The sequence below is a fragment of the Xiphophorus couchianus genome, chromosome 4 (assembly GCF_001444195.1).
Source record: "Xiphophorus couchianus chromosome 4, X_couchianus-1.0, whole genome shotgun sequence".
Classification (NCBI taxonomy): domain Eukaryota; kingdom Metazoa; phylum Chordata; class Actinopteri; order Cyprinodontiformes; family Poeciliidae; genus Xiphophorus; species Xiphophorus couchianus.
The window spans coordinates 13,525,359-13,652,987 of NC_040231.1; the positions used below are offsets into that span (position 1 = coordinate 13,525,359).

The 127,629-nt window shown below is 37.1% G+C and overlaps 6 protein-coding genes across 7 annotated transcripts; 2 read left to right on the forward strand and 4 right to left on the reverse strand.

Moving 5' to 3' along the window:
• Positions 1–6,590: 6,590 nt before the first annotated feature.
• kifbp (kinesin family binding protein) lies at positions 6,591–13,988 on the reverse strand. Its single transcript, XM_028014490.1, has 13 exons — positions 13,449–13,988; positions 13,189–13,287; positions 11,417–11,496; positions 10,601–10,659; positions 10,348–10,472; positions 10,155–10,248; positions 9,462–9,574; positions 9,204–9,353; positions 8,542–8,616; positions 7,565–7,727; positions 7,309–7,483; positions 7,049–7,234; positions 6,591–6,978 (listed from the first exon to the last, which is right to left on the reverse strand). Exons 1-13 carry the CDS (start codon positions 13,971–13,973, stop codon positions 6,840–6,842), a joined length of 1,983 nt encoding a protein of 660 aa, XP_027870291.1. The 5' UTR covers positions 13,974–13,988; the 3' UTR covers positions 6,591–6,839.
• Positions 13,989–14,513: 525 nt separating this feature from the next.
• On the reverse strand, positions 14,514–18,149 carry mpc1 (mitochondrial pyruvate carrier 1). 2 transcript variants are annotated; one of them, XM_028014494.1, is made up of 5 exons: positions 17,931–18,149; positions 17,086–17,089; positions 16,871–16,967; positions 16,419–16,551; positions 14,514–15,350 (listed from the first exon to the last, which is right to left on the reverse strand). In XM_028014494.1, the coding sequence occupies exons 1-5, from the start codon at positions 17,999–18,001 to the stop codon at positions 15,329–15,331; spliced, it is 327 nt and encodes a 108-aa protein (XP_027870295.1). In that variant the 5' UTR covers positions 18,002–18,149; the 3' UTR covers positions 14,514–15,328. The 2 variants fall into 2 exon arrangements, with proteins under 2 accessions (XP_027870295.1, XP_027870296.1); XM_028014495.1 differs by lacking the exon at positions 14,514–15,350 and having other exon boundaries at positions 16,415–16,551.
• Positions 18,150–18,423: 274 nt separating this feature from the next.
• Positions 18,424–19,782, forward strand: LOC114142920 (RRP15-like protein). Its single transcript, XM_028014493.1, has one exon. The coding sequence runs from the start codon at positions 18,707–18,709 to the stop codon at positions 19,430–19,432; it is 726 nt and encodes a 241-aa protein (XP_027870294.1). The 5' UTR covers positions 18,424–18,706; the 3' UTR covers positions 19,433–19,782.
• Positions 19,783–22,404: 2,622 nt separating this feature from the next.
• LOC114142919 (globoside alpha-1,3-N-acetylgalactosaminyltransferase 1-like) lies at positions 22,405–63,296 on the reverse strand. Its single transcript, XM_028014491.1, has 12 exons — positions 62,842–63,296; positions 48,742–48,887; positions 41,770–41,811; positions 41,447–41,587; positions 37,420–37,452; positions 34,870–35,004; positions 34,658–34,766; positions 28,199–28,312; positions 26,435–26,551; positions 26,149–26,282; positions 24,578–24,655; positions 22,405–24,477 (listed from the first exon to the last, which is right to left on the reverse strand). Exons 2-12 carry the CDS (start codon positions 48,801–48,803, stop codon positions 24,330–24,332), a joined length of 1,113 nt encoding a protein of 370 aa, XP_027870292.1. The 5' UTR covers positions 48,804–48,887; positions 62,842–63,296; the 3' UTR covers positions 22,405–24,329.
• Positions 63,297–64,066: 770 nt separating this feature from the next.
• ddx21 (DEAD (Asp-Glu-Ala-Asp) box helicase 21) lies at positions 64,067–72,519 on the forward strand. The gene is made up of 16 exons (XM_028014489.1): positions 64,067–64,237; positions 65,760–65,993; positions 66,176–66,307; positions 66,493–66,568; positions 66,899–67,077; positions 67,158–67,275; positions 67,651–67,836; positions 68,361–68,506; positions 68,618–68,767; positions 68,887–69,048; positions 69,733–69,852; positions 69,941–70,014; positions 70,167–70,326; positions 71,156–71,290; positions 71,425–71,469; positions 71,633–72,519. The coding sequence occupies exons 1-16, from the start codon at positions 64,154–64,156 to the stop codon at positions 71,861–71,863; spliced, it is 2,232 nt and encodes a 743-aa protein (XP_027870290.1). The 5' UTR covers positions 64,067–64,153; the 3' UTR covers positions 71,864–72,519.
• Positions 72,520–74,047: 1,528 nt separating this feature from the next.
• chs1 (chitin synthase 1) lies at positions 74,048–96,242 on the reverse strand. The gene is made up of 36 exons (XM_028014488.1): positions 96,036–96,242; positions 95,832–95,908; positions 90,353–90,488; positions 89,574–89,759; positions 89,106–89,307; positions 88,497–88,657; positions 88,340–88,415; positions 87,572–87,690; positions 86,829–87,006; positions 86,298–86,394; positions 86,043–86,139; positions 85,694–85,815; positions 85,016–85,111; positions 84,718–84,882; positions 84,487–84,634; positions 83,185–83,250; positions 82,932–83,104; positions 82,520–82,578; positions 82,069–82,269; positions 81,834–82,002; positions 81,227–81,342; positions 79,918–80,097; positions 79,723–79,827; positions 79,418–79,532; positions 78,995–79,076; positions 78,686–78,918; positions 78,402–78,529; positions 78,199–78,280; positions 77,775–77,928; positions 77,503–77,607; positions 76,289–76,399; positions 76,039–76,173; positions 75,874–75,953; positions 75,542–75,608; positions 74,939–75,073; positions 74,048–74,908 (listed from the first exon to the last, which is right to left on the reverse strand). Exons 2-35 carry the CDS (start codon positions 95,879–95,881, stop codon positions 74,996–74,998), a joined length of 4,272 nt encoding a protein of 1,423 aa, XP_027870289.1. The 5' UTR covers positions 95,882–95,908; positions 96,036–96,242; the 3' UTR covers positions 74,048–74,908; positions 74,939–74,995.
• Positions 96,243–127,629: the final 31,387 nt, after the last annotated feature.

Below are 127,629 nucleotides of genomic sequence, written 5' to 3' on the forward strand. Positions count from 1 at the left end.
ACTTCTATTTGGAAAATGTAATTTCATTTTTTAATATCACCTTCTTCCAACTCAGAATTCACATGCACTGTAATGCTGATGACGTGTCAGCTTCTGGTTGCTAGTTCACAACATTTGAGTTAATTGGAGGCACATTTGTATCTACAAATATTTCAAAGAGACTCACTGTTTTGTTGTGTGACATGACGGAAAGATCAAAAAAATCATCCAAGAATGGAATAATCTGTGAGGCGGTTCTTTGTCTCACAGATTGATGAGTTTTTGTGTGAAATGTGCAACCTAAACAAAAGCAAAAAAGAGGCTACCTGAAGCTGGAAAGTTTCTGTGTCCAGTCTTGTACCTTCATGGACTGAAAGGCCCATCAGGGAGGAAGAAGCAATCTAAAACACACCCAACTGAGTTCAGGATTTCTGCAGATATGTCCGGTTGTTCTTGATTAAACTAAAAATAAAGCCAGAAGTGTTTGGCCTCAATGACCATCATTACATGTGGAGGAAAAAAAAAACAATAAAGTCACAAGACTGAGAATACTGTCGCAGCTTTGAAGTAAAAGAGTGGCAGCATCATGCTGAGGAGAGACTGGTGTGGTTTACAAAACGGATGATGTCATGAGAAAAGAACATGATGTTCTTGATGTGATCACAAGACATTAGGCTGGAGGTTAAAGCTTGGGCACAGCTGACTCATCTACAGTCGATGGTATAAACACATCGTCAGATTAGTAAAGATAACAAAGTGAATATTTTGAATGGCCATCACTTTAACCTATTGATAAATTGAGGGAGGGGCAGAAAGCAAGTAAGAATGTGATCAACTCAGTCAGTTCTGTCAGGAGGAATGGGCCAAAATTACAGAAACGTTTGTGCAAGAAAACCCAAATCATGACGTTAGAGAAACTTCTGAACATTTTTGTTGCTCATTATTAGCTAAATTATATACTTTAGTAAACATTACCGATCAAGAACAGGAAACATTCAGTGTGGCTTGGCAGCAGACATATGTAAATATGTGGTTTTGTGCATGCGACCCCAGTAACCAGGGTGCACAGCACCGCCCATCAGCCTGTGTTTGGTTCACAGTGTGTTGATGTTGCTGCTGGATTTAATGTGGCCTCCATGCATGTTTTCCATATTTGTGCCTCTAATGTGTCTCCATATATCCAGCAGATGTTTGGCACTGGTCAAACATAAACAAGAATATTAACTTCTTTTTCAGATATATGGACTTAAAGTTTATGTTGTAAATTGCCAGGCTTTTTACGTTACTCTACATTGCAAAAATACAAAACCTAACCAAGTGTTTTTGGTCTAGTTTCTAGTGCAAATATCTTAGTACATTTAAAATAAGAAAAATGAACTTAGAAGCAACTAAGATCATTTCTTAATATTGATGAAAGTTTACTAGTTCCATTGGCAGATTATTTCACCCATAAAAACATATTTTCCCACGTTGTAAATACATTAATTTGCCAGTGGAACTGGTACTTTTTCATTAATATTAAGGAATTATTTACTTCAAACAAAAACCTATATCTTTCTTGTAAGTTAGTTTTGTCTTATTTCAAGATATTTGCACTGGAAACTGGACCGGAAATACTTGGCAAGTTTTGGGTTTTTGCAGTGTACATTTTTAATGACATTAACAATGGTCATAAAACACAATCTTCAAACACAGCGATAAAAAAACAACAACTTTTAAAGCCAGACTTAATTGAGAAAAGTAACTAAATCATGACACTTTTAAAATGTGTTATTTTGTATGTTGTAAAGGTATAAATATTGTTCTATGCAAAATACCAGGTAAACAACACTCCAAATTAAACAGCTGATGATCTTAATACTAAATGACCCTGACTCTCACTGGTTTAATTAGTTAATTTTGCTTACTTATAGTTTTTTTTAATGTATTTTAGTGTGCAGGTTTATTTAGCCTGTCTTAGTAAATACTTTGTAGAATCACCGGTAGCTAAAGTTGTGATTATTTTAGGTTGTTCTCTACCAGCGGTGCACACTGAGAGAAATGAAAGTCTCTGTTTGTTTAGTGTTTTTGTTCTGCTTTGAGATGAACCTCTGCCCCAATATCAAGTTTACCACAGCCTCCCACCTGAGCTCTAGACCTCTGCAGCTCCTCCATAGTTTCCATGAGCCTCTTGGCTTCTTTTTCTGATTAATTACCTTCCTTGTCCTATGAGAAATGTAATAATGTAGGTATATTTTTAGGTTAATTTGCTGAATTCCTGTTGAAAACACCAAAAGTGGTTTTTCCCTCCACTCTCTTTGTTTTGGTGTTTTCCTAACTCCTGCTCATCGGGTTTTTCCCTGTGTCCGTTTGTTAAACCCGCTTCTTAAAGCAAAGACAACCTTGTACGAGAGAGAAAGCCGTCTTTCAGCTGACACATCATTATGATGCTGAAGGAAGTGGTAGCATCAGTCGCTATCATTTTCCTCCAGGAAATGACACACTAGCCTGCCTGGCGTCACGTCTTTGCACAACCGCACTCGCACACAAACACAGGCTTCAGTGGAAAGACTCTTACGGAAGTAAATGCTCAAATCAAAAGCTAAATATTGCATGTATCCTTTCAATACTGCTCTTTTTCCAAGTTGATCAATACCTGATCCAATTTAAAAGCTGATTTCCAACAGTTTGATCATATTTTTCTAGCTCTTCCTAGGGTTAGTTTGATAGCTGCTACGTTTCCCTGTAGCAGTCAGTATCGCAAAGAATAGCAATCTTCTCACCGTGTGGTTTTTCCTCCCATCCCATCACAGTATGTGGGTTCTAGTCTATTGTCTGAGGAACCAGAGTTTATAGCACACTGGGCTATTTTCACTCTCTCAGACAGAGCAGCACAAGATCCACCCATTAGCACACATAATAACACAGAGAAGATGTTTTATCCAGCATATTTACCAGCAGTAACTAAGTGATCCTGCTCTACATCAGTCTTCATCACACATCATTGTAGAGGAATTTTGGCCCTCCCTTCTTCACAACAGTTCTAGTTCACTTCAGTTCATCTGTTGGACAGATGGCCTCACATTTGTCTCTGAAATACTTTGGTTCACAAAGATGTTTGTGGCAGATCTAATTGTTGTCTCTGCCCAAGTCCTAAACCAGCAAATTAAGCTCACATCGTCGGCTGTGCTCAGTTTTCGGTTTGGGGTGTTTGTGATGAAATGCCATGTTTGGTTCTCACCAAACATCTGAACGTTGGTTTCATCTGCATAAAGACAAACTGTTCCTACAGGCAGTCAGATGCAACTTTGCAGTCTTGAGAAGTGCTGGCTCCTAAAGTTTTCATTCCCGGCAGCGCTTGCACACAAACCGAACTAGTTGAGCATGGCTTGTAAAACGGTAAGTTAAGGCCTGAGGGTTTTAAGATGTGGTTTTTGCGGTGGATTGCATGATGTTCCCTTGTTGTTAACTGGCTTAGCAGCTGTCTTAATGGCTTTCCACTTGTGAGTATTTTATATTTAATTTTAAATGTATATTTCCAATGCAAACAGCTACCATAAACATATGATAGTTGCTTCATGCTTTAAATTATATATCATATTAATATATTAGACCCCACCAGCATAATAAGCATGTAAGGTAATGAATGGATGGTTTAATAAAAATATTTTATGATTTAATTGAAATTATAGAGCTCAGATTGTTTGGATATGTTAAAATAATCCCCCTGAGATTACCAACAAAACTAGTTTCCTCTAATGTCTTTGCTGTTGTGCTAAAGCTTAAAAAACCTAAGAATATCCCCTAGAAGTATCAAGAGTATGTAATTATAGAGATTTTATTTACAGTTTCAGAAATGTGCAGTGCTGCACTAGTCCAGGTTCTCTTGACGCTGGGAAATGTGCATTTAGTAAGATTTCTTAATATTGCTGACATGTCCAGATGTTAAAGTTTTAAAACTCTACAATATTTTTCCGTTTTGTAGAATTACTAAAAAGAACCCTGTTTTGAAACAAACTATTTGCATCATGAGCAGCACTCCCACAAACCTTGGCTGTTGCTGTGATTGAGTGTAGACTTTGTGATTTGGGGATGCTCTTAACTTTAAGAAACTAATTACTTCTGGTCTCCGAAACAATTCACCAGGGAATCATTACTCTAGTTTGTCTTCTTCCACCACAGCAGCTACTGGGCGGATCTGTGGCCTCACCAAGATGGATGGTTTAACTTGGGAATGTAAACATCAGTCGAGTACACCATAGAATCACCAGATTGCCATGGTGTTAAAGCCACACTGTCTTCCACTACTAGTGCTTCACCACAAACCTCCAATGTCTGCACAGAGGAAGTAGCAGCAAATGGTTGAGTATGCATTGGTTCATTGCTTGCTGGAAATTGGTCAGGATGTCAGCCCACACATCTGACCTCTTTCGCAAATGCTCCTCTTCAGCGTGGAACAGAAACTTATGATTAAGTAACGTTTGAATGTGATGGCGATGCAGTTTTGGCTACGCAGTTTTGATGCACTGTGCACTTTGTAAAGTAGGTTGCGATTGTTCTAATTTATAGAAAAGAGACGAAGGTGACAGCCAACACTGCCTTACTGGAAATGATCCCATCACATAAATGTCAACATGAATTTATAGACCATAAATAAGTAGCTACATTATGTTTAAGATAAATAATTGAGGTTTAAATTATGGTTTTTTTTTACCCTCTGAGCATTAAACAGATTGCTGACCTAGAAGAATAAACCTAAAACTCATCTGCACTGACAATTTTAAACTGACACATTTATTTTTTTATTCAAAATCAGTAAACTTCACTTTAGATTAGGGCTGTGGAATAAATCGCTAACAATAGCGATTTATTTTTTTAGCTACTGTTAGCTAGCAACACCAACAGCTATTGGTATTAATCTATTGACCAATATTCATCGGCGTTCAGTAAATATCACTGACCGCCGATCCACGACCGCACAGCATTCTGGGAGATGTAGGCAGAGGAAACGTTTTAGCCGCCATGGCTTAACCTCTCCCAGCCAGCTAAGCTAGGTGAGCGGCATCAGCTAACTCACTCGCGTTTTGGTTACCTAGCAACAACGTGTTGAGCAGCTTGAACAGCAGTAGTTTCAAGTTTCATCCCTTATAACTGCTTCAAAATAAACAACAGCGTCAGAGAAAATGAGTACAACAGCTCAAAAGGAAAACTGTGGACCGAAACACAAAATGTCACGTCACCAGTTTGGCACTATTTATGTCTAAAACAACAACAAAAAAACCCTAATCAATAAAATCCGATACATTTTTCAGCCACATCGTTCAGCCCTACTTTACATGATGTTTAGATACATCTAAAGTGTTTTAATCCCTATTAGCTATTTTTATTTTAAAACTTCTAAGTCATTTGGGTCTTTGCAATACAATATTTGCAGTCTTGTAGTTATTAAATCCCCTGAACACAATTTTTCACAAGAGCAAATATGATCCAAATGAGCTTTGATAGAAACATCTCACGATGAAACCAGTAAGGATACAACACCTTAAAAACCAGGGCAGAAGACAGTAATATTTCATTTCAAACAAGGTGCTGCTAAGTTTTAGGTTTTACACATTATATTGAACAGTCAAGGGCTTCTTGCTTGAACTCTAATACACTATTACTGATCCAAAAAGCATAAGAAGTCAGATCCAATTTGCTCACAAGCATGCAAATAAGTCAAAGGAGGTTTTGGATTTTGTTCTATGAAGAATCAAACTGCAAACCTGCTGAAAAGAACACCGTGGCTGCTGTGAAACACAGTGGCGGCTCAGTGATGCTTTGGGGCTTCATTGTTTCCTCTTGCATAGGAAACCGTCATCATATGGAGTGTAAGATAAAGTTTACAAAAGTCAGGAAATCCTGTGAAAAAATGCTAGAGATGATTCAAACAAACAGGACAAATATATCTCAGAGTTCACCGAGGCTTTGTTTCTAAACTAGCTCTGGAAGATGAGGGAGCGGCCATTGCACACAGCTGCAAAAATGAAGAATATTATTGAAATGAAGGGAGTAACCGTTGTGGTGTGAACTCTGAAGAATGCTAGAAAAGCTTTGAGTCACATTTACAGAAGCTAAGTTTCTCTACCAAGTCTTCAAGATGCTTTTAATTTTGAAATACTATTTGTATTGGGATCTTTAAAAAGCTCTTTATTGAAAACACGTAACAAATTTATATTAGTTTTTCTGTTCATTTGTTTTGTTGTAAAATTATGTTAAATCAAGATGAAATAAATCTACTCTGGGGAAGTTTTATCTAATGTTAGACAATGGAAAAGTAAAATCTTTTGAAATTATTTACTTTTCAACTAGACAATACAGACATTATAGAGAACAAACTCTACTCTATACTACAGCATATACTGTATAATTCAAACTAAATAAATGCATGTTAAAAATATAGAACAAAATCTTGAGAAGTAAGTTTAAGGAGATATTAACATTTTACTAATAAACCCAAAAAATGTTGCGTTTAACATAGTTGCTATGTTAATTTGAAGAGGCTAACAAAATAAAACTATTGTCTAGAAATATACCCAACCTTTGTTTCTATCTCGTCAGCCATGTTCTGTATATCTGACCTGGAATCAAAGACGAATTAATCACAACATTTATTGCACAATATTGAGAGCACTTTTCAGCAGTTACAGGCTGTGATGCATTCAAAAGCAGCATGCTAACCACAGGAAAATAAACACAGAATTTAGTACATGAAGAACAAGACTCTACATTTTGGCTTATTTAACTGCAGAGTGTTCATCAACAGTGTTAGGATACATTTTGATTGGGTCATTTAAGGTAACAAGACCACTAACGCAATAGTTAAGAGCAAAACGTGGCCCTTAGTTGTTTGCAGCCATCCTTGATTTGAGGCGGTTGATCTTCAGAGGGAGGAGGCCGACCATCTCCGTACTCAGCTCCAGCTCCGTCTCCACGGCAGCGGGCGCTTCAGGGTGCGCCTCGCAGTACTGCACCACGTACCTACACAGCAGTTTTAGCATTTAAAGCAGACCAACAGGCAGATCAGCTTTAAAAATGTGTGTGATCCTACTTGTAGTTTTCCAGAGCTCTGTTGAGGTTTTCCAGCTGGACTGGAGGTGAGGAGCTGATCAGTTTGCTGTGAAGTCGGGCCACTCTGAATCGGGCCACCAGCGCCGGTCTGAGCACCTCCTCCTCCAGATGTTCAGGAGGTTTCCCTTCTGGTGAGCACAGAGAGTCCAGGAACATCTGGAAGTACCTGCAGAGGAAAGGAGGTTAAGTCGTTTAAGAACAAGTTGAAATCCCAGAGAAACTCCGTAAATGGAAACTCACTTGGCAGAGGCAGAGCAGAGATGGTTGAATTTCTTAATAGTGTGGCCATCTAGGGAATGGTTATCAGCTTGTCTGTTGGCCAGAGTCAGCTTCAAGTCCATCATTTCATTGTAGGTCTCAGCCAACTCAAACATCAGCTGTCTGCGGATCAGCAGGTAGTATCTGGAGTTTAAGTCTGCAGAAGAACAGACCAATGGGACGTCAACAAACAGCCCGAACACTTTAGAAGCAGAATAAAAGGTCAGAGGACCAGTACCGTTGCAGATCGGCTCCAGCATGTCAACTCTTCGCTTGTGCATCTTGCAGCGACGTTCCAAATCCTCCTCAAAGAAGGCCAGGGCCCGGAACAGGGAGCTGTGGTCCTGCAGGATCTCTATGTGGTCCGTCACATAGCCGTCCATCTGGAAGTACTCCTTAGCCTTTTAATCACAGTGAGGATGGACACAGAAAATCTATTAGACACACATTTCACATGGTTCTGCATCAGCTTACATGCATGGCTTCACTGCGGTAACATCATGCAAAATACATGGCTTTAATAAAAACTGAAACTCTTTTCTTTAGGTTGACCACAATGTACAACTGAAACACATCCAACAGTTTATCAAGAGACGCTTCAGGCAACGGTTGCCCAATTTGGTGAAGTCCAATCATCACTGGAAAATAGGATGCAGATTTTGGGAGGATATTATCTCTTGTACCATGCAGTCAAGACTCTCCATGCCAACAATATAAAAAATCTCTAGAAATAATGAAGAGCCCACTGCACTGAACTGCATTGAAAACCTCCTGCTTATTCCACCAAATATTAATTTCTGAACTCTTCCTGAGTTAAAACTTTAGTTTTGTTGTTTCTAAATGAACATGAACTTGTTTTCTCCGCATTATTTGAGGTCTGAAAGCTCTGCATCTTTTTTTCTCACTTTCTGGAAATAAATACTAAATTTTTGGTTTGAATTTCAGAGACACGTTGTCAGTAGTTCATAGAATAAAAGAACAATGTTCATTTTACTCAAATATAAACCTATAAAGAGTAAAAGAGTTAATTCTAGCTGATATCAGTTCAATCCCTTGATTTTCTGTGTAAGGATTTAGTATATTGATTAGATGTACCAATATACTAACATGTTAGAACAGGTTAGGATGTTCTAACATAGATATTTGTAAGGTTTGTCTCTCACAGACATGAGTGCAGCAGTGTTGAGCACTAAAGTTTCTGTTTATGCATCATACCTGTGTTACGTAGTTCTGTCCCACCAAAAACACAGTTCTGGCCTCCGTGAAGTCCAAAGGGAACAAACACATCACCTGTAAGCAAGAATATAATAAAGTGACTTTTATGTTATCTACTATAAAGAAAGCAGTTGCTAAGTGCATAATGGTGCCCACTAAAGAAAAGGTAATCATATGTTAATTCACACATAATTATCCCTCCTAACTGAGCACTCATGTTATTGATTCTGTAGCTTACAAAAGCATTAAAATTTTAACTCTCGTACATTTTAAAGGGAACCTATTATGTAAAAAGCACTTTTTGCATGTTTTTGTATTTCCATTTGGGTCTTAACTTCTTCTGGTAACAGTTCAAGTCCTAACAAATAAAAACATCCAGCCATTCATCTTTTGTGTTGTCTGAAAAACGAGCCGTTTCAAAAATAGTTTCTGAGTTTCAGAAAAGGTTTTTTAAGCCACATTTGAAACCGCTTTCAAGTTTGAGTGACGTTTAGCTGGGGTGTCATAACCACAAACTTTGAATGTGAAATGAAACGTTGCAACATGTGAGCAGCTAACAGTCAGTACTTCACCAGAATCAGGGGTTGTTGTCAACAGAAAATGATCACGACTATAGAAATCTGACACCGTCAGTAGTTCAAACACATCCGACACATTCAGACCTTTTCCTCCACACTCGCGATGGAATCAAAGGTGTCTTCAGATCCGAACAGCAGAGCGCTCTTCCTCCCCTTTTCTTCCTCCTCCTCCTCCTGTCTTCTTGCTCTTTTCAGCTCGTCTTGGCGATCGGTATCCAGCTCACCGATGTTATCCTGAACGTACAATGAAAAGAGCTTCTCTTGTTCCTTTGGAGATTCACACGTGTTGGATGCATTTACAGTTTGCGTCTGCAGACGTGAAGTCGTACGACCGTGCCGTACCTCCAGCAGCTTCTTGGCATCCTGCAGGAGATTGAGGCAGTATTTGATCCAACATCTGGCGATCTCTGCTCTCTTCTGCTGGAGCTGCTCCCGGCGCTCGCTCTCTGTCTCACCTGTGAAGACGTCCCACGGCAGAGGAAGGTTTAGAAAAAACTGGTTCAGTTCTTTTAAGCAGTTCAATTTACTTTGAGGAAATATTTTTAAAAAAAAGAGTTGTTTTTTTTTTATTTGCTTGAAACAATAAACAGGAAACACGCTACATATTTTCTTAATTAAATGTGGGTTATAACACAAAGCACTATTATTCGCATATCAGTGAACTGTATATCTGTCACAAGAACAGATTTTGCGGCACCATAAATTATCCCAGAGTTGTTTTGAGATCATTTACATGTAATGTAATGATAGATGCATAATAATGCAAGAACACATTCTTTAAAAAATCAATGAACTTTCAATTTTAATGAACATTTAAAAATGGACCTGTAAGACATTTTAAATATCCAAAATAAACAAACAAAACAAATGAACTATGAAGTCTCTGTAAACCGAAGCTCTCTGAAGACTTTTGTCATCAAGTTTTTGGTAGAAAGAGAGAGACAATAAATCATGCAAATGGAAATGATTGAGCTTGTTTTAATTTACTACGCGATTAATATATTTATTGCTTATTGTGACAGTGGAGATATTTACTTTCTTGTGCGGCAGCTTCAGAGGGAACCTCTCCAGCCAAACCTGATATAACAGTAGCTGCTGCAAGGCAGTGTCTGCCCTCCATGTATCGGCCCTGAAAGAACAAAAACATTCAGCTTTAACCTTTAAAATTAAGTTAAAACAGATTCATGCAGATCGCTTATGTTTCTGATCAAAGTAATCGATGTCTCACCTTTGTAATATAATACTGGGACAGTGTGGCAGCATTCAGAGCCCACTCCATTGGACTGAACTGGTTTAACTGGAGCTGTCTCTGCAGCGTGCTGTGGCAGTAGGTGGCAGCGCGCTCGTTTTCACCTGACACACAAAACAAGTAAATATTATTACCACCAAACACGACCTGACCTCAATACACTTATCAATATATTTGATTAATACTCATAAAATCAGACACTAATCAATATTCGTATAATCCTCAAATTTACCAAGGTTCTTGTAAACTTGAGCAAGGTAGTACATGGTGTGGGTGTAAGCCAACTCAAACCTGATAACAGGGGAGATGAGATAAGAGACACAGACAATATAAAACTTATGAAAAAATTTTAAAAAATGTAATCTAGATCCATTTTCAGAAATATGCATCCTCAGCGTTCAGTTTCTTTCTTCTGTTTATTTTATGGTTGCAATAAATAATTATTTTAGTAACTGATTATTCAATCGATTAATCTGCAGGTTTTTCATTTAACTACTACAATGTTCGACGATTTATGCATTATATAAACTAATAATTAAATTCCTCTTAAATGAGAAACACAGCATTGCTTTTGTGAATGCTTGATCATTTGTAGAAAAGGAAGCACAAAAACATACTTCTAACATCAACATGTTAAAAGACCATCAGACCTTTCTGCTAAACTAATCTAAAGCTGGCACTTAAGTAATTTTGGGTGGAAAATATTTACAAACATTTGATTTGTTTTAATCTTCAATGTAAAATGTTTATAGTTTTTGAACATTTTTGGCTTAATTACAGCTCTCAGTGTCTTCTTCTTTTATCAAATAGCCTTTTTTTGAGTTTGAATACTCAAATTAATGATTAATCGATGACTAAATTAGTTGGCAATTACTTCAATAACCCGATAAATAGTTTCTGCCCTTGTTTGTTTATCACTTAAACTCCCAACAAAACATACAGATGTTTGTGGTTATAATGTGGAAACACTTCAGAAACAACTAAAGTTGTAAAAATACTTTTTTAGAGTACTGTAAAGCAGGCGATGCACACGGATAAAAGAAACAACCTCTTAGTTCTTTCCTGGTGTGTCAGCAGGTTCTCCTCCGTAGTGAAGTACTCCGTCATGTCGGTCGGAGGCCTCCCATCCTGCATGAGATGAAGAAAACACAAAAACCAAACAGGGAAGAAAATGAAACGTCACAGACTGGAAAGTCTGTCAGACCAAACATGATGTGTTGAAGCTGCTGAGCAAAAGCAGCAGAGGGAGACAGAGTTACAGAGGAGTGTGTGCAGAGAGCGCTGGGAGGAAGACTGAACAAAGGGAGAGAGGATGCAGAAGAAAAAACTTGACGAGATAAACGTGAAGAAGGAAGCCGAGTAGACAGATCTGAAACAAAGTGATAAAGTCAAGATAGCGTCTGCCTGCAAATCTAAGAAAGACATGTATTCATATTCCATTACTGTGTCTCAGTGCGTATAAAACAAATACTTTAGCCTCAGCAGGTCTAAAGTAAGGCACATCTGAAAAGATCATTAGCAGCACATGGACACTGGATTTTTTTTAACTTGTCATCGGTGGAAAAACTGCTGTGACTCAGTATTGTGGACATATCACTGCTGGAATGATGCTTAACGTGGCGGTGGAACAATTGCAAGGTTTCATCCAGAAATGGTTGGGTGCTAGGGCAGTCATTCATCCAGCGGCCCACCGTGTTTTTGAGTTAAAAAATGTTTAAAATTGACAGAAATTTTGAAAATATCACTTAATAAATACGTGTTATTAGAAGATTAATATCTGAACACCAACTATAAAGTCTTAAAAAAATTATTATTTTTTAAAAAACTTAAAGTAATGCTTAGCCCGGTGGGGGCACAAGTAAAGCCTGGTGGCCCGCCAGGCTTATAATACACTGGGGGAAAATCTGAATTGCCTCATAAATATGACAAACTGAACATTGTTTCCATCCTGAGATGATATAAATTCAGACAACAGAAAAACATCAGAGAAAACAAAATGGAAAAAGATTAAATATTTAAGATGGCGGCTTGTAGCAAGCAGTAATGTTGGGTGATAGATTTCATTATGATTATTAGAGATGTTTTTGTAGATTAAAGCTGAGAAAGCAGTTAAATTAATAAACCTGTATAAAATTTTTAAGGTTTTCAGACATGAATTGGAACTATCTAGATAATAAATGTTTCAATATAACAATAAATGACCATTCCTGGTGTGTTGCCACAAGGTTAATTTCGCTGATTTTACTGTGTTTGAAGAGGAAAATAAGAATTTCCACAGCACTCCGTTGTAAAGATCCTTTACAATAGCAACCAAATTCCTAAAAACCTCCACAAAACACAACTACGGTTGAAAAACCGTGTGGCTCTGTCAATTTTACTTGCAGCACCTTTCCTTCTCTCTGCTCTCCTCTAACCTTCGTTAAGGTTCCAGCGCTGCACACCTCATTTACATAAACTGCAAAATGGCCAATTAAGTTATAAAGCATAAAATTAAACACTTATTCACAATAAAACATCATGAAATTAGCTACATGCAATATAATAATGATACCTAAACCTCAACAAATGCACTTATTGAATTACTAATTAAACAAATAAGTTTTAACAGTAACTGAATATTTTGTTCATTAACTTGGCCTCCACACCTGGTAAGAGACTGGTGTTGCAAATGAGCGGTGGCTAAATATTTTTGGTGAAACGGATCACTGACAGGCTGTTTTGGTCAATGTTTGTGTACATTGTACATTAAACTAAATAACCAAGACCTGAAACTTATTATTTAAATGTCCGATGTTTCCACCGTGAAGGCAGCAGCCTCACCTCCTTCATGTAGCGTTGGTAGATGGACTCTGCTGATTCCAGGAAGCCCTGCGCTGTCTCGGTCTCATCACGGCCAGCCCACAGGATTCCCAGCTGGTTCTGAAAGCACACAGGACCAACTCATGATCACCATCAGCTGATGAACTCCACACTGGGGTGATTGTAAAGACTGAAACCACAGCATGCGACCCAAGACTACATATATTACGAGCTGTACGGAGCCACGCTTATGGCAAAATAAAAGGAAACATCGTTTTTACCCTGACATGGATGAACAGAGACACATTCTCCGAGGACGCCCTACATTTCTCCAGCATTTTCATGCAGTTCATCAGATGCTCCTGCCCGGCTGACAGCTCCTCCGTGTCCACATGGTTGACGCCCAGGTAGTACTCCACAGCCCCGAGCTTAGCTGCCCGCATCCCGGCTGGTGAGTCGCCGCTGAAGCCCTGGCTGAACGCATCCTCTGTCTGGCCGTCCACCGGTTGGTCAGGGGGCCGTTGCTCGCAGTTCTCCCCGCCCGCGTCCTCCTCTCCGTCCCCGGCCTCGAAGCTCTTCAGCGAGCAGTAGACTTCTCTCAGGAGTTCCCTGGCTTTGTATTTGGAGCGAAACGGGTCGTTTTCTGGGTCATTCCGGGACTCTGTTTCGGTGAGACGTTGGGCGTTGGTGAATTTGTCGCAGATGGATCTCCACTCAACGCTGTTAATGGAAGCCATGTTTGTTTTCTTCTCCGTCATGCGGCTACAGGATGGCAGTAAAATGCATCGTTGGCATTTTACTGCCATCTAGTGGAATAATGTAGTCATGACTACCAAACAAGTCGTTTTTTTTTAAAGTTCAGCTTTTGACAAAAGTCAGAAATATTTGAGCTCATTTATATTCCAATGAAACTTAAAGACAAATTAACGATTTTTTTTATACACTTAGAAGATTTAAGTTGTACTTGTATTCATAGATTTATGTAGAGAAATGTTTTTCAAGCTAATTCAAATTACATAAAAAAACAAACTAAAGTAATTTTCCAAAAATTAGAATATACAAAAAAATCTATTTTTTTCTCTCAAAACATAGAAGTAGTAAATTATGCCAATGTTTTCACTGACACACTTTTGGGAGAAGTTTGCCAATGTTCTAATTGTCCAGCAGAAAATCATCAACATCTCCACTAAGAGGTTAATAAGCCACAAAGGTCAAGAAGTGTCACCACAACATCTGGATTCAACACAAAGGCTACAACTCACCACTTCTAAAACAGAGACATCAGAGTATTAAAAGCTGCATTTGTCTTCACAGTGTGCAGTAAAAGAAGGCAACATCTGAAAACATTGTTTTTCCAGTCCAGTTTATTCAAAACATGTCTAAAGAATCCAAACAATTACTCTGGAAAATCAGGAGAATCATACAAGAACCTTAAATTAATGTCAATTAGACGTGACTACATGTGTGGTCAACACTTAACAGAATTTTATTTTGAACAATTTTACAGGATAATCTGAACAGCCTTAGCTTTTAAACAAAGCCTCATGTTTTTCATATTTACATCTGTTCATTTCAATATTTTCTAATTTGCACTTTTTGCCATAGGAGGTAAAATGATACCAAACTTGAACCATAATGACAGATTCATTTTTTTTGTCATTTTGCCTCAGTAAGTCCTATGTATCTAAAAAAGGGTGACAATATGGAGGACAATATCTAAGTTTCTCCAGAATTACTGTCTGTGCATTTTTGCTCAATCTGACCTCCCGTCTGTTTAAATATCCATGTTTTAAAAGGATACAGTGTAACAATATTTTTTTCTCCAACAAAAATTGACTGTGAGGGTCTATTTTATAAGTTGCTGCAGCCATAGATCTGTGTGCAAGGCATCCGTCACCGTTAGTTCATTTAGGTTTTATTCCATGTAAAATCTAAAAATAACTGATCGAAACTACTGGAGAAAAGCTTATTATTATTATTATTATTTTTTTTTATTTCCTTGTGGATTAAAGTGAAAGCTAAATTGTGATCAATTATGGTACCATCCAGTCAAAAAGACAAAACTGGCAACAGCTTCGCTGATCTGCTGAAGGAGTTCTGGTGTCCAAATGTAGTTTGTTGAAGCAGCATTCTGCATTATTGCACCGATTTCACTTCACCACTAGGATGACTTCTTCTCCATGCTGAGATTAGAAAGAAAACACAGAATTAAGTTACATCAGAGTGGAGCTTTTCGCTTTACAAATATCATAATATTTACAGAATATATTCCTGTCAGTTTTATGTTGTTATTATTGCTTTTTGTCACATATTCCACATAAAACTGGACAGTTGTAAACTCAATTTCAATATGTGGAACTGAGAGACAGCTCTAGAAAAAATTAGCAGACCACTGCAAAATGATCAGTTTCTCTGATTTTGCTCTATATAGGTATATGATGAATTAAATGAACATTGTTCTTTTATTCTATGAACTACTGACAACGTGTCTCTGAAATTCCAAGCAAAAATTTTGTTTTTATTTGCAGAAAATTAGAAATGGTGAAAATAAGGAAAAAGATGCAGAGCTTTCAGACCTATAATGCAAAGAAAACAAGTTAATGTTCATTTAGAAACAACAATATTAATGTTTTAACTCAGGAAGAGTTCAGAATCAATAGTTGGTGGAAAAAGCAGGAGGTTTCCAGAATTATTTGGAAACTAAATAAAACGAAATTATTCTTAATTATTTGGTAGGCTACAATATTTCTTGTCATAATCAAAATTATCACCAAAATAGTGAAGTGACTGATTTGGTCAAAAGACTTGATGCCTAAAGAACATTCTGAAATAACATAAATACATGATTTTTAATCATTGCCATAAAGAATAAGCAGAAAACAAAAATATCATGACATTCAGGCCGTCAGCTAAAACATAAGAATCACTATAAACAAGAAGAAGAAGAAGAAGAAGAATTACTTTATTCATCCCAGCAGGGAAATTATTTCGCAGTTACAGCAAGAATTTTTATACACAGATTAACACACACACGACGGGAGCTGCGTCTGCAGGCAGCCAGCTGAGCCGGCGCCATTTTTGAAGGAGGACATGCGGCAAAGGTCGTCGGGACCGGGAGTCGAACCCGCGACGTCCGCGGGTCTAAGGCCTCCAAATGTTTTCTACAACACTGGATTTAAATTAAACTGCTTCCTCATCTTGCATTTCAAATTAGTGACAATAAATAAAATGCTGACAGAACATCATCTCACTTGTATTTGATGAGGCGACTTCCCTGGACCAGTTGTGCCGACTCGTTGGTCAGATGGCAGGCGAAGAGGAGCCAGTTACGAGGCTGAACCTTGTAGGCGAATCTCATGAAGAGCAGAGAGTAACAGCACAGAGCTGAGAGAAAAAAAAACGCAAATGGATTTATTAATGTACCTTCATCTTATAAACTTCTCACTTTCCCAAATTCTCACATGTAAATAACTGTGAAATAACACTGGAGCATCTTAATAAAGCAACAGCAAAAGTCAGGCCATAGTAACAACAGATTAAGTAAATCTGGATTCAAATGAAGAAAAAAACCTTTTCAAAAACTACACCTCAACTTGACACAAAAAATAGATTTTTTTCTAAGTAAATCAATGATAGCCCCAACCCAAAACAGAATCAGATGCAAGAAAACAACAGTGTCTGTCCATGCGTTTGTATGTCTTACCAAAGGTCATCCTGCCGCTGATAATTTCAGGGCTCTTTTTCATGTCTGTGATGGCAGCGATGGGAAGACCCCAGTTTGCTACTGGTCCCCAGAAATGCTGGAAAAGTGACATTTAAATTATATTTAACACCAGAGTTAAACTGTAAGCACTGGCATATTCTGCAGTCTACACAAATATATAAAACAACAACTAGACAGAGAAACTCTGGACTTACCGTGCTGTCATACGTTTATATTTTCATTTTTAAGTCCGACATGGAAAAGAAAAAAAGAAAGTTAAAACTTTACTGTCAGATCAATTAGCATTTCAGTCTCCAAGCTGTCAGGTGTAAACCTGTTTTCTTATTTAAAGGTTTATTGTAATGCCCATTCAAGGCATCTTGAAAAAGTGACACAAAGACGAACATTTTGTGTTTAAAAAGCAAACAAATGCATCTTCTTGCATCACAATACTCTCACCTGACCTTTACTCTACATGTCAGGAATGAAGCAGGTTTGTGGAGGGTAAAACTCTGGTTAAACGAAGTTTGAATTTCCTGACAATGAGTTATTTCATGTAATAACAAAGGTAGTTCTTATGTAAAATCAGGTCAGAGAGGTTGGTGTGAACTTCAACCAGGACCCACATAAGTATTGTTTTCAGGACGCAAAGCTGTATTTTCCAATAACTGATTCACACATACCCTCAGCTATTTGGGAAGATATTTCTGAAGCAACTCAGTAAAGATCAATATAATATTTATTTATCAGTATCTAGTTTTACAAAAATGGATATCCTACTACTAAAATAGTGACATATATTTGAATTATAAACTATCATAAACAGTAAGGAGCCGCAGATATCAAGCGCCCTTGAGAGTTTAGCATATGACAACATAGAAAACAGCAGCAAACGCTAACAGAGGAGAGGTAAAAAATATTATTTACTGTTGTTAATGAGCAGATTTGGTTAATTTAAGTACATTTCAACCAGCCGGTACTTCTCAAAGGGTTGCAACAGTCAGTCAAATTGGTTAGCATTCATGCTAGCAGTAAATATTGGAGTGTGTTACATACGAACCTCGTCAAATAATCCCTGAACTCCTTACTCTTCAGGTGGTCGATGGCTTTGCGTGCAATTGTCCCCGCCATGGTTTAAAGTTAACAGTATTGTTTGTCTTCACAGAGAACTGGACTCTCCCTGACAGGACTGAAGGGCGACTGGAAACTGGAGAGCTGTGCAACCAGAGGACGACCGATAATATCCGGGGGTGTTGCGCCGAATTACGTCCTTCCGCAAAAAAAGAGACCAATCATGTAGAGCCATTTTTCCAAAATTACAAAAAAGTCTTTTATCTTTCTTTTTTATTATTATTTTTATTTTTGAAGAATTGGATTCCCATGTTGTTATTGTTATGCTGAAGTTTGAAGTTGGCCAGCTTAAATTGTCAAAAATGTTAAAAATAAAGTTTTTTTTTTTGTTTTTAGCTAATTTGTAATGAATTTATTTAATTGAATCAAATCTCTTATTTCTTTTTTTGCTGCTGTGTTTGTAGTTTTTGCTTGTTTTATCAAAACAGGTCCATCTTGTAAATGAGATCTTGGATGAGACAACCTATATAAATAAAGGTACTATAAAAAATTAAAATGAATAATTTTTAGATGAAAGATTAAATCAATTTGGGTTACAAGAGACAAAAAAAACCTCGAAACTTGAATGCACCATACAGTTAAAACGCAGCTGAGTATAAGTGGGAAGTACATATCAACGGGAGGACCAAGCTAGATGAAACACCGGAAAGCGCATGCGCAAAAGAGGAAAACCTAAATTCCCTTCCGGTTCACGGCTCAGACTGCATGATGGCGGTGCGTGGTGAAAACGTGTCTCAAAATACCCAAGAAGATGCAGTTTGTCAGCTTGAGGACGACCATCAACAGAGCGATTCAGAGGGAGAAAGTATTAACGAAGACTCTGACGACGGAGAAAACACAGACGGCCATGATGGCGACGAAGCGGAGAGTGAAAAGGACCAAGACAGCGACTCGGACGCCGTTGGCGGTTGGGCAGACGCTATGGCAAAAATCCTGGGGAAGAAAACTGCGCCGAACAAGAGCAGCATCCTGGCTAACAAGAAAGCGGTGACGGAGAGAAAAGAGCTGCTGGAGAAAAAGAAAGAAGCAGACAAGAAACGAAAGTGGGAAATGATGTTTCGAGAAAAGCCTGACATCTTGCGGGACCGTGAGCTTGAGAAAGCCCTGCAGAGGACCGCCACCAGGGGGGTGGTGCAGCTCTTCAACGCCGTGAGGAAACACCAGAAAAACACGGGTGAAGCGCTGAAGGAGGTCGGTGGGTCTGAGAGAAAGAAGGCTAAGATTATATCCTCCATCTCAAAGAAAGACTTCATCGATGTGCTGAGGCGGACTGAGGAAGGGAACAAGGTTTCTGTGAAGATGGAGAATCCTCCTCCTGTGTCTGAGCAGAAGCCAGCGTGGAGTGTCCTGAGAGAGGACTTCATGATGGAAGCCAGCATGAAAGACTGGGACAAAAACAGTGACACGGAGGAGGCTGGTCCCCATAAATGAGGAAGGAAGAGATTTGGACTGTATCTTCCCATGTAGGTCTGAATACCGAAGCTCCTGATCCCCTGAGAGACAAGCTAATGAAGGGAGAGGCTCCCTTAGTCTGGACGATAATTTGCTAAGTTTGGTTGTTCTGTGTTTATAACCTAAAAGAATATAAATGGTCTGAAATCAGCATTTTCAAGATGCTCCGCTGCAAAGTACGTGTGTATCATATTTTTGTTTTGATGGATGCAGCTGAAAACATGTCAAATCAAAGAATTGCAAATTTTGTATATTCAGAATCTATTCATTGTTTTCCCCTTTAAAAAAATAAAATAAAATAAAAGACATGAACCTGATTTTAAAAAGTGTATGGACCAGACGTTTCATTCATGTTTAGCCTGATTTAGGTCAGGGCTTTGGGAAGGTCATCCATCTGGATTATCCACAACTCCGAATGTTGAAGTTTAACCAGTTTTGAGGTAGCCAACCTCCATTTATTTATTCAAATTTATGGGTTACATGTTTGGCAGTGACTGCAAAAAATAATATGCTTGATCATATTTAAAGGCCTCGGCTTTACTCCTCCAAACGTTCTTCTGTATTTTCTCCAAAAAGCTCCATCTCATGTCAAAACTTTACCATCATTTTCAATGTTGGGGCCTGCAAATAGCAATCAAGACTAAAGGTATTAATGTTCCAGAAGATGCAACGTTTTTCCAATTTTTAAGATTTCTGATAAGTTGTGCAATAAAAATAAATTTTTTATTGTTGCTGGTGGTTTTTTTTGTTTTTTTTTAAATTTACAATATTATGTGGTTTTTCCAGAAACTAATGTGAGATTGGAGAGTAAAAGGTAATGATATCAAACATGACAAATAATCTACAAGAAAATAAAAGTCTAATACTTGACTGAAGAGAAAAGTGCATTAAAAACAGCAGCATGGCATTTACTGAGAGTTTTTGAATATTTAAAGTTAAAATTGATTTGTATTCTTGGTTTTGTAATAGATTTGTGTTCATCTCTCCTTCGCCTGCAGCTGGGAACAACTTTGTAGCTAGAAAACTCAAACTCAAATTTCCAACAAATATGTTGAAACACAGTTATTTCATGATTTAACAAGTTGAGAAATTTACTTTTTACAAAGGACTAGACTGGTTTGAATTGCTCCATCTGAAAACTACTCTTCCAACTCATCTTTGTCTGACTGTAACATTTGTTTGGTAATCTGAAACAATTTTCACAAAACAACAAAAGTCCCTAGAAAAGTTCTGTATGGATGCTTTTTAACTGTGCATGATGATATTAAAATAAATTGGTCATGTAAATAAGAAACAGGACATCACATGAAAATAAGACATGCAACAGAGTGTAAACTTTGTGTTTCCTGGATAGTGAGTGCCAGTCTTTAAAAACATTTCATGTGGAAAATTAGGTCATAAGTAAACAAGTTTAAAAAGAAATAAAATCAGAATCAATCATTTAAAATTGTAGCTGTATCTGTAAATCAATGATGGAGAGAAGGACAGAGGACGGGGTTTGCTGTGAATGCTTAAGGTTTTAACAGAAAATACTTGATGTGAACCAGTTTCTAATATTATAATTTATTACAAAAATGTAAAATAAAATGGTTCAAATATGGAAAGCATTTAAGATAGCTGCTGAGTTAATTCACCACATATTGTTCAATCAACAGACGTCTCAGACATCCCTGCATGTCTCACTTTACATGTTAAATATTCACATTTATGGCAAAATAAAGAAAAAAGAACACAAGTATGGCAAGTATGGCTTGTTTTTTGTTTGGTTTGTTTTAACTGATTGGTTTGACGTTTAGTTTGTCTGATGTGAATTATGTGCGATTTGGACGCTTCAAAATGTGACGTAAAACAGGTTCCTTAATGAGATTAGTACGTTTTAAGAGACTGCAGTTTCTTTTTACTATCACTTTATATAATTAGCTAATGCACTAACAGTGTGGGATTGGTTTGTTGATTAAATATACCCACAGGCAAACAATAAACGGACAATTTAAGGATTATTTTATCAGTATAAACTTACAAGTTACAGGATAATTGAAAGAATTTTGGAAAAATAATTCAGCCCAAAACATTCATTTATAGGATTCATTCTTCAGACACAAGAAATCCTTCACAAATGTAAATTTTATTTTTCCTTTATTTTCCCTATTACAAAACTGATTGTAAAAACAAAGTAACCATAACAAAGACACCAAAAGTGCAGCTTCCAGAAAGAAACAAATCTCCACACACACAAAGAACAACCTGCACTCACATCCCATGAATCCTAAAGCCACAAATAAACAGAAATCTTAAGCACAGTGTTTTACTTCACCAAAATAATTTGATCTACAAAATATAACATTTTAAATTTAAAATAGCATCTCTAAAAAGGGCTCTTCTCTTCACTGTAACACACCGAATGTCTCTAATATGTTTCACACGTTTTATTTTCTACTCTTAGTTTGATCTGTGATTTTTCTGTTTTTTAAACTGATTATTACCTTCATAAAAATATTCCTGAGATCCACAAAGGAAAAAAAAAAGAGTTTTGCCACAATAAAAATAATGTTTCAAAAACAAAACACAATCTTTAAAATCTTTTTATCACTGTAATAATTAAATTAGACATTAAAAAGAGCATGTCATCTAAACATACAAACAGAAAACGTTAAAGAGGCAGTATTATGTATATTCCAGGCCCATTCTGCCATTTTACAGTGCAATAAAGTAACTATGTTACCTGAAGTTGTTATAAAAATGACTAAAAAGACTAAAGAGAAATTTGACTTCACATTTTAATGCCTTAAAATTGGGCCTCTGTCTCTTTAAGAAGCCCTTGCTCTTTTTGACATTCTGCCTTCAGAATGCCATCAAAACAAAACGATAATATCGTGCAATGAGCTCAGCAAATGCTCAGTTCCACCAGGTGGTTGCTAATTGCTGCTGGCTAGTCTGCAGGAGCTGAGTGGAGGAGTTGTTGCATCTAAAATGGCCACCAGGAGAAACTAAAGTATTTCTCAAATGTGTGAAAGAACCAAAGCAACACTCCAGCTATGGGTTTGGTGAGGGAATAACATTATAACATGGTGATTTTATATAATACTGCCTCTTTAAAATTTTTCTACACTTTTTGGCTGCTCTGGTAGAGATGATTACAAGCCGTCATTTATTTATGTTTCATTTCTGTGGGAGAATCTGTAACACCAACGATTAAAATAAAAATAAAAATCTAATTGTTAATTCCAGGAGGTTTCTTCAAAGGAATAATTTCCTTTTCAAAATGGTTTAAAATGTAATTAATTCAAAAGAAACCCCTTTTGCATATAGGAATATCTTCTTATATTACATCAATATTCTGTAAACAATGTTGGTAAATTGTCTGGAGTCCTAAAACAGATGTGATCACCTGAAAAATTTATAGTAAATGACAATTCATTTTAAAGATACTATAGCATTTTCCTTAAACCCAGTAAATCTACAGAAACAGAAAACAAATGTAACAGGTAGTGCAGGATGTATTTTCACTGAAAGAAGATTTTAGAATTACATTTTCACAAGGGGAGCCAAAAAGGTGTTTGTGAACTTTAAGTGATGCTTACAAATCTTAATATTTGATTTAAAAAAAGACGTTTTCAACTTAAACCTATCAGGTGTTGAACAATTACATTGTAAAACTCATTTCATGTTCAGATGATTTTTAATTTAACTAAATGTTCCTTCACATCTTTCAAGCAATTTCAGATTTAAGGAGAAAAAAAGTATTTATTATTTTATTTTTTGTGTAAAAACAAAATAATATTAAAAAATGCAAACATTAAATCAAACAAAGCAAAACAAAGTCAACAAAATATAAGAAACAGTTTCCCTTCAAAGTTATTATAATAATAATAATTCACAAATTTTGAATCATGTTACAGTCAGTGGCTTTTAAAGTTATTTTAAATGTCTATGACTTTCTAAGTCATAGACTTTAAGTGGTAGAAAAAACAACACACTGAGGATATAATAACAAAAAGTCAAATACAAATAGTAAATAAATTGTAAACAGTTTTTGGACATAGCAGCAAGAGTTCCTCACACCTACATTTTTACCCTTTGTGCCCAAGCAAACAAAATATAAAGCTGCAAATTTGAATATTATGAACAAGTTTAATATTTTCTGTCTCTCATTTCAGAAAGTGAAATATTCAATCACACATAACAGATTTATTACAGAGTGAAATAACTTGAATCTCCATTTCTTGTAATTTTGATGATTATTGCTACAGATATTCAAAACCCAAAATGCAGTGTCTTTTGTAATATAAATTTGTAATTTATAATCATCAAAATTACAAGAAATAAAGTCTTTAAATATTTCACTCTGTGTGTATTATAGCAGTTTCATTTTCCGAAATAAGTGACAAAAATAAGAGCGTTTTCAAAATATTTGAATTTTCTCACCTGTATATAAATGTACCAACATCAGAGTCTCAGAAGATCAACTCAGTCCTCCAATTCACCTTATTACATAACTACACATTACCATCTCCTCGCTTAATATTTGATTTTATATCTGTAAAAACTTATCCTCTCTACCCACGTGCTTTAAACATTGTATTTCCTAGAATTTCTCAAGGAAGTAAGGCAATTTAGATGTAGCTACATTCTTGATCAAAGTCTTAGGATCGGCGTGAAGTTAAAAAATATCATTTTGTGCTGTCCGATCATTACCGTAGATTTTAGAAAAATAATTTAAGTTGTCGGTAATCAAAGCGGGTTGGTAAGAATTGACTCGTGTGCAGTAATGAGCATCCCCTGACAGACGGGTATATTTTGTCACCTAAACCCTAAACCCAAAACTACAAAGAAGCAAAATGAGCAGAACCTGAGACCAGCTCCTGAGGTTTGAGCATCAGTTTCCACCATTTGGACGAACTTCTGCGTAGTTCTTAACCAACTGGGAGATCCTTACGACTTTAATGTCAGGCGATACTTTATCATAGTCAGACCACAGGTATTCTGGAGACAGCACCTTGGCCGGTTTGTTGGTCAACAGGTACCTGCAATGAAGAAGGACAGACAAATATGCAGTGTAAGTATTTTTCTGTTTAGATATTTTGGTTTTAGATAAGTTTAGTTTTAGTTTGTGTCATATTGCACCTGTTGAGATGACTCTCCTCCTGCCAAACAGCTTCGATCTTGTTTTTGGCATCCTCCTCTGACATTTCGTAACAGTACCTGGTAAAAGAGCAGAAATCAAAATACGAATCAAAAAGTTTAACACTTCCAGCAAACAAAAAAAAACAAGACATTTAAGTTTACATCAAAACAATAAAAAACATTGTTAATACAGAAATGTAAAATGTCAAAGGTTGCTATGTTCAAAAGGTACTTTTAATCTGAATAATAAGACTCGCTCTGGTTATTAATAAAACTGTTCAGTTTGTGTCTCTGGCATAAATAATAATTGTTTTCACACAATGAACCAGTTTTGAGCTTACTTTTTGTCAAGCCTATACTATAAACATATTTCCAGAATAAATGTCAGAGAATACCAAATTTATGAATGAAGATTACAAGAAATGTTTTTGTGTCATTTTTCAGAAGTATCTATACACTGTAAAACATTTAAGCCACATTTAGTTGTGTCAACTACCTTCTACTGTTTAGGTCAAATAAATTTAGCAAGTTTCTGATTTTGAACCTAAATGTGTGAATGTGTGAAAGATAAACTTACAGTAGCAGGTTGTGTTAACTTTTTATTAGGAGCTGAAAAAAAACTAGAGATTTTAGGTTAACACTTAAAAAACTGAAAAAAGAAGAAGAGAGGAGTGGGAACTATTTCCCAGAATGCTTTGAGGCATTTTTTGGTAACCTGAGATGGAAATGCGTTACGTTGATCTGACTCTTGTGTTTTATTAAGGCAAATGTTGATTTTAAAGCTTGAGGATAATGTCCTGTTCACACCAAATGTTTTTAGCAGAATTCATTCTGATGTTTAATAAAATTCATTATCAGGAATTTTGCTCAGGCAATTTGGAGCAAGAATTTAAATTATTTATACATTAACTTGATAAGGTGAGTGAAAATAATAGAGAAATGTGTGCTCTAACTAGGTGAGGGCAGTTTCTTTTCTTGCATATTGTAAAATAACAATTTGGTTTAAATTTCAGCATTAAGTTAAATCTCACAATTCAAGATGAATAAACTTAAAAACAATGTTTAGACAACTTGTCTCTTGTTGTTAAATCAACTTAATGAACTTTAATTTCTGAGTCAAAACCAAAACAACTTTCTTCTTGACTTCAATTGTCAAAGCAGAAGTTAAAGCACCCTCAAATGTTTTACAGTGTTAGATTTAGGTACGTTATTTTTATTTTATTTCTGAAATTATCTAGTTTATCCAGCGTTTAGATGTGTAGGCATTTTTATGAAGGTACAGTTTACATGAGTTTGTTGTTATGAGCCATAAGTACTCCATGAATTGGTTAATATTTCAATCAGCCTTTCACAATAAAGCATAAACATGCTTTGCATTGGCTGTCAGAGCTGCAGTGTGTTTACATACCCTGCATATCCTGGTTCAAGTCCTGATTACTCCAGATAAAGTTTTCTTGATCTAAGTCAAGTCTCAAGTCTCAGCAGCTAAAAACCTGTCAACACCTCTGCCTGGATAGACATGATTTTAAAGGCGAAGGTTTTTTGTCGTAAAGATTTTGTAGTTTGATTACTTGACTAGCTTGTACATCTCCTCCAGGTATCCAGCCCACACCGCTGCAGTGTAGTAGTAGTCTCCTTCCCCAGCAGGAATATAGGCTTTGGACTGAGGTCGACGCTCATAAGGAAAACCGTCCCTTGGCGTCGTCTGTGTGGACAAAACAGGTCAACATGAGAGGCTTTGAATAATATATGTGATGAACTGAAAATGACTGGTAAAAGCAGCATATATGGCACAAAGAGACTAAATATCTCTCATCTTAATTTACGTCCCTTGGAGCTAATATTATGTGAGGCTACCTTATAGTAGCCCCGGTGAAGTACAGCTGAAAGACGACTGAGGGACTCGGCTCCAACCCGGTTATGGAAGACGCTGTCTATGTCCATCATGAACAGATAATCCGCCTCTTTACGGATCTGAAAGTAGATGTAATGGAGGTGTTAATAAAACATTATAATGCTAGAGCACATAGTAACGGATGATGTTTGGAAAGCTGGCATTTATTTCTAGAATGTGAAGTAGCAATTTGAAAACTCAAATTGTCTGAAACATTAAGTTCAAACATCGCCACAGTCGATTTGAAATGGCTGCCGGAGGTTTGGGAGGAACCTGAATTATTTAGCTTGGAGGATTTAGTTTGTTTCGGTGGGGAAATTTCACACCTTCTTTAGGTTTAGTACTTTCATTCTGTCCTCTCAGAAAGGAACCAAACCACCAGGACAGTGTTATGTGGTTAGAACAGGTGTTTGGTTGGGACTTGGCCCAGCATGAGCAGCAGATGAGGCAGTGAAACGTAAAACAAACGCACCGCAGAGAGGAAAGTAAATTATGCTACTGAGCAAAGAATTAAAAACCTTACATTCAAATTATATGTATAAAGATTTTCACTCCCTGTCATCTAATTATTTTTCTGTGTTTAGTTTCTTGGACAGTTTTTTGTTTTTCACATTGTGTGAAGTACATCAGAGGCTGGATGAATTTTAAATGCTGCTTAAATGAAAGTGCTTTAAGCAAAGCCAACATGAGTGAAGCTTTTGCTGTTAGTGACTCTTAAGATGTTTTCCCCTTCAGGTGCAAAAAGCAAAAATTTCCTCCTTTTGACATCACAAAATGCCAAAAGGCATTTAGTGATATCAAACATGCAAGATACAGTATTTGCTTACATGCAAAACATGTAAGCAAATGTTTTGCTCACATCTATTTAGCATTGTGGCGTAGTCAGGGAGATATATATAATTATATATATAGTTCTAACTATTTTGATCTATGGAGTCATATTCAAAAGATTATAATATTATTCAAACAGTCCTTTATTTCAGCAACTCCGTCGCCAACTGAAACGCATCACAGATTATTTACTGGGATCTTTAAAAAGCCTGACCTGACGATTCTGTTTTGACTGATATTCTTTTACTTTTGTCTGAAAAGTTGATAATTACAGAGCGAAAGTTATTAAGTCGGCCTATTGTTGACTGCAGACGTGTCAGCTCTCGCTCACTGCAGAGCAAAAGTAAACAGTGGCTGATTCTCAGACATTTAAGAACATTGATAAAACTGGTGAATAAGATCTTCCAAAATTAAATAAATCACGGCTGGTTTATCCTTTCTCACTCCTAATTATTTACACAGAAACTGATGTTTGAAAGCTTTTATTTCTGCTAATTATGATGCTTTTTCACTTATATGAACAACAACAAAAACAACTGAAATGTGGGCTTAATGAAAAGTTTCTTTACCTGCTTAAAATCTGATAAATGAGCCTCATCAGAATGCATATTTTAAGTTATTGAATGTGAATGTATATGCAGGAAGGACTGATTGCAGGATAGGAATTTGACTGTGTATTGAAAAAAACGGAATAGTTATCATTAAGTACTTGACAGATGGAAAACTAAAATTTATGAGGTGTCCTTGGATATTGGAACACCATGTATTCGCCAGCCTTTGCCTAATATTTACTCCACTTTTTACAATAAATCTGTCCATCCATTTAGCTTCCATGGCTTCATTAAAAAAACAACTAGCTTTCTTTCTTGGACAATTCTTTGTGTTTCACTTTTTACCTGCTTTTCAATGGTGATGGTCGCCCATTTCATCCTTCCCAGCACAACATCCTGCCAGCGGTTTGCACTTGGGACGGACACAACTGTAACCTTCCTGTTTTTACCCAGAGGAACCTGAAAAATCAAACAAAAAAACCCAATTAATTGCAAACAACAACACCAAAACATTCAAACTGGGGTCAAACAATGGAACAAACTGAGTATGGAACTAAAACAATGCCCAAACATCAACCAGTTTAAAAATTAATACAAAGAACCTTAGCTGTAAGCCATGTTGTTATTTGCAAATGTTATTGCTAATATTAGTATTATCTGTACATTTTCTTGTCTCATGAGAGTTAGTTTGTAATCATCTTTTCTGTGTAATATAATTTATTGTTGGCTCTTTAGAATATTATCACTATTATGGCTTTAATTACCAATTTTCGATAATTATTGAGTCAGTAGGTAATATATTTAATTAAATTGAGATAAGGAGTAGGATTAAGTAATTGTTCACTTCAAACAGAAAAGTGTAGTAAACAAATCATTTTGTTCTTGGGTATGTATGCACGTTTTTCTGTTTTTTAAAATCGGTTTGAAATAAATAAATATAACTATAAATACAACAGCAGCATTGGTCGAATGATAAACACCTACAAATCTGATTAAATATCTAATATCAAACATAAGTTTTGATATATTTGTTTTTTTTAGAGCAGTGTTGTCGTGGCACATGGGTTTCTCCATATTGAAAGGCTGAAATGCTGCAAAAGCACTTAAAAAAAGGAAACAAAACAAGCATAAAACATACAAAACAAAATGATACTTTTGTTCCACTTTAACTATAGACGGTTTTTAATATGATTTTTTTTTTAATTGAACTCTCAAGTCCTGCAGCTCAGTTTGACAAAAAGGATCTGGGCCTGCCTCCCACGTTCTTCATTTTGTACCTCCTTCAACCACAAATGTATAATTTAAATCAACAAACTCAATGTTAATGTAAGCATTGTATCAATAAATAGTCCGGTTTGTTAGTCGACCTTTTGTTTTTTTTGTATTTTTAGCTTGTGCTCAGTGTGTTTCATCATTAGTAAGTCTTGAGTGAGGGGGTTCCTCTTGTGACTTCACTTTACTTCCTGTTCAAAAGTCAGGAAGTTGCAGGTTCTGGTCAACCAGAAACTTACTTTCAGTTCTCTGACTATTTTTATGCACTCACCTGTGTCGCTTCTTGTTGGTATCATTATTTATTAATCTGAGTTAACTGTCTGTAAATTGTTTATTTTGTAAGCTTCTGGATCTGTCTACACAATGCCTACTTCTCTTGTTGATTAATTTGCTTTCTACACTTATGAAGCGTGCATCATTACAATAATTAATTTCATGATTTCATTATGACTGCTGATTCCCCCTGCCAAATAAAACAGTCTCTCAGAAAATGTCAGCATTTCATAAACCCAGTTCTTATCCTGCAGAAAATCTAAAGAAGAGTAAACCATAAAACCTCATTACTAAAGAATCTAGCTTTACAAGAAGTACTTTCACCAACTTGAAGTGGTGAATAAGCCACAAGTCTAAATTTCACAGTTTAGAGTTTCACAGGGCGTGAGCTGCAGCTGGAGTCAGAACATAGAGGTGAACGGATGTGTCCACAACATGAGCTACAACTGTAACATCTGACATTTTGTTTAACTGAAATGCACCTGCAGCGCAGTACTGCCTGAGAAAACAGTCTGCTAAGGAGCTAGTGCACTAGTTTTAATAAAAAAAATTTAAAAGCTATTGCTACTACTGATTTTAAAAATAAAACTAGGAAACACAAATCAACTCTTGCCAAACGCTAGATAGGCTTTGATATCAGTCAAGCCCTCAACTCTTAGCCTTGTGCTACTAAAATGTTAGCAGAGTTACTTCAATAAGTACTCACAACTACGTCACCCTGCATGCAGGGTTACGGTGAGTCTTTTTGAGATCTGGCTTTCAGCGCAAAGCTGTTCTTTAGAGTTTCACAAGGTGTGAGCTGCACACACCCTGTGCATCTCACATTGCTTCTCTGAACTGAAAAGCAGTTCAGAAAAAATGCTTTTCAAATTAAAGATAAAGATTTTTATCCAGTTTTGTAAATTGTATTAAAAAAAACAATATTATCTATAAAGTTCCGAATTTTAGACCTGAGTAATAGGTATGAGTCTCTTTTGTTAATTATGTCAATTCAGTGCAAAAATAAAATGGGAACCCTCAGGTTAAGCTGCTCTGAGAAAAACGGCATCATCTACCACCATAAGATAGATAAGATAAGATTTATTTGTCATTGTCATCAACAGATTACAACGAGATAGGGATTTGCTCGACTCGAGTTAAGATGCAGGTTATGTGTATATACGTAATATACAAAGATAAAGAAACGAATAGTACAAAATGAGAAATAAACTTAGACATCAGAAGATGGTTGCAGCGCCTGGAGGTGTCGCAACAGAATTTACATTTATAACAAAGTGGTGTCAAGAGTAGAAGTTCTTATGCCTTTGAATTTAGTGCCATGATTGCCATCGGGTAAAAACTGTTTTTTAGGTGATTTGTCCTGTCCATAAAGGAGTCCAGTGATTTATTTCAGTTTAAACACAATCCTCTACATTTAAATACATTTTATTAACACTGGATTTATTTTACTGGTTCAGTGTATTTGCCTTGAATATTTAACTTAATTTTCCAGCTTTTTTCCCCCCACACAGCATCTGACAAAGACCTTAAATCCATCTTCTCTGCCTATTTGTGTCACTCCCTCTTTCTTTGATTTTTGAGTTCCTGGCACAAATACCAGATGAAATCTGATCACCGCTTTAAACGTTTGTTCTCCGTTTCATCTGTTTTCCTTGAAAGACCAAGGTTATTTCCAGCTTTGTTTGAATTCTTTAACAAGAAAAACCAGTCTGCTGAATTTTTCCTTTACCTTTGGTTGTATGGTTCTGTAACCCTATCTGGGTGAGATGACACCTTAGACTCTGGGTTGTGTTTTCTTTAATGGTGGTTGTCAGAAGGAAACATGAGGCAGGAATCGGACCCACACGGCAGTTGAGATCGTGGTTCAGACCGTTTATTCGGACCAACCGACAGCGCAGCCGCTTCGAAATTCACAGCAAATACTGCGTGTCAACATAAGTCTCATTAACGCAGTTATTTTTTTGTTTTTGTTTACAGATACAGCATATATTTAAAAAGAAGTAAAAGACAAAACGATACAAAACTAACTACTTGGACATTAAAAGTAACATTTGGCTACATTGAGGAGCTGCGTGACCGTTGTTCTGCCAGCGCACCGTAACAGACACCAAGTACGGTGTTCTTCAGCGGACACACTTTACCAACCTCCACAACCCAAAGAACAAATCTAACATTTTGGTGGCATCCGCTGACATATTTAAGCCACTGCCCTACAGTTCCATAAAAACATCATGGAAGCACTTCAGGCCTTTTTTTTTTATTGTACTGCTTTATCTTACTATAAGGTGCTTTTTCTACTTAATATGGCTACCAAACTAAAATAGCTTGCACTGAGATATGCACTTCTAACTTGCTTTATGAATAAAATTAAGAAGGTTTCCATGGACCTTACCACAGGGGCCGCTTTTCATTGGCTGATGCCCATTCTACGTGGTCACGTGCGCCGTCTCACAAACACACTTAGCTTCCCGTTAGCTAAGTGCAGCATAATGGCAGAACTGATACAACTTCTACACCTTGAAGCCTGTCTGCTACACAGTCTTACGTTAGCTAAACAGATCAATATGCAATGTGTGCTGTATCTGACATACACTAAAGATTTTATTTTAGCAGAAAAGGCTTTGGACTAAACTGTTACTCGTGTTAGCCACGTTAGCTCCAAGTACAGCTAGTCAATCAACCATCGCTGTGTTCAGGGAAGCGCTGATTAATAACCGAGAAATAAATATCAAGCCTGGAAACTTGATATCGTAACGGACTGAATGTTATGTTTTTAACGTAATCTTTGCTCGTCTTCCGGGGCGCAGGCGGTTGCCACGGTAACAGGTGTCCTTAAACTACAAAGAGAGAGAGAGAGTAAAAAGGTAAGAGTGGTTTTGAGTTGATCACCTGTTCGGGTTATTTTACCTTTGTTTACCTTTGCTGTGGCGCATTACAGCCGCTGTAGTTTCTAAACGTTGGACTAATTACCTCGTTGTTTGTGAGTTTACGTTCACAACAAACATCAAATAGAACAAATATAATTCATAAAATTTTAACAAACAAATGGCTTCTACCGTGATAATTATGTGAAATTAAATTAATTATTTCCCAACTTCAGAAGACTTGCCTTTACCTTTACAGAGCTCTTTGGTTCCTCCTATCAGGCTGTAGCTTCTCATATTGAGGTCAAAGTTCAGATCTACCATAACTGACTGACACCTGCTGGCCTCAGGTTTGCAACCAGCTTGTGACTGAGAAACCAGTAACCTCCTCCCAGTGACAGAGTCTCACTGAGGAAGAAACTGCATTAGCTTTTCTATCACTTTAATATTTCTGCTATAACTGATGTATATTCGCATATAAAATAAGTCAATAATTTACAATTTTTATGTCTTTGTGTCATGAGGTAGATCTCAGCCGGCTGGTGAGAGAAAAAGTAGATCTTGGTCTCAAAAAGTTTGGGTACCCCTGATGTAGAGGGTGTGTGGATCTGAGTGAAAGCATTTTGCTGTGACGCACAATGTTTAAGGCATCGCAAACACCTTGATCTCATCCAAAAAGGATGACATGAACTTGTTAGTTCCTCTGTCCATTGTTGTAGCTGATATATTGTGAAACTCCGGTAGAAATGATGCACTAATGGAGTCGTGTTTTCATAGAAACAACGCGCCGGGAGGCTTTGCTTGTGAGACTTGGAGTCATGTGGGTCGGTTGTGGGCGGAGCTTGGTAAGGTATATTACTGTAAACCATGCCACCAGATATGTTTTTGTTTCAGCTCTCAGAAACGAGCAATTATAACAAGAAGTTACAGTTGTGTCATAATCTATCCTGTTTATTTTTGTGAATCTGTTGCGTCAAATACCTACATGGAAATTATCTTGCATTTTTAATCTCAACACATTCATTTTCCGCATTCAAACTTTAAGTACAGCATCTTACTTTTGTTGCAACACATTTTTTGCTGAAAAAAACCCCTATTTTATTTAATAAATCTGAGATGTTATATATAGCAAGTCACAGTTCCTGGATGTACAGTAAATGACTCATAATTAATAGGATTTTTCTAATTTTTTCATGGTCTAGAATTTTCCATGCCAACATATTAAATGGCAAGTTTTATTTCTTCAAGCAATTTTCTTGTTATTAGATGATAACAATAGTCCTCAAATCCTTAAGACAGAGTCTAGCTAGGTGGTTTTTATGGGGTTTTTTGTTTTTAAAGAAACAGTTGTAAAAATTGAACATGCAAATTGGCAACATACAGATTGGAACACTCTAACTTGCATGAAGAAAAGATTGAGAAATGCCAGATTTATGCATTTTATAAGTGTAAGGCAAAAATATAACCAAACTAGAATAATATTTCTTTTTAGAAAAACAATATTGAAAGCAAAACAATTAATTCCTTTGTCAGAGTTCAAGGGGGGCATCTTCCTATTAGAACAAAAGTTTCAAATTTCAGAAACGGAAATTTCTTTCCTGGAATTTTTTTTAGCATTCAGGTGATTTGCAGGTATTGTCACGCAGGATTTGGCTTGCAGCTCTTCCTGCTGCCAAACTATCCATTTTCTTGGAACAGATTTTGCTTGTGAAAATGAGCCTAAGGTATTATTTCAGCATTTAGTGAGTAGTGACTGCGTTTTTGTTCTTGGTAATTCAGAGACAAATATCATCAGCAGTTTCATTAGCAAACTACACAGGACGTTGCAAAGGTTTTTATGACTCTTGAACTTTCTAATCCAAAACATGAACCAACACAATCTAGCATATATAATATTTTAGACAACTTTTTTTTTCATAGCTGCTGTCTCTTCCTTTTCTGAACCTGTATCCATCCCCATGGCCTCTCTTTTGTTTTTTAGCAATATCGTTTTTACAAACAGTAATCTGAATAGAGCCAAGTCTGCACAAAGAGTCACGACATGAAAACATATTTACCACGTCTCAATTTTAAAATGTCTACTTTGTTGCAATTTTATGTTTCAGATAATCAAAGAATCTCTAAAATTAAACAAAGAAAGCATACACAATTATAAAAAAGCTGTTTTGGTTGTTTTAAAAAATTTAACCAGCATTGGTTCAAAGAAGAATTCAACTTTTAAAAGTGGAGTAAAATAAATTGATTATATTTTCTGTAGTCAGTAAAAGTTGTTTGACTAATTGATCTTTTTTGAAAAAAGAAATTTGGCTGATCAAATCTGTATTTAAAGAGGTATTAAAGTGCTTTTCACAATCACAGTGTTGCAGGGCTAAGTACAAAAATACAAGCAACTCACCTTGGGGACTTCATCTTCTCTGTCTGTGTGAACGTAGTAAGTGACACTGAAGCCAACAAGGAAATACTTTTCTCCTGTCTCAATAAATTTCTGTAGAAAACGAGTGTATCTGGGTGGTGAAAGCAAACAACAAAGGGCTTCAATTAGTGAGGAAAAAAACAAGCAATACAGAAAAGAAACATCTTTTTCCACAACATATTCTGTTTACATACTTGCCAACAGCAAAAACCACCACAGCTATTCTTGGGTCCATTTTCTTATAGATGCCATCAATAACCACAGGATCAAAGGTCCCTTCCCAGACGAGAGGAGCGTTCCAGTTTGTTACGGCATTTACATCTGTCCGTCTTGGGAACAAAGGGAAATGCATTTATAAACAAAAATGATCACAGGATAGTTTCACATTGGAGCAAATTCTGAGTCACGGTGATCTAAAAGGCTTAAAAAGCTTAAAAAGCCTTTCAACTTATCTTCCTTTTTTGGTTTCTAATGACTGATGAAGAGTTTAATGCTAATAAGCTTCAGAAAGTAGCATCACATAGTTGTTCTGCCCATTATTCTTCTAAAACATATGATGGTGTCATCCTTATTACTGTTTTTTAACCCGAAACTACTCAACGGGTATTAGAAAAAAACACCAATTGCATTGCTTTTTAGTTATGTATACATACACTGCATAATCCACAGCTACAGTAGGTATAAAGAGACGAAGTTAAGTCATTTTTCAATTCTTTTCATCTTTAATGCAACATGTATTCTGCAGTATTTAAGAAAGTAGTAAAAGTAGTAAAAAAAAAAATTATCGCTCAGAATCTCTATTGTTTTTGTGTTTTATCAGTTTAATTGTACAAATGTCACAATTAAGGGAGTACCAGGGTTTTCGACCTCTCCCCTGACGTACCGAAACAGGGTCAAAAGACCCTGAGTCCAAACTGACGACTCTGATGACTCAAATTAGCATCCCTTCTTCAATTGTAAATGTGGCCATTGACCGTCAGGCCAGAAGGTAGGAGTGTGAATAGTCCATGTTGGGGGTGGGTGCGATCTATGATGGTATCTATGATTACCATCATAGATGGTAACTTCAAAACTAAACTGCTCTTCAGTTTAGTTTTGAAGCATACATGAAGTGTTTTTGGAGAGATGTGACCTTTTGCAGCTGATCCATGATGTTGTGCTGCATTATCCAGGTCATTTTGCCAAATGTACATAGAGTTTGCAAAACATACAATCTGTTTCAAGAAATATGCAAAGGTTTTTCTAAAAAAATTAGTAATGTTTTTCTTTTAAATAAAGCTAAGTGGGTTTAAAATGACAGTTTAGAAATAAACTAACCAAATTAATTGTGTTGATCCACCTCAAAAAAATCATGCAAAAAGTGTAAGCAAAAGAAATCTGGGAGACTTTGCACATGCAAATTTGCATGCAGCCTTTTGTGCTGTGGAGGATAAATAGGTGACTGCTTCACCTATTTAGTTCACAAGAACTAATGGCATTTATTTCAGTCATAATGTTGCGGGGGGTGACCAAGGTTCCATCACTATGTGACAGCTGGTCAGCAAACCTGGCAAATATGATTGACATGGCAGCACTGAATGCACATGTGCTTTATCAGGCATGCATTGGGGTGCAGGAGAGACGGGTGGACTTCCTGGTTGAGCTTGCAGAAGAGTTCGGTAACTCTCATGTGAGTGAGAAGAAGGCGCACAAGGAGAAACTGCTTCGGCAACAACCTTCCACACCCAGCTCAGGCAAAAGGGCGAAGTGTCAGGTCAGCCATCGATGCAGGATGCATGTCCTGAGGCCGAAACATCGTCAGTGACCCCTCACACCCCCACCATGGACTGTTCTCCCTGCTGCCCTCTGGAAAGAGGTTCCGCAGCATCCGGTGCAGGTCCACCTGGTTCCGAAACAGCTTTTTCCTACTTGCCATCAGACTGCTGAACTCTTAACTGGACTGAACTCAAAAACTGGTCTCCACTTTATACCTTGCACATGTACAGAGCTAAATAACTTCTATTTTACTGTCAGTCCTGCACTTTATATTTTATATTTAGATTTATATTCTTATTTTATACTGTATTTTATTTTATTCTGGAGTAACCTCACAACATTGGAACCTCAAACATTGTCCTGAGCCGTATGCAACGAAATTTCGTTCTGTATACACCCTGTGCATGCAAAATGACAATAAAGTCAGTCTAAGTCTAAGTCTTAGTCTAAGGAACAATTGTGCAACTGTGAGATGCGTTGAGGCCATTAACAGGGTAATTATAAGGTAATGGCCTTATTTACAGAACAAAAGCACCTGCTAGATAAAATCCTTCAGGTCAGTCGACCCGTCTCTGGGCTCCAAAGGTAGAAATGTTAAATGACCTTTCTCTGGTACTTCCAGTGTTAAAGGTAGAAATGTTTTGAAACAATGTTTCATAGCTTCATGTCTTACCACCTCAAAAAAGATCAAATTTTAATCATGGTATATACATTTTTTATTTCCACTGTATAATAGGTTGTCCAGAATATATTTAATATTAAAAAATAGTGGTGACTTCAAGAAACATTTCAATTTACTGATCTAATGAACCTAAATGCTCATATTTTTGTTCCTGTACTTACTTAAGGAACATTAGAGCAATAAAAATGCATAATAAAAACAAACAAAACCCTCTTTCAACTGCAAGATTTTACATACTGAGCCAGAAAAATGATCTGAGGCAAGAACAAAGTTGCACAGTAGAATCAAATATGTTGTGACGGCTTACCCAGTCAGCGTGCTTGGCTGAGCATATTTTAGTCTGGAGAAGAAAAAGAGAAATCAGCTTCAGCATTTTATTTTGAAGGACAGAAGTTGTACATGCAGGACATTTTATAAATCATAAAAGATGAACTTAGAGAGTAAATCTTTACTATTTATTCAATTATAAGTAATTTAATGTCAGATAAATGTCAGCTTTCTGAAAATGGCACATTCCCTAAAACTGCTAAATGCCTGGTGTTTTTAGATTTCTATGGGTTTTTTGTTCATTACAGTGGAGAAATATAATGTTGCATTTATTTGTTATTATGTTTCTTTAGCCAGTGCACTTCTAATTTATAATTAGACTTTAAAATTTGTTAGAAAATTGTGTGGGCATGTAAAGAAAATGTATTTTTGAATTGTTTGATTGTAGTTAAACAAACGTTTATTATAAAAACAAAGCATAATACATTTCTGAACAATTTTGCCATAGACTGTCTTTTAAAGTAATGAATAAATTCTATTTATTAAAATATAAACACCTTTTAATTACCCTTACATTTTATATAAATGACCAGTAATAATTTCGACAACCTAGTGTCACTACAAACTACTTTAAAGTGACTGGGCAGAAACACTTTTGTTCCTATAATTTTTAAATTAAACATGGCTACAACTCGATGCTAAAACACTACATAATTACTAAAAGGTTGCTAAACTTAAACCTGTCAATTTAAAAAAGAAATCACTGCTCAGATATAACTAGATGAGACAAAATATGATAAGTGAACTCCACTGACTAAAACTCTTGATAAGATGTCAGTAAAACCAGTGAACATAGGAAAACGAATTCAGCCAACATTCATTTCACAGAGGGATTAAGTCACCGAAACGTGGCTTATAAGATGTTTGTAATTGTTCTGCTGGTTCAAAGGTCTCACATCCTTCCTTTGTAAAGTTTATTTTGACATCTTACATGTTGATTTAGGACAACTCAACCAGAGCACTTCAGACTGGGAGCATTTCCTCCTCTTCCTCCAGGATCCCAGGCTTTGCTGGAATCATTGGATCATAAACTTGATAAAATTCCTTGCCACATACCAAGGGTTGCTCTCACTCCAGGAAGCTCACTTGCCTTGTGTTATTCCTTTAAGAACACTGCTTTCTATTTGACTAGCTGAAGGGGACAAAATCTAATGTTTGAAGCTGAAAAAATAAACTAATAACGCAACTAGAAATAGCAAAATCATGTTCTCAGAAAGAACCTCAGTTGCATTCAATATCTGGTGTGATCTTATCACAATAGGGTCTCTCTTAAAAACATTATCTCCACAGGAAGAAGCCATGATACAGGGAGACATAACACCTAACATTATGTTGCAGATCTGCTAACTGTTGAACAAACTCAATTAAGCTAAAAAAACATGTCAAAATATGTTATCAAAAGTGCTGCTGGTGCAGATTTCCACAGGCTGAATATCACTTATTCACCCAGTTTGTTTTTATTCTTCATTTCTGCATCTTAAACTGTGAACTGGTTTCTAAAAACTACAATTATGACCCACATTATCAAGTGGGGGGTTAGTTTAGTTGTTTTTCCATCTGCGTCAGGGCAGCTGTTCTGAGAACAAAGAAACAAAGGTTTTATCTTGGCGGATATGTTTTCTAAGAGGAAAGAGGCTTTCATATCAGAGGCATTGTTCCTGTCCATGCAGTTCTGCAGCTTCTACTTAAGAAACCAGTTTTGGATCCGACTGTTCTGGCGAATTACAGACCTATCTCCAAACTGCCTTTTATTTCAAAAATTCTTGAGAAGGTTATCTATAGTCAGCTAATGGCTTGTCTTAATGAACATAACATATTAGAGGGTTTTCAGTCGTGTTTTAAACCATTTCACAGCACACAGTCAGCTCTTTTAAAAGTTTTTAATGATATACTTTTAGCAACTGATTCTGGTCACTGTGTTGTTTTGGTGCTGTTGGATTTATCAGCTGCTTTTGATACAGTTGATCATGGCATTTTACTTTCCCGTTTGGAACAGTGGGTGGGCATCAGTCACATAGCTCTGGATTGGTTTAAATCTTATTTGGCCAAGCGTACTTTCTGTGTCTGTCTTGATGCCCAGAGGTCCCCCTCTGCTCCACTGTCGTGTAGTGTCCCACAGGGCTCAGTTCTAAACCCTCTTCTTTTCTTGTTGTACCTCCTTCCTCTTGGCTCTATTTCTTTTTAAAAATATGGGATTGCTTTTCATTGTTATGCAGATGACACACAGATATATTTACCACTAAAGAACGCAGACTCCACCTCTCTTCGGTCTCTATTTTTAAGTCTGGAAGATTTGAAGGCCTGGGTGGCCCTACATTTCTTGAAACTTAATGAAGATAAGACAGAGGTAGCGATTTTTTGGCAGATCCACTGTAGATTCCCTGACCAATCTTGGCTCTTTGGCCTAGTATGTCAAACCGGTTATTACAAATTTAGGGGTTAATCCCAGCATTAAGAGGGATGCTGGTCTTAAGCTGGAAGCACACAGAGCCGTTGTAAAATCCAGCTTTTTCCACTTAAGGCAGCTAGCCAAAGTAAAACCTATTCTCTCCAGACAGCACTACAAAAAAAGTAATCCATGCATTTGTGACCACACGGCTGGATTACTGTAATGCACTTTATATAGGAGTCAATGATTTATATATTTCCCAGCTTCAGAGGGTACAAAATGCTGCTGCATGTCTTTTAACAGGTACACGAAAATTTCACCATATTTCCCCTATTTCAGCTTCCTTACACTGGTTGCCAGTACATTTTAGGATTAATTTTAAAATCCTTTTATTTGTTTTTAAAGCTCTTAATGGCCGTGCCCCTCCCTGTCTGCCTGAGCTGTTATATTCTTACACACCTAGGTCAGCTGATCAGCGGCTTCTGAAGGTACCAAAGACAAAGTGCAGCTCAGAGGGAACCGGGCTTTTTCTGTGGCAGCTCCCAAGCTATGGAACGGTCTTCCTTTGGGCATAAGACAGGCCTCTTCACTTGTTGTTTTTAAGTCTATTCTTAAGGCCCATCTTTTTTCTGTGGCTTTTCTCACAATCTGAGAGGTTTCACCTTGTTTTATTGTGTCTGTATATTAATATGTATTTTATATTCGATCTTTTCTATTTTATAATTGCGTTATATTTTTTGATTGTGCATAGTACTTTGGTCCTGTCGGTATATAAAGTGCTTCATAAGTAAAGTTGGTATGGTATGGTATGTCCACACAATAAAATCGAATACCTACAAAAATTCTAATTAAGCTCTCAGTCTTAATAAAATGCACTAAATCAAATTTATTTTTGCATTTTGGTATGTTGTGTCTTCCAGATTATATTTTATATCACATTAAGATCAATGTTAGTTGTTTTGTTTTAGTAACTTTGAATAATAACAAAGTCACCATTCACCTTTTGAACTTCACATGATTTGTTTTGTCCATGTGTGCTTTGTTTTTATACAGTATAATTCTTAATTATACGCATATGATCAAAAATGTTACTGAAATCATTTTAAAAACAAATTTAATAACAGCAATATTTGTAAATATCTGACAGTGAAATCAAAATCCCTAACATAAGCTGAGGTCCAGTCCAGGAGTTCATATGTAGAGTAGATGAAAAAAGCACAATACTTTTTTCCCCACTCAAAAAAAAGAGAGAGAAAAAGAGGAAAAACATGGAATAAAATTACATTTGGTCTGGATGCAAACATGGACAGATGATTATTTAATGTTTGAAAGAGAAAACATATACCAATGACTCTTTAGAAAATAATTATTTAGGCAGAAGATTAATTTTAGCTTACAATTAACAAAGGTTTTCTTTTCTTTTTTTTTTTTTTTTTTACATTTTTACATGTTACAACTTATTTAAAATGCTCCTATACTATACAAGAATGAGTAGATATACTGTATACTGTAGATTGGTGGGTGCTTTATATGGTTTTTAAAGCTCTAGCACATTTTTTAGCCATAATAAACCATAATAGTGTTGAACAACAATGTACAACAAAAAATGGCTTCTTACCCTGATTCCATTATCCATGATTCGTACACCTTCGTGCTGCCTTTCTCGCACTGCCCATCCTTGTCCTTGTTATTTATCTCATCAGACTTATTTTCCAATTCAAATAAGTCCTTCTCAGAGGAAACACACGGCTTGCAAAAGCTTTAAAGGAAAACGCAAGCACATTTTCAAATCACGTGGCAAAATGAATTGGATGGAAGAGATACAAAATGGTCATGAGATTTGTTGAACAGTCAGGCATTGACAGACTCAGTGGAAATCTCTAACAGTGTTTAATTATATTTTTAAAAAGTGTAATTCTAGCTAATGTTTTTAGTACTCACTTGATAGATGAAAAGCTTTCTCTGAAGTAGCCATATGCCAATCTGTGAAGACATAATGAAACCAATATATTATTTTTTATAGTTAACAAGTTGTTTCTCCAGACATTTATTGTTGCTTTAAGTTCTGTTAGGCTGCTCTTGGCAGTTGGTAGTTACCATAGCAACCAGTAACTGACAGCTCCTCCCCCCTTTTTCTGTTGCTATTTGTACCTATGGTACGTATCAGGATCAGCTCTGTGTTTTCATCACAAATATTATTTTTTTACATATATTTTAGACAAATTTAATAATACAAAGTGTTTCAAGAGTAATTTTGCCATGTTTTGTATATGTTTTTAATTGTTTTCAATATTAATCTTGTCCATTTTAGCTATGTTTAATTTTACAAACATTAACTGCTGCTAACTGCTCATTGGAAGATATTGCTCTGTAGTTTGTTTAAGGTTATTTATTGTACTTTATTTAATGTGTAGAGGCAGAAGCTGCTGGACTCATGTTAACCACCAACTTGATTTCCTTTTTTGTTAAAGTAAATACACTAAACCTGAATGTTTCTGTTGTGAAGTCGACCTACTGAACCTGAGACAGACAGAAGGGCTACACATCCATACATCCATACAAAATGGATAGTAATAAAGGATTTTCATAACACACTTTCCTGAGTTTATTTTTTAAAATCCAGTCAAGTAGTTTTTAGAAACTCAATGAATTTATGCCTGAATTGTGGTTCTCCTATAATGAGGAATATTTTTTATATTTTTTAATACTTACATCCCTATGAATGTAAAACTCTTAAAACTCACAGGGAGTTTGGACAGCTGGCTCTTGCTCATTATTAGAACAAGAGTGTGACTACAAGAAAAGTTATCACATTTATATTACGTTAAGTCGAAGTTTATTTTTATAGCACATTTCAGTAACAAGGTTAAAAGTGCTTTACGTGATAAAAACATAACACAATAAACAAAAAACGTGGGAAAATAAAGTGAAGTGAAAAAAAGGACACAGGACTGCATTTCTTTTTTTTTACCCCTCCAGGGGGTCTTTTGTGGGCTCTAGTGTCCCTTATATGACAGTGGGCTGACAGGAAACAGGGAAGACATGTGGCAAATGTTGTCGGGTCTGGGAGTCGAACCCGCGACGGCCGCGTCGAGGACTGAAGGCCTCCAAATATGGGTCACGCTAACCGCTACGCCACCACGGCACGCCCAGGACTGCATTTCTTATCTTAAAATCATCACTATGCCACTCGAATATGCAAATCCAGAGGAAAGAACCAGGGCTCTCAGCCTGTCAGGATTGGGTTTTCTCTGTGTTGATGTGAGTTTTTCTGTGTGTTTTATTTTGGGTTTCTGTGTCTTGAGTCTCCATGTTGTTTTGTCTACCCCTTGATTGTTCCCAGGTGTGTCTCGTTCCGTGATTACCCTCTGTGTATTTAATGCCACCTGTGTTTCTGTGTCTTTGTCGGGTCCTTGTTGTACCTGTCTTGTCAAGCTGTCTATTCGACCAGTTGCTACCAGGTCTGAGCGTTAAGTGTCGGCTTATCTGCGCTGCCTGGATTTTGGATTTCATAATAGAATTTTTTCTTAAATCATCTTCAACCTGGGTCTTCTGCGTCAGCCTCAACACCCCACAACTGCACCTTGCGACACAGCCATGCTCTCTATTATCCCACTATCCATTCCCTCCACGCTTGAAACAACATTTCTGCAAACATTCTTCTGATTCCCAGAATGCCCAAAGTTTAAACCCACTGGATTTATGATTAGCATTTTATAGAGGCCCACCCAGAGTCCTGACTTTGAGTCAAACATCTGCCATGCTGTTTTTAAAGCCAGAGGAAGCTACTGTGAGGAACACAGAATACCAGCAAGAAAAACCAGAGTACATAAATACAGTAAACTGTCTTTTCTCAAAAGGGATTTTTTGCTATAAGAATTATTTTGGGTGTAAAGCATATCAGTGAAGCTAAGACTGTTCTTTGTAAAAATGTCATCTTGCATTTAAACTTTTGGCCTTCAGTGTATATCCATAGATGCACATTTATTATATTTCTCTTTAAGACACTCACCAAAATGTTCAATGAACTGAAATGTTTTCTTATAAAAGAAAAAAAAATATTAAATTATCATCTGACACCATTTGCACATCTAAGAAACTGAAAGACAAAAGTTAGCACCCTGAAAAGATAAATCATTGATTATCTGCTACAACAATGTTTTTGGGTAAGTTAATGTTTTTTTCTAATGATGACCACATAGGGCTACGTTTGTAATGCTGATACCAGTGAAAGACAGGACAGGACATTTTTGCAGAACTGCCTTCTCTTGCTCATACATGTAATGAATATTGTTTAATTCACACTTTACATGCTGCCCAATGACTTTACTTCTGTTATTCTGAGTCACAAAACACAGGCTAGTTGTGAATATCTTGTAATGTTTTCATAAACTGCCATTTAGCTGTGTGTGGTGGGAAATCACAAACTACCTTGAAATAGATGAGCAAAAACTTGCTCTGGTTAAACATTTGTTTTATAGCATTTCTTGTGTGATATAAAAAAAGTCCTCTCCAGTACTGTATGTGTTTATAGGAAGTGAACTTTGAAAGAAGCCATTTCACTAATGCCTCCCGGATTTTGCAATAACTGAAAAAGATAGTTAGGCAGCATGTGAAAACTCAACTTTGAATCACTGTGTTTTAGATTGGCTCTGCTCGTCTTTAAGCTGTCTACATGTTTATATTTTATTCTCATTGTCTCGATAATGTAGCAATGAGGCTGTTTATGCTGCTTGGACCTTAGAAATACAGCATCCAAGTTACTGTTTTTTATGTCATTTTGCATTAATTAAAATGGTATTCTTCCAGTAGCCTGTTTTTCTATCCTTAAATATAGATAACAACAAACCAATAAGTGCATCCAAGCTCCAAAATTTTCACCAAAACTCTTTTTAATTGTAGACTGTGAAAGCCAGAGATCAAAACAATGTCCAGTTGGAAACTACCAATTTAACCACTGGAGTAAGTCTGTTTTGTGAAGTGGGTATCACAATTGTTAATCACTAAATAGACAATTCTCCTCCACCATGTTTTTGAGCTTTTATCCCTAATTTTGGACAATGAGTCGCTGAGTGTGGAGAAACTGGCATAAAGTTTAGGTATCCCTGTGCTTTTCTTGACTTTTCCACATTACAGTGGACACTTATACCTGCCTATTTTAATCGTTAAAACACAAAATCTACCTTTTATATAGCCTACACTAATAAATACAGTGAAAACTGTCTTAGCATTACATGTACAGTTCTCCTTTTTTCCACTCTTGTTCAACAAACTTTGAACAGAGGTATTTAAACTTAGCTACAGGCATTGTTTCCAGAAGTGCTACATAAAAAACCTCCCTTTCTGAAAAGCTATGAATCAGGAGATAAAGTTCCACAACATTATATGAATACGAGATTGCAAAATCTTGATAAAAAGACTACAATTATACCGGTGAGGGAGGCTGCAAACAGGCAAGTAGCTGCAGGAGCTTCAGGAATTTCTTACACTGAGTTTTATGTGCTACGTGTAACAACAACCTGCACTCTCTGGTAGTAGAGAAAACACAAAGGTCATTTTAAAATCTTCCACATCCTTGCAGTAGAATGTGTAGACAATAGAACAGCATTTCCACTGAAAACTGATCTGGGGTTTCTTTTCTTTACAGTAGAAAAGAAGTTTTATTTTTTTTATTTTTTGTTTTCAAGGTCAAGCAGGCCATTTTTTAAAAGTTGGTTGACACCGATACACTCCTATCCAAAAGGAGTGAATGCTAAAATCAAAACAAAAGAATGGAGGAAAACTTGATGAGAGTTTAAGTTGCCTACATTTTCTACTTAAATGTAATAAAAAGGTTTACAAAAAAAGGAGCAAAAGGATCATATGATGTTTCTGTCATTTGCTATCTGTTCTCAATCATTTTGAACACTGACATTTCCATAAGCAAGGATGATCTGTGAACACTGAACATGTGGCTTACTGCCAAAGAAGCACTTTTCACAAACCAATAACCAGCTTGCTCTCTGTAAGACTGGATTCTTTCCCAACTTCCTGTCCCAGCATGTTGTTCTTGGCTGGTAAAGTGGGATATCTCCCACTGGCTGAGCATATATTAATACCTGGTTTGACAGCTGATAATTTGAAATAATTTTTAACTTTCTACTTATTGTCCACTTTAAAATATATCACTATGCATCTCCACGAAATCATGTCTACCAGGAAAAGGTAATCTTGAGTTATTTTGGTTTCATTTGCATCATCTCACATATTTTAAGAACTCTAAGAGCTAAACTAGGGCAATAAATGGCAATCATGGTAATGGTAATGACATAATTAAATTACATGTAAGATTGAGCAATTTTTATTATCAGTAGTCTTAGGATGGCAATGCAAAGGTACAAAACAGAAGATATGAGCCGGTGAAAGATTGATACATAGTCAGAAGATGATTATATCGACACAAAAGCCTGGGCGGCTCAACTTTCCCAATTAGATATGGAAGAATTATGTTTCTATTTTTAAGTCAATTGCTGTAAATGTTCGTAATGTGCTGACCACCATTGATATGAACAGAATATTCTCCATGGAAGACTTATTTAAAATATTTGGAGATAATCTGTATCTAACAGCAACACTAACAACAGAGATCTGATAGTTACACCCACAGGTTCCTGAACATGATAATGCAAGAGGAACAACTTGCCTCACTTTTAAAAGAAAGGGGACAGAGGTGCAAACTTGTCTTTTACCTCTCCCATATTTTGACGGCAAAAATTTACATGAATACTGTAGAAAAAATCCCATGTTTACAGACTGAGGCTGCAAGCCACTCACACCATTGTGCAGCAGGAACAAGCATACAAAGGTCAAGTAGTCTGTTTGTTGTAAGAAAGCTATTTTTCAACTAATAGTCTTTAAATAATTTTAACACTTAAGCTTATATAGCATTCCAAAATCTCATTTTTTCCCTGTGAACCACACAGGATGATCTGTATAATAATCTTTCATAGTCGAAGCTGTGAAGTATTGAATATTTGCCAAAGGAAGTAATGCTACTTATAAGTAGCATTACTTATAAGTAATGCTACTTACTTATAAGTAAGTAGCATTATATTTAAATAGTTATTCAAATGGAATTCAACTGATGGATATTTGATCTAGCCACCACCCATTTCCGAGTAGGTACCACGAAATACTTTGCTAGTAAAACTACGGTAGGAATTACCCTCGGTCTGCTTTTTCTGGAAGAGAGTTTGATACAAAAGGTCATTTCTTCATCTGTGATGTCTTAAAGGGGCTTACTCCAAACAAAAACAAAACTAAAAGGCAGTGGTTGCTTAAATGTTTGCTTCCTTAGACAAATGTAAATGCCAAATTTAGCATTTATGCTTGTTTTTACAAATTATAACATTCAAAGAGGACGTGTTGCTTTGTATCTGAATCCAGGGCTCCTGATATTTTGAGTACATCCAAGTTTCTAGTTGAATTATAGTTTTCTTGATGCATTCAAACTGTTCCTTAATCTTCATGACGCTGTTTTTTCACACATGAATAGGCTTTGTATCTCACCTCTGAGATGTTTATTGAACAGCTGTGTTTTAGTGAGATCGCGCTTCACACAGGTGAATTCAGTTTATTAAGTGATTAATTGGATTGTATTTTATTTAAGAGTATCGTAGTAAGTGGGGCCTGACCAAAATGCACACCACACTCTTCAGAACTATAGCAATAGGGGGAAAAAAATCAAACGTTGCATCACTTCACTTTTATTACACAATAATGTACTTAGTTCATGTTGGTTCAGGAATGCCAGCAAAATACAATGTGAAAAAGTTAAGGGTGTGACTACTTTTGCAAGATCTTAATTATGTCAAATGAGCTGTGGCTGTTACCAGACAGTCTGATTGTCTGGTAACAGCCAGACTGAGCAACCCAAAACTGCTTAAGAAAAGCCATTTAAACTATCATTACTTCACTGGGATCACAGTTTCACGTCAGCTAAACTGCAAATAAGTAACTCATGGACATAAGTTACTTATGTGAGAGTTTTACAATATACAAAAAACAAACAAAAAAGAAACGGGAGAAAAAGCATACAGCACACCCATTTCTAAGGAACAGCTTCAGAGAATTGCTTTGACCCTAGAGTACAATACACAAAACAATGGAGTCTGCTTTAGCCCACAAGGAAGCAATTTAAATATAATATTTATATTTAAACTGCCGTACACTTACAGGGAAAAACTTAACTCGGCATTTTTCCCTGATAGCAACACATGCGCTTGGATTTTCTACTTTTTAGCTCTTTGCAAGTGATTATAATTTTTCGCAGTTTTTTTTTTTTAGCTCCAGAAATTCCGGTGTAGCGCTTCCGTTCTTAGTGGTGCTGACAATATATTTACAATTTTACAACTTGATAACACTTCACACTAAATTTCACTTTAAATAAATAAACAAATTAAAAATTAAAACCCTTTAAGCAACGTAATTTGAAGCGTAGCAGGTCTCTTTTAACCCCGGACATAACGGGATGCATTATATTTTCTCATGTGTTATTCCCGTAATAAAAAGAGCAAAGGGTTGTATATATGTCTACAAATTAAAATGAATACAAACCAAGTTTAACTACTAAATGATTCGCTGTAACTAGATCCGAAAGTTCTTCAGAGAAGGAGGATATTTATGAGGAGCCGCATGACGCGACGCACCGTCGTTCACACAAATAAATATTCTTATACTTTAACGTCCAGATTTAACGGATATATGCAGCAAATTTTCGCCTTCTTCGCATGATATTCTGAACTATGAAAAATAAGACACTTTTATATCAAATACGCAATGTTCTTATTCGTTAAAGCCTTTATGTCTTCCCTTTTTTTGTACTTTTCTTTCATCACTACATCAAAAATAATCAAGAAAATGTCAAACACTTACACCAGGACGGTAATAAAACCGACCGCGATCAAGATGTGGGACTTGGTGATGTTCCGCTGCATTTTCAATCCGTTTGACGAGAATCGAAAGCGTCGAGCAGAAACTGAAGAGAGATGCGCAGGTTCTGGGGCGCTTGCAGGGACTTCCTATCCGACAAGGGGTGGGAGGTAAACAATTTAACACATAGCAGTTTCCATAGGGCGGGACAAAAACACAAGGCCAGGGGATGATGTTCTCATCATCGTCATCATCATCATCAGGAAGCTGCACTGAAATGACTGAAACGGGAAAGAAACATGATCACTGTTGAGGGGACAATGCAAAGCAAATGTAGTTTATTTTTCCCAACAGGTATAAAGTTTCTGTTTCTGCTGCTGACAGTCCTGGAGATCTGAGCTGATCTGAGACTGTAGCTGTTAAACAGAGCGGAGGAGAGAAAGTCGCTGGTTATGAAGTTATGAAATAAGCAAATTTTCTGCCATTTTACTAATTAAGCCCTAATAATATCTATTTAACCTCTAGAACAACGTGGCTGCAGACTGATTTATAGATCAAAAAAGCTCAAAGGGGTTAACTTTATATAATTGTTTGATGTTAAACCTCTAGATCTAGAATTATAAGACTGGGATATCAAGGCAAAGAAAACTCAGTAGCTGCTAATAGGGCCCTTCAGAAATTCAGAGAAATGGTTTAATTGTAACACAGACCATAGATCTAAACCTGTAGCATCATTTATAGAGAATAACAATGTTGTTAAATTTCATTTAATGCAATCAGCTGAGAACATTTTTTTTACATTTAGGATTTAATTAGGAAGTTTACTTTGTAAAAGTTTAAAGAATCATGTTGATAGTTTGATTGTTGTGTTACCATGGCTACAAAATATATTTTTTAAATGCATTTAATGGCAAATAAGCATCACATGATAAATTGCAAAATTAAAAAAAACAAGAAGTCAAACATGTTTTTATGGAGCTCCAAAATATAACGTGGCGTCAAAAATTATTATTTTACATATTTCCAAGACTCTTCTTTTAATGCTTCAGGAAGTGCTGCAGCAGAAAGAAAACATAAGTGTTCTGTAACCAGCAGGATGAAAAAGAAAAAAAGAAAAGCTATGAATGGATTTGCTTTTATGAAAATGAGTGATATTTCACAGTGGGAGTTAAATGCAGGGACGGTGGTATCAGTGGGCTAGTAGGGCTAAGCCCTCCCTGACATTTACAATAACGTTGTTAAAATAAACAACTTAAAAATAACTATTTAAAAATAAATCACATTTTGTTACATTTTCAACAAACCTGGTGTCAAACCGCCAGGGGAAAATCCCTGCGTGTTCCCGAAGGACTGACTTCTGACTACCCCACTCAGTGTTACTGTCTGTCGCGGCTCAGAATGATTGACAGGCCTCTAGCCACGCCCCCTCGGATGGCGGCTCATTGGGGTCAGCCCGGGGTCAACCCGCGGCCACAGGATTCATCCAATCAGGATGGACTTGCCTCGAGCTCTAACGTGTGTGGGCGTGGTTTGGCGTAGACTGAGGAGGAACGTATTAGCATAAACCAGGTGTATTATTTAACCTTTTTGCGTCCCAGAAAAGTCGATGGAGTGAGTTTCTCTTTAAATAAAGTACGGCTCATTTAAAAACATATTGTATCTTGTTTCATTTTATCAGTGTGTTCAGTGTTGGGGAATTAATTTGGACAACTGCAGAGGCTCTATGCAATTGGTCTTTGGTATGTTTCCATGGTTGTTTTTTTATGGTTGTCTATAGCAGGTTTTCTCCTTATTTTTCAAATTGGATGAGTCTCTCATTGGAATAAAACAAAGAAAAATATTTTTTATATATATATATATATATATAAATATATATTCATTTTTTTTAGCCCACCCTTGAAATATCACCACCAGCCACCACTGGTTAAATGTAATTGATGATGATGAATTCATGCTACGTTGGATGTGTTTCCTCATTGCACAATTGGTAACTATCCATCCATCCATTTTCTGTTCACCCTTGTCCCTAATGGGGTCGGGAGGGTTGCTGGTGCCCATCTCCAGCTACGTTCCAGGCGGGAGGCGGGGTACACCCTGGACAGGTCGCCAGTCTGTCGCAGGGCAACACAAAGACATACAGGACAAACAACCATTCACACATACACTCACCCCTAGGGAGAATTTAGATAGACCAATTAACCTAACAGTCATGTTTTTGGACTGTGGGAGGAAGCCGGAGTACCCGGAGAGAACCCACGCATGCACAGGGAGAACATGCAAACTCCATGCAGAAAGACCCCGGCCGGGAATCGAACCCAGGACCTTCTTGCTGCAAGGCAACAGTGCTACCAACTGCGCCACTGTGCAGCCCACAATTGGTAACTATTTTGTTTAAATCGTTTGAGCTGAAGTGTCACATTTATCCATCCATCCATCCATTTTCTGTTCACCCCTGTCCCTAATGGGGTCGGGAGGGTTGCTGGTGCCCATCTCCAGCTACGTTCCGGGCAAGAGGCGGGGTACACCCTGGACAGGTCGCCAGTCTGTCGCAGGGCAAGTGTCACATTTAAGGCCTTTCAAATATTTACATAATGTTTTTATATCTTTTCATTCTCCAACCACAAAGTTGAATGTATTCTGTTGCCATTTCATGTGATAAGCTAACATAAAGTAGTGCATATTTTTGAAGTGAAAGACAAATCATGCAGAGTTTGTAATATTTTTTACAATAACCCCCCCCCAAAAATTGGATATTTGAACACTATTGCATACTCTGAAACAAGACCAAATTCAATTATTGTATCAGGAGTTCAGGACTTTTCCAGTTAGGAGTAGCCTGAAGGTGTTTTAGCTCGTTTGGTATGACATCAACTCGTTCTCTGTAGGGATCATAACAAAATATTTGGATGCACCATTTTTAATCTTGCTGACCACATTCTGATTTATAGAGAAGTAAAGACAATAATATATAAAGCAGTCCATGCTTAGTAGGGCTTTCGCTTTAGATATAAAGTCAACTTTAACGAAAATGAAAGTTGAAATATTTATCACAATTTAAGAAGCTCCAAAACTTCTGCTGCACTTAAAACAACTCAGTTATTACTTTAAAAATTCATTTTTGAGTTTAACTTCTTGATAGTTTTGTAAATTTCTGCAATTTTACTTATTTCTGTTTTTAAGATGTCCTGCTAGGTTTTACAGTGCAGATTAGTTGAGCACAGGATCTTAATGTTGCTTCTCTGTATTTGAATCTGATTCTGGGGGAGTAAACAGACTGAAGGTGTAGGTAATGATAAGAGAGGCAAAGATCTGAGAAGAAGATAAAGTTACTATCTATTGAAAGCAGAAGAAGGGGGGAAAAAAAGGAGAAACGCCCTTTCACTTACCAAAGCTCAATAAAGAGAAGCGAAACTCAGAAAAAGTGCTGGGAGGCATTTGTCAAATTATTTGACAGCAGCTCATTCATATCTGCATCATGAAGCAATTCCCACGGTTTGTATTTTAATTAACTTCTACAACATTATTTAACACTTGAGATGACGATTGCAATTCGGCTGTGGTTTAACAGCAACACGCAGTACCAGAAAACAAGAACTCACAATGAAACATCACAATGATCAGCACTTTTTCACCCCTCGAACTCACATAAGGACAAGGCGGAAGTTGGCGACCGGATCGTAGCTTCACAAAAGGCTTTCAGCTTAAGTTGCCCTATCATTTCTGCTTACAAGATACAAAAATACATCCGAGTTATCTAAATTGCACTAGACCAAATCAAGGACGGTTGCTTGTGGAGCCAGTATTCTGTCTTTAAATAAACTATTTTTTTTTTTAAATTCCAATGTTATGAGATCACATATAGTATAAATGAATAATAATGTTGTCCACTACAATAAAAGTTTGACACAACAAAAAAAGTTTTATTCAAGAATAATCCTGTCTAGTTCTCATCAATATAAATGCCATGAATTAAAGAGGATGATTAACATTCTCTGGAAGCAAACGTGGTCTTTTGTTCCACCTACGAATAAGAAACTGACTTCAGTGTCCGCTCAACAGGCTTTTTGGCAAAGGATGGCTGCGGGTAAAATGCGCACCGCGGTTTCTTGGGTTCAACCCCCCGTGTAGCTCTGGAAAGATGTGGACATTGAACATTTAGTAATGTAGTTCTCTGCTGTTCTAGCTGCGGCGGAGTTGAGCTGCTTCTGTTGAACGGAGAAACCCGGAGCGAGCGACCCGTTTCCTGTTTCCAGATGACGCGGTTAAATGGTGCAGGAGCGCTGCTGTCTTTCAGTCTGGGGATGAGTATTTGGGGTGCCATTTACTCATCCATCCTATTGTAAAAAGCAGCGATATTAAGAAGCGTAATATTTAGTTTACAAACCAACTAAATGTGTAAGTTGGTAAATATTTAAAAGTGAAATATTTTTGCTTAAAACTAAATATTTAATTCACAAACTAAACATTTAGCTCACATGTCATATTTAGTTACAAAAAGTGCATATTTTATTCAGAAGCTAAATATTTAACTTATAATCTGAATATTTAACTTACAAACCTATATGTTAGCTAAATATAGCTAACAGGGCCGTGCAGAGCCCTTTGGAGGAGCGGGGGCTGAAAGTTAAAAAGGGCACATAGAACAAAAACACCGCACAACAACATAGCAACGACCCATATTAATCAAGAAATTAATTGGATTCTACTATATCATTGCCATCATGGGGACAATGCAAAGCAAATGTAGTTTATTTTTCCCAACAGGTATAAAGTTTCTGTTTCTGCTGCTGACAGTCCTGGAGATCTGAGCTGATCTGAGACTGTAGCTGTTAAACAGAGCGGAGGAGAGAAAGTCGCTGGTTATGAAGTTATGAAATAAGCAAATTTTCTGCCATTTTACTAATTAAGCCCTAATAATATCTATTTAACCTCTAGAACAACGTGGCTGCAGACTGATTTATAGATCAAAAAAGCTCAAAGGGGTTAACTTTATATAATTGTTTGATGTTAAACCTCTAGATCTAGAATTATAAGACTGGGATATCAAGGCAAAGAAAACTCAGTAGCTGCTAATAGGGCCCTTCAGAAATTCAGAGAAATGGTTTAATTGTAACACAGACCATAGATCTAAACCTGTAGCATCATTTATAGAGAATAACAATGTTGTTAAATTTCATTTAATGCAATCAGCTGAGAACATTTTTTTTACATTTAGGATTTAATTAGGAAGTTTACTTTGTAAAAGTTTAAAGAATCATGTTGATAGTTTGATTGTTGTGTTACCATGGCTACAATATGGTATAATCTTTGTGCTTGAAGTGGGTTTGTTCACAAATACATCACATCAAATAACCAATAATCAGTGATTGATTTTAAACTCGGCCAATAATAAACATCGAGACTCAATTTTAAACTCCTTCTCACAGACGTCTCCCTATTTAAACACTGTTAGTGATGCTGAGGTTCGGGGGGGGGGGGGGGGGGGGGGTGTCTGTCTAAGGCCCCATATTACCTCTGGCCGGCCCTGCATGAACAGCCGCTGCGATGCGCTCTGGAATCTACCTGGAATCTACTTGGAATCTACCGGGAATCCCCCGGTGGCCCCTATGCCAGTCCGCCGATGCTTTGGATACATTTTGATTCATTTAATTGTGGCATGTTTGGCTTTATACTGCGGTTCTAATTATTGCTACAATATTTTCTCTGATGTTTATTTTATGAACTCTAAATGGGCCGAATCTTCCTTTAACACTTGAGGTTCTGCAATAACTTCTATTTACAGCCGCGAACCTCCAGCCCAGATCCCGTCAGCAGCGGCTTTAACCCGCCTGGTAGAAACGTTAAGGAGAAGCAGAGCGAACAGTGAGCAGGTGGTACCAGGTGGTACCGAGGCTTTGAGGTGCGTTGCGACTCACGGTGACAGTCGGTACCGTGTCTTATATCAGGATGTCTGATAAAAAGACAGACATTCTTTATATGTGTCGGTGGGACGGACTCAGACTGCCTGTAGTGAACCGGGCCTTTAGCAGAGTAATTAAGTTAAAGTCAGAAGTTTCTCTGCAGCCGAAGCATTTCTGTGTTTAGGGGCGAGGCGGGTTTTTTCCCCACTATTGCAAGGACAAAATAGAAACAGTTTTTCTAACGTCAACATCAGACCTACGTTTTTATTCACAAACCAGTGTATGAAAAAATATTATTGCCCATAATTTGATAGTTAGAGGACACAGATCAGCCCTCCTCCGCATGGAAGAGCCTCTCCGGCTGTAATGCGCGCTCCCGACACAGGGGGAACAGATTTTCGCAGGGGAACCGAATAGCGCACAAGACCGGTTCTGAACAACATGGAGGCAGAGAAACTGAGAGTCATTAGACTGAAGGCAGCCAGACTAGTTTATTTGAGCCCATTCTCACTCCCTACTCGTCATATATTTACGCATGGGACGGTCCGTCCTCGTCGCATATTGACGAGTTGGGAGTGAGAATGTGTTGTTGATTTAGCTAAATTATTATATTTAGCTAAATATTATTGCTGAGGGACACAAGCAGGCCTTCTGACATACAGATAAACATTTTTTTAAAATGGCAAATATATATATATGTAACAGCTTCTCCATTACCCGTCCCGTCATACACACACGGAGGACTGTTGGTTGGATTTTAAGTCGTTAAATTTTTTTTATCTGTAATGAGTTGTTGACACAAACAGCGCAGTTAGCCTCCCCTACTGGTCCACCAGTCACTCATAGCAAAGCGCAAAACTGTCTGTGTTTTACAAATAATTATTACAATGAAGTTTAACAATATATTTTTCTCTGACATGTGATCGTATAGTGGTTTTGATTAATGATACATCTTTAAAATGAATTTTATACAATTTGGTCTTTCTTTTATATATGAAATAATTTAGAAAGGTGTGTGTGTGTGTGTGAATGGTTGTTTGTCCTGTATGTCTTTGTGTTGCCCTGCGTCAGACTGGCGACCTGTCCAGGGTGTACCCCGCCTCCCGCCTGGAACGTAGCTGGAGATGGGCACCAGCAACCCTCCCGACCCCATTAGGGACAAGGGTGAACAGACAATGGATGGATGGATGGATAATTTAGAAAAAAATATACAGACAGCAATCAAAATGAATTATTAAATTACTAAATAGCACCCTCTGGTGCTTCACAGAAAACAAAGCTGGCCATGTCGTCGTCATGGAAACAGCTAATAAACCAACTGACAAACTGACAAACATAACTGACACATTAAATTACTGACATTTTTACCTGTAATGAGTAGTTGTTAGCCTCCCCTACTGGTCCACCAGTCACTCTGTGTACCGCAACAAAACTCCAATTTAGTCTCCGAACAAAAACACAAATAGCTACTAGTCAGAGGAGAACCGGATTTGATGACTTACCACAGAAGAGCGCAAAACAGTCTGTGTGGAATTTTCGGTTTCCCCTCGTATTTATAGGCAACCAGTAGGGGGCGCCAAATACCACTAATCACAAGGCAATTATGAAATACATACAAAGATATTTACAAAACATATTTTAGCAAGAATTTCACCCGTATATCTAATATCCGTTACATACACCCCCCTGAAATTCTGCTAAATATGAAAAGTAATGCTTCGGATCAAACAAAACAAAAACAAACAAACAAATTTTAAAAATGGGTGTACTAAGGGAAAAGCAAAAAGAAAGTGTGCAACACTAGGAACAAAACTGGGTATACTTGTCAGTGAAAACTCTCTCCCAAAAAGGAGTATGTAAAGAAAGGAGGCTATCAAACTTCTAGCTAAACACAGACTCAAAGGTGCCCATTATGCCTCTGAAATGTAAACAATGTTCCTGTGATCCTAAAAGTAATACTCAAGCACTTCTATGCTTAACACTATCCTAACTCTGTTACTTAAACTGAAAATGCATTTGAAAAAACTGAATCAGGGAACTAACAGATATGGCAGATAAAGAAGTCTCATCTACTGTTTGATTGTTCATCTCACAAATAAGACATCTGGGGGGCCTAATGGAACTACGGTCCCTAAGAATACGACTGTCCAGCTGTGTGGAAACAATCTGAGTTAAGGAGTCTGGAATGGCAGTGTCTGAACAGTCACCGTCTGGAGCAGCTGTCTGGCGTCAACGTCTATGAGGAGTTTGTCAGGAGAGGGCACGTCTGGATGGACAGAGCTGGTAGGGGTTGTTACCATGTCTGGGCAATGATTTGGATCTTCTACATCATCGACTGTTGAGTGGCCAATATTGTGGACAGGAATCGGGTGACTGGTTGGACTGGATGTAACAACTGAGAGAGAGTCAGACTGGGTGGCAAAGGATCCCCGATCAAGTGAGTCATCATCATCTGAATGGGTTCCATCATCGCCGGACTGCATCAGCCAGTTGACTGTGCGGACATCACTGTCCTCCATTACATCAAGTACATCTGGACATAGACCACTTCCATGTATAGCAGCAGCACTGTCAGATTTATGGTCAGATTCATGGTCCTCAGTACTCTCACATGGCAAGAAGCTAACAGAGAGTAGCAACTCTCTCTCTGCCCGTTAGTTTAGGACATCCTTAACTTTGTAGACATTGATATCAAGCTTAACTCATACGACCTCGTAAGGGGTAGATTCCCACTGGTCTGCAATCTTGCGTTTCCCCGACACTCCTCTGTTGGCGATCAGTACTCCGTCTCCAATGACTAGAGGTGTTCCCTTGCGGTTGTATAGCTTGGCATGGCGAGTCTGTTCCTTGAGACTGTTTTTCTGCACAATCTGAGCAGCCTCATGTAGATCTTTCTTTAGGTGAGAAACAAAGTGAGTAGTTGACAACAGTATCATAGGTGAGGGCATGTTGAAACATCACATCAACAGGTAGACGAGGGATCCTTCCAAACACCAGGCAGAATGGTGCAAACCGTGTTGTCTCATGCTCTGTGCAGTTATAGCAGAAGGTTAGTAGTTGCAGCATTTGTGGCCACTTTGCTTTTGGCTGAGGGGGAAGGGATCTGATCATGTCTCCCAGAGTCCTGTTGAATCTCTCTGCGACACAATTCCCCATGGTGGTGGCAGTCTGATTCTTGCAGGGGAAGGCGTGTGCCATCTTGGAGAAATGATCAGTCACAACTAGAACATCCACAGACTTGTTCCCTTGCTCAGCAGTCCAAAGGTCTATGCAGACTAATTCCATAGGCTCAGTAGTGACTATTTTTTGAAGTGACGCATGGCTGTGCGGTTCCGGTGTCTTCCCTACAATGGAGCGCTGACAGGACCGAACATAGTTCATTATATCACAGCCCATCCACTCCAGAAAAAACGTTGCCTCGCCAAGGACAAGGTACCATGCTGGCCTTGGTGACCCGCTGCATCATGGAGACCATGGAGAACTTTCTGCTTCATTGAGCCAGGTACTATGAACTGGAGGATTTTCTTATTTATGTGAGGATCTTTCCTTGCCTTGTACAGCATGCCATTCTGTATGGTGAGTCTGGTCCAGTGTTTCAGCAGCTTAATCACGCTCCATGATTCATTAGCCCTTTCACATTTGGTAGGTCTTCTATGTCTCCATACATAGTACATGGCTCTGCTGATTGTGTCGTCAGCCTCCTGCCAATTAACAAGCTGGCTCTGTGGGAATGCAGACTGGTTTTCATCCAGCAGAAAATTGGGGTCAACACCAGTTCCCATCATATGGCTCACATCGCTGGACTGAACATTGAGGATGGCAGCAACTTCCTCTGCTGATACTGAGCCTTTTGTGTTTGGTGGAACTGTATCTTGGACTGGATCATTTGGCATCTCACTACCATCATCTACAACAGCTTGACAGTTGTTGGACACTCTGAAGACATCCTGTACGAGTCTGTCATTCACACTGTTGACCTGGTCTGACAGCGAGGTATATGGCTCATTTATGAGGCGATGACCCACACATGACTGGACAAACGGCTCATGGCTCAAGGCATCTGCAACAATGTTCTCTGGCCCAGGGATGTATTTCAGGTCAAAGTCATATGCAGCAAACTTTGCCACCCACCGCTGTTCACACGCGTCAAGTCTGGGTTTGGTCAGAATATATGTCAATGGATTATTGTCAGTTCATATGGTGAAGTGTCTGCCCTTCAACCAATGGCGGAATTTGTCACATACTGCCCATTTCAAGGCAAGAAATTCAAGGTGGTGTGCAGGGTAGTTCAGTTGGGAGCATGAAAGAGTTCTACTTGCAAAGGCGACTGGCCTGGCCACTGTTCCACCAGACGGTAGTTGTGACAGGACAGCTCCAATCCCATCAAAGGATGCGTCGACAGCTAGAATGAATGGGGCCTTGAAATCTGGGTGGGCTAGAGTAACGCTTGTCATGAGGTCATGTTTCAGTGTCTCAAAAGCAGTCTGGCATGCATCTGTCCAATCAGCAGGTGTCAGTTTCACATGACCTTTCTTTTTGACAGGCTTGTGACCTCTTTTGTGCTTGTTTTGAGCATTCACTCCAGCTGTGAGCTTAAACAGTGGTTTTGCCTAGATAAAATCTGATTTTGCTAGGGCAAGGTGTTTTTCCATCAGACTGCATAATGTCAGTGTTTTGGATGTCATTTATGGCCTTCACTTTCTTAGGGTCTGTTCGGACACCATTATCACTGATGACATGCCCAAGAAACTTCACAGTCTGCCTTAGGAAGAAGCACTTCTTGGGTGCGAGTTTAAGATTGTGTTCTTTAAGGCGGGAGAAAACCATGTGTAGGCGATGGAGTGCGGTTTCCTCTGTAGGTGCAAAAACCATCAGATTATCGAGATAGCACAATAGGCTTGTGAAGTTCTCATCACCGAATATGGACATCATCATCCTCATGAATGTAGCTGGTCTATTGCACAGGCCTTGAGGCAGGCGGTTGTATTCATGTAGTCCAAATGAGGATGAGAATGCTGTATATTTTTTGCATCAGGGTGAAGAGGGACATTATAAAAGCCTGATGTGAGGTCCATCGTTGAGAAGAACGCATTACCACCAAGGGCAGTCAAAGCATCAGCTTGATGTGGAAGTGGGTAAGCATCCTTCACAGTTCTCGCATTCAGCCATCTGAAGTCAGTGCAGACTCTGAGGTCACCATTTGGTTTCCATTCCAGAACGAGTGCAGATGCATACTCACTGTTTGACTTCTGGATAATGCCTCTCTCTTCCATTTCATTCAGAGTCGTTCTCAGTTTCTCATACTGGCTTGGCGGTATGCATCTGTAGGGTAAACGGAATGGCTTTTTATCAACAAGATGGCTGCGGTGAACAAACCCCTTAGCTTCTCCACAATCCATCTTTTGACAGGAGAAGATCGACTCATGCTGCACAATCAGGCCAAGGAGCTTGTCTTTCCACTGCAGTGGCACTTCACATGATTTCAGGTCAATGTCTTGCAGACCCAGAGCCTTCAGTGCATGCATCATGTTCTCCTCTGACCTTGGCTGCATAACGTCACTCTGTACACACTGCATATTACACTCAATCTTGTCAGCTTTTGGTAGGTCTTCAACTGCAATACATGGAGACACATCTGCTAATTTTTCATTTCTTCTCAGTACTACAACTCTGTCTGTAGGATTGATGACCCTAACAGGCACCCATCGATCTCCCCAAAGAGGAGTGACAACTCTGCCAACAAGGATGTGTCTTGACCCAGCTTTAGACCGTGTTGGCTCAACAATCACTGTATTGCCTGCTGACATCACTGCTGACTCAGGTAACTTGCTCCAGACAAGGTGTTCACTCTTTGGTTTCAGGGTCACACAACTCTTGACTTTCACTGTCCCTACTTTATCTGGAATGCAATCACCCCTCCAACGTTCTGTGTTGGATAGTAGTGACAGAAATTGGCAGTGGTCAGGTGTCTGGCCATTGTTGGGTGTGGAAACTAGTCTCCAGTAGCTGTCAGTGTTCTTTAGTTGGGTTAGAATGTGTTTTATGGCATTGCTGCCAAGAATCATCGGTTCTGTCTGGCCTGGAACAACCATTGTTGGAATTATCATCCTGCATCCATAAACCATGACATCAAGATCATACATGTGTTTGGGGAAAACCTGTTGTTCACCACAGCCTATAATGACATAATGTTCAGCCGTGCCTTTCGTTATGTCAGGACACTGCTGTAAAAGGGACTGAACAGAGGACTCACTTATTGTACAAGCCATTGAACCACAGTCTAACAGTGCTTTGAGGGTGAGGCCGTTTTGTACAGACACAGGTGTGAAGAACAGGCTGTTAGTTTCTGCTATTCTGTGGGATCCCTGGAATATCAGTTTCTTGGATGGGATCAATGTACTACTGTACAACTCATAGAGGGATGCATTACCTTGGATTTCTGGAAACTCATTACTGATGGGAGGCTTATTGAGTTCATCTGCACTGTCCTCCCTTATGTGCAGACCAGTCAGTTTTCCTGATGCTCTGGGGCAGCTCTTTTAGTTGGGCAGTTGTGGCGTGAATGGCCTGGAGCATAACACTTGAAACAGAGCATATTTTCTCAGCAATGTGACAAGGCACTGTGGTTGTCAGCTTTTCAAATAATGCATGGTTTAATCGTGAAACCATCAATTATGTCTGTATTGTCTACAGGTCGCCTGGGTGGAGTTCGTCTTCTTACATGTGACTGATCAGAGGCTCCATGCAGCAGAACCTTCTCTAACATGAACATTACATCTGTCAGGGAGACATACTGAGGGCTGTGTGTCTGGGAGTACTCCTGACTGTTGTGTGTAGGGACCAAGCTGTGGCCCATCTCTGCTTTGTGCACTTTAATGTCCACTGTCTTCTAGTGGTGCACTGGAGAAGTTTCTTTACAGCTCACCTCAGCATGGTACTCATTCAGCACCTCCAGGACTTCACACGCTGACCACCTATCAATAGTTTTGGACCTGAAAGTGAGTCAGGTTTTTACAGGGACAATTTCTAATAAACATAAGTGTCACCTCCATCTCAGGGTTTTCAAATGATTTGCCCTGTTCTCTCAGGCAGTCAGAGGTGAAGTCAGCTGCTCTGTTAAGTCTCAGGCAGTAGTCATATGGGTCTGGGTCAACTGTCACTAGTAGGATTCGGTGTTGGTGTGATATTAGGTATAGGTGTTCTGGTATGATAGTCAACAGGATTATGGACTCTAGCACTAGGAATTTCATCTAATGAGGCCATAAGACCACTAGGAGCAGGACTATCAACAGAAAAAGGAATGGGAGCAAGCACACCTCTTCCTCTACCAATACTATTGGGTATGCTAAACCAACAGTGGTTACTTTGATTGGACATTGTTCAGGAGTTTAACAAATGAAAAGATTTTCAGAATCCAAAACACAATAGCAAATAAAATCACCAACTTGGAATAAACGAATAATAAACAAAACAAATCAAAACAATTTGCGTAGTATATTACTCTAATGGCGCATGGAGGTTCTCAGTGTATAGAAATATCTTTACACTGCACTGTAATGCTACTGTGTCAGCTGTGAACATGAACCCATATACAATGTGAACTGATGTCTTCAAAAACCGATGTGGCAGACAGGACGGTCACAGGTTTGATGAGCTTGATTGAAGTCCAAGGTCACGGCACCAATGTAACAGCTTCTCCATTACCCGTCCCGTCATACACACACGGAGACTGTTGGTTGGATTTTAAGTCGTTAAATTTTTTTTATCTGTAATGAGTTGTTGACACAAACAGCGCAGGTAGCCTCCCCTACTGGTCCACCAGTCACTCATAGCAGAGCGCAAAACAGTCTGTGTTTTACAAATAATTATTACAATGAAGTTTAACAATATATTTTTTTCTGACATGTGATCGTATAGTGGTTTTGATTAATGATACATCTTTAAAATGAATTTTATACAATTTGGTCTTTCTTTTATAAATGAAATAATTTAGAAAAATAAATACAGATAGCAATCAAAATTAATTATTAAATTACTAAATAGCACCCTCTGGTGCTTCACAGAAAACAAAGCTGGCCATGTCGTCGTCATGGAAACAGCTAATAAACCAACTGACAAATTGGCAAACATAACTGACAAACTGGCTAATACAACTGACAAACTGACAAACATAACTGACACATTAAATTACTGACATTTTTACCTGTAATGGGTAGTTGTTAGCCTCCCCTACTGGTCCACCAGTCACTCTGTGTACCGCAACAAAACTCCAATTTAGTCCCCGAACAAAACCACAAATACTAGTCAGAGGAGAACCGGATTTGATGACTTACCACAGCAGAGCGCAAAACAGTCTGTGTGGAACTTCCGATTTCCCCTCGCATTTATAGGCAACCAGTAGGGGGCGCCAAACACCACTAATCACAAGGCAATTATGAAATACATACAAAGATATTTACAAAACATATTTTAGCAAGAATTTCACTCGTATATCTAATATCGGTTACATATATTTAAAAAACCCTCAAAAAGGGCACTAGGGCATCAAAAATAAAAGGGGCTGGGGCTCAAGCCTTCTTCGCCCCTCTTCTGCACGTGTGCCTGGATGAGTTCATGTACTTGGTTGCAAGTTGTGCTGTTTAAAGGCCATATTTGCTTGTGTTTCACATTTTAAAGTTTTGGCACGGTTAGAGCTTTTACAAACAAAATGGGTCACTTTGACGATGAGTGCCGCTGTCTAGGGAAATATTGAGTATGAGGTGACAACTACCAACTCCAACCAATAAAAACTGTAATTTAGGGTTTCACTGCCCTCTAGTGGACAAAAATAAAATACCACTTAAGTTTTAAAAAAAAAAAAAATCTGTCTGCTGAGTGCAGTTTGTTTTAATAGGTGTCAAAAAATTCCCGATCACATTTTAGACTTATTGTCTAAATGTGCACACAATACTCTTGTTAGTTATTACTTTACAGTTTAAAGTTTATTACAACAAATGATACAACGTAGAGGATAATAAACTCATGTCAAATGTGACTTACTATAAATGCACAATATTCAATCTTTAACTATTTCATAGTACTTTATTTCACACAAACATTAACTTATTTCTACACAAGTATGCACCTCCCCCAAGATGGCGGAATGTTTGTGACGCATTGGTACTCGGGAGTGAACGATCTGATGATGCGTTCTCATTAGCTTCGAGGTTGGTACTTCCATGGTTCACACCGAAACACACTGTCTCCCAGTTGCAAGTCAGCGAACCAGTTGGATTCGCTGATTTGCTAACTCAGAGAGGTAGCTGACTGGCAGCAGCATACTGCTCAGAATTTGTATTTAAACGCTTTTGCTACATGTTCAGTAAACATGGCAGTCGCCATTAACGAACGTTCCATGAACGCTCCACTCGTCAGCTGTGATCGCGTTTCTTCGCCCCGCCTTTTCCGGTCCTTTCCATCCGCGTGCCCCTAGGTTAGCCTGTGTCCACGTCGAGGGTCTCCAACAGGGAAGAGAAATGCCGTCAAAAATCATCTTTGAAACTGAAGAAGAAACCACCGAGAAAGATATGGACACCGTCGCGGAAGCTGAAACCTTCAAGGTGAGTTTTGACGATACACGTCGAGTTAAAAGGCTGAAGCTTCTGCCTCAACACGGCTCCCCCATGTTTGACAACATGTGGCTGTGCTTGCTAGTAGCTAACATCAAACGGTGGCAACAACAATAATAAATCTGTAACAAACGGGAACTCGAAACAAACAAGTTACTGTTGAAATATTAACATTGAATTAGCGTTTACAGAACAATGCGGTATTAGCATGTATCCATTGTGTAAGCAGGAGATTGTCTTACGTGCATTGCCATATGTTAGCTTTCGTTATTAAATGGACTCTTAAAGTATCCAATACATGAATCCACGATCATTGTACATATCAACAATGTGGAGGAATATGACCATAATTCGCATTTTACCTGCTGACACAAACTCGTGATGTTTAATTTATCTAGATTTGCCGATGAGACATGATTTACAAACACACCGTCACGTGTTTTTTTTTTTTCATTTGATGCTCACTTTTTCTTAGACCCCTCATTTCTTACACAGCTTATTCTTAATGCAATTATCCCAGAAGTGGACAACTTTGATATTTTAACAGAGAAGGGACAACAGTCAAGTTGAAGTTTGGGAAAAAATGAATACATTTGTAGTGACTTGTACACTGCAAATGCAAGTCAGCTAGTAAAAGTGGTTTATTTCCTCAATTTACCTTATATCAACATGCATACTGGTATAAAAGGTGATAATACACACCTGGCATTAAAAACTACTCTGAGTGATTGGATTGCATGCATTAAACGACACACAGACATACTTATCGTTCTTTTTCTTTCAGGCATAATCTTCTTGGTGGAGGGAAACTGTGGATTTGACTATATTTTTGATAGTGTTATAAAAATATAGGAAATTTCAAACATCATCCAGTATAAAAAGGATTTAAAGACATTTTACTGAAACAATATTTAGCTTAGGAGTGCCTGGCTTTTTCATAAATCATGTATTTATATTTGTTGAAAAGAATGTTTACAATGTTTTGTTTTACTGCCTATGTGTTCGTATGTGAAAAAATAATATATTCCACCCTGTAGCTTAATAATGAACCTATTGACTTGTTAGAAAAACTGTTGAATGTACAAAAACAAGCACAAGGCCTAATGGCTACAAAGATCTATCAACAGTGAGATGAGGGCAGTTTTGATGGTCAGATACTGGAGTATAATTTAATTTTATACATTTTACTTCCTCATTTTGAACATTCAATTGTTTCGCTGTGAGTAGTGTCCCTCTGTTTACATTCGGCCCCGTGAAAAGCTTGACCAATGCAAGGTGAAATCTGCGCCTTGAAAAAAATGCTTTCTGCTTCATGTTATTTATTAGTGAATAATATTGGGTGCATGCATTATGCATCAAGTATTTCTTAAAAAAATCATGGAGTAACATTATTTACTAAATGATATACCTCATGCAAAATGTATTTGTTACTGTTAAAATTAGTTTAATAATGTTGCCAATTATTTCTTGGACTCAGTATTTGATTAGTGTAAATCATTTTCATTCCTTGAAGGTGAAGAACAAGTCAAAGGAAGGTAAGAAGCTGAAGAAGAAACAGCAGCAGGCTGAGGAGCAGGAGGAGGATCCAGACTGTGATCCTCCAGCACCGAAGAAGAAAAAGAAGAAGGACAAGCTGGCAGCGGACCAAGCGAATGGCCACATCAATGAGGCCGCTGACCTGAATGGTAACAGCGAGGATGTAGAGTCACCAAAAAAAACAAAGAAGAAAAAAAAGGAGGCATCAGAGGTTAGTACTATGATGTTGTGTATTTGTATATCTACCAGTTGAATGAGTTTTTGTGTATTACCTCATAGAAAACATAGTATAAATATTCTTTAGGGTATAAAATATTGCATGAATCATACAAGGATTTTTTCAGTGTCTTTTTTCCACTTGTAACACTTTTAATGCTTTCTTTGGACAAATAGAAGAACCAGAAGCAAAAGAAAGCAACCGCTGAGGCAGCAACCAATGGACATTCCACCCCAAACACACCAGTTCAAACTCCCAGTAAGACCCCATCCCAGTCAAGCGATGAGTTGGCCAGTGACAGTGAAAATGTAAGGTTTGAAAAATCCTTAAATGTAAGAAGTTAAACATTTATGTAAAGGGTTGTTGAGATTTAGTTTTGCAGCAAATGATTACGGTTACACCATGTTTGTTGTCTATGCTAGCTTGACGATGCTTAAAGTTAACTGCAAAGAACAAAAGAAAACATTGGGACTGAATTTCTGTACATTTTTAGGAGCAGACACCCGAGCAGAGAGAAGGAGCTTTCTCCAACTTCAGAATTTCCAAAGTCACCATTGATAAACTGAAAGGTAAGAAATCTCTGTTTTTATAGTTTAGTGTTTTACATTTTAAAATTGGTAAAAAAAAGAATTCCTTTTACATAGCTGGCATGAAACTGCATCTATCTGGTGATTATATGATTTGTGTAGAGAACTCATCGGCTTAACAATGGCTTATAAACATTAAAAGCTTAATATGTGATCTTGATGACATTCGTACACAATTGTAGCCTGCGTAAACACAAATGTATCTACTTTCAGCTGGATGTTACTCATAAGTTTGAAGCCTGAGGTTATCATTGTTTGTTTTTTGCCTCTTCTGTATCTCCTTATTCTCTCTCTTCTCTGTCGTCTTCTCAGCTCGGGGAGTCACCTACCTGTTTGACATTCAAGTAAAGTCATTTAATGCCGTATATGATGGAGAGGATGTTATCGCCCAAGCCCGTACTGGAACAGGAAAGACCTTCTCCTTCGCCTTACCGTTGGTAGAAAAACTCCAGAACGATTCAGTGGAGATGATGAGAGGCCGGCCTCCCAAGGTACTCACCAGACACTTCCACATTTCTTCTTCAGTTTCTCTCAATATTTGTGTAAAACTTAATTTTTTATTTGTTAATAGGTGCTAGTCTTGACTCCTACCAGAGAATTGGCTATCCAGGTCTCCAAGGACTTCAAAGACATTGCCAAAAGACTATCCATCGCCTGTTTCTATGGAGGCAGCTCATATAACCCACAGAGTATGTCCATGTCTCAGTATTAACTGTTTACTGAAGGTTGTTTTAAAAATAAAAGAGCAAAAATAGAGAAAAAAGCAGCAACCTCTTGTTCAATATATAGTTTTTAAACGTGATTCAAGTTGAAATAGACTGACTACTTTACAAATGTGGCCTGCCGCCCCTTAATTTCTGTATTTCTTATGAACACCCAAATTTTGTGTAACATTAAAAGCTGTATTTATTTTCTCTTTCTACTGAAGTACCTCCATTCTTTAGCACAGTATTATAGGTGCTTTCATCTGAGTATGTTCAACAATAACCATTTAGTTTGCTCAATTTTGTTTCCAGCTTTATACTTTTGTCTGAGTTAATACTTACTCCTTTGTCTTTGTCCAGTTGATGCTATTCGTAACGGAATTGATATTTTGGTGGGAACGCCCGGTCGCATTAAAGATCACCTTGAGAACAACAAACTCAACCTCACCAAACTGAAACACGTCGTTCTGGACGAAGTGGACCAAATGTTGGACATGGGGTTTGCAGAACAAGTTGAAGAGATTTTGGGTACTTCGTATAAGAAAGGTAAATCAATATCAAAAGTTGTGTGACAGGAATTTTAAGTGTAGATTCAGTAAATGGATTTATCAGGGTAGTACAGGTTTCCAATTTTCTTTCAACTCCTACATGCCTATTCCAACTTAGATCTATTGCATTTTTACATCTTAAGTACTTAAGTACTACAATATATATATATATAAGTGTTTAAGATGAACAGTTTGAGTCCAACATACAATAAAGCAATTACAAGACTATTATACATTGATGAAAATAAAATTAAAGTCTGTGCTTTTTGTTGATGTTTATGTAGTATGAAAAATATTGAGAGTGATTCGTTTAATGGATCAGAAAAGCTCAAATGCTGTTTTTGGGTAGCTGATTACACCTACCGATCTCTGGCCATACACCAATAAGTAAACATTTGGGTGTTATACTTATGAATATGATGTGTTGGATTTGTTTCACATTCATGTGCGAGTGGATCTAAAAATTAGGAGCAGCGTTTTTAAAATGATTGAAGCCCACTTGTGTGTGTGTTTCCCCTGCAGACAGCGACACCAACCCACAGACTCTTCTGTTTTCTGCAACCTGCCCTCCTTGGGTGTATGATGTGGCCAAGAAATACATGAGACCAGGCTGCAAGCATATCGACTTGATCGGCAAGAAAACACAAAAAGCGGCAACAACTGTTGAGGTAAGTGCGAGGAAAACAAAAATGTTGCATTCTGAGAACAAAAATGACCTAATTGCTGGATTTTGTTCTCTTTTGTTCACTTGTTGCCTCATCCTGTCCTTCCCTCTGTAGCACCTGGCCATCACGTGCCACTGGTCCCAGCGTGCTGCAGTGATTGGAGATGTAGTCCAGGTGTACAGTGGCAGCCATGGAAGAACAATCGTCTTCTGCGAAACTAAGAAGGAAGCCAATGAATTGGCCATGAATGCTTCTATCAAACAGGTAACTATAGCAATCTGCATCTCATGATAACCTTACACAAAAGCAGTTCTTTAATATAAAGTTACATTTGCAGAGCTATTAAGTTGTTAAGTTTTTCCTGTCTTATTTGATGCTTCTAGAGTTCCCAGTCCCTCCATGGGGATATTCCACAGAAACAGAGAGAGACGACTCTGAAAGGTTTCAGGAATGGTGTCTTTGAGGTTCTTGTTGCCACAAACGTCGCCGCCCGTGGATTAGACATCCCAGAGGTCGACTTGGTGGTCCAGTGTTCTCCGCCAAAGGTTGGCTCACACAGAAACTCACTCTGCTCCACAAAAATCGGCTCTGATGTGAACCAATCCATTATCAGATTGCAAGAAAAAAAACAGCACTGATAAAATCTATTATCATAACTAGGGCTGGATGAAATGGCCAAAAAATGTATCACAATCAATCAAGTGTTTTGTATCAGTAGATAAACAATATTGATAATTATTTAAATTAAAAAATACTTTATTTATTAAGTGAGCGAATTAGTTAATGCCACCAACCTGGCTTAGCTGGCTGTGAAAGCTAAGCCTTTCCACTGCCTACATCTCCCAGAATGCTGTGTGGTTTTGGATTGGAGTTCAGTGAATACTCTATATATTGAATATTCTATCAGATATATTATCTATTGATATTGATCGTATGTATTGCGATGATCGTTGATTCATTGTCCAATAGATACTCTGCTGCAACAAACCTGAATGCAATTGATTCGTTACCTCTTCATCTTTTAGTTATGTTTGACACATTCCTAGTAATGAGTCAGGTGAGTCAGGTGTGTTGTAACGGAGATGCATCCAGGAGTTACTTTGGAGGATGGAGTTGGAGAGTCATAGTGATAAATTTTGAAAACAAAGTCATTTAGTTTTTAAATTGAGAATAATTTAATATAAATCAATCACATCTCTGCATGATTCAGCAATTTTCTATGTTGTCAGGATGTCGAGTCCTACATCCATCGTTCAGGGCGAACAGGACGAGCGGGCAGGACTGGCGTCTGCATCTGCTTCTACCAGAGGAAGGAAGAGGACCAGTTACGCTACGTAGAGACCAAAGCCGTAGGCGTCTTTCACTTACTTGATTAGATTCTGGCTATTTTACTTGTTTAAGTTGATTCTAAATGCTTTTTGTTTGATTTTACTTTAGGGAATCACTTTCAGGCGAGTCGGTGTTCCAACTGCCAACGACATCATCAAGTCATCCAGCAAAGACGCCACCAGGTATATGGGAAACTCTGCTGCTGTCATTCATAAAACTATTGTAATATTATTAAAACTATTGAATGTTTATGAAGTCATTCAACTTGTTAGTTACAAGATTCTGTTGAGATTATAACAAATTTCATAAAATCCTTTTCCGTTTTTGTTTGCAGGTTTTTGGACTCCGTTCCAGCCGCAGCTGTTGAATATTTCAGGGAATCGGCAGAGAAGCTGATCAAAGAGAAGGGAGCGGTGGATGCACTCGCTGCTGCTCTGGCCCACATTTCTGGAGCCACGAGTCTAGAGCAGAGATCTCTGCTTAGTTCTGACGCTGTGAGTTTTGTTTGCCCTCAGAAACCCCTTTTCACACTTTGAAACATCAAACCTTTCAAAGTGGCTCCAGTTGGATAAACTGGATCAGATCCAAATCATGACCTTCGGTTTTCTGCATAACTCAGGGTGTTTTCATTGTTTCATTGGTGCTGCTCTTCTTGCTAGGGTTGGGTGAGAAGGCTTAAAAATGAAAGATTTTTGTTTTCATACCAGATTCAATTTCTGATTTAATATTTTTTTCTAAAAAATAAATCACAAGAATTTTATTAAATTGTGAGAAAATAGTCATAAAGTTAGCAGAATAAAGATTCAATTTTATTCTTAAAATTAAAACGCTTCTACTATTACTGAGATATGACTTTTGACATACTCAGTCGTTTTCTCAATTGTTTCAAAGTCCTGCTTTTGATAATTTGATGTTTATATGTTAAAAGATGAAGTATTTACTTCACGAGACGCTCAGCGTTTCTCCTTTATTTTTTTATGTACTGCTTTATTATCATATTACAACTTTATTCTTGCAATAAAAACCAAAATAGCTTGGCCCTAATGTTCTGCTGAATTCAAAGTCCAAATAATGAGAAGCTGTAACACACGCTTGTCAAGCAAGAGGGCGTGCTGACACAACTCTATGGAAATATAAGGAGCTCGTTGGTGAGAGAGAAAATCCTGATGTTTCATAAATTAAATCTTCCAAATCTCAAAATTTGATTTATAAAATGGATTCATCGCCCAGCCCGACTTCTTCCTGATGCACAAAACTGGAGTCATTTTCTTCCATTTTGAGATGCATGTCGTAGTTATTGTGACATTTTATGTGTTTTTGCAGGGCTACACCACAATGCAGTTGCAGTGCTCCCAGGAGATGCATAATCTAGGTTATGCCTGGAGAACCATTAAAGAGCAGCTGGGAGAAGACTTTGAAAACCACATTCACAGAATGACCTTCCTCAAAGGCAAAATGGTAAATCCATTCAGACATCTCACTTTTGGAGTTGGTCGGTACCAGAAATGTAAAACATAGACATGATCTTTTATCACTGGACAAAACCGCTCACTATGTTGTTGGGGTTTTTTTTGTCTGTTTTTTTGTAATAGGGAGTTTGTTTTGATGTCTCAGCTGATAAAGTCAAAGACATTCAGGTAAGAACACCAGCACCCTCTAGTGGTCAACGCCAGAATGCTTTTAGAAATAAATTCAGAAATTGATTTTTCTTTTAATTTAAGGTGAAACAAATGTTTTGACACTTTTAGACCAATTTCTGTAGTCGATATAAAACGTTAGTCACTAGTTTCACTTCATCAGGATAATTGGAAAGACTGTCGCCGCTGGCAGCTGACTGTAGCCACAGAGCTCCCAGAGCTGGAGGAGAAGCAGTTCACCAACCGTGGAGACAGAGGCGGGTTTAGAGGCGGGAGAGGGCGCGGCTTTGGTGGAAATGGAGGACGTAATGGCGGCTTCCGGAGCGGCGGCGGCGGAGGCTACAACAACCGAGGAGGACACAAACGGACCTTCGGCCAAGCGTTCGATTACTGAACCATCAACTGATTGATCAGCTTTGCTGTTGGTGGACTTTATTAACTGTCATTAAGAGACCGACAGAGCCGGTGAATATATTTCTGTTATAAAATATTAGATTCACATACCACATTAGCAAGAATTACTCCCCTTTGTTCAAAAGTGATGCAAAAGTTGAATTTATCATCTAAAAATAATGGATTCTTAGAAAGAAAATACAGATGGTCCTTTATGGCTTTATATAAAACGAATATTGCTATTTGGAAGAGTTGAGCAAAAGCACAGCTCAAACACCATTAGCAATGGATGTGTTGGTTTTCCAATATTTAAATTTATGAACAAAGTATTTAAAAATCGTTTCCTGTCCTGTAAAGGTAGGAATGTGTCACTCTTACTGGTAGTGTCGCCGTCTTATCCTGGATCTTTGAGGAAGAGCAGGAGGAGTAATCAGTCTTTGACCTTTGTCCGTGTAGAGATAATTCGGCCATCAGTAGGTAAACATGTTGCATAACGTTTTTATAACATATTTACTGTCAGACTGCTGTGTTACAATCAGCTGAAACCTCTCCTCAAATACATATGTTGAATGATTGCTTTGCAATTGCCTCTATTTAATAACTGTACTTCTTCCATTCATTTGAATGAAACAACTTATTAAAAAAAGGTCAACTTGGGGATTGTTTGTTCTTTTTAAAGGTGTGGAAAATCAGATCTTTCACTCCTGATGAATATAAGACACATATGGTCAAAGTGCATGAATGAATCAGTTTTATTACGATGTTGCAATTTTATACGGTGGTGTGATGTATTAGGGTAATATTGGTCAGAATAATCAACATAACCCAGATGCACTGTAAATTGATACAGGAATGTTATTCATACCAACATTACACATAATCTAAACCTGTTTAGTTCTGATCTCCAGTTATAATTCTTTGACCCGACACTTCATGGGATTATAATCTTATTCTTGGACTACAAACATTAGGATTCAGGAAGAATTCACAGCGTGTCGCTGTTTCCCATGTTACACCTTAATTCCAAATTATTAAATTAATCTCTTTCCTCTAATTTCCACAGAGAAGAATCCTGTTAGGACGATGTTAAGTTTTATTTTTTGCAATTTTATTAAAAATAGAAATCACATTCACACAAGTATTCACAGCCTTTGCTATGAAGCTGAAAATTGTTTCCACTGACTCTTTGAGATTTTTCTACAACATCATTTTCCTCCTGTGGAAAATTGAGTTGGTTGGTCTGTCAAATTAAAATCAAGTTGTATTTGTGTAGCACATTTCAGCAACAAGGCATTTCAGAGTGCTTTACATGATAAAAACACAAAGTCGTACAACACAGTCAAAAATGGAAACCTTTGCCGTCGTTACACTTCAAATTGTTGATTAATGATTCACTGATTATGTTTCTAAAGAAACTCTAAACTGGTGGGTTTTTAGTCTAGATTTAAAGGAAATCAGTGTTTTGGCTGTTTTGCAGTTTTCTGGAAGTTTGTTTCAGATTTGTGGTGCATAGAAACCGAATGCTGCTTCTCCATGTCTATGAGGTCAGAAATCAGACACCAAGCAGGAAATTGAATGAGTTGTCAATAGACCTCAGAGACCGAGGATTGTCTCCAGGCACAAATCTGGAGAAGGATAATAAATGAAGATCCCAACGAGATCTCTGGCCTCCAAGAATAGATTTATTTGCTCTTTTTCTGACTCTAAACCTGTAAAAGTCCAGGATCGCAGGAAGGCCAGCTGGATGATCTTCTCTGCAGATCTGACTTTAAGCTTTCTATAGACATCAGCCAGACGACACAATGGTGGATGTGAACAGGACAAACTAGAAGACGACCAGCAGCTCCTGTGGAAGGTTTTACTTCTTGATTTGATGCACAAAGATCGGTTTTTCCACGGGTCGTCTTTGTGTGGCTGTCTGGGTGATTCTGAGGAACTGGAAGTTATCTACAGCGTTATTGGAGGGTGATCGCACCAGTTTTGACCGAACCAGTGGACCAGGCAGTCTACCTCCTGTCTGTATGCAGACTCGTCCTGGATCAGGCCGATTACAGTGGTGTCATCTGCAAACTTCAGGAGTTCCACAAGTTGTAAGTTTTGGATTTAGTTTTTAAAAATTTTGGTTCTGAGAAGATCTTAGAACGTTTGTAGCTTCTTTGTGTCGCAAAAATGACATTTTAATTGCAGAAAAGAATTTATTTCATAACAAACATTTGATTTTACAAATACATTTTGCTTGCACATTTTCACGATTAATAGAAATGTCTTTTTCTCAAAGTGCTTTGCGATGATTTAACAGATAATTACAACATTTTAATGCAGTGCAGAAAAAGTAACACTGTCCAATACTTGCTTATTATGGTAAATAGTTCAGTATTTCTAACTCTATGTGCAAACGTTGGATGTGCTAAACTGTCAGCGATTCCAGGAAAATATCTAGATATTTACTTAAAATTATTTTAAATGTTTGAAGACAATATTTTTGAAATGGAAGGAAAAATGGAGTGCAATGTGTTTTTCATTATATATGGCCCACATCTGCCAATCAGCCAACAAAAAGATGCTCAAAATGGCAAAGAAACAACTAGGCAGCACTGATATTCTGTAAACCATGCCTGTGTATCTTTATCATTTCCACTAAATTATTCCAGAGTCATACGCACGCACTCTGCGACACCTTCTACAATTAGGCCCTGAAGGATGCTTTTATCCATACAAACAAAATAAATACAAATCTTAAGAGCAAACACATTTAGGTAAAACAGTCATTAAAAGCCCTCTCTCCAGTGATTTTGTAAAAACGTACTCTCTCGTTCTCATTTTGCATCGCCAAACAAAGCTTATTGAATTTGTAAAAACTGATTTCCCCTGTGCCATTTGTTCCTCCCCACATTGATTACAATCAGTTCTTTGGGAGGGGAAACAGCTGCTGCAGAACAGATGAAAAGTTTATTATTTCCTGCGCTGACCAATTTAGAATATGGCTTTGTTACTATATATATGTCAAAAAAGAAACCCAGGCAATACAACTTCTCTGCAGTATGATCAAAGATGGCTGTAATGCATTGTGAATGATGGAAGATATAAAGGAAGAATGGAAGGAATGCATGAGGAGAGATATTCGTCTCTTGTGCTACAGCTGGAAGTCCTCACTGTGAAGAGAAACGGCGTACTGGTTCTCGACGGTCTGGTCCTCCTCCTCTTCATCCTCCTGTGTTGCAAAACAAAAATCACATGAGGGAATTTTATATTAACATACCAAATTTCTTTTAACACAATCATACAATAGTGAGAGTTAAAGGTTTTCCGATGATCATAGTTGCATTTTAGTTAATATACGGTAAAAGAAGTAATAACTAAGATGAGAGCACAAAGTATTGTGCTGCAGACAAAAGTTTAACTTGAACTTTTGCTCCTTATTATACTTTTTAAATATTCTTTTGATAGACATTGTTTCATCTTGAGTTCAAAGTTGTTGATCTATAATATTCTGAAATTTGGGTTCTAATGATCAGTAAGATTAAAATCAGACTAATGCTTAGAAATACATTGCTCATAATAAATATTAGATATGAATCTATATTATGTATGAGTTTCACTCTTTAAAATTTTTCACTAAAGTAACTTTTTGACAGTATTTGAATTCATTGGGTGCATTTGGATGGGTGTTGTTTCCTACCGGCTCTCTCTCTTTGTAGTCCTTCTCTGTGCCACGATAGGAAACAACGTGGATCAGAGTGTAGACCCTGCAAACCGAGAGACACAAAAGTAAAATAACGGTCGGCCACATGGAAAATATGATCAAAATAAGGACAGATGTGATTATCCTCGTAATTTTATCTGTAGAATTAATTTTGCTAAATAAAAAAACTTGTAGAATTTGAACAGGAATAGTGTTCTTTAAAAAGCAATGGTTTAGATAACAAAAATAAAAATAAACCAAAGCAAATGTTGAAGACAAATTAGTTTTTACTGTATATTTAAGCACATTGAATGCATTTGTTTGTGTACCTGTGATACAACATGGCCACAAACTGGACAAGCAGAAGAATCGCAAAGGAAAACAGGAACATCAAACTGAGAGGCTCCACCTGTCAGAGAAAAACGAAACCAGTGTTTATTTTAACGCCCCTTCGCTTTATCATCGTGTTGAACTCTATTTTCTGATGTTCCCACCTTTAGGTATTCCGTTATATTTTTCTCCTCTGAAAACTTGGGAATCTTGATGCTGATGATGTCGTTTCCAATGAGCTGCAGGAAGAACGTTGCTACCACCCAGAGGACGTTGATGATGAAGTACAGGAAGACCGCCTGTGGATACGAGACAGGTTTTAAGAATTTGGTTGCGTCTTTACAACAAATATAATGTTTTGGAAAAATGGATCGTAAGCTTTTCATCACAGGACACTGAACATAAATTATTTACCTTGTTTCGCAGCGATTTCAGTTCTTTGCTCACTCTATTTTTGTGCTCCTGTGTATCACTTATCGGTGTCAGATATCGTTCGATCAGCTTATCCCAGAAGTCATTCTCACCCTAAACACAGATAAAGGCACACAGTTTTTTAGTTTTTTAAAAAAAAAAAACAAATAGAAATTGGAAATAAATTGATGCCGTTTTTAACTGTAGAGTTTTAGATTTGCATCAATCCGTCCCGACACCTGCTGACGATGTGAACCACAATCTCACTTTCTCACCTACAATCAACCCAAGTCAGACATACACGCAGCAGTCACTAGCATCTTTTGTCTTCTAACCCCAATAACGAATCTGCTAATGACATCGGCAGTGAAGGTAACCTACTGAAGTTTAAACCAAACATCAGAATAGGGAAAACATAATAGCTAAGTGACTTTGAATGCAGCATGGTTGAGAGGCTTGTGTAAGTGTTTCAACATCGACTCGTCGAATAAGATTTGCACATACAACCATTTCTAATACTTACAGAAATTAGTCGGAAAGGAAAAAATGTCAGAAGAGTAAATGCAATTTCTGAAAGCACCACATGTTGAACCCTGAATCATAACTACGTTGCGAGCTCAGACTAAAACCTGCACAGGCTCATCAGAACTGGACAATAATAAGCAACAAAATATTGTCAGGGTCAGTCTTGATTTGAGCCGACATTCAATTGTTGTGGTCAGAATTTGACACAAAACATGAAAACATGGATTCACTCTGAAGGAGTCAGATTGATGTTGGTGTGAAAAATATTTTCTTGGCATACTTTGTCTATCTGTTTATGTCCTATGATGGCTCCTTCTAACAGGATAATGCATCATGCCACAAAGCGCAGATCATCTCCATCTATTCTTAACTACGATAATGAGTTCCCTGGACTCCACCGGCCTCCAGTCAGGATATTTACAATCCGGTGGAGCGTGTTTCAGATATGGGTGGAATGAGCGATTTGTGTCATTTACAAGCAACAAATTTGTGATGTTATCAAGTCAACATGGACCCAAATCTCTGGGGAATATTTCTGACATCTTATAGAGTCTACTATAAAAAACTGAAGCAGATCTGCAGGTCAAAGTGGATCCAACCTGTTACTAGAAATGTGTATTTAATAAAGTAGCTGGTGTGTGTACATTTGAAATGTTATGTATTCTGGACTGTGAGCTGATTGGTTTTCTTACCTCATCCAGTCTTTGAACTTGTGGGGCACTGAGGGTTTTCTCTATGGCCCGTTTCACTCTCTTTTCTAACTTCATCATTTTATTATTCTTCAGGATGTGTCGAGCCTGAGGCATAAGCAAAGTAAATCATTCAGTGATTTTACAATATCCTTTTCAGTCTTATTCAAACAGAGAATATGAATCATGTTAATTATTGCAAACTGTTGTTATTAAGGCTGTTATTTTAGAAACAAATGATCCCTTTTTTAATATTTTGAAAACATGACATCCACCTGATTGGTCAGTTCATGCTGCAACTCGTCAATTTCAGCTTGTGCCAAAATGTCCTCAGGTCCAGCCTTGCTGAGTCTTATATTAAGCGTGTCTGTCAACATTAGGATCAGGTCTTCCACCACATCATCTTGGTTTTTGTTGCGGAGTGTGTATCTGGGAGTAAAAACAATTCATATTTACACAATTGCTACTCAGTGACGTCAATATGCCACCGCGACTTTTTTGGACATACGAACATGAAGAAACACACAAACGCGTAACTGTTTTTAAACAAAACAGAGGCAATAAATGCACATTGGCTGTTTTAAAATCAGTAGTTTGTAGTTTCCTTTTGTCCAATCATCAAGGTTTAAGATTTGTTTGTTTTCCAACATTATCTCACAAGACAAAAATCTAAAAACAAGAAAACTCATCACGATTTACCGTATTTGCGCTTGCAGATTTCTCTTCATGTTGAAATAAGTTAACTTCTTCAAAAACTCTTCCTTTACAGGCTCCACCCAGTCTGCACACATAGAAAAATACACATATAATTACCTACAGTTTAATACTCTGTGTGATATGAATATTGGACATAACTGTGTCTGATTGAATGTTTGGTTTATACGTTTACAACAACTGCTCACCGCTGACAGGGATGTCTTCCATTTCCTCTAAGTCTGCATTCATAAAGTAATCATCGTTTTCATCAGACGAGTCAGAGGAATCAGACCTTATGCTCTTTTTCCCACCGTCATCATCATCACTGTCATCACTGTCATCACTGTCATCCAACAAAAATAGCAATAAATGTCAGTGTTTAGTCGTATGAAAATGATGATTCAACTGTGATTTTTTTTCTCCCTAAATACATACTGACAACATGAGGCAAAGCAGTGATAAAAATGACAAGAAGAAGAAAAATAATAACCTATCAGAGGATGAATCATCCTTGTCTTTCAATGGTGCCTCTTTGCTTTTGTGAGCTGGAGGATTTTTAGCTTCTGCGGTTTTTTCTGTGGCGAGTTCAGGTTTGTCTTGAGGCTCTGGATTTGCGGCAGCCTGCGGTTGCGTTTCATTTTTGGTGATTTGAAGGAGAGGCGCTTTCTGTGTGGCGAAACTTGTGATCTGCTGAAGCATGGGGTTTTCGGCTTCCTGGGTTATCTGCAAGACAGAAGGACAATTTAACTCGGCAGATGCACTCGCCCAAAGGCTTGTGTCTATTTTCTCTTAACCGTACCTGTATCTTCATGTCCCAGCAGCAGAGCCTACAGTCTTTGTTGCACAGAACGCTCTGAGTTTGCTTCTGTTCTCCTTCTTCCCTAATGACAGAAATGACATAAAGATAAAAATAAAGACATTAATGACAACTAAACCTGATTCTGTGTGATTCAGGTGGATTCTGTCGTCTTAAAAAGTTATACGTTTTTTTGTTTGAATAGTTACCATTTTACAGTAATTCACTTTACTGTTACTCTATATCAGATTTTGTGCCTTTTAAATAACATTTGGGATGCAGGTTAAACACTACACTTTGTGGCAAGTCAAAACTCCTTTTCAGATTAATCCAATTTATATTTTAGCATAATTTTATTATGTCATTGATCTCAAAACAATTTAAAGAAAGCACTACAATATGTATAAAATCTTATTTTCACATTACTTGGATTCTCTTGTGCCCCAAGACACATTGTTCATGTTCACCAGTGAGTAGATGGTCAGCAGGAGGTATCCACTGGGGATACAGATGAAATACATCAGACCATAGATAATCAGCCCTGGAAGAGTGCAGAGAAACATATTAGCATAAAATTAGCAGAACATAGCAAAGCTCCAGATCACAAGAGTTCATTCAAAACCACTTTTAAAATCAGGAATTAACTGAATAAAGCAAAAAACACTCCTGAGAAAAAGCATGTGATGCACTTCGAATGGAGAATAATGTTTATGATTCTAATAAAAACCTACCAAACTCTTCTGGGTGCAATATGGCTGTCACCAGGTACATAATAGCCATTGAGACCAAAAACACACCAGTGGGGGTCAAAAATGTGCCCTGCACCACCATGTCACCTAAAAGAAGAACACTCCATGTTTGTATGCATTTGCTACTGATTATATGAAGAGCTGCACAAATGTAGCTGAGCATAAGAGTGTACCTACCAATGATGGAGAAGAATGATGCGGTCATAAGAAACGCGTACAGAACACTCATGACGGCAGCGATGGTTATTTGGGTATTTGCTTTAGTTGCAAAGCAGATGATGATGTAGAAGACGGGTGGGACGCATGAGATGACGATGGCAATCGCGCCATTCATTCTGAAGATGAACTGAAAAGCTCCTGTTGGGAAAAACAACATGGAGAGTGAGGGACTTATGGACGCCTGCCAGAAATATTTTGCATGTTATTCATTAATAATGACCATAAAGGTCTGATTGGCCCAATTGTTGTCAATATTATTTGTCAATCTAAATGTTTGTGTTTCATTTCCAAACTATGTGGAATCTGCTTAAATATTGTTCAAGGTGTATTTGATTTGATAGTCATAAAAATATTCTTTTGATGGTTCCTACTTCTCATAGAAAAAATACTTTCTAAATGACCTCAAGAAAAATATAGTTTGAACTAACTTGATTTTATTAGCTTAGCAAAAGTTGGCAACTCACTTCTCTTTAGTTTATCTTTTTCTTTCCAATTGATTTGTTTTGACACACTTTAAAGAAACAATGTTCTGCCTTTATAAAATAGAATATATACACGCAGCTCTGGAACAAAATAAGAGTCCACTTAAAATTATGATTTTACTCTTTATAGGTGGATGTTTGAGTAAAATGAACATTGTTCTTTTATTCTATGAACTACTGACAACATGTCTCTGAAATTACAAGCAAAAATTTAGTTTTTATTTGCAGAAAATGAGAAATGGTCAAAATAAGGAAAACGTTGCAGAGCTTTCAGGCCTCTAATGCAAAGAAAACAAGCTCATGTTCATTTAGAAACAACAAAACTAATGTTTTAACTCAGGAAGAGTTCAGAAATTACTCTTTGGTGGAATAACCAGGAGATTTTCAATGGGCTTCTGTGAACTCTTAGTTTTTTCCAGAGCTTTACATCTATGTAGTGAAACGTGTAAAATCACCTTCCAGTTTCTAAGTCTCTCTGTGATCAGCTTTCAGTGACTGGTACACCAACTGAGGTTCCAAGTCAACACAACTAAACTTGTTTAGTTTCATCGTTGTGTAAAAACTAGAATGATTTAATGGAACGGGTTTCCTCTAATGAAGTCAAATAATTCGGGTTAAGAGAGAACAGACATGTTGCAGTTTGCCTGGGTTCTTATATCTTGTCAGACTTCTGCGGTAAAGTTGAAAACTTGTGCTTTAACTCTAATTTGCTGTGCACGGACATGCAGTGCGAAGGGTCTTTGGTTAACTTGTGGCCTTAGATGTGGTGGCCCGGTTCTGCTCACCTGCTACCATAAGTGTCACAGAGGCAGGTCCCAGAATAGAGGATCCAACAGTAAACATCTGGTAGAAGATATAAAGGCTTGAGATGGATTGATTTCTCTTCACCGTCTCTTTTCCACTGTATTTAAATGATGAAAAACACAGTAATTAGTACATTGTACATTTTAGTACATTAAAGATGTGATATTATCACATCTTTAAATGTTCATTGAATAATTAAATGCAGAATAAGATCACAAGAAACCTAAAGAGATATAAAAAGATTAAAACAAGTATCAGACTTACTTGTGTATTTACAGTGCATTGGAAAAGGATGGCATTTTATTTTTTCAATTTGTCACATAACAACCACATGTAAAAATGTACTTAACTGGCTTTTTATGTGTTTGACCAACACAAAATAAGGGATAATTGTGAAAAATGATTGATTGTTTTCACACAAGATCCAATAAAACATTTTAAAGTTTTGGGGGTGGTAACATAAGAACATGTGGAAACGTTAAAGGGGTATGAATAGCCTTCCAAGGCACTGTGCATACTTACATTTAAAATATGAATGAAAAAGTGTGTGTTATGATTGGGTTTTTATCATTAATCATGATTACTGACCTGTGCAAAAGATCCAGTGTGTTAGCCAGTGTAGAAGGCCCCCATCGTCTCCTCTGGTTGTAAAACTCTTTGAATTCCTGCGGTGAGTTGGTGTATGCATCTGATGCAGCGTTGTATTCCACACGCCATCCTTGTTGCAGCAGCAAAGTACACAACCAACGATCCTCCCCTGATGATACGCACAATTATTCCTGCTTCCTGTCACATTATGAAACCAAGTCAAACAGGAACCTACCTTGGTCATATTGCACATACTCAGCTCCTCTTGTTGCAGTTGTTGTGTACTTCTTCAGGACATTGTCGTCCATCAGCGCAGACCCTCTAAACAGACTGAAACATCCTGGACTGCACAACACAGAGCCGAACACATGCTCTGCGGTCTTCTGCAGCCAATGGCCCACTGCGTATTCAAACTTCTGGTACCAAACCATGGGACCTATGACATGCAGGGTAAATAAGAAGATTTAGAGTTAGTTTGGGTGAGAATTTAACTTTATACACAAAAAAAGAAAGCCTGTCCTTTAAACAGGCAAAATTTACAGTAAATTGCATTCATAGCTAAATATATATTGGCTGGTTGGTAGCTTTTCATGCATCTTTCTGAGATATAAAGTTAAAATCTGTCCAAATGTTTTGAAGTAAAAACAAACAAAGTAGTGAAAAGTTATCAAGAACATATGACGTACCCATGCCAGTTGGATGGATTCTGCCACATGCTGCACCGACGTTGTAATACATTCGCAGCCTGTTAAGACATTATTAGTATTTTTTATTTCAAAGTTAAGGAAGTAAATTCTTTATAGTATTTATGAAATAAGTAATTGATCAAGCTTTGGTAATTTGAGAAAGTTTGAATTGTGTTTTATGATGACGATACTGAATGACAAAACAGTTTTTTACATTCTGTACTTAGCACATGCTATCTGAAGAAAGAAAAAAACAACCTTGATTATGTCAAGATAAGAGAACCGTAAAGATATGATCTCCAGCAAAATCGTACGGTGGTATAAAATGACTTCCTGCTTACTATTTATGCTTAGCAACATGAAAGTGAGATAAATCAATAAGTTTAGTTTAAAAACAAATCACATCGCTGACCTGTCCACAAGTAGAACCACGGCTTTAGGGTGGAAGTCCGTGTCTCCGTCCAGAGCCAGGATGTACGTGTTGTCGTCTGAAATGAATCTTCTCTTGTTGTCATTGTCGTACTGAGGCAAAAGGAAAATCTCACCGTCCATAGAGATCAGACTTTCTCTGCTGGTATCCATCCGCTGGAATCAGAAAGAAGGACAATTAACATTTTCACCGGAATGTAGAGATAAAATACAAATGATTGCAAGAAGTCACTTACTGGCATTTTCTGGGGGTTCTTGGTGATGTAACCTTTCCAGCCAAGCAGATAGTACATGTACATGATCTGGAAGAAAAAGGGGAAAATGTTTAATCAGATGTAGCATTTTAATCAGTCTGACTCAATGAAAAAACATCAAGAAAATCAGTCTTATTTAAATTTACAAGACAGAACATTACATTTAAATTTAACGTTTAATTTAAATTTAATTTAAATTGTTTTTCACACAGTATTTTCTAGTGTGTACTTATATTATTGCAGACCAGAAAATAATAACATTCATAAGCAAGATGCATTTATGTCAGCACAACAAATACATGTCCAGTTTTAAATTGGTTGTTTAATATTAATTTGCTTTTTAAGGCACATTGATTTGCAAAGGAAAAACGGATAACATGTTAGAGTCACATGTGTCAATAATATTAGAAATAAATGTTCTTGCTAAACAAAGCAAAATTAATTACAATGAAATGTGTGTTTGGTTGTAACTAATTTGTCTGGTAGCAGCATTTAACTAAACTAACTAAATTAAAGGCACTTTTCAGTAATTTTTTTTACTATAAATATTACAAACAAGCAGTTTTTAATATTTTAAATTAATATATGATATTTTACTCTTGTAGTTAAACACAAGTAATCAATTTCATGTTATTAATGAGAATTTTTACATTAAATGTATTTTTCAAATCTCTTTATTTTATTTTATGTATTTATTTCAAACAGACAAAAAGTAAAAACAAGAAAGAAAATTAAAACAAATTATCATGCCCATTTGACATGCATATTTACATTATAAGCTCGAAAAGGAGAAGGTAGAAGATACAAGGTCTTATGTTTTCATGCCTCTCATACTCATCAACTCATAAACATTTAAATCTCCAAACACCAGAGAAACTTAAATTGTTTTCACAATACATGATTCTTAGATGTCACATTCTCATCCTTTTATGTACAATTATTTATACGTTTTCAGTATCATCAATAGCATATTTCATCATCTCATACCACATATTTCCCAATAATCTCCTTTTTATACAGTTTTAAATCAGATTTTCACCAACAGGACCAGCAGGTTGTAAAAGAAACTGTCCTTAAAATATAGTTTGAAATGATCAGATGTCAGCATGGACTACGTCCGAAAAGTACATCACTGGTCACTTTATTCATTCATTTTTATTCATTTCGATGATGTAATGTGAACCTGCGAAACTGTAGTGATATTTTGAGACTTTTGAGTTTCATAATACATAAATAAATATAACGATGCTGTTTACTAAAAACCACAAAAATGCTTCTCCTTACCTGAGACCACCGTTTTTTGTTGCGAATGCGACCTTTGTCCTTCAGGTGAACGTAGAGCATGTTACCCTCGGGCAGGACAAACATTAACCTCCCGCCGTAGGGAGTTTCAATGATCGACACGTCATCTGGCTCTTTGTTGGTGAACACTCTGAACGGGGGAATGGACACATCAATGGTCAGAGAGGTCAAAATGTTCATGTATGCGCTCATGTCTACATGGTAGTCTTGTACCTGTAGACCTCAGTTACAACATGAATCAGGTCTTCCACATATTCATTGACCAGCCTTTTCCCTGTTTCCTTTTCAGTCATGAACGCATCGTCCACAAAGATGTGGCTTTCAAAGTCAAAACTGTCCTTGTGCTCCTCCTTCGGATCTCCTCGATAACGATCCAGCCTGAAACGAAGCAAGAAACAAACAGTAATACAAGCGTTAAAATGAAATCTTCAGCTTCACTTACGTCACACGTTAAGCTCTTGAATGTCAGCAGGTATAAATGATTGATATTGATTGATTGATAATGTGCTACCTGAACATGGAAGTGAGAATCTTCAGCATTTCGTCGTAGGTCTCGTGCCACATGGTGGCGCAGAGATAGATCACAACGTTCTGCAGTTCGTCCTGGCTGTGGAGACGAGGATTTAAAAGATTAGAGGAAGGTTTTAGCACATTTTTATATATAACAGCACAGTATTGTTTATGTTATAACCATACTCAGTTTCTCTCTCTGTTATTCTGGTGAGGCTTCATTTTCATCTTCAGTTTCCCTCAACTATGGAGAACCAAAGGGTTCATTCTTGGATCACTTCTCTCCTCTCTGTTCGTGATTCCATTTGGCTTGATTTTCAAGAAATATAAGATTTCATTCCCCTGCTACATGGATAATTCAAAGCGGTATCTCTTCCTGCAGCACTTCTGAATCACTGGTCGTCTACCTGATTTTCAAATCATATATGGATCTTAAATTTTAAAAATAAAACCACCTGCTTGTGTCTTCAACAGTGATAATGTTGGGCCACTATAACCGTTCAGGAAAAGGACTTTTCTGTTCTTTTTGAAAACACTGATAAATTCGTTTCTCAAAAACAGATTTTTCCAATTTGGTGTGATTGCTACAGTCAACCCATCTTCAGCCCATGTCTGCATGTGCTGTTTTACAATTTTAAAACAGGAAAATAAAGCAGGAAGACTTAGAGAATCCTCTTACTTCTCATTTGTTTGGGCTTTTGGTAGCTTCATCTTAGTGTTGAGCAGCAGAGACAGGTCGATGAAGGCGGATTCATAGAGTCGACGAACAAAGAGCTGAGACGTTCTTTCTATACGCTGGACCTGTGGAGTGTAGAATTATTCAAACATTAAGGTCTGCAACTTTTCCTGTGGTTAAAGAAAATAAAATGGCTCAAACACGTAGTGTTTTAACTTTAACCTAGACAAATGTCTTGTCTGAAACATAATATCTTGGTTTATCTGGGCACATTTTTTCAGAATCGCGGTTTCAACCTTGTAATTTTAAACATTCGGTAAAGAGAGGAGTATGTAAGAGAGCATAAAAATACCTTGATCTTCCACACATAATATGTACATGTGACAAATCCACCCCACATGCACACTCCCTCCAGCACCAACATGGCAAAAGGCCATTGGAAGTAGTCGCTGTCAAACAAACAAAGCATCACTGTGAACAACTTTTGCACTTCTACAAAGACTTCTGTACTTCACATGCAACCAAAATGTTCACAGAGCACAACATTTACGCAGGTTTGTGTAGAAATAAAACCGAATATTAGGCATGAGTGTCTGGGGTGTCATACTTGTTGAGTGACGTCCTGCAGATGCTCCGGAACATCTCCAACATAACAACATTAGTTGTGTTTTTGTCCTTAAGCAAATGCAAATTTCTACAGAAGTCTGCAAGAATGAAACCATCGATCAGGCAGTTTCATGCATAGCATCAGTTTTTAGAACCTTTTGATAAAATACATATAAATATATATATATTTTTCACCTGATTAACAAAATAATAATGACAATAACAGCAAATAACAATAGATAAGGTCAAAAGAAAATACATTTGGAAGTTGTATGTTTGTACTTGTTTTCCCAAGTAATCTTGCAATAATCATGTAATGTGGGTGTGTTTTATTTTTTATTACATCTGATATACGTCATAGAGAAAAGGCTCATACAGATATAGTGATGTGCATAAGGAAGAAGTTTGTCTCTGAGTAAATTATACCCCAACAGTTTTTTTTTATTGAAGCTGGACAGGTAACATGTCACGTAAATTATGTCAGGTGAGGAAATAAGGAAGAAAAAGTATTTATAAGAAAAGGTAACCTTACTATTGATCCCAATTGCATCTGCTGAATTAAAACCTTCTGCCTGTGTCAGGAAGAGTACCAGGACCAGGCCCAGCACTGCCGGGCCAGTACAGCACATGGGCAGAGCAAAACTCATCCGGACAGCGTTGATCTTACAGGCAACTACGCCAAACCAGTGGCTGGCAGCTGAGCAGAAGGCCTGAGATAAAAAGAAACAAGAAAACATTTTAAAGCTCACTGCATTTAGATATTGAAGGGATTAGTTTCATTTTACAGTTTACCAGTGTAAAGTTGATGGTTTCAACATTTTACTGGGAACTTTTACATCCCATACAGGCATTCACAAAACAAACTGCACTCGCTTCCAAGTCGAAGGTTGAATTATTCAGGGCACAATGCAAAACAACTTGTCTTAATTACCACTGTCCTTTTTTTTATGAAACAAAAAAATTGAAAAGCAATGTGAAAACCTCCAAACACTAATGGTAAATTTTAGATTAAGTTTAATACCAGATTCTTTATATGTCCAATCAGAGTGGGAATTGTCTTTTTCTCGTAACTATAGTTTTGCCAGGTTCAGGGTCTCAGTTTTATAAATAAGAACAAGAAAACTTTCTGAGGAGGTAAAAACAAACTACATTACTGTTTTTCTGAGACAGTTAGAATAGATAGAGAGAAACACTAATGAGATATTCCACACATATTGTACATTTTGACATGTTACGCTACCATAAATGTTTATTTTCAGTCTTTCTTTGACTTACCTGTAAGAAAAAGAGCACAAGACCTATTTGCAGAATATCTCCTTCATGACCTGCCAGGTTAAAATTATTCCACTCGATAGATTTGTTCAGGAGTTTATGGTAGATCAGGTACACAGCTCCTGCAAAACACCAAAAAACATACAGCATGTTTACAAAACATGATAATGATAATATGATATTATGAAGTAGAAAAGAGGCATCGAACCCCAAAAGCCTCATTTGCATCTGTTGCTTATGGGGATGAGAAAATATGTTTATTGTTATTGTGACTATTTCTAAAATAGTGACCAATTTGGATTTTACTATGATAACAAAAGCTAACTGGTGATGTTCATAAAATCCTAAAACTAACAGCATTTTAGGATTTTTATTGTTTTCTCCAGTGTTGTGGGCTTCAATAGATATTTCAAAGTGTGATTATTGGTGGCCGTATAGCAATAAAACTGAACTTATTAAAGCCACTGGTGTAATTTACTAACAAATTTCTAATTCGTTAAGGACGGAGTTTGTGGCGTTTCTGTAGCAGCGACTTTTTATTTACTCTCGTCATTATCACAACATATTTCCGTCGCAGTCTAAGTTCATATTCCCTCATCCCTACCACATGCTGCACAAAAACGTGTTTGTGTTTTCATGTTGACTCTTTTCCCTCCAAGCATATCAAACCACAGTGAAGCTGAGCGATAAGACATTTCCCCACCAGGTGGGATTCCTCTGCATCGTTTTGACTGCTGTACACCGACACAAGCATTGGCAGTAGATAATTACCTATCACCAGTATCCTCAAAATACTGCTGATGACAAAGACAAAGTCCCTGAAGCCTTCCAACTCTGCCAGTACTTTCTGTGAAGTAAGACATAAAGGAGTCTCACTGATCGTTATTCGTTGACATCTCGAGTGTAAACGTGAGTGTTTGTGGAATACCTGCATGCGGTTCTTAGCCTGCATTGTGTTTTCCCACCAGCAGAGGGAGACGAGGAACGAGGAGAAAATCCCTAAACCCACGTAGTAAAAGCAATCCTCTTTCTGTCCGTCCACATGCGATGCTTCACGGATGTAGTAGTCCATTCCCAAGAGGCAGTAACCTGCAATCAGGCAGTGATTCAGTTTCCCAAACAGTTAGTGTTTCTCGTGTGTTTCTGTCTATTCAGTCTAAACCAAGCAACAGGGGTTTTATTTCATACTTCAAGCAATACATTAAATGTGTCTAAACTATTTTGTCCACTGGAGCAATTAAATCCATGATTTGATCCTGAAAATCGGAGAGAAGTGTTAGATCTCTTTCTGGCATGACCTGATTGAAGATTCTTGAACATATGATTATAGAGTGGCTATCTGCTAAAAAAATGAGATTTTATTGAATCACAAAACTCTTTCTAAGCCACAATTTGCAAATCATTGTGCATTACTTTTCCACTTCTAATATGGAGTTTGTCCAAGAGGCTCTAACTCAGCAGCATAGCAGGAAGATCTGTAGTTTTTTTTCTGTTTCCATGATAAACAATGATGCCACAGTGAAGTCAGGAGTGTTACCAGCACTGGTGAGGAGGAGGGAGCAGATTGGGAAGAGGATTTTCCAGTTCTCCCTTTGTAATCTGTAAACTATCTGCAGGACTGCAGACACAATGCAGACTCCTCCACTGATGAAGAGATTCGTCAGGATGTCGAAGTGAGGCATAACTACCAGGACCAGGAGAGAAGTGCCAAGAGACACCAAACTCTCAATGACACAAATCTGGAAAAAACAGAAGAACATCATGGGACAAAAACACGTCAGAGCCTGAAATGACACCTTATAATAAAAACTGTAGGTGGTGAAATGAGCCATATTTCATAACATAATACGTAAGTTGTATCTTAATCAACTTACTCACTTGTTACACCTGATACATGTCAGTAAATAAGTAAAAGCTATTTGTCTTGTTAATAACTATCTAAAATGAACACTGCGTAGTTTTTGGGACCATGTGATGGATTAATTTGAAGTTTTAAAGCGCATACCAACGCCATGGTCTTCAGGTTGGGGGCCACAAACGTCTTGAAGGCACAACGCCACAGGGACTTCAAAAAAACTAAGAAGTTGGGGAAGACCAGGCAAAACACCAACATCAGCATGTAGAACTGCTGGTCCTTGTCACCACGAAGTGAGTTTGGACTGGAGAGTGCTGACAAGACCAAGAGGGAGCCCTGGAAGTAGATGACAGACAATTACTAAGAGATAGACTAACAAAGAAAAGAGCAAGACGGATATAAATCTGCTAAAACCGAGCTCTGTTAAAGATTAGTCAGCTGCAATAAGGATGTTATGTACACGGAAAAAAGACGCACAAAAAGATCTAACCAATATTAAACAATCAAAATAAAACGAAAGGCTTGTTTGCTGCCATTAAACACCTTGAACGAAGAATGTTGTTATGATGTTATTCTAGAGAATAAAGATTTTGCTTACTATTTTGTCTTATTCTTTAGGAAATAAATAAATGAACAAATCAAATTACTAAACTGTCCATTCAAAATATTATTTTTATGTCGTCATCATTAAGTATCAAGCAAACTTACATTTGAGCAACACATTTTTCTTTTTCTATTCTTTTTTTTGTTTGCTTTCTGATCAGCTCTCCAAAAGTATTCATAATGCACCAATCAAGTCAGACTGCAGAGCCAATTAGATTTATGAAATTAAATGTAACTTTATTGTCCTTGGAGCTTTAGGGCAGATGCTTGGGTTCCTTGACATTACTTAAAAGAAGAGACAAAAAGTATTTGAAAAATCCTTTTACCTTGGCAACAACAGCGCTGACCAAAACTGCCACCCCAACAAAAACAGCCACGAAGTACTGCGCCACCAGGAGGCATCTTTTCTTCTGCTCCTTCTCTGCTCCCACAGGGTTCAGCTGAAATGGATCCCATGTGTCCCTGAGATGCAAGCACAGGTGTGTGGATCAATGACTTTTCAACGGCCAAAACAAAGAGTATCAACACATATTTTTCCATGACTAAAGAGAACTGTGTACGTCTCTAGAGAAGTTAGTCACCATTTACCACTGAGCTCATTGGGACTTTCAACTCAGCAGGATTTTTCTGTATCCTTCCCCAAATGTGTCCCTTTTGGAAATCAATTCCTTTGATTTCATGCTTGGTGTTTGACCTCTAACCTGCACTGTCAGCTGTGGGACCTTGTAGACAGATGCATATCCAAATCAAGTCCAACAAACTAGATTTACCATGAATGGACTCCATTTAAGATGTAGAAACATCTCAAAAATGATCAGCGGAAATGTCTTCACTTTGAGTTTTCATGGCAAAGGCTGTGAATACTTACTTATATGTGATTTCCTCTCTTTATACATTTTAAGAAACATTTTGAAAAACATTTTCTCCACATAGTCCTAATGGGGGTATTTTTGTGTATAATTTAGAGGAAATATATTAATTCATTGGACTTTTGAATAAATTCTTTGTATGTGAATTTGTGTTTGTATGTATTTTGCTTTTCTATTTGTTTTTGTATCATGAATTAAGTGAGCAGAATGGATTTGGCACTTAAGATAAATGTTGCGGAGTCAACCCCAAAACGTCATGTAGAAACAATATTTTCCCGCTAATCCAGCTGAATATCTCTGATGCTGACAGATGATAGGCAATCAGATCGTCTATGTCCAACATCGTCATATTCTGCTGCCAGTATGTTTCCTATATATAGAGAAATCATCAGGGCGTGGGCTTTCATTGAGCAGATAAGACATTTTTCTTTTTTATCTTTGTCTCTGGCATAGCAACCATCCAAACAGTTCAGATTGGAAATGAGGACAGCGACACATGCAGAGTTAGTTTATATTGTACGAAGCTAATAATCAACTTCCTTAAGACTCTTTACAATCTTTATCAAACTTGACTTGGTACATAAACTTATGAAATGATATGAGTGTTATTTGTTGAGCAAAATTATTTCTTAAGACAATCTCTGAGGTTTAAAAATGTGGCATAAAAAATGACATCTTTACAGATAATGATTGAAAATGACCCCTTTTAACACAATTCAAAGTTCGCCTATTAAAGACCCGTCATCATAAGGAAGCAGTCTCTGTCTAAGGCTGCATATATAGTTACCAGATCTCCAGGCACTAAAATGACAAACGCGACTGTTGGCCTTTCTGAAAAAATCCCTTTTGCTTTTTCCTTTCCTGTTGTGTGCATGTAGGTATCTGTAGTCACGCAGAACAAAGTTCACATTTAGAGGATTATTCTAGAAATCTCAGCTCCTTAAATGTAATAAATGCCTTAAGCTAACAAGGGTGTTCTTCTTCCTCTGAAGCCAGCCTGATAAAACCCTCTTGTGTAACATCTGCTCACTGGCTAATTGGCAACAACTCAAACAAAAAATGAGCAGCTGTCACACTCTCCGTCATTTTTACATAACTTCACGAACCAAAACTTGCTGCTGACAAAAGACAAAGTGGAGCATATTTAAATCTGTGGACGTGGCGTTAACGGTGAGGAACAAGAACATGGCCTAAACCAATACAAGTAAAGATTATTTCCCCCTTTCCTGCTTTTTCCAGCAGCAGGTCATCGAAGGCTGAATTAACTGAGGTTATGTAGTGCTTTTCTAATCATACTGACCACTCAAAGCACCGTCAGACCATGAGCCTCACTCACCCATCCACACTTACAAACCTCCCCCATTTGAGCAATCACAAGACCAGGAAGCAACTCTGGTTTCAGTTTGCCCAAGGATATGAGGCGATGTTGAGCCGTTTGATTGCAACCTGACCATTTTTCCCACTGACCCCCAGCCACTGCATTATTGTTACACAAGAGTGCAATAGTGAAAGGACAATTAGGGGACAAACTGCCCTCTTGAACTGCAATGGTTACAGTAAAGGGGAAGCAATTTCTGTGAAGCCGAATCCAAGCAAAACATTTCTTCATAAGAAAGAAAAGATTGCGTTAGCTGCAATTTCTAAATGAGAAAAGGTAGAAAGATTGTAATAAGATATCTACTGGTGTCTTAATGTAGTTAGAATAAGTTAGAGTTGATCAAATGGACAAACCAAGGATGAGTTTAAACTCAATTCAGATAAAATTTTCCACAAAACTCTTTCTGGGCTTGAAAAAGAACCTGGCAACTGGAACAGCAATCAATCGTCCATCAACGTCCTGAGTTTGAGTGATTTGGTTCAGGATTTAGTCTATGTTGTTTTGCAGACAATTATATGCATAATATAATAAGAGAAACAAAATATTTTTGTAGGGAAATTTGAGAAGTAAGGATGGATGAACAATTTTATCAAGATATTGTGCTGCATTTGTTATGAAAACCAAAAGCAGTAGCTGTAGTTTCTCTGATTTATTTAGATGTATTTATGAGCCAATAGAGGAAGATATGAATCCAACACAAAATGTACCAATTCCAATTAATTGTTTGTCAGTTTCTTTGCTCACCAGATGTTATTAATTTGTATCATCACAATCACAATGTTTCTTATCAAGATTTTTCTTCTCCAATTACAACAAACGTTAATGTTTTCCTTTCATCGTCTGCACATTGGTGAACATATTACTGAAAAACTTGAACATTTTCTGACTTATAAGAATAGTATAAAAAACCTTAAAAGGATGATAGTTAATTTATAACAAATATAAAATATAAATGCCTTTGTGTTCTATCAAGTTTCTAGTTGTTCTTTGATTTATTAACTTTCCTTAATGTTAGTTTTATTTGATAATATAGAACTAACACTTCCACATTTAAAGTTTTAATTACATAATCTCTGACATACTTTTCTCTTGTGAGGCATCTTTCAATGTTTGAAATATTTCAAGTTTTTAATTTTCATAAATAGAATTCTAAAAAGATTAGTAAATAAATGTAACCAACTTTTCCAAACTAGATTTTGTACATTTTACTTAAACAATATTGTTCACAATATTTCTGTTTTCTTGATATTCTGTTGTTAATTTTGCTGTAATTTGCTGTTTTCGAAGAAGAAAACTAAATATTGACTGAATATTTAGTTAGATTGAATACTAAATATTAAGTTAACACCTTTAAGGACAGGTTGAAGGTTCATCAGATCAGTAATACGAATAAAACAACATTGTTGTGCATTTTTAGATGATAAATAATGAGGTAATATAAAAAAAGAAAAACTCTGTTTGAACAGGGATTTAAACCTACAACCCTGTGGCTGTTATGCATTCACCTGTTGTGTTCACAAGATATACATTATTCAACTTTTACAAGCAAATACAATAAATCAATTTTAAAGGGACGTACTTTAAAGGGACCTGTTGGATTTAAAACATATTCTGGCATTGCACTTAAAAATTATATTAAAATTCATGACCCTGAGATGATAGCAACATTAATCATCTATATGCTTTGGTCTTTTTCCAAAGCTCGGAGAGTTTAAAATCTGATTTTTAAAAAAATCTGGTAACCTGATTCCATATTTGCCTCACAGATACCAATATGGAGAATGTGATTAAAGCCGTGGTATGTATTTAAAATTTTTAATGGCCCGTCTAACAGCAGGCGGCATCAGCAGGGATGATATCCGGCGCAGCAATAAAGAGAAACGCAGCAGTGCTCAGGGGAAATTAAGTGTTCCCTCAAACTGTAAATTATATTTAATTGAAACCAGGTAAGACAAGCGAGCAGTTTTTAATTTTATCCAATGCTAATATCTATCCCACTAACAATTAACCTCCTAACAATGATGAAGAGGTTAATAAAGCTCGATTGTGAGCCTGAGGACAAGGAAATTGAATAGTTTCCGTGATTCAACTTGTCTCTTGAATTTTTTTCTTTCCCTCTCTTAAGACAGTTTGCGAGATTTAAAACTTGACGTCCGGATGAAATGCCCTCCAGTTCTGTTTGTGGAAGGACGTGAGTTGTTCTGAAATAAGAAAAATAAATTTGTTCTTCCTGTTTTTCACTTTCAGCTACTGTGGGTGAAAAACTAGAAATACTCTCTTGAACAGACAGAAAGTAATTAATCTATTTAAATAGTACAATAACTTATTTTGGATTAAGGACTCAATAGTGAAACAAATACTATAAAAGTATATATTCAGAGTTTTAATCACAATTTAAAGGACAGATATTTTTTTATTTGCTCAATGTCAACTAAGACAAAACTTTTCCTGGTTTAGGTCAACTAGCATTACCAAAATTATTTCTATTTACTAAATGACACAATGGTGAGAATTTTACAGACACAAATGTTGCTATAACTTTAAACAGTTTGTTACCGCACAGATCATAATTTCTGTCTTTGCATGATTTTAATAGATTCATTTGAATTTTCAACGCTCGAGTTAAAGGATTTCACACTTGTGGAAACATTATAGCGCCACCTCATTGCTTCCTTGTGTGACATCATGAGAAAATAAAGTTAAATAAACCAAAACCTCCTAGTTATTCCACCAAATATTGATCTCTGAACGTTTCCTGAGTTAAAACTTTAGTATTGTTGTTTCTAAATGAACATGAATGTGTTTGCGTTGCATTATTTGAGGTCTGAAAGCTCTGCTTCTTTTTCTATATTGTGACCATTTCTCATTTTCTACAAATAAAAACAAAATTTCTGCTTGTGATCTCAGAGAAACTGATAATTTTAAGTGGTCTCCTAAGAATACCACCATTTTTTGCCAAGTGACTTGAGGACAACAATGTCAGCGAAGTTTCATAACAGGATTTAAGATATTCCAAAGAATTTGCCTAAGTCATATGTACAACTAAAAAGGAAACTACAATGAACTATGTAAATCTATGAAATTAATCAATCTTTTATTATTCTGACGTATATGAAATTTAAATAAAAGTTACATTAAACAGGAAAAACTAGTTTAAATCAAATATTGAGTTTTTTTCTTTTATACAAACATGTAAACATGAGTTTCCACACCATGAATATTATAAGCTAAGATATTAGACATTTCTGTATTTTAAAACTATATCATATGGTGTCCAAAGTATTTACATTTACTTTCCTGAACAAGATGAATAACCCAAAAAGTAGAAAACAAATCTCCACTAATCAGAGAGAAACGTGTCATGTCAGTAGTTGGGACTGTATTTAATCATGCATGCTAATTATAATCAAAGAGTGCTAATTGGGCCTTCATTAACCTGAATGTGATTCATCACTCTCCATTCACGGATTGTCACATATTGTCTTGAGCCTCTTTTCTTTAAAGGAGATTTCTTCCTTGAATAAACAGCAGATAGAGGAAGATAAACAGCCTGGTTACCTGTGCCTTCCTTCTCTTTTCCTCCCTCTGTATCTCAGCTCCTCTGACATGGTCTAATCCGCTGCCGCAGCGACGGCCTGAAATCAGCAATGGTTCCTGTTTCATTACCAGCATTACAATATGGCCTTTAGGAAGGAAGAACATTAACTCTGTTCTACTGTATTAATCCAGACACAAAATGAGAAATAAGCAGATGAAATTTACCTTGACTCTTCGATTATTCTCCACGCAAACGACAGGAAACTGAAAGTACGGTAGAGACTCTTCTCAATGAACGTCTGCCTTTCAATGCTGCCTTTCTTCCAAAAGCAAATGTCAGCAAACTTTTAAAAAGCAAGACATCATCCGAATCGTATCCCACCAGTCTCTGCTGGTCTGTGAAGCAGCTTGTTCTTTGTTCAGCTGTTTTTCGCCCTGTTATCTCTAATGCTTATAAAAGAAACACCCATAAAGACAGTCATCTCCAGCCCTCTCAGGTGTGTTCACCTTAATCAGAGTTTATGAAAGATAAGCGTCCCAGGAAGTGCGTGTGTAGGGAAAGGTATTGGCAGTTCACCATGAGCAAGACTTACCATAAGTACCCAATCACACCCATGATTTTGTGCGTGTGTATGCATGTGTCTCTGTGTGAGAAGCAGACATATCAAAGTTTTCAGTAATAAATAACTTCAGGCTATCTCAGCAGTTTTTATGAGGGCTGTAAGATGGTCCAAGGGTCATTTACACAGAAGCACGGAAAAAGACAAACTTTAGATCCATAGCGAGTCCCAAATGTAGCTTTCGGTTTTATGAAACAGGCTGATATTTAATTTGTGAGGCTGGTCTTTCATGGCTATGCTACATAAAAACTTCATTAACCCTCCTGTTACGTTTGTTTCTGAGGTACAGCAATAATGTTCGTGGGTCAATTTGACCCCTGAGAGTGTTTAATCATGCAATAGTGTCAGAAACCAAAACATTCCACCAAAACAATTTTGTATCTGATTATTAACTTCAATACTAACCATTTCAATCAATATTTGTGCAATTATGTTTTTTTATTTCTAAGAAATTAAGGATCGATGACGACAACCTACTCATTTACTCATTTGGACACAAAATATGGAATTTATATTTTTAATGTCCACTGAAAAAAACCTAGACACAAAAAAACTATAATTTCCTTGAAATTGATCTTTGGTAAATTTTTTTATATAACATTTTGATTTTGTTTTTTCAATGGGTGATCTTTATAATTGAACTTGAGACACACATACTGTTCAGGGTCAAATTGACCCGCTGATTAAAATCAAGATAAATGAGTCATGCAGAGAGTATTTATGTTTTCCTCCACTTCTGCAGAATGTCACTCAGTGTGGGTGGAGTTTGTCCACGGGAACAGAAAAGATTCCAGTCAAAAGTTGCACGAACACCTGCTTTCTCGCAGTTTCCTAGTGGAGTAAAGAGAATAGTGAGAAAGTGGGCTTGTGTGTGTTGGGGTGTGCATGTACTGTATGTGTGTGGTGTGTTGTGTTTGTGTGTGTGTGGTGAAATATGGTTCATAGCTGCAAGGAAACATATAGAATTGGACATTTTAAAATATTTTTTGCACTTCAAATTGACTGCCGTGTCAAATTGACCCGTAAAAAGTAGACCTAGGGGTTGGTACAAATGTGTAAAATGAATAAATTTTAAATTTATATGTAGAGTGCACCTATTAAGAGAAATAGAAAAAGTTTCATACAAAAAAAATACTTCAAACTATTTAAAAAAAATTTAAACTTTAAAACGGGTCAATTTGACTCCCAACATAACAGGAGGGTTAATTAAGATGTACAAGTAACACCGGATGTTATAACGGTATTACAGAGGTGTGAAGAAGTGTTTGGCCTCTTTCTGATTTCCAGTTTTTTGCGTACTTGTCACACTTAACATCAAACTAATTTAAATGTTAGTTAAAGATTACCCAAGTGAACACAAAATAGATTTTTTAAATGAAGTTGTTTATTATTAGGGGAAACAAACCTACATGAAAAGTTGATTGCCCCACACGTCATTAAAACAGAACCTTACTCTGATTTTTCACACCTGAGTTCACCGTCTAGCCACACACACACACACACACACACACACACACAACACTTGTTCTCAATCAAGACATCACTTAAAAACAAAATTGGTGGCGAGGCTTCCCAGGAACGGCTGGTGAACCAAAATTACTCCAAGAGCTCAGTAACGACTCAACCAAAACGTCACAGGAGACTCAAAAACAACATCCAAAGAACTGCAGACCTCACTTGCCTCAGTCAAGGTCAAAGTTCACACCTTCACCATTAGAAAGAAAAATGGCCTGCATGGCAGAATTCAAATACAAAAGGAGAACATTAAGGCTCATCTCAATTTTTCCAGCAGCATCTTGATGATCCACAAAACTTTGGGCTGATGAGACAACATTTTAACTCTTTGGAAGGAGTGTGTCCCATTACGTCTGGTGTAAAAGTACCACTGCATTTCAGAAAAACAACCTCAAACCTTCAGGTGTGGAATAGTATGCTACAAAGATTTGGCAAAGGCGAAAGGGCCAAAATTCCTCCACTGAGCTATAAAAGATTGATTTCAAGTTATCGCCAACACTTGATTGCAGTTATTGCAGTGCAGGGTGACCTGGTAAACGATTAGGTTTAGTTGCACACTAACTTTTCACACAGGGCCATGTTGGTTTGGATTTTTTTCACCTTTAATAATGAACATCTTTATGTAATATTGAAACTGGTTTGATGTTCTGAAACACTTAAGTGTGACAAACATAAAAAAATAGGAAATCAGGAAGGATGGGACACTTTTTGACACCACTGTGTCAGTATTTGTAGCTGTTTTTTTTATATATGTTTTTGATTTGATGGAGGCAGAATCTTTTAAAGTGACCAAGATAATGAAGTGCCTAAAAAAACTAGAACTGCAAGCAGTAATAATGGGTTCCTCAGCCGACCCAGCAGGTCCTCCTGACCCCAGTATCACCCCCATAACTGGTTTTCATTTTGTAAAGGCCACTGATAAAGTTGGTTTAAAACAGGTTGAGTTTGGTAAATCTACCAAGACCTGACTCCAGACCTGAAGTCAGGTGAATAATGCGTAAAGAGAGAATTATTCACAAAAGCTGATGCGAGCTACAAGCATCTCTGGATGAGCTGCAGAAATCCACATCTCAGCTGAGAAAATGTGTCGAAAGGACAGCTATTAATTGTTTACTTGAGCAATTTGGATCTTTATTTTAAGATTTACAAAACAGATGAGATTTATTTAAAAGATAGGGAAAAAAAACAGAGAAAAATGTTTAAGATAAGCAATGTAGGGGGTATGCAAACATGTGGAATAATGTGTTTTAGTGAGATGAGAGCCACATTATCTGGCCAACATGCAACTGAGTACCACCCTCACCATGACACCATGTTTTGGTGCATCTTGCTGTTGGGGTGTTTTTCCTATCACTGTTCATCCCTGTCCATAAACAATGCAGGACAATCTTAGAAGGACACCTGGAAGAGGAAGAAAAAGCACTGGAGGCTGGTCTGGAGGTTTGCCTTCCTGCATCCCAATGACACTTTAAAGACACTGCTGTAGCAGGAGGTTTGGATTAAAACTTTCATCAGCTAAAGTCAGGAGCTAAAACCTAATTGGGAACCTGAGGCAAGACAAGAAAAGGCAGGAAATTGAAGTCCACAGATGACATGACTCTGAAAATTGTCGCATTGGAGGGGTAGAAAGCACATGCAAGCTACATTTTTTCAGAATTTTATTTGTACAAACAGAGTTGGGAAATCCTGACCACTTTCTTCCCACCTCCAAACTATGTGCTACTTTGTGTTTTTCAACTCAGTCCGGGTGAAAAACATTGAACACTGAGGTTGTTTGTGGCAAAACGTGAAACTCTAACAAACTTTAAACACCTGGAAGTTTATAAATTGCTCCCCAAAAATGTATGAAAAATGTCAAAAACAAATATCAGAGACAGAAAATAGTATTTCTGCTCTAACAAAGTGGTTTGCAGAAGGATCTTTGCAGAAAACCTGGCACACTGCAGACGACCAATGATCAGAGATACTGAATGTACAGGAACATAACAAAGAAATATTAGACACATAAAAGAAGCATTTAGCTATTTGGCAGCAGAATATGTGGGAATTAAAGTTTTTTAAAACCACCAGGCCAACAGCAATCTGTCTGCCATTGTCGATCACCACTGGGTGTCACTATAAGGCTTCAACTTCAGCTTGTTTCTATGCTTGAATTATTATTTTTTATTTTGGTTGTGTGACTGCGCACAGAGATGGATTGAGCATAGGATATTTTTTCTGTAATTACTGTTTGTCAATTTAATCTTCAAGAGTGTGTTTCACCATGAGTCTGCATGTTAATGTGTTTCTATTATGTGGAATCAAAAGAAAGTCACTGACAGTTTGCAGACTCTCATGAAGACGCTCGGCCAAATGCCAGCATACAACGATCTGGCCATACGGTCATCGTAGCATTAGCTTCTCCCTCCTCCTTCAGGTGGCTGAGCTTGACACTCGTCTCTGTGTTAAAACAACACAAGAAACTGCATTATACTGGATTACATCTCTGATTTTTGCAGCAGATAGTGAAACAATCACTGTAAGCACATAAAAAATGAGATGGAAAGAGATGTGTTTGTATATATATAGCTGTCATTTTGGCTCAACAGTTCTGCTGCATGATCTCTGATCTGAGTTGTGGCTCACATCACATTGGTGATGTTATTCAGGGCTTTGTTGCTGCTCTGCACAGCTGATGCCTCTCAGATCTCTAGAAAAGGTCAGTAGTGGGGCACCCAACCTTGACTTTGATTTGGTCTCACAAATAACTCTGAGTGCCAAAGCATAATCAACAGCCATATGCTCTGAGTTGAGGTATCTCCCTGTTGTAGAGTCACATGGAGAAGCTTTGTTGACACTCAGTCTTTAACATAGTGCTTAGTAAAGTGGAGCAATTATCAACAATCTCGTCCAATCAGCCAGAAATGGCTACAGAACTGAGAACTGATTAGAGTTTCCCTTCATCAAAGCCCTGTTGGACTGCATTTTTGCAAAACGTGGCGGCTTACGGTCCGAAACAGAACGTGGCTTCTTTCAGAAATGAAAGGACTTTGATGTCAGGTAACTTTGCTTGAGTTAAGTCAGTTTTTTGTACTGAAGAAGCATCAAAAGCTCAAATATAGGAGAGAATTTGTGGGAGAATGCAATGCAATTCACAATATTTAAATAACTGAGCAGCAATAAAAAGGTGTGAAATATTCATTACAGAAATCTGTTTTCTAATGTATTTGCTGTACAGTGTGTTACAGACTGATTGGTAAGTTTTCATAAAGTAGACTTAGGTAATGAGAAATGAATATGTGCAGATGGCATACTGTGCTGAACCAGAACAATTAATGACAACTCTGTGAAATCTGTTGGTTGCATAATGTTATAGCCGGTTAATCAAGCATTATAGTTCTCCATTATTGCAACATAATTATATTAAACTCTTCCTGGTCAAAGGTGTGAATGCTGCAGAACTGAGCATGTGTTCAAAAATCACAAAGAAAGTCAACGTTCAATTCTCTAAAACACAATATTGTAAATTAATGCCAAAGGGAGTTTCAGTACTTTTTGTACTGCTGCATCACAGCTAGAAGGTTGCTGGTTCAAATCTTGGCTGGAGCCTCTGTGTGGAGTTTGCATTTCATATTTCAGGGACATAAATATTACGTGTAGGTGACTCTAACCTGACCATAAATGTGTGTGTGTGTGTGTGTGTGTTGGCCTATTGATGGCCTCCATCTGCCCCTAACAGCTTATGGCAGTTACAGAATATGGAGAGAAAAGATTTATGTGTTGAGCTACATTGGACTGAATAAATTGTTCCACCAATTCCTAGTTTTCTGATACAGTGAATATTTTTGAAGTGTGAGTAAACTGAGCATGCAGAAAATAAAACTACATTAAGGTGCTCAAAGCTGAAGATCAGCTGGCATGAAGCAGCAGGTATTATTTTACCCTCTTCACCAAAATACATGTGGCTGAATCTCATGTCTGCAGTGGACAGATTTTTTAAAATATTTCTAAGAGGAATTCAACAGAAATAAAACTCATTTTTTTATTGGATTATCCATCAGATTTTAGTTGTAACTTTAGTTATCAGTTATTCCCAATTCACAACAGACAATCCTGTGCAGTTCACTATTGCTTTACTACCAAGCAGAGATTTTGATGCACTAAAACACCGCTTGGACATTTTCAGTACAAAGCTTTTAAAATGATGCAAATCATTAACAACTTCCTATTTTCCTCAGATGTAATTTTCACGTTGCAATTTGGAAAAAAAAGGGAGACAAAAATCACCCAAATTCAAAATTAAAGTGAGAAAGTTGGTTGTTTCTCAATCCTCACAATTCAATATGGCGGCCATAGATTCTGAATGCTGCAATTTTCCACTGGAATTAGACAAGAGACTCTTCTTTCTTCAAAGTGAAAGGCAAACATTTGATTTTCGAGATGAAGGAATTCAGTCAGACGTGGCACAACGGGAGTAAGCATCCCAAACCGGAAGAGTTTATAGACCGATCCAGAATTAGGATGCACAACAATCACTGTTTATAAGATCACAGAGAGGCAAAGAAAACATTAAAAGCAAGCCTTGCTTTGACTGGATTAATAGAGAAAAATCCCCAGGCCTCAAGCAGAGGGACAATTTGTAAAGGAATGCATCATTGCTGCTGCAGACCACTTTTTCCGGACAAAGAGAAATTATTTGAAAGCATCAGTTTGTTTATTTATTCACTGACATAGCAAACGACTAAACCAAAGCACTGCCAACCATCATATCAGGGGAGTCTAACCAATTCATTAATTTAACAGCAGATGAAGTATTTTCAAATGAAAAATACTTTCTACTTGAGTCCTGAAATTGGCATTAATCTGACATGATTGGTATTGTACTCTGTGAACAAGTCAGGTCTTTGATTTACATTATTTAGGGCACCGAGCCCATGGAGGAGAGCGAACGGCCAACGCAGTTTTGTAAAAAATGTACACATGAATTTTTATCGTGTTATAATTGTTGTGTCGTTTGGATTTGCAACCTGTAATTTCTGAAAATTTAAAAGCAAGTTTGCTGTAATTATGATTGTTGCAGTCTTTTTAAAGTGGAAAGTCACATTTCAGATGTCTTTTTTTATCAACTGGAAAGACACCCTTCAATTCAAGGAAACCGTATCAACTCTGACCAGAAAAAAAAACAAAAAACAAAAGAAAATCTGTTGCACTAAATCCCACTACTGACAGGGTCTGGCGGAGCATCTGGTAATGAAAGTATTGGTGATTCAGTCCCTCACTCCTGGGCTGTAAGTCAGAGAGTCCTTGAGCCGGACACTGTGCCCTGTCTGCTTCACATGAGCAGGTCAATGATCGTTTTGTTAGGCAGAGATGGACTCTCAGGCTTGTGACCTACATCTGCACTGCCTCAGAGTTAATTCACGGCCCATCACTATTGACAAAAGACTCGCCGAGGATATTACTCAGGACTTGCTTGCAGATTAATAATCCAAGGTCCAGAGATGATCACTTAAAGTCACCTTCGGTAACACGGGTAAAACAAACTAAAAAAACAAAAACCCAAACAAAAACACACTAATCTTTCATAGCAGGCCACAAATGCACAACCCCTGTCCTGGTGCACATTCATGCTCTTAGCTGTATGGGCTGCATCTGCTTGCTTCTGTTCTTCACTTTACCCTTCATATTTATTGCCCCATCTTCTGTAAAGATGTGTAAAAAGCTTTCAAATAAATACATATTGAATTCAGTTGCATAATCCCTCACTGAAGACTTCACTGCTTTGGGAATTTCTTTAATCTTCTCTCCCTTCTTCTTTCTCACTGGGCTTCAAGGCAAGATGAGATGTGTTCATAACAATACCAGTTGTTTTAAACGTTGAGTTTATTGTTCTACTTGCTTTAGATGGGGAAAGTAGTAATTTTTTGAGTCTGTTTCTTAAATTGTGAAGGTGAGAAAACTTATATGATGTATTCAATTCTGTTTATGAAGACCAGCGATCCTACCTACCTGTTTCAAACACGTCAAATTACTGCTTTGTATTAAGTCCTGCAGAGGCATTGTAGTGACCTATTTATTCAAATTAGATGTGCTGAACCAGAGAAATATCCAGTCAACCAGGACACCAACCTGGATGACAGGAAGTGGACACTTCTGCATTAAACACGATCAGCTTAGAAACCGTAATGATTCAAAATTGCCTTCAGTTACATTTATTTTAAAGGAAATGTTTCTGGTACCACCTTTTTTTGTAAACAATTCAAGATTTTAACATATGAGATTAAATTAAAGACAGGCCATTAAAAAAAAAAAAAAAATTAATGACATTATGCCACTGTAAGAAAAGATTAATCAATGTAATGGAGTCTTGCACACACAGCTCTGCCTGGGTGGTGCTGTAGCTACGTTACCCAACCTCTGGAACTGGATAGTTGTAAACCAGTTTGCTGACCTCTTGTGTCAAGCTTGAAGCATGGAACAATGTTCTGGCTACTGAAATGTGAACAAAAGATAAGTTGTCCACATCTAAAAAAAAAATCTTACTTACTTAAGAAAATGGAATTAAAGAGAGAGTTTTTGTTTTGTCGCTGAGAATGCTAAACATAATTCCAGTAGGAACAAAACTCAACAAAGTAGTTACTGGAAGTAAGAAAGATTTCTGGAAAGCAAAATATCCCTGCAGGCAGTCTGGTAGAAAACTGTAAGATTTGCTTCACACAGTGGATTTGATAAACACTTGCTCATTTTATTGCCACTTTTTATGTCCTTGTCTCTGGCAATGTGCGTGAAACAGCAAGTCAATGAGTGATCAGGATTACTAGTGGCAGGTGTGATTTAGTAGAGTGATATGTTTTCTTTTAACCAATCAAAAGGATAGTGGAGCTAAACAAATCTCAGCATTAGATAAATCTGAAACTTTTTTTCCTCCAGGCAAAACAATGAAATACCTCATGCCAGTAGTAAATTAACCAGATCTAAATAGATAGAAAAAAAAAATCGCTGCTTGTAATTACCCAAAATAACACACCTTCCGTTTATTGCTTGGACAAGGTAAAATGCTCAGCCGTTAGTTTCCTCTTTGCAGATCAGCTAAATATGTGTGGGATTTAAGTGAAAAGAATCTAATTATTACAAAAATCCAAAAATAGCTTAAAGACATTTTTCTGTGTCCTTGATTTGTTAACTTCTTGTTCCCTCGCAGTTTCCTTTCAGTGTTCAACTCTGCTGCAAATGATTAAACCTTCATGGCGATAGGGTCACAAAAACAATAGCAGTTGTTAAAAAAGAATAAATTGGCATCACTGTTAAGTGAAGTGTGCATAAAGAAGGCTGCTTTGTCATTCTCGTGTCACGTCATTATATCAAATGTATTTTTAGAAAATCTGCTTTTCTAAAATGACCTTGTCGTCATTTGCATGTTGACAAGGTAAAGTGCATAAGTTTGCTTTGTGTCAGGACAATATAGTTCCTCAAATAACATTTCGTGGCTTTAGTTAAAATGATAGCCAGTTCTTGTAGGTGAATCTGTTCTGAATTTTTATATGGAGTATAGGAAAAAAACGTTGTGGAGCTCTTCCAGGGATGATACAAATGGAAACAATTTGCAGTTGAGTTTCTGTCCTGCTTCTCAGAGCGAGCAGGAGCTGCTGAAACTCTGCAGTCCAATTACAGCTTTTTGTTTTCACTCCGCTCTTTTTTCATGTCACAGGTTTGTGTTAAAGCTCCTGTACTGCAGTGCAGAGGAAGAAGTCATTGTTGTGACAAACACGTGTTCCTCCTGCAGAAATGTGGTATGAAAATAATATGTTGTGTCTTATCAGAAGATTGTTGGAGGAGGTGACGGCAGCGTCTCTGACGAAAAATGGCAGCGTGTGGTTCATCATCAATTCCCATCTTTTTGTTACCACAGCTGTAGTGGAAAAGGGAGGAAAATGTAAGTCTTCTAACTTAGCAGAGTTTCTAGACTAGAGGAAACAGACTTTCCTAAAACCCTCTAAAAATGTCAATCTCTCCTTGGTAGGGACCTTGCGGCAGATTTTAAGAAAATCATTTTTTTGTACCTTGGTGGTTTCAGTGCCAAACCACAGCTGGTCCTTAACTTTCATCCAGGCCTCTACCACCTCACTATATCACTTAATATATATTTATATTTTTTTAATAAATATTTGCTCCTTTCTCTGTTTCATTTTCAATTTTTGCATTCAGGATTTTCTATCTAAGATATCTATGCGGATTACGGTGTTTGATTTCTCTCTGATAAAAGAATACTTGGGGTTTCTACTGACAACGTGTCTCTGAAATTCCAAGAAATTTTTTTTTTATTCATTTGCAGAAAATGAGAAATGGTCTAAATAACAGAAAAGATGCAGCGCTTTCAGACCTCAAATAATGAAAAGAAAACAAGTTCATATTAATTTAGGAACAATAACACCAATGTTTTAACTCAGGAAGAGTTCAGAAATCAATTGTTGGTGGAAAAACCAGGAGGTTTTCATTGGGGTTCAGTGCAGTGGATTTTTTCCAGATTTGTATGAGCACAACTGCAAATAGGAGCCCCACCTTGTTTTTAAATGGCTTTCTCCACCTGATTACTGGCAGAGATGCTTTAGGATTGATTGTCTTTTCAGACAGAAGTCAGACAGAAGCAGTTTACCCTAACCCAGTGAAGTGGTTTGTTTTGGTGAAACGCAACCGGTGGCATCAGCAATTGTGTGTTAATCATGCACTCAAAGCAAAATTGAATTGTTCCCGTGGTCAGTGGATGATTTTGAGTTACCAATTGAAAATGCAATCAAAACAAATGTGCCATGAAAATTTGAAGCATCTAATTGCTTAGCTAACTTCACCAACATTAATGAAAGGGGTTTTCCTCCCATTCAGATTGTGCTCAGAGATTTTAGAAGAGCCACAGGCAGTAATTAAGACGATGGGACGAAAAACTTCAACTCCAGTTTAATCCTGGACCTGGTTTTGATGAAAAATTCCACAAGAGGGGGAAATTATGTGTCACCAATCTGAAGGCATATAATTACAGGCTCTTCCTGGACTCCTTGTTTTATAGCAATATTAGTTGATGATAAATGGGTGAGTGCTGCATGACAGTTTCTCCATTCTGGAAGCACATCTCACTCACCAGCGTAGTCTAAGGTGGGAAATGTATTCCTTATTTGTTTAACAAGGAGAAATAAAATGAGAGAAATGTGAGCAACAAATGTTGAGGCTACAAAAAGGGTCTGGAGGCTGCTCGTTCTGAAGTGAATTACATGTCATGTAGAATTGCCAAAGACTTCAGACTGGCTGTTTTGGGGGATTGCAATGTTTGCAGTGACTAATAAAACTATATTTATGAGGCAGGCGAGCTGTGTTGAGGAGGATGCTGGTTTTGCATTAAGATTTTCATTGGCATTCATGATGGGTCTGTTTTGTAAATGAAATAATTTAAGGTCTCCTCCTCTCTTAGGTTTTAGTTAATTTACAACAGACTGGTTTATTTTTAAGCCGTGGCATTTTAGACCATAAACCGCTGCATTATTCATGTGATAAAGGTTTTATGTTACCTATCAAGTGGAACAAGGCTGAGCGTAAAATGGAGGAGCTTTACATGAAAAACAAAGTTCAACATAAGAGCAGCCAGTTGAATAATTGATCATAAAAAGCAGCGTAATCCAACAGGATTGTTGTCTGTAAGACACAGGTTGAAACGATACAGTATATAGGAAAGGCATCAGCACATAAGGTCATATTCCAATAATATGAAGACAATGAGAAAGATTACTCAATCTTTAGCTATTTACATGTAGGATTGTTACCAACATTCCAGAGTCCAGGGATTAAAACAAATTATCTGAATCATATAAAGCAGGGATGTCCAACGTCAGTTTTCCATTTTAGTTCTCTGTCTGGTGATTGTTACGACCTCCAGCTTGATAATGTTCTGCAGAGGCTAGAGTGAGGCTTACTGTTCAGAGTTTGACTAATATTTAGAACATTGCACCACAAAATGCAAAACTTAATGATGAGACGGTTAGTTACTCTCAACCAAAACTGCTTCTTGGGATTAAACAAATAACCCTCACAATAAACTGATATCTAAGTTATTATATGCAACCACACATTGATACACACTCTCTAAACTGAATTAATAAGCTTACCTTGCACAGTAGTTGCATGATAAATAAAAAAAAACAGCAAGAGAGTAATAAAGATTTGGCAGACATGGAGTCAAGGCAGGTTCTTCCAAACCCAAGACCAAGAAAAAAAAAAAAACACACAATATGTTGTGGAATGAAATATATCGACATGAAATGTCACCATGCACACTTAAAAAAAAATCCAGTTTTTCTACCTTTTCTTTAGTTATGTAACCCTCTATCTGGCGACTCATGTTAAGAAAGACATATTTCATGTAGATGTTTCAAAGTCACATTTCCACTAAAGGCAGTGGCTTTAATGACTGTGCAAAGGTAAACGCCTCCCATACAAAGCTGTATATCAATATATTTAACTGGTTTGTGACCATGTTCATTTTGTCATAGCTAACCAGCTGACTTTGGAGAAGAGAAAATGAAAAGACTTTAAAATCAAACCAATTATTGTTAGGTAGAGGAGAACAGAAAGGTACTGCTGTCTAATAGGATTTCTGATGTGGAAAGTATAGGTGGAAGATTAATACGGAAATGGGTTGAACAGGAAACTCTGCATAAAAGAGACATTGTTCTGTAAAATATATAAATATGGATTTCCCCCCAACATAGTGGCACGATTAATCAGAGTATGATATCTAATGCTGCTGATGTGTAACTTATCTTGAAGTAAAACGTCGCATTCGAAACATTTTGACTGTAGCAGCATTTGAAACTGTATATTTATATTTGACACATTATGAAAAAACAGCCACCTCATTTCATTCTATACTAAACATAAGGAGCAATTTCTGTACATCATCAAAATATAAACCTTGAATTTGTCATTTGTAAAATCTTTATTATGTCATTTACTGATACTTAATAAAAATGTGACTATTCCTGATTAATTTATTACCAAGCTTCTAATTGATTAGATTTTTTTTCGAATCACATCGGACCTTGAGTTAAATGTTGAACTTAATGTAGAAGTGGGAAAAAATGTTTGCAGGTGTGACTGTGTATTTATTGATACAATAAGTTATGAATTATCTGGATGTAACCCCCATAAACTATGCTGATCTGTCTGTATGTTTAATGTGTTTGTTTGTTAGTTCTTAGAATGTCCTGTAGAGGGCACTAGACCCACATTTCTCCTGTGTCGGTACGAGAAGAAGAGGGAAGAAGAAAAAAGAAATGGCAGACTATGGAGACTAAGCACATTTCAGCAGAAGTACAGAAGTTACTACGCATAAGTGCTGCTGTGATATGAAGGAAATCTGTTTATTTTGAACGGGATAATGTACATTCTGTTCTGAGAGTTCTCCGGTGAGTCTGTTGTTTTATTTTCAGCTGCTTACTTACGCAGATTGGCTACCTAGCTGGAGCTAAACGTTGCTCAGTTGTTTTTTTTTTAACTGGAAAAAAAACCAACCGGAGTATAAAGTGTCTCTCTGTAAGCAGCATAGCTCTGTGAAATGAGACTTTTTATGATGAAGTGGTGTTTATTAAGTACGTTCTTTATTACTGAGTGTTGTTGGTTTATTTTTAAACGCTAATTTGATTTTCACTGAGAAGTAATTGAAAGATTTCTATGATTTCCGTAAACCTGCCTGATCGGTTAACGCTCTGCATGCAGGTTTTTTTTTTGTTTTTTTTTTTGAACGACCGATACCTGAACGAGCCAGTGGTTCCAGAAGCAGGAGGGTTCCGCCGCCATCTTTGTGACCCGGAGGTTCTGGTGCTGCTGGAGCTGGATGTTTTGCGTAGATAAGCTTATTGAACAAAAAGGGGGCCTCCAAATGTTTTTTTTATTCCACAAACTATTTGTTCATAAACATTTTCATAACGGACAACTTCAGTGCACATTGATTGAACTGACTGACTGAACTGCAATATTGAAGGACTAACTGGAATATGTAATTTCTTTTGTTGAAATAAGCTTTAAAGCTACTGTTTAAAAAAACTACCCTCAATTTTCTATATATTAATTTGGTATTTTTATATAAGGGTGGACAATTTAAGTTTTATACCTTAATTTTATTAAGGTAATTAGTGTTACCTGGATTATTATTTTGTTTGTGGGGAAAGAAAAGTAAACTTGAGTTGTTAAAACTTGTATGCTTATCATCCTCCTGTGTGACTCTAGAACAAAAGTAACTTTCCTACTGAATTTATTGCTAATTAAATTAAGTAGTGGTTACATGAACATACTATATGTAATAAATATATTAGCCTTTGTGTGCCTTAAATTATCTCTTTTATACTCTGAGACAAAAATATTGACAGTTTCTTCACACAGGCCAGATATGGATGTGATCTAAGCATTTTATTGTCCAAAAAGTCCTGCGAATGACAAAAAATGGTGTTTGTTCTGTCACTGCACTCCACTGATCAAGTCATGAACAAACACTAAGTGCAGCCCAGCCGGTTTCCATCCACTCTCACTGTCATTTGCAATTCTATTAAGTCCCAAAGTGACACATTCCACTTTCTGCTCATCTTGGGACAGAATTGCATTAAAATAATGTTTGTGTCCCGCAGTGACAGATGCTGGAAGTGGCAGTGAGTCCAGAGGATGTGTTTGTGTGTGCGCACGTATGTGCAAAAGCTGCAAAGAAGAACAATACCAAAGCTCCTGTCATCTTCTTGGTTCTTTTTTCCCTGTTTGCTTACTCACCTGTTTTCTGTTCATGTCTTTGTTTTTAGAGTGAAGTTTTTCTTTTGTTCCTATCAAACTCCAAAATTAGGTTTTATTTGGGGTTTGAAGCTTTGGAGCAAGTGAGATCACAGTGTTTGTGATGTATTCAAATTGGATATTTGTGTTGCACATCACAGCTCGTCTTCTGTTTGGTTTCCAGTTGATGTTATTTTATCCAGAATGGTAGGGAAGATGGACGCAAGGAAGAATAGGTAAAAGAACACAGTTTGAGCAGGAATGATGGACAGAAGAGGGCAGGGGTAAAGAAAGGACTGCGGCTACCACATGTGAGGACTAAATGTCACAATAAGGAAAAATGCAGCTTTTAGTGATTGGGGGAAGAACAAAAGTTTGGAAATGCAAATGTTTTCATACTGTTTGGTTTATAATCTTTCAGATTTGGAAAATTAATCCATTTCATCCTGGAAGAAAAGTATCTCAGTGTTTATAAAAAAAAAAAAAACTGGGTTCACTTGGTTTCAAAAGTCACAAAACGTTTGAGATTATGCATAGTAAAAATGTAGAATGTGACTGCAGGAAATGTGTGTGTTTCAGCAGATCATCATTCTTCCTTACTTCGGTCCCTTTCACAGTCTACATATCATTTTGGATAAATTATTCTTTTCTGTGGCTTTCCTCTCCTCCCTCCTGGCAGTGCCGCAGTCAGCATGCATTTTATCCGCTACTCCTTCTCTGCAGATGTCCAAACCACCTCTGTCTTTCTTCTCTAACTTTGTTTCCAAACTGATCAACCTGAGCTGTCCCTCTGATGAAGTAATATCTGATCCTGTCCATGTTGGTCCCTCCCACTGTAAATCGAACCCAACTGAGACCGCCACCTCCAGCAACATCTCCTGTCTCTTCGCCACAACCGAAATCCCTAAGCCATAAATCATCGCCAGTCTTGCTAACATCTTGAAAACCTTCCTGCTCATGCTTGCAGCTAATTTCCTGTCGTAATTCACCCCGGACATTCTTCCACCTACCCACTCCATCCTGACTAAGCTCTCTTCCTTACCTCCCTTATGCACTGCCCCTTACTACATTTGATTGACCTGAGGTATTTAAACTCATCCATCTTTATTGCCTTTACTTGTTGCAGCTTCCTGTAGCACTTATAAAGACAAAAATGGAGTTGGAGTTGAAGTGAACCTTATTTTATTGAGTTTCCTCTGCCTTACGTTTTTATCAGGAACTAGAAATATTTTGCTTTGATTATGCAGTGAACAATTTCAACAAGATTTAATTGCAAATTGTCTCTAATCCACACAGAGCCTTAGTTATACACAGAACCTGCAATATATACATACACTCTAACAAATAAGTGAATAACGCAAGCTGCAATAAACTCACTTTTTGTAAGCAAAGTTATGACATTCTTTGGTAAAAATATTCAATCACTGTTTATTTTCAGAATTACTAAAGCTCATTTGAGCTTGTTGGTTTCCAGGAAATTGAACTAAATAAATAATATCATAGATGCTTTTATGGATAAATTATTCTGTGTTTTTCCTTTAGCTATTTGCTTGCTCAAATACACACACATCTACACACACGTAAGGTTAAGGAAATGACATCATAAGGGAATGCCCTCTTTTGGGTGTAGCTTAGATAGAGGCATAGAAAAGGAACCAGAAACTCCAATTTCTGTGTTTCCCATAAGGAAGCATAGTGATGGACCAGAGCTGTAACTGTAAACGATTTCTCTGTTGTTCCTAAACAACGTTAACATTTATTCGGCCTTAAGAAATTGGACTGATGATCTTAACTTTGTCTTCGAGACGATCCATCCCCCCAAAAATGTCTGGGGCCACAATGCTGAGCTTTGGCTGGCATCATTTTCATGTTCTGAATTGGAAAAATAAAGATAAAACCTAAAAAAAAACTTGTTTTCAGTGCTGCTGTTGTTCCTCATTCCAATGTACTTCCCACCAGTTTTAAAGTATAATCTACCAAAATGGCTGGAGTGATTCCTGCATTGTCCCATTGGACAATCTGACCCAAATTGTTATGCCGTGTTAATTGTTATATAGAGGAAAGAACATTTACCAGAATGATCTGGAGCAACTCTGATCAAAAACCCAGACGTACTGCAGTATCCTGTCACTGCCAATAGTGATCCAAGTTTAAGATCAACATAGAAAGTAACCTAGAAAAAAAGCTCCCTAGGTTTGAGTAGACTGAAATTTGCAGCTACACACTTCAGAAGAATAGAGAAGTAAGAGAGGTAAAAAGAGAAAGTAAGGTCAAATTTACAGTATTAGAAAAACAATATGGCGTAGTTATTAAAAATACCTTATTCAGATTCAAAGATATGTGCAATTAAGTAGGATTAACATATTTTATTACAAAGGTGGTGAAGACTGAGACTAGTGGTAAACTTTGAGACGATGGCTCGGCTCTCTTCAGGATCCTTCAAATTTCTCATCATGCGTTACAGATATTGATGCGTTACAGAATAGAGCTCCAGTCTGAAGCAGACTGACAGTCATCCTGAGTTTCCTTCATTTTCTAATAATTTACCAACAGTTGTTGCTTTCTCTCCACGCTGTTTGTCCCTTGACTTGTTATCCATTCTGGCCTTTTGCAGGTGTATAGTTTTGTCTCTGGGGTTCTTAGATCTAGGTCAGAGTCTGATTTAGTGTGTGAACAAGTGTGTTTTTTACAAGTAGCTCATTCAAACAAGTGCAACTAATGCCTTGACTATGTAATGAGTGAGGGATTGGATGCTTTCCTAAAGATGAACTAACAAATCTAAGAGAAAGAACTTGTAGGTAATTATATGCTTATTTAATACAGTAAAATGCAAATTAACTACAGTATATAAAAATCACAGTGTGTTATTTTAAGACTTTTTTCTCTCATTTGAAGTGTTTTTGCAATGAAAATTTATTTTTTTGTAAATTGCGAAACCTCAGCAGTCTGATTGCAAAGACATATTACCGTTCATCAGTCACACAATCCAACATTGCATCATATTAAAGCCACAAACCTCTGTGTATTTTATTGTTCTTTAATGTGATGCACCAACACAAAGTACTCCATAATTGTTTGGTGAAAACAAAACCATGCATGTTTTTACTTTTAATGATCTACAAACCAAAATCTGAAAAAGTCTGGTGTACATTTCTATTTAGACAGATATTTTCTTTTCACTTGTCCTTAGCAAAAAGATGAAGTTGAGTCAGATTCATTACAAAGCATTAGCAGACATAAATTTTCAAGTCTTGCCATGGACACTTTCAAATTTAGGTCTTTTTGATGCTAGTGTCATTTTACAAATGGCTGAGGCCTCGACAGAAAGGCTGTATTCATACTGAAATTAAATGATGGACTTTATTTAGTAAGAGGGGAGTTTCTAAGGCGGTGGAATATAAATACACATTTTACTTCTTAAGAAATGTCAAAAGATGTAATAATTTAACTTTCCTTGCATGTTATCTAATCACTTATACAGTGCAGCGTAATCCAAAGTGAAAGACGAGCCAAACATGGACTGATCAGGGGAGAGGTTATCTGGCTTGCCTCAGACGGGGACGAAATCCATCAGGGATGCTGAAAAAGAAACAAGAAAGCTCCATCGGTTTTGTCTCAATAAAATGACAGTGAGATAATTACTGAACCACAGTGCCGCCTAGAATCCCATACTGTACTTTAGACAAAATACCCTCAACCGTATTCAAAATTCTTTGCAGGGTTTGCTTGATTTTCTAAAACCAAACTTCCTCAGCAGAGAATTAACAAAGAAAGGACTCAAGAAATGGATGGCTGGATGACTGCACAATGATGTGCACATGGTAAATCCAGACAGGTGGGTGGACAGAGATGAATGGAGGGAGACAGACTGACACATAAGAAGAAGAGACAGATAATGAGGCAAAGGGAGGGAGATGAGAGACTGGAGCTGAGCAAGCAAACACAGAAAATCAACTGGGGAAAATTAAAAAGGGAACTTGGAGTTGAAAGGATAAAGGGAGAGAGAAGGAGGAATTAAGGCCAGGTGATAAGAAATGAACAAGAGAACTAATTGAAAGCAAGTGAGGGAGAAAAGTATGGACTGGGGTGAGTGGGAAAATGTTTGAGAGACAATGAGAAAGTGTGCGAGAGAGAGATAGGCTAGCAAAACAAATTAAGACAGGAGGGCAGGAAGGGATGGGAGGCTAAAAGAGTGACAGAATGAAAAAGTGAAATCAGATGGAAAGGCCTTTTCTGTTCATTCAGGCTGAAAGTTGAATAACAGTTTACAAGCGTCTGGCTTACGACAAGCAGGATGGTGTGTTTTTCATTAGGCACGGATACAAGAATGAAGGCATCGCACCATATGTTCACGGCACTCCGTCTTGTACTTCAGTGGAGCGCAGACAAATTCACGTCTCGTCTCGTGTTGTGAAGAGGATGTTTACATATTCTTAAACAATCTTAGCTCCAGCAAACAGGTTTTGTAGAAAGTTTGGTTTAATTCTTATTTAGGGCAAGCCGAGTTTTCTGATGCAGACACTGATGCAACCGTGGCTCTGAGTAAGTTACTGACTCTAAACTTGTGTCTTTATGTAGCCTAATTAGGTTTTCTTTTACCCACTGATAACTTGATTTGTGTGTAACGTCAAAGTATTTTTTTGGAATGCATTAACCGTCAGAGTTTTCTGAAACATCCCCATCCTGGTTGGTTATAAGACGACGGTATTAAAATGGTTGTAGTGATCTTAAATGTTGTGTTTTCAAGAAAATCATCCGAATGGACAGAAATAAATGTTTTAAATATATGTGTCACTTAGTCAACTCAGTTTCTGAATAAATTAACTTTTTAATAATATTCTAATTTATTGAATAGATCTGTATGCCTTATTCTTCTATCCACCTTCCATATTTTTGTTAAAGATTTCCTTCCTGCTTACCTGTTACATGATTGAATTTTATTTTATGTTTTTTTACATAGAACTAAGAAGAATACATTATGGAACACAATTTTTCTGCAAAGTGTCTAAATTGCTTCTTTACTCAGATGTCATTTGTGTATGAATACCAACACTAGTTTATTGTTTGAATTTTAGGGGCCTTATTTATGCTTAAAAGATTTATACATCCACGTTAAGAGCACAAACAAACAAAACAAAAATAAAACCAATAACAACATTCCACTCGAGCCTCATTTATTATATTGAACTGAAAATATTTGCTTTCACCCAAAAATAAATGTTATTTATTCAAAATATGTCTTTTTATTTTCAGATGCAAGCTACCTGCTGCACAGATTTCCTACCCCTCCACACACACACACCCACACACACACACACACACACACACACACACACCCCGATGGACCAAATGGAAACCAGATGAGGATGTTTCACACAGTGACAAACTGATTTCAACAGCTTAGCCATAAACTTGAAAATGATTGACTTGTAGAACCTTGATGACTGAACTGATAACCAGACTTTTGGAGATAATCTAAGACGTTCATACTTTCCCATCAACCTAGGATTTTCTCTCTCATTTGCTAAACAAATGAAGGAGAAAGTCACAGAAAAGTCTAAGAGCAGAAATATGACGTCAGGATACAACTTTGAATGGAAACCATCAGATTATTATTATTATGAATTATTGTAAAATCGTAACTTTACCTGTATCATACTGTTTTCAGGCTGTCTGGGATCGTATTGAACATCTCAAATGAAGTGAAATATCTAGGTCATGTGGTGACGAACCACCTGGCTGATGTAGAGGGGTGAAAAACAAGTTGTTAGTAAACAAAACCAAGAAGTAAGAAAATAGGCACCCCAACATAATTTTTCATTTTGAATCTTTAATTTCTCACCGTAATAAGTTCTGTAGTGTTATTTCAGTTAGCCCATGCAATTCTACACATGGCCGCTAGGGGCGCTGACGCGTTAGTGACCAAGAAAAGATTGAGCACAACCAGAAGAATAAATCTTCCTGTTGAAGGTAAAAGGAGCTCAACGTGTGTGTCTCGTCTTTTCTATATCGCAGGTCAGTAAAAATGTATGTTGATGCATAAATGTGGTGTCCTTTAAGAGTTAAGAGGTTATAGACTCGAGAGTCAACTGGTGGGTCACTTTGTACAGCTTTGGATGGACATTGTGTAGAAAACGGGACGTATGTCGGGAGGCTAACTAATGCTAATGCGAGCGAACATTGTACATGTGTTGAGCTGAGAAGCAGTTGAAGGACTAGAGATTGAATTCATTTTGAACTTATTGTATTTTTCACTTTTGAAATGGTAAAAGATATTTTTCTGGTGTCTTTTCTTTATGGGTTATTTAAAAAATAACACAGAAACAATGTTGTTGTCAAACTCAATGAGGAAATAGTTGCATGAAGAGACAGTATTAACGGAGCAGTTTGTAGTTTTTTTGTGTAAGAGATAAAATACTGTAATGTTGTTAAAACAGTGGATACAGTTAAAAGCTACATTGCTTAAATATTAAAGTATATGCTGTGCAAAATAAAAATGGTAAAAGCTATTAAAATAGTTAAAAGCAAATCCATATATTTTTATTTTGACAGTTATAAATACAAAAGGTCTGAGGAAAAGGGACAAGATATTTGAGTTAAAACAAAACTAATTGGTTTAGATAATTAAAAGCTATCTAAAGTATTTTGTCATTCAATAAAATTCATGATGGAGCATGTTAAAATAATTCTTGTTCGGTTTAAAGGGATATTGCAGTCATAATTTTAATGTACTGAATCGAAGGGTTATTTGTTGATGTTATACAGTGATACCTGAAGTATTTGATATGAAGTATCGCATATGTTGTGTTGTATATGGAGTACGGTCATGATAAGAAGAATAAATCTTCCTGTTGAGGGTAAAAGGAGTTTAACGTGTGTGTCTCGTCTTTTCTACATCGCAGCATCACACGTTGAGGGAAGATCATCTACTACCCTCAGCCATCCGAGGTTGCAGGGTAACACTGATGGTGAGGTTTGAATGTTATATGCTCAGGCAAATATCCTGCTCCGTAAGTTTGGATTCTATTCTGATGAAGTGAAACTGAACTTATTTAGATCATATTGTACATCACTGTAGACTGAAGACTTTTGTTAAAAAAGCCCAGAAGGACTACTTTTTATTCTCCTTTTTTTTAATTTATTGTCTTTCTTTTTTAAAAATGTGATTTGGACTGAAATAAAATACATCTATCTATTTGTGCAAATTACAAAAAGTCTGATATGTACATATATGGGCAAAGTGTGATACATGTTTCAGTGCGTGCTGTTTACACTGAATCCCTTTTTGCAGCGGCCTAAAAGATGAATACTTTGAGAGGATAAGCAGCAGCAAGACCATGATGCTATGGCTAGGAAAGGAATGAAACACAGTTTGTTCAGGATCCTGGAGTTTATTTTTGGGAAGTGTTGGCATAAGTGCAGAGTGCAGTCAGCTGTGGAGATCACACAGGGCATGATGTTTCAGTCTGGTGTTCCTAAGGCCAGAGAGAAGAGCTTCACCTCTGACATGCTGAAAAACTAAGTGGTGCACTGAGGGCTACCTTTCATGTGGGATGTGGCTCTCTGTGAAAGCAAGAAGCATTGATCCATCTTGTCTCACCTCCTTAAAAGGAATGCACTTCATGCCATGAGAAAATGATAATAAACATAGCTAAATTTGGATTCACCTTCACTAAAGTATTTATAACCCCAAAGCTGCCTAAAAATTAAAAAAAAGAGTTCATTTTTGAAAAATAAACTGAGGCACAAACATAATGTATTTGGCTTCCTAAGAAATGTATAAGAGGTGCATGATTTGTTTGTGGAAAAGGTCAGATTCTAATGTGCTATGACAAAAGGTACATTTAAAGTTGGATTTAATTCCATTTTGTTTATTATTGAAATACCAGAATAAGCAACAGAAGATGCAACACCAACACTGTGATTTCATTATCTAAAATGTATCATTTCGTCTCTAAAATGCGAACAAAACCTTCTCTTTCCAGTGACAAGGAAGGTTTAAACCTGAAATCATTTTCAACATGTTTCTCCTGAATGCAGGCTAAAATAATTGAGCTGCGTCTACTAATTGTGTTTCATAGTGTAATTCAATCTGTGTGCTGCACAATTACAGTAATATGTAATCTGATTTAAGACACAATGAGGCAAGACCTGATTACACTTAGGGAGCTATAAGTCTGTTATTGCAGTAAAGCAACACCTGGAAAGTCTCTTCATATGCATGTTTGTGGATGAATTACAGAGAGAGAGGGACAACAGGTTACAACAGACGGGCTTTAAATGAGAGGGATGGAGAGAGTTTGAGAAGAAGAAGAAGAGAAGGAGTTAATCTTTTGTTTATTGTACAATGACCTAGAGTGCTGAGAAATAAAACATATAACAATAATAATAATAATAATTATTATACAAAATCCTCCAAATGTCCAGTATAACAACCTATATATATGGTTTATGATATAACAAAAATACAGCATAGTGTCATTGTAATGTTGCAAATGATTGTTTAGATCCTAATATTTACATTCATATTATTCACAAATACATTTCAAGTGTAGTGAGATTGTGCTTTAGAGTATTTGTTTCTGATTAATCTGTTATCTAATTTTACAAGTCATGAGGTTTTCCAAAATTTATATTCTGTCCAAAAAATGCTAAATGTTTTTATTTGTTGCACAAAATAAAAGGTTTTGCACTCTTAAGTATGAATTATGAGTATAAAGTGCCACCTCCCAGCAAGGTATGATGAAGGTATGTTGTTCAAGGTGTTTTTATTTGTATGCCCCGCAGGGCGTATTTTTTCACTGTTTAGCTGAGAGGTCAAAGCTTGGGCCAAGGTGACTTACTGATTCAAAACAAGCTAATTAGTTAGCAACTAATTAGCTTGTCTACTAACGCTTGCAAAAAAAAAGACAAAAGAATAAAAGGCAACACTCTCGGTCCTCCATGCCTCTCACCACCAATTTCTTAATGAAATCTTGCTCTCCTCTTCATTTCTTCTTCTTATCATAATCAGTCCCTTCTGGGTATAGAGTCAGAGTTTAACCTCCTCAAAGTCAATTTACCTTCTTGCTTCTCTCATCTTTTGCTCTGCTTTTTCTCGGTGCTCGGTTTTCCAGTCTATCTGCTGACTGCTTCTCTTCTGGTGCGTACATCTTTGTCCTCTTTTCAGAGTATGACTTCTGCTGCTGTGCAAGATTTAAAAAAAAAAAAGATTCAGTGAAAAGTCATATTCAATCATTTAGAATAATATTGAAAAGTTGATTTAGTAACTCAGTTCACCAAATGAATTATAGATAAAATAACAGACTGATGTTAAGCTTTTATTTCTGTTAATTAAGAGGATTTTCTGCTTAGAATATTATATCAGATCAATAAAATAACAGTCAGGAAATGGGGGCTTAATGAAAAGGATGTTTAATTCCTGATTGAAGGTTATTTACAAAATATACTTTTAATCTGACAAACAAGCCTCATCTGAACGCATATTCTAATTTAACGAATGAGTTTAATTTTGAACCAGCCATGCTTCAAGGTCTTGCATTTGGCTAAAACCCCAAGCTGCCCATGAAATCGTTAACCAAAGCTTTTATGACTTTTATTATTATTATTATTATTATTATCCTGTTCAATATAAATAAGCACAGAACAAACACACAAAATTGCAGCACATTTACACAATAACTGATCTGATTTTTCAGAAACAAAATCTGAGTTACTAGCAGAAGTCTTCACAGACAAAATAGACAAAATCTATAAAGACTTTCTTTAAATGGGCCAAAATATTTAATCTGTAATAACATTATTTCATATGAATTTACTAAATTTCATAAGATTGATACATTCATTAAATTATTCTTGCTAGATTTAATAAACTGTCTAATGATGACAATTTCATGCCATAGATGGAGATGCTTATTAGCAGTTAAAATAACAAACATGCAAATAAATCACAAGATAAATAAAACTGAAAGACATTGAGCTTGATTATGTGTGACAGTGAGATTTAAAGAGCGATCGTTGTTTTCGGTACAGAGCAGAAGTAAAATTCAGAACAGAAGTCCTAATTACCATGCACAAACATTTTCAGAAGTACATTCAAAAAGATATTAAGCATTAATATATCCAGAAAATTCTTGGTTGCCATGCAGACTCAACAGACAATAATGGGTCAACTTTCAATGAATGCAACAAGTTGCTTTATTTACCCCCAGAATGCAAACACACAGAGAAAATACACTTTTCTTGAAGAAAATGCCTCACAGGTATTACAGTTTAAAACTTGTGTTACAGATTGGAAATAATAACAGGTTTTTTAGTGAATTCTGTGTAAAGTCTATGTTAGATTTAATGTTTCACTCATATCATGATTACTACAGCAAACTACGCTTGCACCTGCTGAATATTATTCAGAAACATATCTTCTGTCTACGGTATTTTCTTTATAGGCTTAATTTGTCTAGAGTTTACGAATGAGACAAGAAACAATCAATATCAGTAATCTAATCTCAGTTTGTCCAGAAACACAGCAGTCAAGTTAATAAAAGCGTATTCATAGGCAAAGGGGCTCATTCTTAGCATGTTACAACTCTTATCTAAATTTGCAGGAACTAAACGTGATAACAGAACAGAAATTAGTAAAGTTTGAAGTCTTGACAAAGCTTTTGAGTAAAATAATGAAAGGGAGATTTTACAGATGTGTGGTCAGTGATTTCTGAGCATTAGCGGCATTAAATTACCTAAGTAGATTTTAAAATCGTTTTGCAGCATTTTGTAAACATACTGAAGCGGGAAGGCTTTAGTAACAGTAGATAATCTCAATTCAATTTATTGAAAAGGCTCAACTCTTTGACGTCTAATAGAGTGAAGAAGTCATACAAACACGAGAACATGACAAAGTTAATTTTATAAGAGTTACCCGTGACCTCCAAAGATGCTGAAACTTTTCCTTTCCAAAACAGTGCCTGTTCTCGGCTCCTTGTGTGTCCATTCGTTTTAGCTGTCAGACTGTGAACTCGGATTCAGATAAGAGCTATTGAGCAATAGAAGATGCGACATGTTGTTTTTGTGCTTGCCCTTGTAGAGATTAATTTACGGGTAAAGAGCTTAGACAAAGTGGACACTGTTACCGCTCACACTCCATCACAAGCATAACCATAATGTTAAGGAAAGCATGAAACACTTCGCATACTGAGTCCAGTTCAGCTGTCAGAAAATATATCAAAGCAAAAGTAGCCAAATACATAAATGTTCTTCAGTCACGAAAGCAATACAAATGAGGTATTATTAGATTCAGTGGTTAAAAAAATAGAAAAGAGGACACTCGCCGCATCGAGAGGTTTAAAATCCCATCATAAATGTTGACGACCTACTGGCAGGATCCACAATAAAACTGATTAATCCAAATGACAAACATGCTAAATTTAAATGTTGTATTTTGTAATTTTTCATTTGTGAGAGCTTGATTACTGTACATTAGACTTTGTTTTGTAGTTGTGTAGTCTTAGGAAGAATTTTAATTATGAGCATACACCTGCTAATCTGTGTCTCTGATCCAGAACATTACATGGTAGTTATGTTTTGTAGAACAAGGTGTTAAAGTCAGCTACGTGCATAAATAATGAAATTACCCTCATCAAAAGGCATCACATGCAGCAGCCCAATATATATATAACCACCTTTGAATTTGTAAGCTTAAACTATTAGGAAGGAGAAACAGAGAGAGGAGAAGAAAACAAAGAAGCTGAGGGATTGAGGGACGTAGATGTTTGAACTTCATTTAAGCTGCAGACCTAAAGCACGCAATCAAGAGTCAGCAAATATTCAAAGGATGAATTTTCATTGACTTAGGTTACACGCCTTATTTTAATTATTTAATTTAGTATATTATGTACACATGCAAGGTTTTTAGACATACGAGTCTAGAGTAAAAAGTAGGTAGACTTTCAGGTGGTTATTGTAACTTTAGTTAGAGGTCATCAGTGGACTTTGTAGTTCAGAGCAATGAAAAATCTCAGTGAACTCCTGAACCATGACTGTTGTATCTGTTAGCAACGTAGCAGTGATCACAATCATCACACAGTTTTTATCATGGACATAAAATACAGGGGAGGGACATTGGGCCTGTCCTTCCCCTCACCTGTCCTCTCTGGGTTTTGGTTTGTCGTCCTAGTTCAGTTCAGTTCAGTTCAGTTCAGTTCAGTCTGGTTTGGTTACTGTATCAGGTTTCATTTTCTGCGTCTTTCCTATAACCTGGTTTATTTTACACTTTTTTAAAATGAAAATTTCAAACTCTTGTGTCATTTTCCCCTTTTTTGTCACAATCCCAGAGTCAGTTTGTAACAATATGTTTTGCATGAGTTGACAAAATCTTGAAAAAGAATATATTGCAAGACATTTTATGTCTTAAACTTGCTTCTTAAATTCTCTCTCTTGAAGTTTATACTAATTAGCCCCAGCATGCTATATATCCCTTTCATGCATGAATTATAATCCTTTGTGTCAGAATTTTTTTTCCATTTTTTAAATTTTTTTCCTTAAGCCATAAAAAAGGTAGGAAATTTTCTTTGTAAAAATATATATTTTTTAATTTTTTATTTTTATGTGATCAATTGTAATTTTGCCCAAATACAAAGTTGTTATTTGAAAAATACACCAGTAGTATTGTTCCTTAGGGGTTATCTGATGTCACAATATTTTTTTTACTTGCAAGAGTCGTCTACAGTAGAAGGAGGGACCGGGTCGGTTCTCATGCTTTTTTGTCTGTCGGCCATATTGTATTTAACAAAAATAATTTCTTGCATTTGCAGCTGATGGCCAGTAGTTGATGGTATATTTTATGATGCATTAGTGTCCACTTCAGTGGTCTGTGAGCATTTATAAAATAAAAATCCACAGGAAGCACAAGAAAATGGGTTTTAGATAGCTGTCCACTGTAGTGACCACTATGCATGAAAGGGATATTTTTCAAAGTTTTATATTTATGAAAATGTTAATAAGCCTCTCCTAATTCTCTTATTTGCTGCTGCCTATAGTCAAACACTTCAGCATTTGTGAAGAAGCTGTAAAGAAGTAATATATTCTCCAGCATTACTGAGAATACAGCACCAGTCAGCGCTGCATAAACTATGTTTTTTCAATCAGGGGTAAACATTTTGAGCTGTTTCTGTGAACAATATAAATGTAAATATATATGTATATACATTTTCTTAATTGCAAGTCTGAAAACCCCACTATCTTCCCTAATCTAACAAGATTAGATCCTCTTAGTTTGCTACATCTGAAGGTTTAAAACTTTGAATTCATGATTTTGTTACCAGTGCTGTTCAGCATGTAAATATTTAGCCATGCTATTCACATGTTGTTCAGTTCGTGTCTTTATCTATCCCCTTGCTGTTTCTAATTGTTTTGTTCATTTTCTGGGCAGCTCCTTGTTTCCAACATTTCCAGCTTTGTCTCTCTCCTGTCCTCCTCAGCTCCAGTTTTAGCTGCAGTAGTTATAGCTGCCCATCTTAAAAATAGTTCTGTTGGAAACTTCTTTCTGCTAAAATGAAGTGCTTCCCTCTCCAGCTTGTTTCATTCTTGCTCAGATTGAGGGACTGCAGTGAAACTAAGACTAAATTGGATCTAATTGAGGTATTTTTGATAGAAATGGCTGTCATTTAATTAGAGTTTATGCATAAAATTAGTAGCATTCTACCCAAAAGACTAAAAATACACAAACACATAAAGTAGGGAATACAATATTTCTTTTACAGGTGAAAAAAAAAATCTACCTTGTGCATCATCTGTGACTCATCTTCTTATGTAAGCATGTAAATTGTTTTCTCGGAAAGTGAAACATAATTACATAAATTTGTCGGTAATGGGCTGCAATGGATGTTGGGATGTTCTAAGACGTTTGAGTCTATCTAAAGGTCTTTGCCTTTAGATAGGACAACAATGGACTTTGTAACGTTGTTGCTTTTTATACCTTTTAAGCATTCGAAGGTGTGCTTTTTTACCTTTGTGACAACTCAAATTCAATCATCTTGCTGTTCTAGCTGTAGGTGGGAAAACAATAAGGTAGTTATCGCTCTGCAGCATAATTAGGATTAATATTTTGTGTTGAATTATCGGCATGGCACTGATTGAACAATGACAACCTGCAAGGCAATCTGAATCTGGTGTCTTCAGTTGAATTTATTACACATTTTTCTGATGTTTTTCTCTATGTTGTCATCCTCAGATACACAAACTTAAAACTTTAAGTTTTAAAGTGCCTTACTGCTTCACTTTGTGTGGCATTTTAATCACAAATAGAGTGTGCTATCTTTAAATTAAAACAAACTAACACTCAACTGTGGTGTGGAAAGTAATTGATAGATTGTTTTCAATTGAAATCTAAAAAGTGTGTCTGGAATATGCAGCCTCACAAAGTTAATACATTGTATAAACTATTCAAGTTTTTGGGGTGTTTTGCAATCTTGACATTGAAGTTTTTGCATCTTTGTTGTATTCCTTCATTGCAAACTGCTTGAGACTTCATGTGTTTTTTCCATTAATCAAAGGCCAGATTTGTGGAGTGCAGGATGATCAGCTGCCCTGTCTACAGATGATCACGCCTGAACTGTGGATGACTGCAGCTCCTCCAGAGTCACCTCAGGCCTGTTTGGTCTCCTGGCATGGCCCGTCAGTTTGGGTGGAGGATCAGGTTGTGCTGCACTCTTTCCACTTTAAATCGTGAAATGTTCCAAGTTGGGAATATTATCGTGAGCTATAATTTTAGAACCTAATCTTGCTTTAATTTCTCTGCAACTCTATTCCTGATCTACCTGCCGTATTCCTTTGTCTTTATTATACTCTTTGTTCACTTACATCCTCTAACAAATCTCCACCAAGGACTGAAGTGGAAACTTCAGTTTTATCAACTTAAATATTTGTGGAAAACAAAAACCAAAAACTGAACTGTTTTACTTAGAATCATAACAGATTCTAAGTTGAGGAATGATTACATGATGCCAGATAAACAAAATTATAAACATCTTATCTGCATAAATCAGGACCAAAAGTACTCTTAGAGATTTCAAAGGTAAGTAAATGAAAACCACTTCTATCATGAGGAATAGCCATGCATGTAATCCATGCATATATCTCCCACACAAGCCACAAGGTAGATAGATCTAAGACATAGGCATACAGATTTTCTCTTTTCAATATAAATGGATATGTGCAACCTCTGCAGTGGCTCAATAGCTGTTCACAGAGTGGAAATTAACTTCATTAAATAAGACGTGTGCACGTGCGTGTGTGTGGGTGCGGTGCGCGCGTGTGTGTGTGTTGGAGTCTGGAGGCCACAGGTATTAATGTCAGCGGTGAAAAGGGGAGACAGGCTGGGGGACAAGAAGGAGAGAAAAAGGAAAACTAAGGAAAACCTCAGCATGGAATAAGCGGTAGAAGTGAGAAAAAGGGGAATAATGAAAGAAAGTAAACACAGAAAGACAGAGAGTGGGAGAGAGAGAGAGAGTGACAGAGATCAATATAGAGAAGTAGACAGTGTGGAAAGAGTGAGAGGAGCTGAAAAGATGAAAAGTGTCTGTTGATTTGTTCTCTAACAGGGGAATTGGAATTGATCTTAGAGAAGGTGTGTGTGGGTGTGTGTGTGGGTGGGCCGGTGGCTGTCATGTCATGTGTGTATATGAGCATAAAGGACATGTTTAAAGTTTGTGTCTGTATCCATGCAGGGATATTAGAGAGCGACGGGCCATCGGAGTGGGCGGTTGGTGATTACCAGCCATCAGACCGATCGACTTGAAGACAACATGCTCAGCTTGGCTTTGGTTAGATACGACTAAAGAAGGGTCAAATATTTTCAATTGGCTATTACTGCCGGGTCGCGTACCATTTGATTATTTTCCTTCAAATACTTAAACTGCAAGGTCAAACAGTTTTAGCTCTGACTAAACTTCATTTCCTGCCTTCGGAGTGAGGAAAGAGCTTGATCTGTGTTGCTCTCCATTTATCAAATCCAACCTTTTTTCATGTTGATAAAGACACTGTTGCAAGAATCACATTCATCAGAATGAATAAGTGAAAAATCATTGATCTATAGCAGGATTTAAGGTATACGAATCAGAGATAGAGATGTCTTTCAGTACATACTGGCACTCACAATGTACAAGTTCTGATGTTTACAAATAAATGCAATTAAAAATTATCAAGGCACACTTGTTTCTTCTTCTCTTAAACAAGATATCTTCTTTTATCTGTCAATAAGTTCTGAATCAGCTGCAAGAATTGCTTCTATGCTGCATGCAGGATAACCAAATTATATTTAGATTGCAAGACTGGTTTTCTGTCTTGTCACATTTGCCATCACAACCCATGTTTCCTCCTATATCTTCTCTTTGCACAAGATTTTCACATAATTCCAAATCATATTTTAGCTTCTTTTATTGAGTTAGTATTCATCTGATGCAGGGGTTGAAGGAGATGTACTGTCAGACTCTAAAATCCCCCTGTGCGATGATGTATTTCTGAAAAACAGAATGAATAGAGCGTGCTGCACAAAAACACAGAAAAAGATTCCACCCCTTCTGTTGTGCAGGTTTTCCTTTTAATGAAACAATTTAAAGTCTAATCAATTGGTATTTATGAACCTCTGCTCACTTCTCCACTGACTTTCACCTGATATTTATTGACAGCTCGTCTGTCTACTCGACTTACAAGAATAATTGAATATTTATCACCTGCATGCTAACACTGATGACTTTTATGATTTATCCCCCTGTGCCAGGATTCTTTCAGGAATGTACAAAAATGCTGGTAGCACTGGGATTCTGTGCTTGCACACATTTTGTAACAATCCCAGGATGATTTTCCCTCCTGTATTATAGATACCTTAGAGATATTTTTAGTCAGTCCACTTCTTC

Coding starts and splice junctions, on each gene's coding strand:
- kifbp (XM_028014490.1), bottom strand. CDS start 13,973: ATGGCAGTAAAATGCCAACGATGCATTTTACTGCCATCCTGTAGCCGC. Junction 9,354..9,461: donor ATGCCAAGAAGCTGCTGGAG/GTACGGCACGGT, acceptor TTGTACGTTCAG/GATAACATCGGTGAGCTGGA. Junction 7,235..7,308: donor CTCTGCTCTGCCTCTGCCAA/GTGAGTTTCCAT, acceptor TTTCCTCTGCAG/GTACTTCCAGATGTTCCTGG.
- mpc1 (XM_028014494.1), bottom strand. CDS start 18,001: ATGGCGGGGACAATTGCACGCAAAGCCATCGACCACCTGAAGAGTAAG. Junction 16,552..16,870: donor CAGCGGCAGGATGACCTTTG/GTAAGACATACA, acceptor TTTTTCTCTCAG/CTCTGTGCTGTTACTCTCTG. Junction 15,351..16,418: donor AGTCGCCTCATCAAATACAA/GTGAGATGATGT, acceptor TTCTAATCTCAG/CATGGAGAAGAAGTCATCCT.
- LOC114142920 (XM_028014493.1), top strand. CDS start 18,707: ATGATGGCGGTGCGTGGTGAAAACGTGTCTCAAAATACCCAAGAAGAT.
- LOC114142919 (XM_028014491.1), bottom strand. CDS start 48,803: ATGCAGCGGAACATCACCAAGTCCCACATCTTGATCGCGGTCGGTTTT. Junction 41,588..41,769: donor GAAAGCTTTTCATCTATCAA/GTGAGTACTAAA, acceptor TTTCCTTTAAAG/CTTTTGCAAGCCGTGTGTTT. Junction 28,313..34,657: donor GAGAAGATGAAGTCCCCAAG/GTGAGTTGCTTG, acceptor TTGATTTTTCAG/GTTCCTCTGGGTAAAAACAG.
- ddx21 (XM_028014489.1), top strand. CDS start 64,154: ATGCCGTCAAAAATCATCTTTGAAACTGAAGAAGAAACCACCGAGAAA. Junction 67,276..67,650: donor CAGCTCATATAACCCACAGA/GTATGTCCATGT, acceptor GTCTTTGTCCAG/TTGATGCTATTCGTAACGGA. Junction 68,768..68,886: donor TGAATGCTTCTATCAAACAG/GTAACTATAGCA, acceptor TGATGCTTCTAG/AGTTCCCAGTCCCTCCATGG.
- chs1 (XM_028014488.1), bottom strand. CDS start 95,881: ATGTCAGAGGAGCTGAGATACAGAGGGAGGAAAAGAGAAGGAAGGCAC. Junction 83,105..83,184: donor AGAACCCCCAGAAAATGCCA/GTAAGTGACTTC, acceptor TTCTGATTCCAG/CGGATGGATACCAGCAGAGA. Junction 76,400..77,502: donor AAGTTCAAAGACTGGATGAG/GTAAGAAAACCA, acceptor ATCTGTGTTTAG/GGTGAGAATGACTTCTGGGA.